Source organism: Lagenorhynchus albirostris, chromosome 17 (genome assembly GCF_949774975.1).
Source record: "Lagenorhynchus albirostris chromosome 17, mLagAlb1.1, whole genome shotgun sequence".
NCBI lineage: Eukaryota > Metazoa > Chordata > Mammalia > Artiodactyla > Delphinidae > Lagenorhynchus > Lagenorhynchus albirostris.
This window is the reverse complement of record NC_083111.1, coordinates 2,706,167-2,850,345: the sequence shown is the minus strand read 5'-3', so window position 1 is coordinate 2,850,345 and position 144,179 is coordinate 2,706,167. Positions and strand designations below refer to the sequence as shown.

The following is a 144,179-nucleotide window of genomic DNA, read 5'->3' as shown; positions in this document are numbered from 1 at the left end:
TCTCTGCAGTACTGCCCCCCTTTCTCCCCTTCCACCCCTCCGTGTCAAGCTCGGGGGTCGCCTCGGCGCCCTTGGGCCTTAGGGAGAGGGAGAGGTCTGTGCGCTCTCCGCCGCCTCGGCCGGTCCCCATGTCCTGCGCGCGTCCGCACCACCTGGAGGGCTTGGCACACTGAAAGAGCGGGCGCAGCCAAAGCGCGTCCGAGTCCGCGGGGCCTGGGCAGGGGCCCGAGAACCTGCATCTCTAGAGAGCTGGTGGGCGGGGGGCGAAGCTGCGGCTCAGGGACCACCCTGAGCGCCGGGCCGCTGGCTCCCGGCGCGCCGGCTCAGGTGGCGGCGGCGCGACACGCCAGCAGCTGGCGGAGGCTCCTTCGGAAGCTGTCGTCCAGGAAGGCGTAGAGGAAGGGGTTGAGGCAGCTGTTGGCGTAGCTCAGGCTGGTGATGAAGTAGGAGACGGCGATGACCACCGGCGTCTGCGGGAGGTCGGTGGTGAGCGCCACCACGGTGCTCAGGTGGTAGGGCGTCCAGCAGAGGAGGCACACGGCCAGGATCGCCACCACCAGCACGGTCACCCGCTTCTTGGCGCGCTCCAGGGCCCTGGCATGGTTGTCGAGGCGTATGGCGCGCAGCCGGCACAGCAGCGTGGTGTAGAGGACGCAGATGGTGGACACGGGGAGGGCGAAGCCGAGCACCAGCGTGTAGAGGCGGCTCGCGCGCCACCAGAAGGCCTCGGGCTGCGGGAAGACCAGCACGCACTGGCGCCGGCCCTGCTCGTCGTCCAGCCGGGCGAAGATGGCGAAGGGCAGCACGACCAGCGTCACGACTCCCCACACGGCCAGGCTCACGGCGCGCGCAGCGCCGTACGTGCGGCCGGCCACCCGGCGCGACTCGGCCGTGGCCAGCACCACCAGGTAGCGGTCGGCGCTCATGACCGTGAGGAAGTACAGGCTGGAGAAGGTGTTGTACTGGTCGATGGCCACGATGAGCTTGCACATGAGCTCCCCGAAGGGCCAGCGCCGAAGCAGGAAGTCGGCGATGTTGATGGGCAGCACGAGCGTGAAGAGCTCGTCGGCCACGGCCAGGTTGAGGATAAACAGGTTGGTGACGGTCTTCATGCGGGGCGCCCGCAGCAGCACGAACAGCACGGCCGAGTTGCCCGCCAGCCCCACGGCGCAGATCACCGCGTACACGACGGGCACAGCCACGGCCAGAGACGGCGGCAGCGGCGGCAGCGGGCCGGACGCGTTGGGGCAGCCGAGCGCGGGCGCGGGGCACGACGTGTTGGCGTGCTCCGGGCCCCAGGACGACGCGTTGTGCATCCTGGCCGGGGCCAGGGCCTCGGTCCCCTCGGCCGCCTCCCTGCGGGGCTCCGCGGTCCCGGGGACCCGACCCGCGCCGGGGCGCTCGCGGCCGCGCTCCGAGCCCGTCTCCGGCCTTCCCGGGGCGGCGCGCTCCCGCCGGCCTCTCAGCGCACGGGCGCCGCGGACGCCGGAGCCGCAGAGCGGAGCGGAGAACGCCGGCTAGGCTCGTCGACGACGGGCAGCACCGAAGGGCGGTTCCGAGGCGAGGGGGCGGCTCGCCGCCCAACCTGCCCCACGTGATCGCTCTCTGCCACCTGTTTTTTGTTTTGTTTTGTCTTTTCCCGAGGTGGTAGATTCTTTTATTAATCTTCCATGGGAATCAACCTCCATCACCTCTCCTTCTTGGGCTTTAGATTCCCCATGTCTGAAATGAAGAGATTAGACCAAGTCAATTCTCAGTCTCTTGCAACTTGAACAACATCTAATCCTGTAACTATCTCGGTATCTCAGTTCCTGGTCAACACCTTTCTAGTTGAGGGCGGGGATTTAGGGTCCAGAGCTTGGAGGAGGCAGGGTTTTGTTCAAACAACCACTTTCTGCCACCTGTTGAACTCTTATTCTGACCCGCAGGCTCCAGCAAACGTTACCCTCAAGGGAAAAATACAAACCCACTGGCCCAGCTCTGGCCCCCGCCCGGCCCCCGGGGGCCCCGGTCACCCCAGCGAGCCCGGCAGCGGCCAGCTTCGGGGACCCGCGGTTCCGTGCGCCCCGGGTAAGAGCGGGCCCAACAGCAACCGTTGCCTCCCCCGGCCGGTCCCGGGACGGTCGGTCCTGCGGCTCCCGGAGCGCTCCGGGGGCGGGGGGAGGGGCGGGGGAGGCAGCGGCGCCCGCGGGCCGCGCGACCCCGCCCCTTGCGCGCGCCGGGAGCCGGCCTCCCGCGCCTCGGCTCGTCCCGCCCCAAGCAGAGCAGCCGGGAACCGAGAACAGCCTCACCCGGAAATTAAGGACTAACTTTCTTCGTTCCGCCAGTGTGACCTCACTCCGTCTGAATTCATGAAAAGCGCTCCTGTTAAGAATTAAATGAAAGGAAAGCAAAGGTAAGGTGTTGCCGGGTCTATTTGAAAAGGAGCGCAAGGCAGTTAAGGCTCCCGTTCCAGTTTTTTTTAACACCGTACCGCCAGTGGGCTTATGTAATTTAAAATGTTAAGTTACATTCATATTGCAAGGCTATACAGAGGGAACGTGCACGCAGTCTTCAAATGCAACCCGTTTTCTATGACTCTGGCCTCCACAAGTTTATAAGGTTGTTAGGAACACGTCATGGTCGACAATCTGAGATACTTAAGGCTTGCCTTCTGGAAAAAAAAATATATTTATTTATAAATATATACATAAAGATAAAGTGTTTCCGATTCTGCCCTGAAGAGAACTACCCCGCGGTCGCAGCAGTGTTGCCAAGGCCCCGCTCCGGGAGCCTCCAAGTCTTCCTCATTTAAGAGGACCTCACCTTGGGCACCTCATCTCTGAGGACCGAGTGAAATCAGCTCAGTATTATTTCCCTCGAATTCCTGTTTGCGTCCTCCACTTTCCTTTGGGAGAGCCAGCAAATTAAAGCACGGGGTTCTATCCTGCTTCCCTCCAAGAAATTTCCCTTTCACGAGAGCAGGCAAAAGCCCAGATAAAGTGCATGTTTGATCCTTTATGAAGCCTTGGAAAGGGAGAGGGCTTGAGACACCGAGAAAGAGACCCAAAGGAGCCAGTGGAAGAAGCCTGGAAGGGGCAGCCGTACAAATGCTTTCCTTTACCCACTCAATCCTCCTTTTACTAGAATCTGTATAATTTTGGCTTCCCTGCAGTTTCATGCGTCGTGTGAATAACATGTCAAGAGAGTCAATGTCCATGAGCAAAAATATGTGAGAAAACACCGTACGATGTTAAGTGAAACCAAAAGGAAAGATATATATACACATATAATATATATAATGTATATATAATACACACATGTATATACATATGCATATATCTGTGTGTATGTATGTGTATATACGTATATATGTATATATATACATATGTATGTAGTTGCTTAATTGGCAAACATTTGGAGACTTTCTAGGTTTTTAATTATTGATTTCTAGCTTAATTGCACGTGGACACAATACAAATAGTATGATTTCAGTTCATTGGTGTTTGTTGAAACATTGCCCAATAAATAGTTCTCTAATTATTTTATGTTTACTTGAAAATAATGTGTGTTCTGCATTTGTTGGTTGCAGTTGTTGGGTGTAGACTATTGCACCCTACAAACGTCAGCTAGTCAAATTTATTATTGTGTTGTTTACATCTTCTCTCTGTCAGTATTTTTTATCTGATTGTTTTATCAATTTTTGAGACAGATGTGTTAAAAAATATCCGTCAATGATTGTGGATTTCTCTATGCTTCTAATTTTGTCAATTTTTACTACATAAGTTGATGCTGTTTTATTCGATGCACACAGATTTAAGATTGTCATATTTTTCCACGAAGTGGACTCTTTCACCATTGTAAAATATTCTTCTTTAACTGGGCTACAAATACTTCTTGTACGTAGCCTCCTTTGTTTGATATTATTACAGCTACACCAGTTGTGTCTCTCTTAGTATTATCATGGAATACGTTTGGGATCTGAACTACTGTCCATCCATCAGTGAGTTGATTGCGACAGTTTATAATACAGATTTTGCAGTTGGAATTATTTGTATGTGCTTTATGGATTACCCTTTCATTAATGGTCTTGATTTTTTCTAAAGTCAGTTTTATATAGCTGTCATATACTGGGCATCATCTATCTATGTGTCATAAATTATACTAGATGCAAGTAAAAGATGTAGAAAGAGGAACTTGCAGGCTAAAAGATACTTAAAGGATATATAAGGTTATCGTAATGTGTAAAACGTAAGTACTCTCTAAATACTTGAAAAGATTAAGAATTGTTTGTTGTTGGGACTTTTTAGAGCTAATGGTACTTTTAGTTTAGTTTGTTCTCCCCTTCAACAACAAAAATGTGGCATCCATCCGTAAGCAGAAGTGCCTCTGTGGAATTTGTGGAACCAAGCACCATACACCAAGGGACCCAGAAGGAATCTCACCCACCGGTGCATCAGGTGATAGGCAGACAGACTGTGGCACCAGCCGTGGAACCTACAGGACACTGAGCTGGTTCCAGCCCCTCTTGGCCGCTGCCTGGGAGCTTCTGCAGAACACTGACGTGGGTGGTCTCCTTCAGGCAAGAGAGCTTTTGCGGAAGTCAAGGTTTCCAGAGAAGCTCCAGCACTGCATTGGAGGGAAAAAAACCCACAAGCTTGGACACATTAGAGGGTAAGAGGAACAGCTTATCTTTGCTGGCATCACCCCACACCCAAGGCCGCACAGCTTAGGGCTAAACTAGATGGCCTGTGATTTCTTCCATGAGGGAAAGGGCGAGCCAGTGAGTGAACTCCTGGCTCCCTGAGCTGTGCAGGATGCTGCCAGAGAGACTCATTTCTCTCTTGCAGCATTCAGAACACTAAAGAGGGAGAGCCATGATGGAGGAAGGAGCAGATAGAGTGGGGTACGAGATTCCCTGCTGACTGCATTCTGGACTCAGGAAGCCTGCCCACGAGATGCAGGGGAAATACCACCCACAGATCCCCACTCCCCAAGTGGCCCTCAGGCAGCCCCACGGCTCCTAGCACTCTGCAGTGGGCTCCCTGTGCATACAGTGGGCTGAGCAAGCTCTGGTAGGTGGGGAGCACAGGCAGAAGGCAGGCCAGGGTCTGCAGGCAAAGGAGAAATCACAGACGTGGTCTGTGTGCCACCTTCAGGGAAACAGCAGAGGCTACCAGCAGCCTGTCTGGTGCTTAGTGGGATTGAGAGAAGACACAGAAGCTTAAGACTTCTGCCATAAGAGGGGAGGGATCAAGAACTGAGAAGCAGGGGTATCCATCCAAGGTCAGAGAAAGCCTCAGAATCTAAAGCAGGACTGATGAAAGGAATTGCTGCCCTGAAGGCCATTTAGTAAAAGCTGGAGGAGGTGACTGCTACTTCAAATTTGAATCCAACAACGCAGAACTCCAAAGAACATGAAAAATCAAAGAAACATGAAGTCACAAAAGATCATGATAATCTTCTAATAACTGATCCCAAAGACGTGGAGATCTGTGATTTACTTGATAAAGAACTCAGAATAGCTGTTTTAAGTAAACTCAGTGCCCTACAACAGAGAAAGACGAATGAAATCAAGTAAACAATATGCAATCAAAAGTGAACAAAAAGGGCTTCCCTGGTGACGCAGTGGTTGAGAGTCCGCCTGCCGATGCAGGGGACACGGGTTCGTGCCCCGGTCCGGGAGGATCCCGCATGCTGCGGAGCGGCTGGGCCCGTGAGCCATGGCCACTGGGCCTGCGCGTCCGGAGCCTGGGCTCCACAACGGGAGAGGCCACAACAGTGAGAGGCCCGCGTACCGCAAAAAAAAAAAAAGTGAACAAAAAGATTGAAATTTAACAAAGAGATAAAAACCATAAAAAGCAATCAACAGAAATTCTGGAGCTGAAAAATTCATGAGTGGAATGAAAAATGGAATAGAGGACACTAAATAGAAGAATCAGTGAGATAGAGGATAGGAACTTTGAAATAACCCAGTCTGAGGAGAAAACTAAGAATGAAAGAGAGTAAAGAAAGCCAACATGATCTGTGGGACACCATCAGAAAAACTAGTATCTGAATTATTGAAGTTCCAGAAGAAAAGAGAATGAAGGGAGCAGAAAGGTTATTTACAGAAAGAATGGCAGAGAACTTCCCAAACCTGGGGAGAGATTTGGACATTGCAGTCCACGAAGCTAATAGACCACCCCATTATTTTAATCCAAACAGACTTTCCTCAAGACACATTACAATAAAACTGCTGAAATTCAAAGACAAAGACCTTAACCAAGGAGGTGGAAGATCTTGAAAACTACAAGACATTGATGAACGAATTTGAAGAAGACACAAATAAATGAATGTCTCGTGTTCATATTCTAGAAGAATTAATTTTATTAAAATGTCCATACTACCCAAAGCCATCAGTAGATTCAATGCAGCCTCTATCAAGATTCCAGTGGCACTTTTTACACAAGTGGAAACAGCAATCCTAACGTTCATATGGAATCACAAAGACCTCAAATAGCCAAAGCAATCCTGGGAAAGAAGAGCAAAGCAGGAGGTACTATACTTCTGGATTTCAAGCTATGTTACAAAACTGTATAATCAAAACAGTATGGTACTGGCATAAAAACAGACACATAGGCCAATAGAATAGAATTGAGAGCTTGGGCTCTCATACATATATGGTCAACTAATAATGGACAAGGGAACATAGACAGTCAGTGGAAAAAAGATAGTTTCTTCAATAAATGGTGCTGAGAAAATTGAATAGTCACATGTAAAAGAATAAAACTGGGTCCCTATTTTACACCACAAACAAAAATTAACTCAAAATGGATTAAACACTTAAATGTAAGATGTGAAGCTGTAAAAATCCTAGAAGAAAACATAAGAAGAGGCTCCTTGACATGGGTCTTAGCAATGATTTTTTTGGATATGATACCTAAAGCACAAACACATTATATATATATAATGAAGTATTATTCAGCATGAGGAAGACAAAAATCCCATGATTTGCGAACACATGATGGACCTTGAGTGTACTGGGCTAAGTGAAATTAGATGGAGAAAATTAAACACTGTGTGTTCTCACTTATAAGGAGAATCTAAAAAAGCTGAAGTCATAGAAGCAGAGAGTAGAATGGTGGTTACCAGGAGCTGTGCAAAGGGGGAAATGGGGAGATGTTGGTCAAAAAGTACAAACTTCCAGTTAGAAGATAATAAGTTCTGGGGATAGATAGTATTGTTATCAACTGATCATAGATTCTGCACTATATACTTAAAAGTTGCTAAGAGAATAAATGTTAGTGCTCTCAACACAAAAGATACAGTAATTGTATGACATAATGGAGGTGTTAGCTAACATTATGCCGGTAATCATATTGCCATATATGTGTAACGAATCAACATGTTGTATACCTTTAAGTTACAGAATGTGATATGTCAATTATACCTCAATAACACTGGAAAAAATTTAAAACCGTGGCTACAAAAAAAAAAAGGTTTTGAAATAGATAATGATGATGGTTGCACTATGCTGTGAATATAATTAATGTCTCTGAATTGGTTACTTGAAATGGTTAAAATGTCATATTTAGGGAATTCCTTGGTGGTCCAGGGGTTAGGGCTCTGTGTTTCCACTGCCGAGGGTGTGGCTTCGATCCCTAGTGGGGGAACTAAGATCCCACAAGCCGCACAGCACAGCCGAAAAAGAAAGAAAGAAAGAAAATGTCATGTTTATATAATACATATTTTACCGCAATAAAAAAAAATTTAAGTAAAGGGATGGGGAAAGATATACCAAAAGAAATCTGGAATAGCAGTGGTAATTTCAGGCGTGGCAGATTTCAGACCCAGCTAGATTGTCAGAATAAGAAACGGCATTACATAAAGATAGAGGAGGGCTTCCCTGGTGGCGCAGTGGTTGAGAGTCCACCTGCCGATGCAGGGGACACGGGTTCATGCCCCGGTCCAGGAAGATCCCACATGCCGCAGAGCTGCTGGGCCCGTGAGCCATGGCCGCTGAGCCTGCGCGTCCGGAGCCTGTGCTCTGCAACGCGAGAGGCCACAACAGTGAGAGGCCCGCGTACCACAAAACAAACAAACAAACAAAACAAAACAAACAAACAAAAAAACCATAAAGATAGAGGAGACAGTGCTCCAAGGAGACAGACCCATCCTGGATGTGTAGCATTTAACAATAGTCAAAATACATGAAGCAAAGACTAATAGAACCACAATGAGAAATAGGCTAACCCACTATTGTACTTGGAGACTTCAACACCCCTGTGTCAGTAATTGACAGAAGAACCAACAAGCAGAAAATCAGTAAAGACATAGTTGAACTGAACAGCACCATTCATCACCTAGATCTAATCAGCACTTACAGAGTACTTACTCCAATAACAGGAGAATACATATTCTTCTCAAGCTCATGGTACATTCCCCCAAACAGAAAACATTTGGGGCCATAAGACATACCTTAACTAATTTAAAAGAACAGAAGCAATATAAAGTTTTCTGTTGGACCAAAATGGAATTATACTAGAAACCAATAACAGATTGCTGGAAAATCCCAAAATATTTGGAGATTAAACAACACACTTTTAAGTAACACATGGGGCAAAGAAGAAGTCTCAAGAGAAATTTAAAAATATTTCAAGCTAAATGAAAATACAGCTTATCAAAATTTGTAGTATGCAGCAAAAGCAGTGCTGAGAGGGAAATTGCATGGAATGCGTATATTCGAAAGAAAAGAAAAAAGATCTAAAATCAATAATCTAAACTTCTACTGTAGGAAAGTAGAAAAAAAAATAAAAAGGAATATATTAAATCCAAAGTAAGCAGAACAAAAGAAACAATAAAAGTCAGAGTCAAAATCAATGAAACTGAAAACACAAAAACAATAGAAAGAAGTGATACCAATTCTCTACCACCTCTTTCAGAAAATAGAAACAAAGAAAACGCTTCAGAACTCATCCTGTGAGAATAGCATCACCCTAATACCAAAACCAGGAAAAGACATTATAAGGAAGGAAAACAACAGATCAATGTGTCTCACAAACATAGATGAAAATTCTCAACAAAATATTAGCAAATTGAATCCAACAATGTATAAGGAGTATTGTACAACATGACCATGTCAGATTTATCCCAGGTATACAAGCTTGGTTCAACATTTGAAAATCAGTTAATGTACTCTATCACATCAACAGACTAATGAGGAAAAATCAAATATCTTATCGATAGAAACATCAAAAATATTTGACCAAATCCAACACCCATTCATGCTGATAAAACTCTCAGCAGGAATAGTGGAGAACGTCAACTTGATAAGGAACATTTATCCAAAAAACCCCCCTCCAGGTAACTTTATATTTAATGATGAGAAGCTACATGCTTTCCCCCTAAGATTGGGAACAAAGCAAGGATGTCCCCTCTCACCACTCTTTTTCAATATTGTACTGGAAATCCTAGGTAATACAATAGGAAGTCTGTCTTCTTACCTGCCCCTTAACTGCCTAAAGAACTCAGACAAAGGCCCTGGTCCAGGAAGGGCACTGTCACCGGAGATCTACAAAGAACACGGGTCGGCGCTGGGAGGAGCTGCACAGGGCCGGGAGACCAGAGTCCTCTGTGTGTCCCACTGTCCCGGGGGGCCCAGCAAGCATCTGTCACCAAACATCTGCTTTCCCACCTCCGTGTGAACTGCCTTCTCCCCGCTGAAGTCCCCCCCCCCCGCACCCCCTTCTCCTCTCTCAGATGCCACATCTGTGGCCTTACATTACGGGGCCCCTGTATATACGTAATTACATCTGGTTTTCTCCTGTTAATCTGTCTCACGTCAATTTAATTCTTAGACCAGCCAGAACAACCTAGAAAGGGTAGAGGGAAATGCTTTTCTTCTCAAATACCGCTCTTGGTATCAGTTTGCTTTTATAGCTTAGGAAGAGAAGATAATAAACACAAATTGGTCAAAATGTGTCTTCCTGTTGGAGCCCTGTGTGCCAAGAGCATCATTGAGACTGAGCGATGGGTGATGAAGATCTGACACCTCAAGTCTGAGGGCATAAGTGTATGCACAATGCTGTTTTGTTTACACAGATGTTCTTTGGAAGATATTTCCCATCATAAAATAAGTTGCAACATTTTACTGTGTTCATTTTTTGGGGATAAATCTTCTTAGAGCTGCTTGGTTTTTACTGTTTTAAAATGAAATGCTGTTGATTATACTAAACATATGACTAAACATATGACATCTGATTTCTGTGCGTCACGCTGCTGAGAGATTCACGAAAGGAAACAGTCATCAGGGCGAAGTGGTCACCGAGTTTATTAATCAAATCTTGGGGGGAAAAGCAGACGAAGAGTGAAGGCTAATGTAAATTATGGACTTTAATAATGATTTATCGATACTGGTTCATCAGTTGTAACAAATGTACTACGCTAATTCAATATGTCAGTAACAGGATGATTCCTCATAATCATATTGGAAGGCAGGTCAGTAGCACACAGACTCACATGACAATAGAATTAAAGTCCTGGAATATGGTACCTACATGGACAAGGCACTTACCCGCCAACTCATGGCCAATTAGGCATTATCCCAGGCTGGCATGTGACTCCACCAGCCACAGGAGGCTGGGTGCTTCTGTGACCTGGCTGACTCATCGGCACTTTATCCAGTAGAACGAATGCTCTAATGCTTAGTTCGAATAGTGAATCTTAAAGTTTTTATGTCTTCTTTCATCCAAGGTTTATAATTGTTCCATTTAAAATCCTGTGGTGTTATTTATTCATCTTCCTCTCTTCTCTCACTAATAGTGGCCCCAAGGAGTCCTAATTTCTCAGTCAGCTCCCTCTGGTTGTAGCTGAATAATTTATTTCCTTTACTTCCTGATGGCCTGGTTCCAGTTCTAGCAGAGTTTGCTGGAAGAAAATACCACCAAAATGTTGTCTGAGATTTGTCTGCCTCAGAGTGTGGAGGAATGCACAGCATATACAACAATCACTGAGGAACCGTAATGCATGAGACGATGTATAGGATACTGGGAAATAGGACAGCGAGAAAGCAGCTATTGTACAAGGCAAAAGAGTTCTGCAAGTTTGTCATAGATCATAAGTGAAAAACGGTAGAACAAGGAAGTGAAGGCCGAATAAGTTTCTTATTGCAGGTCCTCTCGGAATCCTTAGTATGCTAACGTAAATCAGGAACTCCAATTGAAACAGCAGTAGGCAGAATTCTATAGACTTTCATTACCTGAAAACACTTTTTTATGTGGATGCTTCCAAGAGACAAGCATTCTACAGAACACACCTAAGAAAACGCAGCAAAGAATAAAGTACCAAAATGAAGACGAAGTAGTGCTGAGGCAAAGTCTGGTGGAAGTCCATGAGAAGAATTGTTCTTGCCGACCAGGGGAAATCAGGGGAGGCGTCACTGAGGAGGTGGCATTGTAGCTGGTTTCCGAAGGATATAATGAGGATAAGATGTGGATATGGACAGTCCTGGTCAAAGAGCACAAACAAACAAAAGAATGAGGCGTGAACGTGTGTGGTGTTCCTTGAGGAGAGAGAATTTTGACATTCCTAGTCCAGAAGACCAGGAGGTTGGTGCAGTATTTACTGATGATAGGGAAAAAGAAAAATAAAACTTTTGACCAGAAAGAACTAGAAGATGAAGGAAGTGGCATGTGAGAGAGGAAGGTAAGGGATTATTTTGAACTTGTTAAATTTGTGAAGAAGAGGTTCTTGGTGAAGTTTTCACGAGACAATTCCTGGAGATTAGGACAGAGCCCTAAGGAGACAATAAGGTTTTGAGGGATCTTCTCCTATCCAACATCCAGAAATATGCGACTAGCTACAGTAGCCTCTTAGGGAGTAACCCTTGTGACATTAATCCGTGTATCTGAGAAAACAAATGACTTGATGCAGATATCAAAATCACGTCCATCTTTACAGTGGCAGAGAATGAGTTCTGATCAGCCTCTTACAGATGAAATGAACTTTCATCTTTAAGGTCGTTATACGTCAGCCTCTTAAGGATGAAATGACCTTGTTTGTATCTCACAATTTGCAGCACAGTCAGTCAGTAGGGTTTCAGCAAAATTATAGCAAAATTTAATCCTAACTCTGACATCTCTGTCACCTTTCATGTAATTTGAAAGAAAATTGGTGTGCCTTCTCTGGCCTGACAGATGATGGGAAATATTCATCTACATCAGTTCATGAGCAGTAGCTAATGGATTGGCTGAATGCATGGTAAGGGATACAGAAAGGACAGGATTGGAGGACTAGTGACGGGGAAGTTTGGGTATCCACATAGCTCTGTAGATAGATCTCTCAAATGGGGTTTGTGTCTGTATTAGTTATGTGTTGCTATCTAACAAATTACCCTCCAAAACTTAGAGGCTCAGAACAACAATCCAGTAATGGCTTAGCCGGTCCCCTGCTTCACAGGCTGGCAAGGTTGCATTCAGGGGACAGAGCTGCTGGCTCAAGTGACGGCTCTTCTGGGACAGGATCCGCCTCCAGGGAACATGGTTGTGGGCAAGACTCAGCCTCTGAATCTGGAAGCCTGAGTCCCTCACGGGCTGCTGGCCGTGGCCCACGCTTCACCACGTGACAGGTCGTCCTCTCCGTCGGGGCACGTGTGCAGGCGGAGTTCCTCGTCGTGTCGGTGGCATGTCACCGGTTTCCCACATTTCGTTTCCTCGAAGCACGTCACTGGGTCCAGTCCCCACTCAAGGGGAGGGCGTCACACAAGGACGTACACACCCAGAGGCAGGACCCCCGGGAACCATCCTAGGAGGCTGCCCACCACACTCTCGTGTGAAGACTCGTCCAAGGGTATCCACTGCTGAGGAGGCGCTCTGTGGCTTCAGTCAGCATCCTTCCACAGCCCCGCAGGACCTTTCCATGGACGAGAGAAGAGTATCCGTGGTGATAAGGGTGCCATTCATGGGCTCAGCAACACACACTCCTCCTCGCCAAGGCTGACCCCTCTCTCTGCAGCCTTGTCTGCCAACAGCAGAGAGAAATAGTTTAGCCCAAAACAGGGAACAATTCTCCAGGAGGGACAACCAGCTACCTGGTTGCAGGTTGGTCGCTGGTTCTGTTCCATCATGGAGGAGGATTCATCCTCACTGGGTGTTGACTTTACAGTCAGTCTTTAGGGAGCAGAAGTTTCGGCGGCAGCCGACTGAATGTAAGGAATTGTTCATATGGTCTGTGACAGGTACAGTTACCTTTGGGACTGTTTGGGGCCGATTCAGAGAGGTGAACGTAGACTTCTTCTCTGGACTTTGACTGTCAAGCACCCAGGAGGTGCTCAATAAATGTTTAATGGAAGAATCAATAAACTCAAATTACTGTCTCAAAGGATGCTACTGAGTGAATCACGAACCTTCTCAGGTGATGCTTGTCATTTCAGACATTTCAAAGAAGATGTTTCAACACGAGGGAAGTCTTCAGATTTTCGGTTACTGAGCTGGGTAGTGGAGAAAACTCTGAAGCAAGGATGCCCTCAGATCAAACCATTTAGGTGCTGCCTGTACGGCACGCACTCAGAGGTGGTCCTGGCTGTTCATCGTTATCTATGTTTCTCCATGGTTACCCTCGGCCGGCCTAGTAACACGCAAGGCTGCCTGTAGGATTGGCCATTTTTACGGCTTCGCTGTCAGCTCGGCTTGCAGGCAATGTAGGCGTGGCTGGAGTTTCTATAACTTAAAGGTCACGGAACGTTAATAAAAGACCGAAGGCTGTTCTCATTCATCTGCTTTCTTCTATGGCCCTGTGTGAGAAACACAGAGGTGATATTGATAATTCATGGAGGTTCTTATTTAGCTGCTTAGAATATAATGCTGAGAACTGGAAAAGGTGTACGATGGCATGATAACCCTTGTATATGGATGGTAACCTACTACTCAGAACTTACCATCTCTAAGCAACGTGAGTGTTTTTTCCCTCTTTGCTGTGATTTGAAAGAGTTCTGCTGCCGTGCTCTCTAGGTAGGCTCTCCTCAGATGACCTGCCCCTTCCCAGCATTGCACAGGTCTGAAGAATCAGAGACGGTGCCAGGCACACGCCTCAGCTGCCCCCGGAAGAGCTCTGGGCACCGCGGCATGATGCCCTGAGACCACACTGCGCGAGAAGTTCTGAGAAGCCAGCGCTCTTGGCAACGGCTTCATTGGGAAAGCATCGTGTGTGGGGGGGATCTCCCCCACCCCCATTTCCCGCCTGCGTTGTAGGTGCCCGAGGGAAACAATCAAGAAATCCTGTAAAATGTTTTTTCTAAAGTTCGACTTGTTTCAAGACTAGCTCGTGTTAAAAAATGATCGAGAAGTCTTACATTTTTTTAACTTTTTATTTTATATTGGAGTCTAGTTGATTAACAATGTTGTGTTAGTTTCAGGTGTGCAGCAAAGTGACTCAGTTATACATATACACGTATCTATTCATTTCCCATTTGGGTTGTTACATAATACTGAGCAGAGTTCCCTGTGCTCTACAGTAGGTCCTTGTTGGGTATCCATTTTAAATACAGCCGTGTGTACATGTCAATCCCAAACTCCCTAACTATCCCTCCCCCCGACCCTTCCCAGCTGGTAACCAGAATTTGGTTCTCGAAGTCTGTGAGTCTGTTTCTGTTTTGTAAATAAGTTCATTTGTATCATTTTTTTTTTTAGATTCGGCATATAAGCAATATCATACGATATTTGTCTTTCTCTGTCTGACAAGAAGTCTTACATTTTTGACGATTAAAACCAAGATGGATATTTTCATGTCACTGCCTGTGATAGCCGGAAGGAAAGTGGGCGTGCTTGGAGGGACGGCGGCAGAAAACTCATTCTGGTAAGACACTCAGGTTGATTGGATGTTTGTGTAGTGCCGGGTTTGCCTGTGTCAGCTCGTCTGAGTCTCAGCTTGGTGCTGTGATTACCTCCCATCCTCCCGATGAGGACACTGTGGTGTAGAGAGCATGGGCTGAAGGTCACAAAGTGGTAAGCGGATGTGGGAGAGTCCAGACCACGCCAGCCCTTGCTCCTAATTACTCCTCCAGACTGCTTTTCCCCTTCAGTTATTGCCGTAGAAGGCCAGGAAGCAAAATATGATATCCAGGGACCCTTATAAATAAGTCATATATGGGGAAATTCTCAGAACTAAAAAATTATAGATCATGCAAGAAAGCATTGAAGTTACGTTCAGTAAAGCTGTCCAACTTGCCAAATAGTTTTCCAAACTGCGGACACTTCTGTTTACCAGCTAACACTTAAAATTTCAGTTCCTTTTTCTTGCGGTACACGGGCCTCTCACTGCCGTGGCCTCTCCCGTTGCGGAGCACAGGCTCCGGACGCGCAGGCTCAGCGTCCATGGCTCACGGGCCCAGCCGCTCCGCGGCATGTGGGATCTTCCCGGACCGGGGCACGAACCCGCGTCCCCTGCATCGGCAGGCGGACTCTCAACCACTGCGCCGCCAGGGAAGCCTCTAAGATTTCACTTCTTGATAGTACTCGATAGCTCTTGATAGTATGTTAGTGACATGCTAACCGTCTTGCATCCCGATTGCTTCAAGCCAGTTTGTGATAAACCAAGGGGATGACGTCATAGAAACCCAGGGACTGCTCTGTGCCCACTTGTCTCTTCCTGCTGAGCTGTCCATTTTCTTTTCATTTACCAGGCCAGGGGCAGCTGCTGATAAGGTACAGGTATAAGGCAGCCTCTCTAAAATATCACATTTTCAATTCTCTGATGAAATTTAATTTTCTGAAGAGTTTTTTCTTTTGTAGACACGTTCACTTAATTTAAGTTAGAATTTGTACTTCTGTATCACAGATGAATCCTTCACGTGATAAGCGTTTATTGCATGCCAGACATTCTCATATGGGTCAGTTATAGTCACCACGGCTAGATAGTGTGAAATAACTTTTTACGTTCATATTTTATGATCTTCCTAGCAAAGCTTTTAAATAATTAAAGTTTATTTCAAATTAAAATGAAGTTGAAACATAAACTCCAGTACATGAATTTGTAATGAGTCCGTAATTCTTAGGAAATAGAATGTCTCCATTGTAATTAGTCTATTCTTTTGACTTGAAACCCTTTAAAACTAAGAAGTGGAGCTGTCTACACTTCAAGTTTGCTCAAGGCACACTCCAGACAGCCACTCGGGGATTTTTGTTGAGATACACTTCAGAGTATGTTCCAGGCCCAGCCGTAATCAAACGGCACACTCCGTTTGAGAAGTCCTTTGAGGAGTCTTAACGAGAGGACCATGAAAGGTGTAGGTAATGTTTAGGAAAACTGGTAAGAAGTAAGAAAAAATGTATCCTACGGCTAGCCTCAGTGGAGGAAAAGAAGGAGGCGTCACCTCCTGCGGACCTGAAAGGGTGAACAAGGGCCGGGTTCCCTGGACACGGAGAGAGCAGTCTCAGGGTCAGGGCCATGCAGCTGGACCTCCTGGCTCCACAGGGAGGAGACCCCAGAAAACACCCCTCAGTCCCTTCCTGTCCTCTGCCCTCTGCACAGCATCCCACTGGCCAAACTCAGTGGGAAGCCACGGATGCAGCCCACAGAGGCCAGTGTCCCTGGACCCACACACTCTAGAGCATGGGGAGAAGGTGGGAGGGGGGTCAGAGAGGGCTGAGCAGAAAACACTACACGGTACTTCTCTGTCACTGTGTGCTGCAGGAATTGTAAGAGCCTCATGAAATGGGGCCACTCAAAATGTGGTTGAGAAAATTAGTATAATACTAACCTCTTGGGTTTTCTTTTTCTTTTCTTTTCTTTCTTTCTTTTCCTTTTTTTTTTTTTTTTTTAGTGAAACAAGTAAAGTGTTTATTTGGAGGAAAAGTAGTACGGGTGAATAGACACACACAGATGGACTCGAGAGAGAGTCACGCCTTTGTGGTAGTTTGAATCACTTACGTGGGGCATTTCTTCTGGGTTTCCTCTGGCCAATCATTTGGGTTTTCTTTTCCTCTTCTTACTTCCTTTGCTCTCAAATTAAGATAATTCTCCTATACATTCTATGCTGAAATATTTGGGAAACAGATATGAAAATAGTTCTTTGATCTACCTAAATAATTACTCTAATTCTCTCCTCTTCACAAATTATGAGTGAAAAATACCAGAATAGTTTAAAGTAGCACAGGCCACATTGGAAATACAATTTTGAAGAAGATAAGGGGTATGTGTGAGACGAGAAAAATGCCTCTTGTTTCTGTGATGTAAGTGTCCCATGGCATTTCCTGAAAACCGTGTGCCGAATAAGTGAATATGAATGAATGAAGGCATTGGGTAGGAAACACGACACATAAACGTGTGAGGCCAGGATGTCACTGCTCTGCCAGGAGCAGGTCGTGCCCGTCTCCTGTCATGTTTCTTCTCTGACTGCCCCCATCCTCTCGTCACCCTACTTAACTTGTTTACGCGTCTGGCTTTCTGACCAAACTGTAAATTCCGTCCAAGCAGGCGCCGTATCCTCTCAGGAGGTAGTAACTCAATTCATGTTGTTTAAATAGTCAACAAAGCAGGAATTACAGCAATAGTTTAATAGTAAATCTTAAAAATAGGTGAAATCAACTAAATTTAAGAGGCCCAAAACTCATAGAATTTTTGCATGTTCCAAATGCCAAAAAGAATTGAGGGAGGGGAAAAAAGCCTTCATTCCCCACCTTCTTTATTCTCTCATTAAATTATTTTTATCTTACTAGGAGCAAATAGTGTTTCTTTCTTTCTTTTTTTTAACTGGTGTTTTCTTCCATTTCCAAGTTGTACAGATGCTTGCATTACAATACAGGGCACCTATAACAATATTAAATGTATTTACATTATATATCTATAAATATTAGAATTCCCATAATGCTCTTTATGGAAATCTTAGTGAAGTTCTAGAAATGGGAGCTACTTAGCACAGGTAGATTGCTCTCTGAGGACACAGTCCCAATTCCGTGATCCTTTAAGCCTGATCAGGCAAGGGCAAAGGTTTTCCAAGCAAGGCGTCTTCATTTCTTCTGCTTAATTATGCATCTGTGTAGCGGCTGCAGAAGCCTAGAAACAATTTTACGTTCATAGTTCAAAAGGAAAATGCTTTCTTAATACTCACATTTTTCATGGCAAATATGACTTTTTAAGGCTTTTGATATCGAACATATTTATTAACTTTTGACAAGTATGTTGAAGATGAAAGTATCTAAAGTGATGGGAGAAATTTTCACACATTGAGGTGTGGGGAAGTCGTTCTAGCTCGTATGTGATTTGTCTTGAAGTTTATGCTCATGGACAGCCGGTCTTCTGGCCCGTCAGACATGTACTGTACATCTGCTTTAAGCATTAAAGAAAAGAATGCATTGATAAGTCAAAATGGATGCTGTACGGCAGAAAGTAACACAACATTGTAAATCAACTTTACTCCAATAAAAATTAAAAAAAAAAAAAAGGAACTAGGCAGCTGGCTGTACCCAAACCTGGAAGAGCTGAAAATATACAAATTAAAGATGCCTCTGAAAGAGGAAAAGGCCAGAATCCTACTACAACTGATCATTTTACATATTGATCTTTTGATCTCTGTCCATGGGCATGAGAATTTTCTACGTTATTCATTAATACCTTCAACAAGCGTTTACTGAGTCTCCTACATGCTGACGTTGTCATAAACGAACCACATGCACAACTTTGTATTTACTTTTCAACTGAATATGATAACACACGTTTTTGTCAAATGAAATAAACAAACAAAAAACACAAAATGGAGTAACCGTGGTTCAGGCATTGGAAATGGAGCCCAGTTGTCGCTGTGAATATTGGTTTCAGACACATTCCTGCATCACTGAGAACTTGAATTTTGAACTGTGTCAAAGTCGGGACACCACCAGCTGCCCTCAAAGCAGGACCTGCCCGCAGCCGCCAGCTGCCACCTCAGGGTCTCCAGGTCTCCCCTTGAGTGTGCCACCACTTCAGACCCCACCCGATCCTTGCCTAACAAGCACCCTTGCTGCTTGCCAGCTCCCATCCTAATTCTTGACAAACAACTTACTTAACGTTGTGGGTTCTGCCTTTGTAAGCTCCCCCCGTTTTGTAGTCGGGAGAACACAGTTCAAGTGCTTCTTGAATCTGTGTCTGCCGGGCCTATAGTTCTCAGTGTGACTCAGGTAAAACTCATTTCTATTCTTATAATAGATTATTTATGGGTTATTGGTGTCGACAAAAGTCAGCGGGTTGTGGTTTCATTCGTTTGTTTGCTAAAATTAAAAAACACATAGAAACAAAAAGCCCTGTGGCAAATAAAACTTTTATCCTGTCTGCCATCAATTTGGAGAATGGTTTCTATAACTTCAACGTCTAAGTTTTCTCACTTTAATTTTTAGTCAGCATTATTTTTATGTTTATACAGTAGACCGTGAACCAAAAATTAGAGCAGAAGTAGGTTGGTACTTTTGAATAGAGCTACTAATTTAAAGGTAAAATGAGATTTGCCTTAATAAAATTTTGATGAAAATATTTGATTTCATGTACTCTGTTATAGAAGGAAAAATTTCAGGCTTTTGCCTGAAATATCTTATCGAAATTTCTGAATGCATTTGTAAGTGGAGGTTTTACCTTATTTTTTTTTTAACATCTTTATTGGGGTATAATTGCTTTACAGTGGTGTGTTAGTTTCTGCTTTATAGCAAAGTGAATCAGTTATACATATACGTATGTTCCCATATCTCTTCCCTCTTGCGTCTCCCTCCCTCCCACCCTCCTTTACCTTATTTTTTAATTACCCCTTTGGTGTTTAACAGCCCTCACTCTCAGGAAAATAATTTAAATCTGCTTAACTTCTTTCATGAAAGGTAAGCTGAGTTTCTCCTGGTTTATCTTCACTAAAATTATTTATTAGATCATACTTATTCTTGTCACCTAAGAAAATATGAAATTATTCCAAGGCAAACTGACCGAATGCACTTCCGATTCAAAATGCACTCATTCTTCCCTTATCTCTGAGTGACTCGGGTTAGTAGATAAGAAATGCAATGGCTGATGGTAGGCTGTCTGAAAGCAGGGCTTTCTCTCTCTCATCTACTGGTGTAACCAACCATAGGGTTTAGAACAGCCCTAGTAATTGTCCAATTATACTTTTTGAACGAATGGATCAATCAAAGCAGGTTGTCTTTGTCTGTTTTGGCTGCTTAAATTAGAACACCACATACCAGGTGGCTTACAAACAACAGAAATGTAGTTTTCACTTGGTGGCTGGGAAGCCCAGGATCGAAGTACCAGCAGCCTCGGTGTCCGGTGAGAGTCCAGTTCCTGGTTTATACAGTTCAAAGCCGAGTGTCCGCTACAGCCTCACATGGCAGAAGGGTGAGGGATCTCTCAAGAGCTTCCTTTGTAAGGGCACTAATCCCAGCACCTCCCGAAGGTCCCACCTCCACACACCATCACATTAGGGGCTAGGTTTCAACATACAAATGTTCAAGGGGCACAAACATTCAATCTATAGCACAGATCTTTCATAAAAGCCCGTTTCGTCGTAATTCTCTAGAAAGCAAACATTCAAGTAATAAAGCAAATAAGGGTAAATGTGGATGTTTATAGAGTGTTTCCAACTCAAATGAATCTCAGATAAGTAGATGATAGATAGGTCAATTGATAAATATTATGTTATAATAAAGTCATACCACGGTTCACACACCAAGTCTGATCAGGGTTGGGGAAAGAGAGGAACCTTTGGGGATGTTTAACCGATTAGTACATAAAACTAACTTTGACTTAGATCAGTTTTCCACGCTTTGGTGATACGATTCACCTATAGGCTTATTTAAAATATCTTCCCAGGCTCCTCCGTAAAAAGTCTGTTTCATTGTACCTGCAGGGATCCCAGGAGTCTGCATTTTTATAAGCTCAGCAAGTGATTTTTATAATCGGCTAAGAGAGCAAAGTGGCTCTGTTTTCATAGTTGCTGGGAAATAGTTAATACAAAAGCAAGAGAAAATATAAATAAGTATGAAATAACAGAGCTGCAACTGTAAAAATAAGAGCTGTAAAAAAATGTGCAGTAGCTGCCCCTTATCTGCATGGGATCTGTTCCAAGACACAGTGGATGGTACCGACCTCTATATATTGATACTGTATCTTTTCCTATACATACGTACCTGTGATAAAGTTTAATTTATAATTTAGAAACAGATTAAGACCTCACAGATTTGAACTCCAATAAGAAAGACTCAAATCAAAGTTTGGAGGGGATTTTGGGGCAAGTCCTGTTGGACACACACAGGCTGGAGCTCCCTGGGCTGTGCCCATGCAGCCTGTCCCCTGGGCACTGCGGGCCGTGGCTTGCTGGTGCAGGACCCGCTGAGTTCTCTAAATTGTAAGGAATAACTCAGAGTGCAGGTCCCCCTTGAAGTTGGGCATGAGAGGCATGGGGGTGAAGAGAAGGAAAGCAATGGGTTACGACCAGTCTGGCTACAACTCTGCAAGAACCGTGGGTGTGGTCACCAGCAAACAGAAGTCACTGGAATCAAATAGATACAAAGTCTCTGAGGTTTCAAAGATGGCCGTACAGCTCCCAGCCACAGGTGGGGCTCGTTGAGAGGCCCACTCTGAGTTTACAGGGAGCCCCTGCCTTCCCCCACCCCAGGGGAAGGGAAGGGAGGAAACAGGACTCACAGAGGACAAGCCCGGCTCTGACATAGCCTCAGTGGTGGCTTCGGCCAGCCCATGGGGGCTCTGAAGCTGGCGTGATGGTGGAGGACTTGGTACCCTTGCACTGGCCGTAGGGACGTGGCTGCACCAGGAAGGGCAGCTCAGGGCTAACTGATGCTGAGGGCTAACTGCTGCATCATTCCCGGTTACCAGGAAAATCAGTCCTTCAGTTCTAGATGGAGGTCCGGGCAGTGCCTGCCGGGGTCTACTTTACCAGGAAGCCACAGTCTAGACTAAAAGAACCTGTGACTGGTTGAGCCATAAAATGACCCTTGAATCCCAGCCTACATGGGCAGGAAATGAGCTCAAGTCCATAGGGAGGGGAAATTCCAGTTCCGAGATTGAGTAGATGTACGTTTCCCTACTGTTCCCACTGAGTATAACTAAAAACCTTGGACGTTACATAAAGCATACATAAGAAAACTCAAAAATGTAGAGAGCAAGCAGACCAGCTAGGGACCTGGTGACCTGAGGAGCACAGGGCAGTTCCCTGGCTTTTCTTCTTGCCTCACCTGTGGAGCCAAAGAAACAGGCAACCTGGAAACACCAAGAGGTGCAGATCCAAAAAGTCCCCCCACCCCACCAAGTAAAAGATCTGCTCTCTCTAGTCAAAGGACAAGGAAAACTGTAATCTCTGAGGACAGAAACTTTTAGACAATAATCATTCTACTCTAGCCAAACACTGCAGGAAAAGGAAAGCGAGGAACCCAGCTTCCTGGTCCCCACCAGCCTGTGACCGGGCACCCCTCATCCCCACAGAACCAGGGACTTTCATGACTGCGTGCAGGTCATGAGACCCCAACACAGTGTCCCTGGACCCCACGAGGGGAGACTCGGTGTTCAGCCCGACCCAGCAGTAACCAGGAGACCCAAACCCTTTGGGAGACCAAATGGGGAGTTTGGACTTCTTCCTCTGCTGGCAGTGTCAAGGAGATGCACCCCCCCCTTTTTCTTGCCAGAGAAGTGTCAGAAAAAAAACAGCTAAAACCCAAAGCTTAAATAAGATCCAGAGTTTCATAATATAATACAAAAATGTCCAGCTTTCAATAGAAACTTACTCATCACACCAAGAACAAGGTCTCAAGCTGAAAGAACAAAAGACAGTAAGTGGAAGTCAGCACCACAGTGACAGAGATATTAGAATCAGCCTACAAAGAACAGGCAGCCGCGATAAAGATAATTCCAGGAGCAATCACAAGACACTTGAAATAAGTGAAAAACAGAAAGCCTCGGCAGAGAAAAGCAGCCCAGTGGGAATTTTAAAACCGAAATAAATACAATAATGGAAATAAAAAGCGCTGTTGATGGGCTCAACAACAGAGGAGGGGACAAAGGAAAGAACCGGTACATGGTACAATGGAAAATTAGAAAATTTCTAATCTGAACAAAAGAGAGAAAATAGGTTGAAAGATAAACAAACAGGGGAGTGGTAAATCAGAAACTTGGGATGAACACACACACACACACACACACACACACACATACATACACTACTATATATAGGACAGATAAACAACAAGGACCTACTGTATAGCACAGGGAACTCTACTCAATATTCTATGATAACGTATATCTAAAAAAAAGAATCTAAAAAAGAATGAATATATGTATATGTATAACTGAATCACTTTGCAGTACACCTGAAACCAACACAACATTGTAAATCAACTATACTCCAATAAACTTTAAAAAATTAACATTAAAAAATTGTTTTAAGTAATAATAAATAAATAAATGAACAGAGCCTCAGGGCCCTTCTCCCTGTGGGATAAGAACTACAGCTCCGCACAGCACAGGGAGGTCAGCTCGGTGCTTTGTGACCACCTACAGGGGTGGGATAGGGAGGGTGGGAGGGAGACGCAAGAGGGAGGGGATATGGGGATATACGTATGCATACAGCTGATTCACTTTGTTATACAGCAGAAACTAACACTCGATTGTAAAGCAATTATCCTCCAATAAAGATGTTAAAAAAAAAGTTAAAAATAAAAAATCACTACAGCCCTTACATTCCCATCACCTAGTCTCAGAAAGGAGAGAAGAGGTGGGGCCGGAAAAGTACTCAGATAAGTAACGGCTGAAGCCAAGCGAGCAGATCATTGGACCCTCGGAATATTTCGTCGCTCTCTGGTACAGGTCCGCAGTGCAGCACGTACTGACTCACAAATCACGACAGACGATGAGTGATGCTTGGCTCTGCCTCAGGTGGCGCTGGTGGGAATGCCTGGTGGTGATCGGCACGCACACTCTGTGTACAAGAAGGACGTAATGAGTCAATGCCTCTCTCCTACAATTTGACTTTTATGATCTGTAATCTACTTGTTGGCCTTGAAAACAGCTGCTTCCCCCTCGCCGTCTGTCACTGTTTCATACATTCCAGTCAAGGTAGAAAGAAGACAGCAACCCGGTGGTCAGAGTGAGCCAGGAGCAGCAGTACCGTGACGCGGCTTCCGGCTCAGGAGCCGTCCCAGCGCTGACCTCACGGGCCGTGACCCTGGGCAAATCGCTCAACGTTTCTGAGCCTCCGTTCCCTCATCCTTAACATGGGCACCGTCAGAATGCCAACCTCGCTGCACAGCTGGGCAGGTTAGATGAGACAGTGAAAATTCTCACTGTGATCAGCTCCAGCAGTCAGGTCTATGAGAGGAAGGGACAGTGTTGGAGCTCGTTTATTCATTCATTCATTCATTCATACTCCCCTGCTGCCTCCTGGAGGAGCTGACAGTCTCGTCAGGGACCCGGACAAATAGACAGGCACGGCGATGAGCGCTGGAATAAGACATGGGCGTGGTTAGAGCCCCAGGCAGGGACCCACCGGAAGGGCTAGAAATTCTACGTGGAGCCGCTCGTTGAACTGGCAAAGCGAGATGGGGGCCGGCACTCTCAACGTCGGGAGCAGAATGGGTCAGAGCAAGAGAGAGCGTGGACGCACAGCGAAGTGCAGGGATTTGGCTTGGCCAGAGGGTGGGACTACCAGTGGGAGAGAGGCCAGAGGCGAAGGGCTTTCATGCAGTGACGAGGGACGGTGTTCCTTAGGCAAAAGCAAGGAGCTTTTGTATTGTGAATATTGTGAATCAACTATACTTCAATTTAAAAAGGAAATATATTTAAATTCTTATATTAAATGTCAGTAAATTATATGCTTCCAAAAGCTCTTGGTGTTGCATTTGTCTTCAGATCGCTTGGTCTGTGGGTCCACCTTTTTGATAATTGCTGGCATTTCTCTGAAGGTTACAAAGGAAAAAAGTTCTTAAAAAGTTAATGAGTCTGTCTTCTGGGGCTCCAAAAGGAAATTGAGACTGTCTGTAGGTTAATGACAGTCTAGCTGCCCTGTACAAGGACAATAAAAATCATGTGCTTCCCTCATCAGACAGGTTTTGACTGGTTACCTGCTGCCCTTCCAAGGAGCTCTGAAGCAATCAGGGAGCCTGTATCAAGCAGAACGTTCATCTCTGATCCGTTAATTGGCTACCATTAGCACATATCTTGACATTTACTTTAAAGGTGGTACCCACAGCATCCTATCACTCATTTGATCAAAACCTGCTCTAAAGGGTTTATTTTAACGGCACACATTGGCCTTAGCATCCAGCACTCCCTGTTTCAGACTCACAGATGGGGAGAAGGTAAAGGACATCTGGCTTCTTTATAATTTAATTCGAGTCAGCAATCATTTATTCAGCGCTCACTGTTGCAGCCTCCAGCCCACGTAGGTCTCTTTCCCCAGCTCCTTCTTACCTCTCACCAGACTCCCCCATCAAAGTGCTGCTTTTTCTATCCTCTTAACTTAATGGAACCACCATTTAAAGGATCATCATTTTAGACCCACAGGCGTGGAAAACAGACTTGTGGTTGCCAAGGGGGATGGAGTGGAGGAGAAATGGATTGGGAGTTTGGGATTAGCAGATGCAAATTATTATATGTAGGATGGATAAACAACAAGGTCCTTACTGTATAGCGCAGGGAGCTATATTCAATATCCTGTCATAAACCATTATGAAAAAGAATATATATATATGTATAACTGAATCACGTTGCTGTACAGCAGAAATTAACACAACATTGTCAATCAAAGTATACGTCCATAAAATAAATTTTTAAAAAATGATCCTTGTTTACTTCACTCCCCCCTCTCTGTCTATATCTAATCAATTATCAAAATGTGCTGATTTTCTCAAATGTCTTGGCTTCTCTCCAACCAACTACCCACTCTCAGGCTGGGTCTGTTGCAAAAGCTTTATGATCCTTCTTGGTACTGTCAGACTAGACCTGTTGGATTCTGGCCTTAGCACTAGTCTCAGGTCATCAGTACAACCCCACCTCTGCCCCTGCCACTGTCCTCGGCACCCTTTCTCGGTGCAGGGCAGTTTCCCGGCAGGTAACACCTCCTTGACGGGAACCCGCCCCGTAAGTCACATCATTTTACTGCTTCCAGCCTGCACCACAGAAAGGCTTGTCATTTTCTGTACAAATCATGCTGCTTTTTGTCTCATTTATTGGTTCATAAAAGAAATATTTATTAAGGTACCTGCTCTCTGCAAGTCTGGAAATGTAATGGCGAACTGAATGTCTACACAAGGTTACAGTCTATTGGGTGCCTCTGGAAATCCCAACTCCTCACCACAAATCATGGGTCTTACTCGTTGCTGGGCATCACCTTCTAGAAGAGACTTCTGACCAACCAGGCTCCCTGCCCCCACCTGCTTCACACCTGTCTCTTCCCCCGACCGCTTCTTTCTGCACATGTGAATACAAGAACAAATAGAGCTGCTCTGCAAGACCTTATAATCCGTGAGAGAAGGTGAGAAATATGTGCATGTCCCCATAAAAATGCAGAGAACAGTCAGAGAAACACAGCCTCCCTGTACTAGATAACAGAGAGAGTCCCTCAAGAAACATGCCCTGGGCACCTGGTGTGAAGCATCTCCTGGTGCTTGGTGACAAGAAGAGTAGGCAGCAGCCCATACATCCGAGGAAATCACAGACTGACGTGGGGTTCAGAAGTTTTCATAGGGAGGAAGCATTTGAGATGGACAGAATTTCCAGAAAGGAGAGTGAGGAAAGGGTGAGCAGTGTGGGCGTCAACAACTGGTGAGTGGTCCGTGGCAGGGGCAGACCAGGCTGGGGTTGCTGCAGGGATTAATTTCCCTGGAAGGGGAAAGGATAGCCAGAGAATTGATGTCTTAAACAAGTAACCAATCTTTTAGGAGAAAGTGTAACCTCAAATTGACTATATTTGTTTGATTCTGTTTGCATTTAAGTGTTCTGAGTCACGAGGGGATAGTCACTATTAAGAGTGTGTGTCCAGGCAACAGCTAGGGATGTCAACTTACCGTGAATCATTCAATAATTTACTAGTTCAATCTGAGTTTCAAAACATTCTTTTTTTCTTCTCTCTGTGTGCCAAGCATGGATTTAATACACAATTACTGATGGATTTATTTTAGTTCTAGTATATAGATCATATGCTTTCTGAGTCATGTAGTTTCATCCTTTTATTTATTTTTATTTTTTGCGGTACACGGGCCTGTCACTGCTGTGGCCTCTCCCGTTGCGGAGCACAGGCTCCGGACGTGCAGGCTCAGCAGCCATGGCTCACGGGCCCAGCCACTCCGTGGCATGTGGGATCTTCCCGGACCAGGGCACGAACCCGTGTCCCCTGCATCGGCAGGCGGACTCTCAACCACTGCGCCACCAGGGAAGCCCTTCCTTTTTTTTTTTAATTTTTTAAATTTGATTTGTTTAAAAGTTAAAGAGGGGTGGAGTCAACATGGCGGTGTGGGAAGATGCGGAGTTAGCTTCTCCCCACAATTAGGGTGCCCGCCGGCCGCTGGGGAGACTCTGACCCCCAAGGAGTCAGGAGGAACCCCAAAGTGAACCAGTAGGATAGAGGGGGACTGAGCCAGGAGGAGGAGTGGAGACCAGGCAAGATCCGCGTCCCTGAGGTGGGGGAGGTCAGGAGAGGCAGGCGGGAGGGGCCACCCAAGAGGAGCAGGAGAGGGGCATAGCCCCGCCCACTCAGGCCAGGGGGCCTGCTGAGCTCGCAGGCGGGTCCCCTGCCCTCCAAGCCCCGCCCCCCACCGCATTGGTCCTGGGGACATAAGAGGGAAGCCAGGGAGATCAGGAGAGGCAGGTTGGAGGGGCCCTCCCAGACCGGAGGAGCAGAAGCAGAGAGGAGGGTATCTGCCCCGAGCACTCGAGCCCAGGAAGCCTGCTGGGCTCGCAGGTGAGTCCCCCACCCTCTGAGACCAGGGTGGGGGGCACCTGAGCCCCTTCTGCTCCTTGGGCCTAAGCCCCACTGCCCGCAGCCCCCAGGGCCTTTTCCAGCTCTGTGGGTCCTGAGCATTGGCCCCACCCACCCCCCAAACCTCGCCATTGCTTAGGCCCCACCCTCCACAGCCAAGACCTTCCCCCCCCCTTTTTTTTTCTTTTCCCTCCTCCTCTTTTTTTTACTATTGTGGTACTGATGTACCTTTTGGTTGTTGATTGATTGGTTGGTTGATTCATCTATATTTTTATTTTCACATTATTACTAACATATCTGTTAGTTTCCTAGTCTAATTTTATTTTTTACTTTGTTATTGTTCTTTTTTTTTTTTTTTGTGCCACCCCACGCAGCTTGTGGGATCTTGGTTCACGACCCAGGTGTCTGGCTGAAGCTCCTGCGGTGGGAGCTCCCAAGTCCAAACCACTGGACTAACAGAGAACCTTAGACCCCAGAGAATATTCATCAGAGTGAGGTCTCACAGAGGTCCTCATCTCAGCACCAAGACCCAGCTCCACCCAACAGCCTACAAACTCCAGTGTTGGAAGCCTCAGGCCAAACAACCAGTAAGACAGGAACACAATCCCACACATTAAAAAAAAAAAAAAAGAAAAATGAGACGGCAAAAAAATGTCACAGATGAAGGAGCACAGTAAAAATCTACAAGACCAAATAAATGCAGAGGAAATAGGCAATCTACCTGAAAAATAATTCAGAGGAATGATAGTAAAGATGATCCAGAATCTGGAAATAGAATGGAGGCACAGATTGAGAAAATACAAGAGATGTTTAACAAAGACCTAGAAGAACTAACAAACAAACAGAGATGAACAACACAATAAATGAAAAATGCACTACACGGAATCAATAACAGAATAACTGAGGCAGAGGAACGAATAAGTGAGCTGGAAGACAAAATGGTGGAAATAACTGCCAAGGAGCAGAATAAAGAAAAAAGAATGAAAAGAACTGAAGACGATCTCAGAGACCTCTGGGACAACACTAAATGCACCAACATTTGAATTACAGGGGTCTCAGAAGAAGAAGAGTAAAAGAAAGGGTCTGAGAAAAAGTTTGAAGAGATTATAGTTGAAAACTTCCCTAACATCAGAAAGGAAATAGTCACCCAAGTTCAGGAAGCACAGAGAGTCCCATACAGGATAAACCCTAGGAAAAACACACTAAGACACATATTAATCAAACTAACAAAAATTAAATACAAAGAAAAAATATTAAAAGCAGCAAGGGAAAAGTAAAAAATAACATACAAAGGAATGCCTATAAGGTTATCAGCTGATTTTTCAGCAGAAACTCTGCAGGCCAGAAGGGAGTGACAGGACATATCAAAAGTGATGAAAGGGGAAACCCTACAACCAAGATTACTCTATCCAGCAAGGATCTCATTCACATTCAACGGAGAAATTAAAACCTTTATAGAAAAGCAAAAGTTAAGAGAACTCAGCACCACTAAACCAGCTTTACAACAAATGCTAAAGGAACTTCTCTGGCAGGAAATACAAAAGAAGGAAAAGACCTACAAAAACAACCCAAAACAATTAAGAAAATGGTAATAGGAACATACATATCAATAATTATCTTAAATGTAAATGTATTAAATGCTACAACCAAAAAACATAGACTGGCTGAATGGATACAAAAACAAGACCCATATACTTGCTGTCTACAAGAGACACACTTCAGACCTAGGGACACATACAGACTGAAAGTGAGAGGATGGAAAAAGATATTCCATGCAAGTGGAAATCGAAAGAAAGCTGGAGTAGCAATTCTCATTTCAGAAAAAATAGACTAAAATAAAGACTATTAGAAGAGACAAAGAATGACACTACATAACAATCAAGGGATCAATCCAAGAAGAAGATATAACAATTGTAAATATTTATGCACCCAACATAGAAGCACCTCAATAAAAGTGGCAAATGCTAACAGCCATAAAAGGGGAAATCGACAGTAACACAATAATAGTAGGGGTCTTTAACACCCCACTTTCACCAATGGACAGATCATCCAAAACGAAAATAAATAAGGAAACACAAGCTTTAAATGACACATTAAACAAAATGGACTTAATTGATATTTATAGGACATTCCATCCAAAATCAACAGAATACACATTTTTTTACTTTTATGGTAAATTTATTTATTTCTTATTTTTGAATTTTATTTTATTTTTTTATACTGCAGGTCCTTATTAGTGATCAATTTTATACACATCAGTGTATACATATCAATCCCAATCGCCCAATTCATCCCACCACCACCAGCACCCCGCCACCGCTTTCCCCCCTTGGTGTCCATACGTTTATTCTGTACATCTGTGTCTCAATTTCTGCCCTCCAAACCGGTTCATCTGTACCATTTTTCTAGGTTCCATATATATGTGCTAACATGTGATATTTGCTTTTCTCTTTCTGACTTACTTCACTCTGTATGACAGTCTCTATTTCCATCCACGTCTCTACAAATGACCCAATTTTGTTCCGTTTTATGGCTGAGTAATATTCCATTGTATATATGTACCACATCTTCTTTATCTATTCGTCTGTCAATGGGCATGTAGGTTGCTTCCATGACCTGGCTATTGTAAATAGTGCTGCAATGCACATTGGGGTGCATGTGACTTTTTGAATTATGGTTTTCTCTGGGTATATACCCAGTAGTGGGATTGCTGGATCATATGGTAATTCAATTTTTAGTTTTTTATGGAACCTCCATAGTGGCTGTGTCAATCGACATTCCCACCAACAGTGCAAGAGGGTTCCCTTTACTCCACACCACCTCCAGCATTTGTTGTTTGTAGATTTTCTGATGATGCCCATTCTAACTGGTGTGAGGTGATACCTCATTGTAGTTTTGATTTGCATTTCTCTAATAATTAGTGATGTTGAGCAGCTTTTCATGTGCTTCTTGGCCATCTGTATGTCTTCTTTGGAGAAACGTCTATTTAGGTCTTCTGCCCATTTTTGGATTGGGTTGTTTGTTTCTTTAATATTGAGCTGCATGGGCTGTTTATATATTTTGGAGATTAATCCTTTGTCCATTGATTCATTTGCAAATATTTTCTCCCATTCTGAGGGTTGTCTTTTCGTCTTGTTTTGCTGTGCAAAAGCTGTTAAGTTTCATTAGGTCCCATTTGTTTATTTTTTATTTTATTTCCATTTCCCTAGGAGGTGGGTCAAAAAGGATCTTGCTGTGATTTATGTCAGAGTGTTCTTCCTATGTTTTCCTCTAAGAGTTTTGTAGTGTCTGGTCTTACATTTAGGTCTCTAATCCATTTTGAGTTTATTTTTGTGTATGGTGTTAGGGAGTGTTCTAATTTCATTCTTTTACATGTAGCTGTCCAGTTTTCCCAGCACCACTTATTGAAGAGGCTGTCTTTTCTCCATTGCATATCCTTCCCTCCTTTGTCATAGGTTAGTTGACCATAGGTGCGTGGGTTTACCTCTGGGCTTTCTATCCTGTTCCATTGATCTATGTTTCTGTTTTTGTGCCACTACAATATTGTCTTGATTACTGTAGCTTTGTAATATAGTCTGAGGTAGGGGAACCTGATTCCTCCAGCTCCGTTTTTTTCCCTCAAGACTGCTTTGGTTATTCAGGGTCTTTTGTGTCTCCAAACAAATTTTAAGATTTTTTTGTTCTAGTTCCATAAAAAATGCCACTGGTAATTTGATAGGGATTGCATTGAATCTGTAGATTGCTTTGGGTAGTATAGTCATTTTCACAATATTGATTCTTCCAATCCAAAAACATGGTATATCTCTCCATCTGTTGGTATCATTTTTAATTATTTCATCAGTGTCTTATAGTTTTCTGCATACAGGTCTTTTGTCTCCTTAGGTAGGTTTATTCCTAGGTATTGTATCCTTTTTGTTGCAATGGTAAATGGGAGCATTTCCTCAATTTCTCTTTCAGATTTTTCATCAGTAGTGTATAGAAATGCAAGAGATTTCTGTGCATTAATTTTGTATCCTGCAACTTTACCGCATTCATTGATTAGCTGTAGTAGTTTTCTGGTGGCATCTTTAGGATTCTCTATGTATAGTATCATGTCATCTGCAAACAGTGACAGTTTTACTTCTTCTTTCCAATTTGTACAGAATACACTTTCTTCTCAAGTGTTCAAGGAACATTATCCAGGATAGATTATATCTTTGGTCACAAATCAAGCCTTGGTAAATGTAAGAAAATTGACATCATACCAAGTATCTTTTCCGACCACAATGCTATGAGACTAGATATCAATTACAGGAAAAAAACTGTAAAAAATACAAATACATGGCGGCTAAACAATACGCTACTAAATAACCAAGAGATCACTGAAGAAATCAAAGAGGAAATAAAAAAATACCTAGAAACAAATGACATAGAAAATACACTGACCCAAAAACTATGGGATGCAGCAAAAGCAGTTCTAAGAGGGAAGTTAATAGCAATACAATCCTACCTCAAGAAACAAGAAAAATCTCAAATAAACAACCTAAACTTACACCTAAAGCAATTAGAGGAAGAAAAACAAAAGGAACCCCAATGTTACCAGAAGCAAAGAAATCATAAAGATCAGATCAGAAATAAATGAGAAAGAAATGAAGGAAATGATAGTAAAGATCAATAAAGCTAAAAGCTGGTTCTTTGAGAAGATAAACAAAATAGATAAACCATTAGCCAGACTCATCAGGAAAAAAAGGGGGAAGACTCAAATCAACAGAATTAGAAATGAAAACGGAGAAGTAAGAACTGACACTGCAGAAATACAAAAGATCATAAGAGACTACTACAAGCAACTATATGCCAATAAAATGGACAACCTGGAAGAAATGGACAAATTCTTAGAAAAGCACAATGTTCCGAGACTGAACCAGGAAGAAATAGAAAATATAAAGAGAAAAATCACAAGCACTGAAATTGAAACTGTGATCAAAAATCTTCCAACAAAAAAAAGCCCAGGACCAGATGGCTTCACAGGCGAATTCTATTCAAACATTTAGAGAAGAGCTAACACCTATCCTTCTCAAACTCTTCCAAAATATAGCAGAGGGAGGAACACTCCCAAACTCATTCTACGAGGCCACCATCACCCTGATACCAAAACAGGACAAGGATGTCACAAAAAAAGAAAACTACAGGCTAATATCACTGATGAACATAGATGCAAAAATCCTCAACAAATTACTAGCAAACAGAATCCAAGAGCACATTAAAAGGATCATACACTATGATCAAGTAGGGTTTATCCCAGGAATGCAAGGATTCTTCAATATATGCAAATCGATCAGTGATACACTATATTAACAAACTGAAGGAGAAAATCACAGCAAGATCCTTTTTGACCCACCTCCTAGAGAAATGGAAATAAAAACAAAAAGAAACAAATGGGACCTAATGAAACTTCAAAGCTTTTACACAAGAAAGGAAACCATAAACAAGATGAAAAGACAACCCTTAAGGATTTCCCTGGTGGTGCAGTGGTTAAGAATCCGCCAGTGGATGCAGGTGACACGGGTTCGAGACCTGGCCTGGGAAGATCCCACATGCTGTGCAGCAACTAAGCCCACGTGCCACAACTACTGAAGCCCAAGAGCCTAGAGCCCGTGCTCCGCAACAAGAGTAGCCACCACAATGAGAAGCCCACACACCACAACGAAGAATAGACCCCGCTCGCCAGAACTAGAGAAAGCCCACGTGTAGCAATGAAGACGCAATGCCACCAAAATAAATAGAATGAATAAATTTATAATAATAAATAAAATAAAGAGACGTAAATCTAAAAAAAAGAAAAGGAAAGACAGTCCTTAGAATGGGAGAAAATATTTGTAAATGAAGCAACTGACAAAGGATTAATCTCCAAAATTTACAAGCAGCTCATGCAGCTCAATATCAAAAAAACAAACAACCCAATCCAAAAATGGGCAGAAGACCTAAATAGACATTTCTCCGAAGAAGATATACAGATTACCAACAAACACATGAAAGGATACTCAATATCACTAATCATTAGAGAAATGCAAATCAAAACTGCAATGAGGTATCACTTCACACCAGTTAGAATGGGTATCATCAGAAAATCTACAAACAACAAATGCTGGAGAGGGTGTGGAGAAAAGGGAACCCTCTTGCACTGCTGGTGGGAATGTAAATTGATACAGCCACTGTGGAGAACAGTATGGAGGTTCCTTAAAACACTAAATATAGAACTACCATATGACCCAGCAATCCCACTACTGGGCATATACCCTGAGAAAACCATAATTCAAAAAGAGTCATGTACCAAAATGTTCATTGCAGCTCTATTTACAATAGCCAGGACATGGAAGCAACCTAAGTGTCCATCAACAGATGAATGGATAAAGAAGATGTGGCACATATATACAATGGAATATTACTCAGCCATAAAAAGAAACGAAATTGAGTTATTTGTAGTGAGGTGGATGGACCTAGAGTCTGTCGTACAGAGCAAAGTAAGTCAGAAAGAGAGAAACAAATACTGTATGCTAACACACACATATGGAATTTTAAAAGAAAATGGTTCTGACGAACCTATGGGCAGGACAGGAATAAAGACGCAGATGTAGAGAATGGACTTGAGGACACGGGGAGGGGAATGGGTAAGCTGGGACGAAGTGAGGGAGTGGCATGGACATATATACACTTCCAAATGTAAGATAGATAGCTAGTGGGAAGCAGCTGCATAGCACAGGGAGATCAGCTCGGTGCTTTGTGACCACCTAGAGGGGTGGGATAGGGAGGGTGGGAGGGAGATGCAAGGGAGAGGAGATGTGGGGATATATGCATATATAGCTGATTCACTTTGTTATAAAGCAGAAACTAACACAACATTGTAAAGCAATTATACTCCAATAAAGATGTTAAAAAAATAATATGTGGCCTTGATGGACAATAAAGAAAAAATATATGAACAAAAAGGCAAATATAAAAAGCACCCCTAATACTATTCATCAGAACAAACTGCTCCTAACTTTTTGGTGTATATTATTTCAATCTTCCTGAACTTCTAATGACTAAAAAGTCAACATTAGTTCCTGGTAAGAACACTATTCACTCCATTAACAGGGCAAAGAAAATAGTCAAATAACCAGAACTCCAATTTTGCACCTTCAGAAGGTATTGGTGGCCGTGTTTCCCCAATTCTCATGAGGAGCAGGTACCCCTGCTGGTGCTGACAATAACCCAGAGAAGAAGGAAGGCTGCAGGCCACTCCTGCACGTCTGCCTGGACACACGTGGGTACCCAGCTCAGGAGGAGACATGGATGAAGAGAAGGGAGAATCCTTTCTCAAGGCAGTCAGGAAACACGTGTTCCAGGTCACAGGGGAGCAGACAAAAGTATGACTCTATTAATGAATCCTTCCCACTGAATCCCGCTGAGCTCCTGGCTGCACAAGTGTCTTAACTATGAACTTTAGGAACCTGAGAATTAAATTCACTGGAAATTCCAGTGTGCAGAGAACTAAGAAACAGGAACAGGGACTTCCCTGGTGGCGCAGTGGATAGGACTCAGCGCTCCCAATGCAGGAGGCCTGGGTTCGATCCCTGGTCGGGGAACTAGATCGCACATGCATTCCTCAACTAAGAGTTCACATGCCACAACTAAGGAGCAAGCCTGCTGCAACTAAGACCTGGTGCAACCAAATAAATAAATTAATTTTAAGAATAAATAAAAGGCTCCTATACCTTTAAAAAAAGAAAAGAAACAGGAACTGAAAAGTCTAAGCCCAATTACTTTGCATTTCCTCTTTGTGGACTGACTTCTACAAATATGGAGAATGGTGTGGTGAGAGGTGATGACAGTATAAGCAAGAGGGGCTGAGCACAAAGGTGGAAGGACAAACCGATGTGAGAGGCATCAGGAGGGAGAGCTGACGAGAGGGAGGAGATGAAGAGGCAGACTGAAGACCAAGAGAAGGATAAACACAATCGACCACACAGTTTCAGATGCAGTAAAGGCTCAGACGTCAACGTTATGTATCTTCTTTGAAGCATTATATTTATTTCTACCTAAGAAGGCAACCTTGACTTATGGGACTTTTCAAGTTAATAGATTTTGGTTAATCCTGGCCAGGTGTCTGTTCCTGATACCATTTGGATTCTGGGCAAACTGACTTAATCTCATTATAATTTAAAGCTTGTTGCTAGGTAACTACGTCCAAGGTTCTTTCTGATCCCTAGATCAAGATATCCTTGCCCAAAAGTCAGTAAGCTAATCTGTTTAGATATATGCACATGTCATTTATGAAACTATCTCTGCATGAACAGAGTCAGATATTCTCCCACAGAAGCTGAGTGTTCACCTGCTGGTAACCTTAGTCATCTTTTTAAAAACACGAGGATGCCAAAAAAAAAAAAAAAAGATTCCAAATGTAGAAGAAAACATAGCACAAGGAACAGAAAGAAATTCCTCACAGTATGGCATTAGATGGTTTTTGAAGTTATTGTAAATTGTGTATTTTTTATATATTTCACTTTATAATTGCTTGTTGCTACTATGTAACAGTACAGGGTTAAGCATTAAAAAACTGTTTCTTGGCCTTAAAAACCAAACAAAAAACCTGAGGAAATAGAATAGGCCCCTCCCACTGAATGACCAACAACCCTCTGTCCTTGGCTTCAGAGTTACAAAAGTGTGAAGCAGCGTCCTGTGAGCTGAAAATACAAACTCCTCGCCTGCACCTCCTCGTGGAGGACATAGGAGGTCAGAGAGAGAGGGTACATTGGAGCAATCTGGCTCCCAGGGGGTGAGCAGCCCAGGAAGGTGAACGTGGAGATGGGCTCTGGACGATGGAGTTGAGCACAGGGACTCTGGTCTATAGGACACAGGAAGGGATGGGGTAACTGAGGGAGAAACACAGCACCTAAAGGACACTTGAAAGACAGCCTATTCATACCATTAGTTGTCAGCCTCGTTCTAGGTCTTGTGTGGGTGATTACTGTTCAGCATCATGAGTGAACTCACGTACGGTGCACGTATTGCTCCAAAGATATCACACAGTGACCACATATGATGCTAAACACTTCCTGTGAACTTATTTGACCAATAAATAAATAAATGTCACAAAACTGTGGTGTGTCTATAAAGACGATAGAGAAAGGTGTTCAGTGCCAGTGATTCTACTGAACCCATCAAACAGGAACGCTTTGGGGACTTCCCTGGTGGTCCAGTGGTTAAGACTCCGCACTCCCAAAGCAGGTGACCTGGGTTCAATCCCTGGTCAGGGAACTAGATCCCACTTGCTGCAACTAAATAGCCCACATGCAGCAACGAAGATCCCGCGTGCTGCAACTAAGACCCAGAGCAGCCAAATGAATAAATAAATATTAAAAAAAAAAAAAGGAACGCTTTGGAAGAAGTCACCAAGATGGGACCCTGCATTGAAACAGACTTCAGTGACTTCCCTGGTGGTGCAGTGGTTAAGAATCCGCCTGCCAATGTAGGGGACACGGGGTTCTATCGCTGGTCCGGGAAGATCCCACATGCTGCAGAGCAACTAAGCCCGTGCACCACAACTACTGAGCCTGCGCTCTAGAGCCCACGTGCCACAATTACTGAAGCCCGCGCACCTAGAGCCTGTGCTCCGCAACAAGAGAAGCCACGGCAGTGAGAAGCCCGCGCACCGCAAGGAAGAGCAGCCCCCGCTCACCGCAGCTAGAGAAAGCCCGCGCGCAGCAACAAAGACCCAATGCAGCCAAAAATTTTTTAATTAAAAAAAAAACAGGCTTCATAAACCATATCTGAACAAAATGTACTTGAGATGTGGCACATTTGGGGCAATAAACAAAATGAAATGAGAACAGGGAAATGTTTCCCGTACAATTCTGGTGGTGCATTCAGTCACTCCCTTTCTTCCAATGTTATTTTTCTCGTTAAAATCCGATCTATGGCACAGTTCAAGTTCTCTCCCATCCAACAGTCACACACGGGAAGCAATAAGCCGCAGGTACCCTGGGGGACACCAAGTGAAGACTCTCAGCGTTCCAAGCTCCATGTGACACTGCAGTCAACAAGACTTGTCAGCCGCTGATGGCACAAATCGGACACGCTGCCCGGTGGGGCTGGGTGAAATATGTGGACAATACCTATAAGAGTGTTGGAACTGAGTCATACCATTTTTGCCTGTTTTATGGGGAAAAAATAAAAACAATTCAAAAATTGGGCTTGAGGGGAAATCACTTCTTCCCTGGACATCTGCAAGCCTGGGTGGCAGCTCAAACTATTCTAATTGTTCAGCTAAATCTGGTTTGCTCCCAGTGAGACAAAGCCTTTTAAATTCAACAATGTTCTTGCCTGAAAGCTCAAAAACTAATCATCTTTTTCATGCTGTTGCCAATAGCTTTAGTGTTTTGTCAGAAGTGCATCCTTCTTCCAACAGAAATCTGCCAACAAACACACAAACAACCCTAAATGATTGAAGAGCTTCATTTCATCCTTATTTAAGTACCACAGGAAAAAAGTCTTCAATTTTTAAAATATACTTATGAGAAACTCATCTATCTGATGAGTGAAATTAACTTTCTTCCCCTGAAAATTCTTGTTGAAAGTTAGTTAATTCTGGGCTCAGTACTGAACTTTTGGGCGGAATTTCCCACGCTTCTCCCTGGCTGTGTTGTCCTTGTGCAGCACTTGCTCGCCTGGGGCAGGAATGGAGAAAGAAGACAGCTGGGGCGCTGGGGCCTCGGCCTTTAGAGGAGCAGAGGGGACTAAAGGGCCCCTCTTGTCTGGAGGGCTCCCTCCCCCATGCTGTGCTCCCAAAACTCAGATCCCGAAACCAGAACCTGCCATGCCGTTCTTCAGTTTGACTGCACACGCACACGCGCACACAAACACATGCACACTTTGGCAAATACAAGCACATCCCTTGACTACTCACTAGGTCTACTTAGGTAGCAATGAATGTTGACGTTTCTTCCTGTTTCGCAGTTACATGTGCCTATAGCCAAAAAGCCAGTGTGACAATGAAGTAGAGCAGTCATTCTAAGGTGTATTCTGAGTTCATAATTAATCATTATTTCTATCCCTGGCGTTTCCCAGCATCTCTCCCTCTGTTCACTCCCTTCTCAGATACCTTCACCAAAATACCCCTTATAAAGGGCTTAACTTGAACACGATTGTAGTTTTTAGAAAATCATCTCTGTAAACTCATCCCAGTTCATAGTTTTTCACCAGTTGAATGATTTTTGACTATTAACAAAACAAAAACAAAGCACAAACAAAACAAAACAAAGCACCTTTAACCACATCAGTAGAAACCCACAGGAATTAAGTCTTACTACACCATGAATCAGAAGCAGACTGGGGGCTTCCCTGGTGGCGCAGTGGTTGAGAGTCCGCCTGCCGATGCAGGGGACACGGGTTTGTGCCCCGGTCTGGGAAGATCCCATGTGCCGCGGAGCGGCTGGGCCTGTGAGCCATGGCCGCTGAGACTGCGCGTCCGGAGCCTGTGCTCCGCAACGGGAGAGGCTGCAACAGTGAGAGGCCCCCATACCGCAAAAAAAAAAAAAAAAAAAAAAAGCAGATTGGGACAAGCTGAGTTCCTCCAAAAACAAGAGCGTGTGATGCTGTTGAATTATTTCAGTGCACCAATCACCCAGATTCAGTTTCATACCAAATAAATTTTTCTACTACCTCAATATTTATCTAAACATGTTCTAATCCAAACTCTTTTTGTGTTAACAAAAATTCAGCTGAGTAAATTGAAGATTCTAATGGGCTTTATTAAACAATTCATGAATCAGGCAGCATTCCATCCAGCAAGTAGAGAGGAGCTCCAAGGAGCTGCACAAAATGAAAGTCTTTTATAGGCAGAAGGCGGCAAAGAGCGCACTGTTTCAGGCTTAGGGAACCTACCTACAGGGGATAAAAGGGGACTATGTGGCAGATACCTCATTGGTGCTGACCTGAAAATTCAAGACTGACCAGTTGAGACTACAGTCCTGGGGGAGGTTGTAACTGCAGTTAGGTTAGGTGTTAAGTCTTGGTTTGCTGATGTGACGCTGAGCACAGGTGACTCTGCTTAGGGCCTGTCATGTCTTTTTTAACAATTATCTTTCATTAAAACAGCTTCCCACCCACTTCTGGTAACCATATTGCTGTTATTCTGTTCAACTAAGATAAAAATGTTGTAAATATCTTACTTTTCCTTCATATTCAATTTTTTGTCCTAATTTTTTTCTTTTTTGAAAATGCCTTATTTACCTCTATCTTTGTTTCAGTCCCTTTTCTCTGTAAGATTATATTACTGGAATAGTTTTCCAGTGGGCTACCCTGATCCCAGATTGCATCCAGTGTGCCCCCAAAAAAACCCCAAAACTACAACTCTGTGTTCTTTTTTTAATACATTTATTTTTATTTATTTATTTTTGGCTGGGTTGAGTCTTTGTTACTGCACATGGGGTTTCTCTAGTTGCGGTGAGCAGGGGCTAATCTTCGTTGTGATGTGTGGGCTTCTCATTGCAGTGGCTTCTCTTGTTGTGGAGCGCAGGCTCTAGGCACAAGGGCTTCAGTAGTTGCAGTACACGGGCTCAGTAGTTGCAGTACACGGGCTCAGTAGTTGCAGCACACGGGCTTAGTTTCTCCACGGCATGTGGGATCTTCCTGGACCAGGGATCGAACCCGTGTCCCCTGCATTGGCAGGCGGATTCTTAACCACTGTGCCACCAGGGAAGTCCCAACTCTATGTTCTGAATGTCACATCTCTAACCCCAAAATGAGTCCCATTATTTATTGGATTAAATCCAAAATACTCAGCTTGACCTTTGGGGAGCTTTCATAATACCCTCCCCCTTCCTTTCTGTCCATTGTTCACACTGGTCTTTAGATTTCATCTGACCTGACAAGAAATGCCAATCAGGGAATTCCCTGACAATCCAGTGGTTAGGACTCTGTGCTTTCACTGCTGAGGGTGTGGGTTCAATCCCTAGTCAGGGAACTAAGAACCCACAAGCCACGCAATGTGGCCAAAAAAAAAAAAAAAAAAGAGATGCCAGTCATCCTTTTAAGCATATGTCATACTCAATGTCATCTCTGTGCCAACATTCACTATAACCTATTGTTTAGAGAGCTGCCTCTCCTTAAAGGGCCACGTAACTCCACCAGTAACTGTGATAAGCTTTCTTGAACCTTTTAGAGCTCTGAAAGTAATTTGTGGAGCAGATCACACAACTGTGCCTCTAATTATTCTTACATTCTAACTTAAATATTGACTTCTCTTTGCATTAAATTTGTAAGTTCTTTGGGACAGGTCTGTTTCTTAATGAGAAGTAAGATAAACATGCAAAGAAAACAATAACTTTCCTATATAACAGCCATAACCTACTATAAAATGTAATAGGAAAAGAATCCCATTTATTTAGCAAAACAGGAGTATACCTAGGAATGTAACTAAAAGTAAGCATGCAGGCCATTATAAAGAAAGCTTTATTGAAGTACAGCAAAGAAAACCAGGAAAAATAGCGAGAGACAGGCCGTTATTATTGCAAGAGGCGCAATACTCTAAAAAGTCAATGCTTTTTTTTTTTTTTTTTTTAGTTGCGCAGCTTGTGAGATTTTAGTTCCCCGACCAGGGATCAAACCTGGGCCCATCAGCAATGAGAGTGTGGAGTCCTAACCACTGGACCGCCAGGGAATTCCCCAAAAGTCAATGCTGCCAACAAATTAATCTCTCAGCCTAAAGACTCCCAAAAGTCTCCATATTTTGACGTGCTGTTTCTAGCTCATTAAGAAAATAAAGCAAATGGCAAGAACAGCCTGAATACTTTTCTGGGAAGAAAATCATAATATAAATGAACTTGCTATAGCAGATAAATATTTAATAATTATTCAATAATTAAAACAGCCTTGTCTTGGAATAGCAATAGGAAAACAAGAAAAATGAGTCAAGAAGCAGAATTGGGCATAATATTATAAAATATAATAAAGTAGCATTTCAAATTGATAAAGAAAAGATGGGCTGTTTAATGTACGGCTGAGTAAACAACTTATACTAAATATAAAAATTAATATCAGATAGATTAAAATCTAAACATTAAAAAACAAAACTAACACTTCAACCTTTTGAAATTATGGTAGTGGCAAAAACAAATTTGAAAAGGACTGCACGTTCGTCATGAAAGAAACAGTTTATAAAGTATAGTGTAACAGTATGCCACAGCCTTCACCACCAGAAGGAGTAAGGTACGTTTATTTGTATTGACATTTAAAGTTTCCAAGAAACTAAAAAGAATAAGGTAGACTTATTTGTACTGACATTTAAAGTTTCTAAGACATACTGCTGTATGGAAAAAGCCAATGAAATGAATGGACATGAACCTCAATCTCATTTATGATTCTATAATGAAACCCAGGGATTGTTTAAATGCACAGTGAATGAGCGAGGATGTTAGGATGCTAGGCAATAATAGTGAACACTGGTTGCCCAGGGAGGGGAGGAGGGGTGGGTGTGTAGCCAGGAGATGGAAAAGTAGAGAAGACCTTCATGTTTCACTGCAAGTTCCTCTGCAGAGTTTAAAACTATGACATGATAAAAAGGAGAAATATGTGTAATTAATTCATACCAAAGGAATACAGGAAAAGCGCCATTGTCTTTTAGTAGAGATGGCATTCCTAAAAACATGCAAACCTTTAAGAGGAAAACACGTTGGATAACCAACAAGGTCCTACTGTATAGCACAGGGAATTATAATTAATATCCTGGGGTAAACCATAATGGAAAAGCATACAAAAATGAATGTATATATACGTATAACTGAATCACTTTGCTGTACAGCAGAAATTAACACAACATTGGGAATCAACTATACTTCAATTAAAAAAAAACAAACGAGGGACTTCCCTGGTGGTCCACTGTTAAAGGCTCCACACTTCCACTGCAGGGGGTACAGGTTCAATCCCTGGTTGGGGAACTATTATCCTACATGCCTCATGGTGCGGCCAAAAACTGTAAATAAATAAAAATAAAGGAAAATGCTGTCAGATTTGATCACATAGGAATGTAAAGTCTTTCTAGGTCAAAAAAAAGAAAACGCACACAAACAAAGTTAAAACACAAGTTGTACCTGCCTGACAGAAGTATTTTAAAATGTATAACAGATGAAGGATAAATAGTCATAATATATGAAGAATTATTATGAACAAGAAAAAGACAAACTATCCCATAGAGAAATGGGCATCTGATAGAAAAGACAATTAACAAGACACAATCACAAAATTACAGGTGGAACATACAAAAAGATGTTCAACCTGTCTAGTTATAAGAGAAATGCATGTTTTTTTTGTTGGTTTGTTTGGTTTTTTTTGCAGTACGCGGGCCTCTCACTGTTGTGGCCTCTCCCGTTGCGTAGCACAGGCTCCGGACGCGCAGACTCAGCGGCCAGGGCTCACGGGCCCAGCGGCTCCGCGGCATGTGGGATCTTCCCGGACCGGGACACGAACCCCTGTCCCCTGCATCGGCAGACGGGCTCTCAACCACTGCGCCATCAGGGAAGCCCAAGAAATGCATATTAAAATGGTAAGTTTGCCCATCAAATATATAAGAATTTTAAAAAATATTGATAATATTCAAACTCAGTGAGAGCTGAGGTTAGCAGTCACTCTCAAAAGTGCTTCTTGTGAGTATAAATTAATATTATCGTGCATATGCTGGCAAGTAATTGGAGGCAACCTAAATGTTCACTGACAATGTGATGGTTAAACAAGTAACTAGGGGATGGTGCAGTCAGTGAAAAGGACAGCTATAGGCATTGAAAGATCTTCATGTTACATTGCTAAGTGAAAAACAAATCACAGGAAAATGTGTGTATAGATTGAGTGTCAATCTATACTCAATCTATACATAGTGTTATGGGCTGAATTGTGTCCCCCAGACTCATATGTTGAAGCCCTACCCCAAAAACATCAGAATGAGACTGTATTTGGAGACAGGGCCTTTAAAGAGGTGATTAAGTTAAAACAAGGCTGCTAGTGTGGGCCCCAATCCAATCTGACCAGTGTCCTTATAAGAACAGGTAATTTGGACACACAAAGAGATACAGGGGAGAAAAGACCATATGAGGACATGGCAAGAAGATGGCCGTCTGCAGGCCAAGGAGAGAGACCTCAAGAGAAACCAAACTTGCTGACACCTTGATTTTGGACGTCCAGCCTCCAGAACTGTGAGAAAATACAGTTCTGTTGTTTAAGCCCCCCAGTCTGTGGTGCTGTGTTATGGAGCTGCTGCAGAGTAATACTAATAGTAAAGATTTTAGGAAGGTACATACCCAGTGGAAAATAGAGGTTGCTTCTGAAGCTCTGGAATAAGAAGGGGGAAAGGAAAGAGATTGAAAAGTATATATGTATATATAGTTTACATATGCTTTCATGTTGCTAGAAATGTTTAGAGCAGTTATTTCTTTTGTAGTCTTTTTTAAATTGAAGTATAGTTGATTTACAATGTTGTGTTAATTTCTGCTGTACAGCAAAGAGACTCAGTTATACACATGCAGACATTCCTTTTCATATTCCTTTCCCTTATGGTGTATCACAGGATACTGAACATAGTTCCCTGTGCTCTACAGTAGGACCTTGTTGTTTATCCATTCTATATATAAAAGCTTACATCTACTAACCCCAAACTCCCACTCTATCCCTCCCATCTTTCATAATTAAAAAAGAAAAAAAAAAAAAAAGGATCACTCTGGCGAGTTGGGGAACACTTGTTGATGACACACAAAGCAATACTTTAACCCATTACACAATGTTCTAAACAGAATAGATGCAGACAGTATGTTTTGAGTTTAGTTATACAGGAATGTCATAAAGTTTATATATGGAGTATGTATTTTTGAAAAGACTTAAAATATCAGGTCTATTTTCAGAAGGTACATTTTCAGAAAAAGAAACCTCACAGCCAGTGTAATTTTAAGTCCAAAGATTGTTCATTTTCCTTGCGGCATCTCCGTTACTGCACCAAGCCACCACCACATTTTGCTAAATCTAAGTTATTCCAAATTAAATAAACAACACAGAGACAAAGTCAGAAACATTTCCACCCCAGAGAGGGCAGCAGAGTCCACAGCAAAGCTCTCTGGCTCGACCCTCCACGGCCACGGATACTACCTGCCGGACGCAGATTCTGACAGGTTGTCTAACCCAACAACTGGCTTCGAGAACTTGCTTTACACTCAGGTCACTGAAGGACAAATTCAAGAAAAAGAAGCAAAGGGATGAGGAAGTCGCCCTGTCTCCCAATTCTGAAACTTAAAATTGTCGGCTAGAAGCGTAAAAACTCTACCATCAAAGTGTTCACTAGCTGGACCGTGTTTTAACCCGGCTCCACCGTCCACGCTCTGCCATCCGCATCCCGCCCATCCCTGGGATTAGGGTTCAGATCCATACTGTGACATATTTGTTAACCTGAATCTTATTATGTGATTTTTGCCAGAGAAGAGTCTGCCCTGAGAGGGATGATGTTGGAGGCTCCAAGCAGAGGAACTACGTACCTAGAATTGAGCTGTAAAAGGACGCTCTGGTTGCTGTGTGGATGACAGACAAAGGAGGTGGGGGGCAAGCAGGCAGAAGAGTTAAGCATCTATTAGAATAGTCTAATGAAGAAGACGGTGGTGACTTAGACCAGAGCATAGGAGGGGAGAGGTGAGAAGCAGTCAGATTCTGGATCTTTTGAAGGTGGAGCCAAGAGAATTTCCTGATGATTGGATTTGAGGGGTGAGAGTAAAAGAAAAGAATCAAGGGTAAGTTGGAGTTTGGTCAAAGACAAATGGAAGATTAAGTTGTTGGATGCAGGGGTCTTGGAGAATCAAGAGTATGTTTGGGGGCCTTCCCTGGAGGTCCAGTGGTTAAGACTCTGCTCTTACACTGCAGGGGGCACAGGTTTGATCCCCGGTCTGGGAACTAAGATCCTGCAAGCCACACAGTGTGGCCAAAAAAAAAAAAAAAAAAAAAAGCGTGTGTTTGGGCATATTTTGGAGATTTCACATAGAATGCTGGATATGATTAGAGTTTAGAACCAAGGTCTGAGCTGGACACACAGATTTGGGAGTGGAGGCTGTAGAGTCGGTGTCTGATGCCAATGAGTCGGGTGTGACAGAGGTGAGGTCCAAGGTCAGAGAGACGAGGAGGGACAGCAGGAGAGGTGAGAGGAGGGAGAGCGTGACACCCTAGAAACCCAGATGAGGAAGAGGCTTTGAAGAAGGGAGGTGACCAAGCAGCCTTGTCCACTGTTAGAGCAGGACGGGACAGGGAAGGGCCATTGGTTTCCCGCACTGTAGTCACTGGGCACCGTGATAAATGCAGTCTCCAGGCCGTGGTGGTGCAAAGCACTATTGTAGGATGACGAAGCACATTGCAAAGCGCTATCTGCTATGTTTTTTGTTTACATCACAGGATGAAGCACATTCATTGATAATACTATCTGGAGTCAGATTACTACCAGATTTCTGGTAATACATTGATACGCATCTATGTCGGTGTGATAAAGAAGCGATACATATACATTGAAATATTTTTAATTAACTTGAGAGAAAACCATGGAGCCATCGATAAAAATCACAGAATCTTGCCAAAAGTTTATTTTTATCTTAGGAAAAAACCTCCTTCCTATTAAACCTTTACCAAATCCACGAAAGAGCGCAAAATTGGCTGGCTGATACCTCACCTCTCAGCGATATTAGGTACAATTAGCAAATGCTCTGAAATAGATGCAGGACCTAGGAGGAGAAGCAATAGCCCTGAATAATCTCCAAACTGAATAATCAGCAAGCATTACAAAGCGCCTGTAGTCCAGAGAAAGGTGGCCTGCAGATCCCAAGGCCTGTATTTCTGCATCACCTTTGCCAGGAGCAAGCTGCCTGAACTCTGACAGGCTACTGGCCCTTCTGGGCCTCCAATTCTTCACGTATAAAATGAGTGGGTCCGAACAGAACCTCCAATTCTAAAATGCCATAAGCCTGTACCAGCATAAAAACATTGGTGTCATTCAGAGCAATCTTTGAGGGTATATAGGAGTGAACTCCATTCTTCTATATGTATTTTTAAACTCAGAAGATCATTCTCAGATTCAAACTTGACACTATTGATAGCTTTCTTTTCCAGTACCCTATTCTCTATGCAAATGGACTGACTCAGGGACGCATTGAACTGCGATGATGATGACGCAGTTGAGTTGCAACATGCAGGGAAGACTCAAATATTTACACCTTTCTCTTCCTCCCCAGAACCAGTAAATTCAGAAGGTTTAGTAATGATGAAGGATTATTGCACCCAACAGTCGTGAGCATGGAAATGGTGACGCTGTCCCCACGGGGTCTTCAGGGGCTATAACACCAAATGAAATGTTTAGTTTGCTTTTCCAGCAAAGAGATCCTGAACGTACTATTTCAAGCTTTGCCTATTGATGTAGCAGAACTGAAAGAAAAATCCAATCAAAATGAAAGAAAAAACTCATTATAGATGAAAGGCAAGGGTTAGATGAAGGTATCTTTGCCTTCCAGAAGTAAGTTACAAAATGCAGATGCATGGTTTATAAACATTTACTTTTCTCATGAAATAGAATCAAGAAAATCATACATAACAAAAATGCAGATCAGCACTCTAGGACAATAAAAATCTGAAGAAAGAACACTGTTGGCTTTCAAGTCTCATTGGATGTCAGAAGATATTTATTAGCAAAAATAACAAACCAGGGCTTCCCTGGTGGCACAGTGGTTGAGAGTTCGCCTGCCGATGCAGGGGACGTGGGTTCGTGCCCCGGTCCGGGAAGATCCCACATGCCACGGAGCGGCTGGGCCCGTGAGCCATGGCCGCTGAGCCTGCGCGTCCGGAGCCTGTGCTCCACAGCGGGAGAGGCCACAGCAGTGAGAGGCCCGCATACCGCAAAAAAAAAAAAAGGAAAGAAAACCACTACTTTGCCTAGCATTTTAAAAATATAGCTTAACGAGACTGAAAGGCAGGTCACCTTGCCCACTCCCTGCCGGGCACCCATAAAGTGTTCAGATTCCATCGTGAACAAAATAGGAAGTGGTGGGTGTGCTTCAGTCGGGGTAGGACATGACTCTCATCAACAACACGTGTATCCTCTGGTTATAGATGACTAGTTACAACTCCTAACATTTCTATGCCCTTTTTAAAAAAAATTTATTTTTGGCTGCATTGGGCGTTCTTTGCTGCATGCGGACTTTCTCTAGTTGCAGCGAGCGAGGTCTACACTTGGTTGCAGTGCACGGGCTTCTCATTGCAGTGGCTTCTCTTGTTGCAGAGCACAGGCTCTAGGCACGCGGGCTTCAGTAGTTGTGGTGCACGGGCTTAGTTGCTCTGCCGCATGTGGGATCTTCCCAGACCAGGGCTCGAACCTGTGTCCCCTGCATTGGCAGGCGGATTTTTAACCCCTGGGCCCCCAAGGAAGCCCTGAGCCCCCAGGGAAGCCCTCTGTGCCATTTTTAATTAGAGTAAACTTCATAGACATTGCCTTGCTTAAACATTCATTCAGAACAACCACGTGTGTTGAGAGTTTGCTATGTTCTAGCCCCTCATAAGGCACTGGTATGTATATATACAATGGAATCTTACTCAGCCATAAAAAAGAAATTCTGCCGTTTGTGACAACATGGATGGACCCAGAGAGCATCATGCTAAATGAAATAAGTCAGACAGAGAAGACAAACACCGTATGATCTTACTTAATGTGGAATGTAAGACAACGACAGCAATAAAATGAACTCAGAAACAGAAAACAGATTGCTGGTTGCCAGAGGTGGGGGTGGGGAGCTGAAATGGGCGAGGGTGGTCAAGAGGTACAACGTTTCAGTTATAAAATAGATAAGGCCTGGGAATGTAATGTACAGCTTGTCGACGATAGTTAGCAATACTGTGTTGTATATTTGAAAGTTGCTAAGGGAATAGACCTTAAAAGTCCTCATCACAAGAAAAAACAATTGTACGTGTGTAGTGTTGGATGTTAACTAGAAATACTGTGGTGATGATTCATAATATATACAAATATTTTATCACTACGTCATTCACCTGAAATTAATATGTTATATATCAACTGGATATCAATTTAAAAATTAAAAAGACAGTTTAAAAGAAAATAAAAAGATTGGAAGGAAAATCAGAGAAGGGGATGAGAGCTGGCTGTCTCAGGGGAAGGAATGAACTCCCACCTGTACTGATTCCTAGACTAGTGGGATGGTCCAGAGGGAGTTTGCAAGGTAAATTATAAACGATACAGCAAGTGTGGGAGAGTGTAAATATTTTATTCTCTATTAGCACAACCCTGAAAAACAAATTTTCTCTACATTTGATTACAGAAACTTCTCCTCTCAAAAATCGCTATATACAAATAACCAGAGGGAATGGAAAGAAACTAATTTTTTAAGAGCAATCAATCACTCGTTGTATTACTTCTTTCATTCATAACCACAGTGAGCACTGAGCACAGCTCTGTTCTCTGTGCTCGGATGCTAAAGTGGATAAACACGAATTCTAGAATGCAGTGGGGCCGAGGGGCGTGAATCACTCAGAGCAGGAGGGCAGGGGCCTGAGACAGGCACGCACCTTCCTGGGGTGCAGGTCACCTGGAGGACTAGAAGAGGGCCCAGGGGGTCGAGCCCAGGACCTCAGGGCAGAGACTGCGGCTGGAGAGCCCCCTGCACTTAGGGCGGGGTGCCGCCCAGCAGAAGGCACAGCGTCCACCCGGGCTGGACTTTGGGAAATCAAGCTGACACAAGCGTCAGGAGGACAGAGGAAGACCGGCACAAATACACTGTGGTGGTTCAAGCTGCAAACCTCGGGAAGATAGAGCCCCTGCCCACCTCCAGAGGGGTCTGAGCTGACACAGAGGAAGCTCCGAGCTGGATCTCACTGTGCCCAGCGGAGAAGCACCTGCTGTCCAGACACAGCGGCGAAGGCTTATAGCTCTTATATTTGGTGTTCTCCAGACACTAGTAAATTTATATATTTGTGTATAAAGAAATACATATATCTTTCTATCCTTTTTTTCCTACAAAACTTGAACCATTCTCTGCATACTGTATTTTTAAAAATTAATTAATTAATTTACTTTTGGCTGTGTTGGGTATTCGCTGCTGTGCACGGGCTTTTCTCTAGTTGCGGCGAGTGGGGGCTAGTCTTCATTGCAGTGTGCAGGTTTCTCACTGCAGTGGCTTCTCTTGTTGCTGAACATGGACTCTAGGCGCGTGAGGTTCAGTAGTTGTGGCATGTGGGCTCAGTAGTTGTGGCTCATGGGTTCTAGAGTGCAGGCTCAGTAGTTGTGGCACACAGGCTTAGTTGCTCCACGGCATGTGGGATCTTCCTGGACCAGGGCTCTAACCTGTGTCCCCTGCATTGGCAGACAGATTCTTAACCACTGCACCACCACGGAAGTCCCTGCATACCATCCTATAATTTTGGGGTTTTTTTTAACTTAACGTGTCTTAAAATTTTTTCCATCTCAAAAATATAAATTTATGCCATAATATAACAGCTGTATTATATTACATGATATACCTGGATCAAAATTTTCCTGATTATTCATCTATTGTGAGGAATACAAGTTGTTGTTTTCTATTTTCACTCTCATAAACAAAGACATGATGAAAAACCTTGCAGGTTTCCCATTATTTCCTAAGATTAAATTCCTAGGATTGAATTTACCCTGGATCAAAGGATGTTTACTTTTGAAATTTTGATACATGTTCATATTGCTCCCTGGAAAGGTCGATCCAATCTTCACTCTCACCAATAGCATGAGATTTCCCATAAAACCATCTTGGATGCTTAATGAAACACTCCCACCTTGAGATACTAACACCTGCTATGTCACACATACACAAGTGTATCAGTTTTCTTCTCAGATCATTCATTTATCATTTTTTTGATATGGTCTAAACATATACATAACGTTTTGATTAAAAGCAATTTTCCAGTGTAAAAATCTATACACAGACCAGAGGGCAGACAGCAGAAGCAAGAAATACAATTCTGCAGCCTGTGGAAGGAAAACCACATTCACAGAAAGATAGACAAAATGAAAAGGCAGAGGACTTTGTACCAGATGAAGGAACAAGATAAAACCCCAGAAGAACAACTAAATGAAGTGGAGATAGGCAACCTTCCAGAAAAAGAATTCAGAATAATGATAGTGAAGATGATCCAGGACCTCGGAAAAAGAATGGAGGCAAAGATCGAGCAGATGCAAGAAATGTTTAACAAAGACCTAGAAGAATTAAAGCACAAACAAACAGAGATGAACAATACAATAACTGAAATGAAAACTACACTAGAAGGAATCAATAGCAGAATAACAAGGCAGAATAATGGATAAGTGACCTGGAAGACAGAATGGTGGAATTCACTGCCACAGAACAGAATAAAGAAAAAAGAATGAGAAGAAATGAAGACAGCCTAAGAGACCTCTGGGACAATATTAAATGCAAAAACATTCACATTATAGGGGTCCCAGAAGGAGAAGAGAGAGAGGAAGGACCTGAGAAAATATTTGAAGAGATTATAGTTGAAAACTTCCCTAACATGGGAAAGGAAATAGCCACCCAAGTCCAGGAAATGCAGAGAGTCCCAGGCAGGATAAACCCAAGGAGAAACATGCCGAGACACATAGTAATCAAATTGACAAAAAACTAAAGACAAAGAGAAATTATTGAAAGCAACAAGGGAAAACTGACAAATAACATACGAGGGAACTCCCATAAGGTTAACAGCTGATTCCTCAGCAGAAACTGTACAAGCCAGAAGGGAGTAGCATGATATATCTACAGTGATGAAAGGGAAGAACCTACAACCAAGATTACTCTACCTGGCAAGGATCCCATTCAGATTTGACAGAGAAATCCAAAGCTTTATAGACAAGCAAAAGCTAAGAGAATTCAGCACTAGCAAACCAGCTCTACAATAAATGTTAAAAAACTTCTAAGTGGGAAACACAAGAGAAGAAAAGGACCTACAAAAACAAACCCATAACAATTCAGAAAGTGGTCATAGGAACATACATATCAATAATTACCTTAAACATGAATGGACTAAATGCTCCAACTAAAAGACACAGGCTCACTGAATGGATACAAAAACAAGACCCATATATATGCTGTTTACAAGAGACCCACTTCAGACCTAGGGACACATACACACTGAAAGTGAGGGGATGGAAAGAGATATTCCATGCAAATAGAAATCAAAAGAAAGCTGGAGTAGCAATACTCATATCAGATAAAATAGACTTTAAAATAAAGATTTTACAAGAGACAAGGAAGAACCCTACATAATGATCAAGGGATCAATCCAAGAAGAAGACATAACAATTATAAATATATATGCACCCAACATAGGAACACCTCAATACATAAGGCAACTGCTAACAGCTGTAAAAGAGGTAATCAATAGTAACATAATAATAGTGGGGGACATTAACACCTCACTTACACCAATGGACAGATCATCCAGACAGAAAATTAATAAGGAAACACAAGCTTTGAATGACATAATAGAGCAAATAGATTTAACTGATATTTACAGGACATTCCATCCAGAAACAGCAGATTGCACTTTCTTCTCAAGTACACACAGAACGTTTCCAAATTTTTAAGAATTCCTCTTTAGGAAAGCTTATTATATCAAAGCAGTGCACAGTATTAAGCAAATTACTACAGTGATAAATTCTTCCGTTGCAAAAATTCTATTCTTTAAACCCTCTGTGTTAGTTAAATCTGGGGAATCATATCCGGATGCATGAAGGTGCTGGTGGGCCTGTGAGGCTGTAGGCAGGCCTCCCTTCACATGGTTGGGCTGTAAAAATGACCATGCACACTGAAACCATGCTCAGTCCCATAACATCAAAGGGGGAAGTATGATTGTTCTGTGACTTTTTAAAGTTTTTGTCAAAATATTTAAAACTCTTGGACTTCCCTGGTGGTGCAGTGGTTAAGAATCCGCCTGCCAATGCAGGGGACACGGGTTCGAGCCTGGGTCTGGGAGGATCCCACATGCCGCGGAGCAACTAAGCCTGTGCATCACAACTACTGAGCCTGCGTGCCACAACTACTGAGCCCGTGAGCCACAACTACTGAGCCCGTGAGCCACAACTACTGAAGCCCATGCGCCTAGAGCCCATGTTCTGCAACCAGAGAAGCCACCGCAGTGAGAAGCCCGTGCACTGCATCGAAGAGTAGCCCCTGCTCGCCACAACTAGAGAAAGCCAGGGTGCAGCAACAAAGACCCAACACAGCCAAAAATAAATAATAAAAATAAATAAATAAATTTATTTTTTAAAATAAATAAATAAAGCTCTTACTGTTATAAAGGAAAATGAAAAAAATTTAAACATTGTTAATGCTAATATTCAAATATGAATTTATATTAATTATACTAATATTCATTTAAATCCTAATGAATCCTAATTTTAAATATTAGGAATATTGAGAATAGAAATATTTTATTTCTTGAAAAACTTAAGAGCAGCTTGAACACTGTATAACTTACAGAACAAAGGGAGCATATTTTCCTTGCTTTGGTCAATTATACTCCTTTCTAAATGGATCAGCTTCCAATATTTTATAGTTTGTGCCTTTGATGTCATGAAATAGCGTCAAGAATTCCCTTAACGTGAAGCTTTCTGCCAGCGTCACGGTCTCTGAGACATTGTCGTCCTTTTCTCACAACCATGGTCCTTGTTTACGTTGATAAGTTCCTCTAGGCTGCACGACTAGAAGCTCTTGGGGCAGCAGGGTCAACATTGCTATGGTCCGGTTTCACTTCTGTAATTCCATTGATGTTTCATTCAGATTTCACTTCCAGCATGGTCAGTTTTTGCTTCTTTGCTGCACTTTTGTCGTCGTTGGCCAGTTTCCTTTTCTGTGTCTATTTTCAGGAAATGTCACAGGGGTTTACAAGTGGGAGACAAGGAGGCAACAGAGCTACATGCTTTGCTGCCTGTGTGTGACCTGAGTAACCGCTCAGGGACTCATCACCAAAGGACTTTGAAAGATGTGATGACACACACCTGCTATTTATGTAATGACATACACGCTGAAGACCTAGCAGTTAAATTTGTACTTTATCCACTTACAGTTCATGTATGGTGGACACTGACATTTCAACTGAGTTGTTGGGGGACTGCTTTATTGAGCTGAACGGGGGGTAAATGAAAATTCATGCATATCGGGACCAACCAAGACAGAGGCTGCCTGTATTGTTTTGACTTGCACATGCCAATAACTTGGAGGAAACTTAGGGAGAGAATAGGACCTAAGACCCACCTCCTATTCCCTACATTATTTCTATGCAAGATCTTTCCTTTACCTATTTGCTACAGTAGCTAAAATCCCACTGATGGGATCAGCCACCCTTTGGTGTTAATACCCTGCCCTCCTTTGATAAATATTTACTGAGTACGTCCTGTTCCGCACACAAGGAACGTAGTGGGAGACGAGCAGAGAGGGATCTAAACGGAGCTTCCATTCCAAAGGAGAGAGTCAGAAAACAAAATGAGCAAATAAACCTGAAGCATGACTTCTGCCTGTGAAACTTGCTTTGGAGAAAGTAGAGAGGGCGACGTGATAGAGCTGAAGCCAGAGTGTGTGGGAGGAGGCTGTGTACGCGAGAAGGGGAGCAAAGGCCCGCTGAGATTTCAGATGAGCTGCGCCCTGCTGATGGGAAGAAGCCAGGTTTCAGAAAATGAAAATGCATTTGGAGTGTTTGAAAGAAAAGCGAGGAGTGCGGCTGGGGCCCCCGAGTGAAGGGGGGGGAGGAAGGGGACGTGGGATGTCAGAGCTGGGCCAGATCTCGGAAGGCCTGCAGGGCTCCAGAACGGAATGGGGTTTTATTCCACTTACAATGGGAAAAGGTTGGAAAGTGTTAGGCAAAGGACTGGCGTGATAAGAGCTTTGTTAAGATGGAAATATGTCTGGGAAGGGTGACAAGCTGCTGCCAGTTGGAAATAGAAATGGTAATTCTGTAGCTGAGCCGAGCGGAATAATTTGGGACGAGGGCTGCCAGCCGCACCGAGGAGGATGAATTGGAACTCCTCCGTGCAGGGATGCGGTGCTCCGGGGCACCCAGGACCATCAGGAGGACAATGGGCACCCCTGGGCAGGAGGCCAACCCACGCTGCCAGGTGCTCTCCGGGCCCGGTGATCCGGCCTACAGCAGCCAGTGTGCTAGCGGTATAGACACTGCCTGCTAACAACGGCAGTTTTCTACCCTGAAGGTTGTCATTGCCCGGCGTCCTTTTTCATTTCTTATCTATTGTCGCTAACCCAGATCCCCTAAACCCAGCAGAGAGAAGTAGCTGAGAAAGAAAGAAGATGCATCGTGAGAGGCAGGAGGAATTGTTACTTCGCTGTGTTTCCAAGATCTCGGAAGGCAGTTGAATCTTTCCTCAACGCCTGGGGTCCTGGAAGTAAACCTGGAGTTCTGAAAACTGAAAGAAATCAGATAAAGAGCCCTTCCTATGGTATTGTGAAATAAGGATCTTTTGTTAACAGAGCCTCTTTGGGTTGGGGGATGGAATAGACAGGCTTTAAAGTCAAACGGGCTTAGATTGAAATTCCAGGGGTAAATCATTTTATGTCTGAACCTCAGCTTCCTATTTGTACGGAAAACGGGTTTTATAATCATACTGACCCCCCATGCTCCTCGGCAGGTGAGATGAGGCAAATATATAATATGTCAAAATCCCTGGCCCATAATGAGTGTGAAATAAATGTCTGGTATGTGAAATACGGAATCCATGGAAGTTTCCGGCTCCGATACGAGCTCAGATAGATTAGTCATCTTCCTCCCCCTCCGGCCGTTCCCCGCCCCGCCTCCCTCCCTTGAATGGGATGCATGGCAGGCCCAGACCATCTGAATTTTCTTCAGTATTAAAATATTATTATAAGGTGCCAGGATAGGAAAAAGAGGAAAAGGAAAAAAGTCAACAGGAACATGCAGCGCGGAGCGGTTCTGGGGGAGCTGGAGGGCAGATCCAGGCGGCGCCGTCTTCCAGCGCTGGTTGGTGCCGCTGAGCCGGAGCCGTTTGCTAAAATGATGGGATCGCACCCCACCCCGACCCTGAAGCATCAGCCATCAGTTCCCTGTGCACAGCACACTCTGGCGCAGCTGTTCCATGAACGGGGAAGAGGGCCCTCCAGGCAGGCTCGCAAACACATTCTTAACTTTTTAAAACATCAAGTGACTGTGAAATGGTATTGAATGCTAAACAGAACATATATCTGTATTATATATATATAATATATATTATATATATATTATATATATTATATGTCCTTAATATAATATTTTTATATTATATTATTATATTATATATAATATATGTCCTTAATACCAGAACATATATCTGGTATTAAGGATAAGCAAAGACTCCTTACAACTTAGTAATAAAAACAAATAACCCAATGAAAAAATGGACACAAGATTTGAACAGGTACTTCACAAAGAAGATATACAATTGGTCAGTAATCTCATTAAAAGCTACCCAGTGTCATTATTCATTAACGCTATGCAAATTTAAATTGCGTAAGATGTCACTGTACACCCGCAGTAGCAAGTGCTAGCAAGCATATGAGGAGTAACTGAAGCCTCAGACTGTACTGGTGGGAATGTGAAAATGGAACAACTACTTTGTAAAATGACCCCACGCTTCCTTCAAAAGGGAACCATACACCTACCCTAGCAATTCTCCTGCATATACGCCAAGTATCCATCAATAGGAGACTGGAAAAACATACTGCGGTGTATACATAAAATGGACACTAATTAACAATAAAAAAAAGGAACAAGCTCTGAATACACACAACTACTGGAGGGGAACCTCAAAAGCATTATGCTGAATGAAAGCCTAACAGAAAAGAGTACAAAGCGTATGATTCCATTTACATGAAGCTCTGGAACAGGAAGAACTAACCTGGAATGTAGGAATGAACATAGTGACTGCCTCTGGGTGGGCAGGGACAAAGATTGGCTGGAGATGAGAAGGGGGGGCGAGTGTCTCAGGTGAAGAAGCTCTAAATCTTGATAGAGATTTGGAATGCATAGATGTATGCATTCATCAAAACTCACAGAATAGTAGACAAGATTTGTCTATTTCATTGTGTGTAAATTTTACCTTAAAAAATGTAAACAATATAGAGTTTAGGGGAATTCCCTGGTGGTCCAGTGGTTAGGACTCTGCACTTCCATTGCCGAGGGCATGGGTTCAGTCCCTGGTCAGGGAACTAAGATCCCACAAGCCATGCGGTGTGGCCAAAAAATATTTAAATATATATATATATATATATGTATATATATATATATCTTAGGGAAAGTGTACTGATTTCTGCAACTTACTTTGAAATGCATCAGAAAATAAGATGGGTTGATGGATAACAGAGGGATGGACAGATTGATAATAGGCAATAAAGCAAATAAAATAAATGTTAATGGTAAAATCTAGGTTGTGGGTAAACAGGTTTATAGTGTAAAATTCTTTCAACTTTTATGTGTATTTAAAACTTTTCATAATTAAATGATGAAAGAAATGAACTTGAAAGCTTTTCTTATACTTCTTGTAAGTTTAGAATTAATGCAGCACTATATTATTAACATCCATCTGGAACTGTCTACGTCTTCCAGATCTGGGCCATATTTGGCATTGCCGATCATGTTCTCACCCAGGCACCCCTCTTTATATTTGCACAGTTCATTGTCCCCCCCCCCGCACGCCCCCGTGCTCTACACTCTATTCAAATCTGTCAAGAGGCATCATGGTGATTATTGATCATGCCTCCATCTTTGTGGTCATTTTGAAACCATATACCTGTCAATCCTCTACCCCCAAACCAGGGCTGTGGTTTTCCAGGGCTTTTTACTCCACCTGATCTCTGTGCAGAGGGTGGGAGAATAGCAGTCTCCTGGGCTGGTCACTAGGCAGCATGTTTGCCCAGGTGCCTAATTTCAAGAGTCGTCACATTGAGATTATTTTTAGCCACATAAATTTTTCAGCCACAGCCACCTTACACACCAGATGGCTCCCTGCTCCTGCTTTTCTCAGTAGGACCTTCTAATGAGACTATGCTATGGTGTGCTTAGGGTACCACAATTAGAGGTAAAATGAAGAGAGAAATCCAGGCTTTCTGATTTCACAAAGGTCCTTCCAGTGAATCCCCACCGATCTCAGTTCTGTTAATCTCATTTTAAAAAGAGACAGAGTAGAGATAAGGGAAAAGTTCTCCTTATTTGTGGAAATGTTTTATAGGAATACATTTACTCTTCTGAAGCACAGTAGGATGTCTGTGTGCTTAGAAGGCTGGGTGTCTGCTGGCCCACGAAAGCTATCACTAGAAGGAATTAAATGGTCTGAATGCCAACAGCCAGGTGCCGTCAGGATTCTCAGATAAATAGATGTGGATGAGGGAGAAGGTCAGATAGGAGAGGAGGAGGGAGCAGGATAATGAAAATGAAGGTTAAATCTTGATTGTAAACTTTTCAATTCTGTAAGGCCATTTTCTAAAATTCTGTCATGTTGAAATGTTACCTTATTAATGACCATGAGCACGTCTCAAAAGATTCCAAACTTCTCCGTACTCTGGTCTTTCAAAGATATTTTTTAATGCAGGTTCAGACATTCTCTGTGATACTGGAGAGAGCCCTCTTGGGCAGCAGGGCCCACGACCATTACCAATGCCCCAGGGAACCTCCAGTTGGGCTGCAGCAACTGGAATAATAACACCGAGCATTCTGATCTAGCCTGCATCCTCCCTTTGGAGCCCATGGACCACCTGCCCACCTGTTCCCGTGCTTTCTATCAAGGCTACTTTCTACAGTAAGTGCACTTACCTCCACCTTTGGTCTCTTTCCTCTTGACTCATCACCTTAGTGTAAACATGATTTTCAACAACTGGTTAATTCTTTGCATTATACCTTACTTGTCCATTTTTGACCTTAGACCATTGTTTCCCTGGGATATTCCCATGACTTTACCTATTCGTATTCACACATCTACCAATGTAGGTGTTCTTGTCTACGAGATTGGATCTCATAGACAAGAACACACCTTGATAGAGGGATTCAATATAGGGATTCAAGGTATAAGGGAAATAACAGAAGACTAGTTCATCTCTCAACTCAGAATCTTACTAGATGGGTGGCTTTGAAAAGTGCACAACCTCTGTTTCCTTTTTAAAAGTGAAATAATATTATTCTGCCGTCCTCTAAAGGTTAAGCTGATGGCCAAATGACAAAATGTTTGTAAATTAGTTTGGGTCCCCCTCCCCCGTCCCGTGCAGATGAGACAAGGATTTAAATGCAAAGAGTGTATTTGGAAGGTTCTGGAAACACTGGTAGAGAAGGGAAGAAGTGACACCGGGAGGAGAGAAGTGACACAGGAGAAAAGTGACACCAGGAGGAGAAGAAGTGACACCAGGCAAGAAAATTCTGGGGAAAAGTACAAAACGCAAGTCTCAGAGTCATCCAACCCAAGATGCAAGGAAGCTGAATTGTTGGGTATGGAATGTTTCCGAGGGACTTATCCCCCAGCAATATAAAAACAATTGTTTCTATCCCACCTGAGAGTTCCTTTGTAGATGACCAATAAATGGAAATCAAAGCCACACTGAGCAGCAGTGATTTTTAATCAACTGTAAGAACTGTTTACATTAAGCACTGGTTTAGAGGATTTACTCTGGGTCTTTCAGGGTAAACACTTTACAACATTCTTTCAGTACATGTGCCACTAACCACGTACTAAAAAAGTTCTGCCCTGGGATAAGTGAGGGTTAGACAGGTAGATGTGTAATTTATTGTAATTTTCTGTCTGAACTGGTACACTTTTGAGAGTGAGAGGGGGTGATATTAATGGGTTATTTGTTTTATTAAGTCCATCTGTTGATGGACACTGGGTTGTTTCTAGTTTGGGGTTGTGAGTAAATCTTCTTTAAAGATCTGCTATACTAGTATTTGTGTGGACATAGGGATTTATTTCTCTTGGCTAAATACGAGAGTGGGACTACTGAATTGTATGGTAAGCATTTAATATTAAAAAATTTTTTTTAATGTATTTATGGTTGTGTTGGGTCTTCACTTTTGAGCACGGGCTTTGTCTAGTTGTAGCGCGCAGGGGTTACTCCTCGTTGCAGTGCGTGGGCTTCTCATTGCGGTGGCTTCTCTTGTTGCAGAGCATGGGCTCTAGGCACACGGGCTTCAGTAGTTGTGGCGCACGGGCTTAGTTGCTCCGCGGCATGTGGGATCTTCCCGGAACAGGGCTGGAACCCGTGTCCCCTGCATTGGCAGTCGGATTCTTAACCACCGCACCACCAGGGAAGTCCTAAGCATTTAATTTTTAAAGACTTAAACTTTTCCCAGAGTTGCTCTACCAATTTACATTCCCACCAGAAATGTATGAGAGTTACAGTTGCTTTGTGTCCTTGCCAGCATTTGGTATTGGAAGCCTTTTTAAATTTTGCGTTTAGTAGGTATGGAGTGGCTTCTCATTTTGATTTTCTTTTCCTAATGACGAATAATCATGAGCAGATTTTCATGCACTAATTTGCCATTTACTTCTCAGTGAGATGTACTTTGTTATGTTTAATCTTTCTGTTTCTTTTACTTGGGCTTTGACCTGTTCGTTTTATGGTTTTCATCATATGACAAATATTCAGGCGTTATCTCTTCAAACATTTTTTGTCTGAACCCCTTCTCCCTCCTTTCTAAGACTGATTATATGTATGATGTATATTAAGCTGTATTATGTTGCTCTATTCATTTTTGTAAACTCTTTTCCCTCTGAGTTTCATTTCGGTTATTTTCAATTGCTTTGTCTTCAATTTCACAAGCCTTCTTTTCAGCGTCTGATGGTGTCTTACATGCTGTTAATCTCATCCATTGTTTTCTTTTTATCTCAGATGTGATATTTTTCACATCTGGAAATTTAACTTGGATCTTTTTACAATGTGCATTTCGTTTCTCTAATCCCCTTGAGCATAAGAAGTATATTTTTAATAGCTGTTTTAATATCTTGTCTGCTGACTATATTAGTTACGTCATTTCTGTATCTGCATCCTGGTTTTTTCCTCTTGGTGTTGGGACATGTTTTACTGCTTAATTTTATGTCTGGCAATATATGATTAGATGCCAATGCTGTCAATTATATGCTATTGGATGTTGGGTTTTTTAAAAAATTCCTTTAAATATGTTAGGGTTTCAGTTCTAAAATGCAGTTAAATTACTTGAAATCCATGTGATCCTTTTGGGGCTTATTTGTCTAGCTCTATTAATGCAAACTATGAATGTATGATACCTAGCTAAATAGTCTGTTTAATCTGATTTCAATTATAACCAAAGAGCTGGGGGGGCGGGGAAAGGTGGTCCTGAGAGCTAATCCAATTCCCTTTATTCCATCATGGCCAGAAGTAGAAATCTATCCAGAATCTTTTTTGATAGCAGTTCCATGAGAATATTTAAGTTCTCTTATCAACCTTCAAGTACATAATACAGTACTGTTAACTGTAGTCACCATGCTATGTACTAGGTTTCCAGAAATTATTCATCTTATAACTAGGAGTTTGTACCCTCTGAACAACCTCTCCCCATTGCCCCCACCTACTGCTACCACCACTGTTTCTATGAGTTCAGCTTTTTTAGATCCCACATATAGGTGAGATCATCCAGTATTTGTCTTTCTCTGATTTACTTTGCTTAGCATAATGTCTTCAGGGTTCATCCACGTGACCATAAGTGTCAGGATTTCCTTTCTTATGGCTGGGCTATATTTCACTGTGTATTATTACCACATCATCTTTATCCGTTCCTCCATCAGCGGACACGAAGGTTGTTTGCATATATTGCCTATTATGAATAATGCTGCTATGAACATGGGAGTGCTGATATCTCTCAGAGATTCCGTCTTCATTTCCTTCGGATATATAGCCAGAGGTTGAATTGATGAATTAGGTGAAGGGGTTTAGTCACTTGTATTTCTTTAGTTACCTGTTAGTGTCATTTTGTCTCATTTCCTCCTTTTGAGTTCTTCATGCTTTTCTTAGAGATTTGTATGAGCTGTTTAGCTAATAAGCATCCAATCATTTTTTCTAAATATTATTTCCTACTTTATTCTCTCATTTTATTCACAATCAATTCAGAACCATTGTGATGTATAGACATTTAGATCTTTTATAGTCAGATCTCCCTACCCTTTCCTTTCAGAGGCCTGCCATCCCTTTGATGCTTAGAAAGACTTATCTACCTACCTCAGTGAATGGCTCAACAGCCAAACCAGAAACCTGAAACACACGTTATTATGTAAAGGCCCCTCGTTTGTTAAAAACTATTATAAATATAAGTTTATTGTTAATGCCTAAACTAGTAGTAGGCGCGGTTGGCTCCAGGACACCACAGAGACGAAAGTAAACAACATCCAGCCAGTCCCCCTGCCTCTCCCAGTGTTTCCCTCTTCACTCCCACGTCCACCGTCCTAGTTCCCATCTGCACCTCCTGCCTCTATTCATCTATGCATTGCTCCCTGATTGCCAGAGTGATTTTCCAAAAAGCCAAAACCGTTTCTGCCACTCCTGTGTTTAAACACCTTCAATCCCTCCTTGAAGATGAAGTCTCAGCAGTGTAGCTTGACTTTATTCATAGCTCATCTCTCCCCTTTGATTTAGTCACGCCCTAAATCCCACCGATTTTGCACACAAATTATTCCCTGTGGTGTTGGGAAAGTTTTAAATATCTTTTCTATTTAAACCATTTTTCTTCATTTAATACTACTGTCCTCTCTAATACACTCTACCCTTTGTCATAGCTGCAAACCGCCTTGGTTCCCCAAACAAGTGGAAATCTAACAAGTCCTTTCCACATTCTGATTTGCTTTCCCTTGAAGGAAGGATGGACGTGCAAAGGCAGTAATAAATGTATTCCCTGTCTACATTATAATGAAATACACAAGAGTCTACAGTGCCTTTTTTTTTTTTTGCCGCATGACTTGAGGGATCTTAGTTCCCCCACCAGGGGTCGAACCCACGCCCCCTGCCGTGGAAGCGCGGAGTCCTAACCCCTGGACTGCCAGGGAAGTCCCCACAGTGTCTTTTTAAATTTGCCTTCTCAGGGGTGAGGAAATATGCATGATGGCAACCACATATCAAGTCAAACGAAGTAGTCACTTTCTTAAGATGAACTTCACGGTAATGATTATTTGTGACTGAAAATTGCACGCATTTCCATTCATAATTTTGTTGCGCCCTAACTTATAGCCTCTGGAGGGGCAATTCATAAATAATCCAAAGGATGAGGGCAAGCATTCAGCCTCAGTGTCACTGGCTCTTCTGGGTGAAGGTACTGATTCACGTATAGGTTAGGCTGCTAAGAAGCAGAATTGCACTTATCATGCCTGGCCAGTGGCTTCTGTGGGGCAAGTTTGCTGGGTGCTGAATTACCCCAGCACAGATCTAACTGTAGCTAAAAGCAAACCTACAACACAACCCATCCTTGCTTATCCTTTACAAATAAGAGAAATCAGACTGAAATTCCTATGGTAGAGTTTCTCAACCCAAGAGCCTTGGTTCTTTATTGGTAAACACTGAATTTTGTGCGTCTTTCTGGGTCAGAGTGTCTGTAGCTATAAGCAAATTCCAGAAGGGGTTAATGATCCCCTAAAATGCTAAAATCTATGGTTTGGTGACCGGAACTCTATTTCCTGTATAAACCCTATCCCACCTGACCCCCAAATTGAAAAGTATTCTATCTAATCTTCAACCTGAATTTACTCTTCCTGTTGTCCTTATTCTTCATTTGCCTGTTTATTTTGAATAATAAATACTGAATTTATTTTGTTGTGGCTTAATATTCAAATAAAAATCATGTGATTGACTTGAACTCAACATTTTAAAACATTTGAAGGTTTCTAGCTAATAGTGACCCCTGGTGTTACTTTGAAAAATATGCAGTATGCTATTCATATCTTTAAGATCATCCTTAAGATCTTTAAGATCATCTACTGATGGTCTACTGGCCGGAGTGGGCAAACTGTATAGAAAGCTCCTCCCTCCTGGTGACCCATGGGGTAAATAGCAAATTTATCCGCGTGAAATTAGATTCTGTGCACTAAACATACAAAAGAGCAACATTGTATTAGGTAATACCTGCACATGCTATTTTAAAATTTTACAATAAATCCATTTGGGAAATAAATTCATTTTATCAACTCAAAACTATTAAAGCAATAGGAAAAATAAAAAGTGATTATAGGAATTCAGACTTATCTAATCTAGTGGAAGGCAATATCTAAAAGGAGAAACATAGATATTTTTCAAGTGCCTTAAAATCCACAATTATGCAGAATTAGGTGTTGCCCCAAGAAGAGCAAATTTAAGAAATCAGTTGTCTATGTAATAATATGAGATAAATCTAAGTAACTCATACTGAACACTAGAACATTTATCTCTGGATATGCTATTGTAATGAAAACAAAATGTTCACCTCAAATCCTTCATGGATATATAAACATAATTTGTTTAACTTGTCTTCTATTAATGAACAATCCATATTTTACTACTACAAACAATATTTAAATAATTATTCTTGTTCATGTTCAGTTCCCATACGTGCAGTTATGTCTATAGAATAAATTAGAATTGACACTTTTATGGTAACATTAATCACAATTGATTGTCAAATTGCCCTCCTTTGAGGTTATAATACACTTACACTCCCAGAAATAAATATGTGTCCACTTTCTCACCTCCTTTCCAACACTATTTTTTACTTAAATACTACATTTTGGAGATATATATAGCTCTAGTTCATGCATTGAATAGTATTCAATCGTATAACTTAAATATACTGCTATTTATTTATCCACATCTCCACTAGTGGACAATTATGTTTTTCCCATGTCACTTTATCCTTGTCACAGTGCCTCGTCCATGATAAATGTTTGTTGAGTGAATGAATAAACTAATGAATCAATGAGTAACAAAGAAACTGATTGCAAAGTATGCTAGACATCTGGTATGGATTGTAGTTGAGAATCCCTACTACAAATTGCAGTGTCAAAGGGATGCCCAAGAAACTCCAAGCCCAGCTACCTGCTGTCTTTTCAAGACCTTAGAGGTGGATGGGAAGGGTTGGGGAAGAATAGCCTTTCACTGCTTTTAAGCTCTGTGTAATTTTTCAGTTTTCATAATTGGCATTAATATCCTCAATTATCACTTAATCGAAGTGTATATTAAGGATAATTTTTCTACTCTTAAATGTAAACAGTACCTTATTAGTGATCTTTTGAATTGTAGGGACACACCCAGCTAGCTACGGGCCACCACAACCTGAGTGTGGCTTGTATTTACTGAATCAAGAATAAATCCGGCTAGGTTGCTTTGTTGTTAAAACGAGACCAGTTATTTGAAGCTCAAGTTCGAGTTCATATATTCTGATTCACCAGCTGGTTTTTATATCATGACAAAGGGACAGCTTCCACATAAGAACTTTACAACACTGACCATCCAGTGATGGCAAGTTTTGGCATAGGACATTATTTAATATGTGGGAACGATGCATTTTGTGCTGGGGCAAAGGGACACTGAAATGTGGTCGACTGAGGCCAAGCTTAGAAATTTCTGATTCCATGGCAAAATGCCACACATCCTTCTTGCTGGTATCTAGCTTCCTACTATGGGAATAGAATTCACTCCAAAAGTTTTACAATTGTAGGTAGGAGAGAACATTTTAGGAGTATGTTAAAAGACACTAGTTTTGTTTCTCTCCTGTCCTATATTTTAGAATTGTACTTTATCTTAATGATTCTACATCCTCTTATTATTTACCTGTCTTTCAAAATAAAATTGTGCACCAAGACTTTCCTGAAAGAGCCATTTCCGGACAATTTTTCTTTGAGCTGAGTTCATGTTGACTAGGCAAGCTACAAACTTAATACATTATTCATTTGGCAAGGGTTAATTAAATGCAAGACTAAGCATCTAGGACTTCCCTTGTGGCGCAGTGGTTAAGAATCCGCTTGCCAGTGCAAGGAACACGGGTTCGAGCCCTGGTCCGGGAAGATCCCACGTGCCAAGGAGCAACTAAGCCCGTGCGCCACAATTACTGAGCCTGCACTCTAGAGCCTGCGAGCCACAACTACTGAGCCCACGTGCCACAACTACTGAAGCCCACGCACCTAGAGCCCGTGCTCCACAACAAGAGAAGCCACTGCAATGAGAAGCCCGCGCACCACAACAGAGTAGCCCCCACTTGCCGCAACTAGAGAAAGCCCGCGTGCAGCAACGAAGACCCAACGTAACCAAAAATAAATAAATAAATAAATTTAAAAATAAAGTATGTTATATTATTAAAAATAAATAAATAAAATACATGTATGTACTAATATTTCCATAATCTTGAGACAATTGTCTTGCCATGAAGTATACTAATGTCCTGGAAAGGTATTCTTATTAAGAACTAAGAAAGTGCAGAAGTTTAAAAGTTACTAATTATATAAATAGTGTGCTACTGTATTGTTTGGTTTTGAGAGAGCAATAATCAGCCCAAGACTGAGATAGCAACAAATCTGCTAATACAAATTATTCATGCTATTTAGAATTTTAAATAGAATTTGAGGAAAAATGGCCACTTAAGTAAGCCTGAGCTTGTATATAAAGCACCTACCATGATACCTCACACACGCTCATTCCATTTTCTTAGTTCCCTCTCCTTCTCTGAAATCAGTGGTGTACCCATTTAAAAATTTTTTTTTATTGAAGTATAATGGATGTACAGTATTATATAAGTTACAGGTGTACAGTATTGTAATTCACAATATACTTCATTCATAGTTATTATAAAATATATGCTATATTCCTTGTGTTGTACAGTATACCCTTGTAGCTTTTTTTTTTTTTTTTTTGAGTTACGCTGGCCTCTCACTGTTGTGGCCTCTCCCGTTGCGGAGCACAGGCTCCGGATGCGCAGGCTCAGTGGCCATGGCTCAGGGGCCCAGCCGCTCTGTGGCATGTGGGATCTTCCCAGACCAGGGCACGAACCCGTGTCCCCTGCATCGGCAGGCGGACTCTCAACCACTGCGCCACCAGGGAAGCCCCTTGTAGCTTATTTTATACATAATAGTTTGTACATCTTAATCCCCTACCCCTGTATGACCCCTCCCCCTTCTGTCTCCCCAGTGGTGACCACTAGTTTGTTCTCTATATCTGTGAGTCTGCTTCTGTTTTGTTATATTCACTAGTTTGTTGTGTTTTAGATTCCACATGTAAGTGAGATCATACAGTGTTTGTCTTTCTTTGACTTATTTCACTTAGCATAATACCCTCCAAGTCCATCCATGTCACTGCAAATGGCAGAATTTCATTCTTCTTAATGGCTCGGTAGTGTTCCACTGTACATATACCACATCTTCTTTATCCGTTCATCTGTTGATGGACATTTAGATTGTTTCCATAACTTGACAGTTGTAAATAATGGTGCTATGAATATGGCGGTGCATGTATCTTTTCAAATTAGTGTTTTGTTTTTTGGGAATATATACTCAGGAGTGGAATTGCTGGGTCATATAATGATTCTATTTTTAGCTCCTCCATACTGTTTTCCATAGCGGCTGCACCAATTTACATTCCTACCAACAGTGTACAAGTGTTCTCTTTTCTCTACATCCTCACAAGCATTTGTTATTTGTAGACTTTTTGATGGTAGCCATTCTGACAGGTGTGAAGTGATATCTCATTGTGGTTTTGATTTGCATTTCCTTGATGATGAACAATGTTGAGCATCTTTTCATGTGCCTGTTGGCCATCTGCATTTCCTCTTTGGAAAAATGTTTATTCAGGTCTTCTGCCCATTTTTTAAAAGTGGGTTTTTTTTTTGATGTTGAGTTGTATGAGCTGTTTATATATTTTGTATATTAACCCCTTATTGGTCATATCATTTGCAAGTAATTCCCTTATTCAGTAGGTTGTCTTTTTATTTTATGGTTTCCTTCGCAGTGCAAAAGCTTTTATGTCTAATTAGGTCCCATTTATTTATTTTTGCTTTTATTTCCTTTGCTTTAGGAGACAGGTTAAAAAAATATTGCTATGATTTATGTCCAAGAGTATTCTGCCTATATTTTCCTCTAGTAGTTTTATGGTTTCCACTCTTACGTTTAGGTTTTTTAGCCTCCTACAGTAAAGAATTATCTGGCCAAAAATAACAACAGATTGAGGAAACCTGGCTTGGATTAACAAAAGATTTTTTGGGGAGAAGTATTTTTTTGGAGCATTGTTTAGGATTGCTGACACATAGTGATAATAAAAGCAGACTGATTAAAGTTATATTTATTATTGTTAAATAATTAACATCGACAGTGCTCTACCTTATTGCCTGCACCCAGGGCCAGTCATTAGATTTCCATTAGATTTCTCCTTCTAAAGGACTGCCACTTCAAGTGAGGGCTAAATCAGATTTCTGCTTTCAAAGTACTTTTAAAGCACTTCAGTGATAGTTAATGTGAACTAGAGCTTAGCAACAGGTGATTCACGTGGCTATGTTTTTCTGTTTACTACTTATCTCATTTGACTTTTTTTTTTTATAAATTTATTTATTTATTTATGGCTGCGTTGGGTCTTCGTTGCTGCACGGGCTTTCTCTAGTTGCGGTGAGCAGGGGCTGCTCTTCGCTGTGGTGCGCGGACTTCTCATTGCGGTGGCTTCCCTTGTTGCGGAGCACCGGCTCTAGGCGCGCACACAGGCTCAGTAGTTGTGGCGCATGGGCTTAGTTGCTCCGCGGCATGTGGGACCTTCCCGGACCAGGGCTCGAACCCGTGTCCCCTGCATTCACAGGCGGACTCTCAACCACTGCGCCACCGGGGAAGCTGCCCTCATTTGACTTTTAAAAATATAATTTTAAAATGTTGTGAACTTTTTATTGAAATATAATTCACATACCAAAAATTCACCATTTTGGAACTTCCCTGGTGGCCCAGTGAGTAAGATTCCACACTCCCAATGCAGGGGGCCCGGGTTCGATCCCTGGTCAGGGAACTAGATCCCGCATGCCAAAACTAAGGCCTGGTGCAGCCAAAGTAAATAAATAAGTATTTTAAAAAAACAAAGCAAAATTTCACCATTTTGAAGTGTGATTCAGTGGTTTTTAGTATAGTAATAAAGTTTTGTAACAATCACCACTATTTATTTTCAGAATATTTTCATCATTCCCCAAAGAAACATGCACATAATCTTTTTAAAAAAATATTTATTTATTTATTTGGCTGTGCCGGGTCTTAGTTGTGGCACACGGGATCTTTTTTAGTTGTGGCATGCAGGATCTTTAGTTGTGCCACGTGGGATCTAGGGATCGAACCCAGGCCCCCTGCATCTGGAGCGTGGAGCCTTAGCCACTGGACCACCAGGGAAGTCCCAGAACATGCACATAAGTATTCATCTCATTCTTCCCTTTCCCTAGCCCCTAGCAACCACTCATCTACTCTATGTCTAGGAACGTGCCTATTCGGCACATTTTATATAAGTGGAATTACAGAGTATGTGACTTTTTCTGAGTAGCTTCTTTCACTTAGTATGTTTCCATGGTTCACCCATGTTGTAGCAAGTATCAGTACATTCCTCTTTATTGCCAGAGAATATTCCATTGTATGAATAAGCCACATTTGGTATATCCATTCATCAGTTGCTATTTGGGTTGCTTTCACTTTTTGGCTACTAAGGATCCTATGAACATTTGTGTCCACATCTTTGTGTGGACATAGGTTTTTAATTACCTTGGGTATATACCTAGGAGTGGAATCTCTGGGTCATGTGGTAATTGTCACGTGAGGAACTGAAATTCTTGCATCACATGTGTTCTACTGTGTGGATGTGCCACATCTCGTTTATCCATTGGTCAGCTGGTGGATGTTAGGACTGTGTCCACTTTTTAACTGTTACGAATAATGTAGTACGAACATTTGTGTACAAGTTTTTGGTGGAGACGTGCTTTTGTTTCTCTAAGAATGGAATTGTGCGGCTCTATGATAACTCTATGCTTAACCTTTTGGGGAACTGCCGATCTGTTTTCCAAAGTGGCTGCACCACTTTACAATCCCACCAGCAACATGTAGAGTTCCAATTTCTCCACAGCCTTGCTATCGCCTGTCTTTGATTTTAGGCACCCTAGCTGATATGAAGTGGTATCTTCTTGTAATTTTGATTTGCATTTCCCTAATAACTAACAAAACTGAGGATGTCTTCATGTGCTTATTGGCTATCTGTATATCTTTGTTGAAATGTACATTCAAATCTTCAGCCCATTTGAAAAACTGGGTTGTCTTTTTATTATTGAGTTGTAAGAGTTCATTAGAGAGTCTGGGTACTTGTTCTTTATATGATATGTAATTTGAAAATATGTTCTCACCTTCTGTGTAGTCTTTTCACTTTTTTTTTTTTTTTTTGGCCGTACGTGGGCCTCTCACTGCCGTGGCCTCTCCCGTTGCGGAGCACAGGCTCCAGACGTGCAGGCTCAGCGGCCATGGCTCACGGGCCCAGCCGCTCCGTGGCATGCGGGATCTTCCCGGACCAGGGCACGAACACATGTCCCCTGCATCGGCAGGCAGACTCTCAACTACTGCGCCACCAGGGAAGCCCTCTTTTCACTTTTTGATGGTATCCTCTGAAGTATAAGTTTTTAATTTTGATGAGGTCCAATTTATCTAATTTGTGTGTGTATTTGTATTGCCTGCATTTTTGGTGTTATATCTAAGAAACCATTGCCTAATGCAAGGTCATAAAGATTTACTCCTATGCTTTCTTGTAAGAGTTTTATAATTCTCGCTATTACGTTTAAGTCTTTGATCCAGTTTGAGTTAATTTTTGTCAGTGGTATGAGGTAGGAGCCCCACTTCATCTTTTGCATGTAGATATCCCGTTGTCCCAACACCGTTTGTTAAGAAGGCTGTTCTTCCTCCATTGAAATGTCCTGGTACTCTTTCTGAAAATCAATTAACTTTAACAGTTCATTTCTGGACTCTCAATTCTTTTCCTTTAATCTGTCTAACCTTATGGCAGTACCACACTGTCTTGATTATCATAGCCTTGTCGTAAGTTTTCAAACTGGGAAGTATGAAGCTTCCACATTTGTTCTTTTTCAAGATTCTTTTGGCTGTTCTGGTCCCTTGCACTTCCATCTGAATTTTATGGTGAGCTTTTGCCAGTTTCTGCAAAAAAAACCTACGTGGGATCTTGGTAGGGCCTATGTTGAGTCTCTAGATCACTGTGGAAAGCACTGCCATCTTAGTAAGTCTTCTAATTCATGCACAGGGGATGTCTTTAATTTCTTTCAACGTTTTGTAATTTTCACTGTACAAGTCCTACATTTCTTTGGTTAAACTTATTCCTATTATATGCTTTTAAAATGGATGCTATTAAAATGGAATTGATTTCTCTATTTCCTTTTTTAAATTTATTGCTACATTACAGAAATCTAATAAAAATGTTTTTAAGTAAACAGTACCACTGAGGCAGACACGTGAAATAGGAAAAGGATGTTTCTTAATCACTTAGTGTGGACTGTTGCTTTTTTTGAATGTGTACTGTCTGCTCTGTTGAAGACATCCATTCCATAACTTCTTTAAAAAGGCTGGATGAACTTTCAGGAAACCTGTGATTCTCAGCTTATTTCTTGGTGTTGTTGGACATTTTTCAAAATGATCATCTTTTTTTGTTTTGACAGGTAAGAAGTGATTTAGAGAGAAACACACTCCACAGACAGAGTGTGGGTCACCTGAGAAGGTGACAGCGGCAACAAAACAATAATCTTCTTGAAACAGGAGTAAAAAGTATTCTCGGGAGCCTTGTACAGAAAGGCAAAGACAAGCATTTCACACAAAGATCTCTCTTGGGTCAGCTTCTGGGAATTTAGAGATATAAAGGAAGGAAGGGAAAAAGGGGAAGAGGTAAAAAGCCTATAATATGAATGTGACAAGATGTAAAATAAAGAAATTTGGGAAATTCTTTTATGTTTTAAATGTACCTAGATGTGTGTACTGACAAACACTTTATTAATTTCAAGAACTGATGGAGTTGCACTTTTCAAAATGTATCGAGTGGCCATTATATAATTATTGTTCTGGGCCAACACAACATGTCTTGAGTTGCCGTATATCTTACATGCCCTTTTTTTTTTTTTGGCTCGCTGCATGGCTTGCGGGACCTTAATTGCTCTGACCAGGGATTGAACTGGGGCTCTCAGCAGTGAAAATGCGGATTCCTAGCCACTGGACTGCTAGGGAATTCCCTACGTAATATTTTTAAAATTTTAACCTAGAGAGTTAATGTGGAGTAGCTACAATAGGTATTGCCAACACCATTTTAACAGGAGGAACTTCAGATCATAGATTTTCCAAATCCAAATGAGATCTCAGGTTTTCCACCTCCTAAATGCCAACAACCTTATGAACTAGTTATGTAGAAATATACACATATTTAAAAAAATTAGGGCAGGGACACATAGTTTTAGAGGGCAGGAGCTCTCTGTGCTCCCCTTTGCCTGGCAAAACAATAAAGCTATTCTTGACCAGAGGGCAGACAGAAGAAGCTAGAAGAACTACAATTCTGTAGCCTGTGGAAGGAAAACCACATTCACAGAAAGACAGACAAAATGAAAAGGCAGAGGACTTTGTACTAGATGAAGGAACAAGACAAAACCTCATAAAAACAACTAAATGAAGTGGAGATAGGCAACCTTCCAGAAAAAGAATTCAGAATAATGACAGTGAAGATGATCCAGGACCTCGGAAAAAGAATGGAGGCAAAGATCGAGAAGATGCAAGACATGTTTAACAAAGACCTAGAACAATTAAAGAACAAACAAACAGAGATGAAGAATACAATAAGTGAAATGAAAAATACACTAGAAGGAACCAATAGCAGAATAACAAGGCAGAAGAACTGATAAGTGACCTGGAAGACAGAATGGTGGAATTCACTGCCACAGAACAGAATAAAGAAAAAAGAATGAAAAGAAATGAAGACAGCCTAAGAGACCTCTGGGACAACATTAAACGCAACAACATTCGCATTATAGGGGTCCCAGAAGGAGAAGAGAGAGAGAAAGGACTTGAGAAAATATTTGAAGAGATTATAGTCGAGAACTTCCCTAACATGGGAAAGGAAATAGCCACCCAACTCCAGGAAGCGCAGAGAGTCTCATATAGGAAAAACCCAAGGAGAAACACACCCAGACACATAGTAATCAAATTGGCAAAAATTAAAGACAAAGACAAATTATTGAAAGCAACAAGGAAAAAATGACAAATAACATACGAGGGAACTCCCATAAGGTTAACAGCTGATTTTTCAGCAGAAACTCTACAAGCCAGAAGGGAGTGGCACGAGATATTTAAAGTGATGAAAGGGAAAAACCTACAACCAAGATTACTCTACCCAGCAAGGATCTCATTCAGATTCGACGGAGAAATCCAAAGCTTTACAGACAAGCAAAAGCTAAGAGAATTCAGCACCACCAAAACAGCTCTACAACAAATGCTAAAAAACTTCTTTAAGTGGGAAACACAAGAGAAGAAAAGGACCTACAAAAACAAACCCATAACAATTCAGAAAATGGTCATAGGAACATACATATCTGTAATTACCTTAAACATGAATGGACTAATGCTCCAACCAAAAGACACAGGCTCGCTGAATAGATACAAAAACAAGACCCATATATATGCTGTCTACAGGAGACCCACTTCAGAACTAGAGATACATACAGACTGAAAGTGAGGGGATGGAAAAGGACATTCCATGCAAATGGAAATCAAGACAGCTGGAGTAACAATACTCATATCAGATAAAATAGACATTAAAATAAAGAATCTTACAAGAGACAAGGAAGGACACTACGTAATGATCAAGGGATCAATCCAAGAAGAAGATATAACAATTATAAACCTATATACACCCAACATAGGAGCACCTCAATACACAAGGCAACTGCTAATAGCTATAAAAGAGAAAATCAACAGTAACACAATAATAGTGGGGGACTTTAACACCTCACTTACACCAATGGACATATCATCCAGACAGATAATTAATAAGGAAACACAAACTTTAAATGACACAAGAGACCAGATAGATTTAATTGATATTTATAGGACATTCCACCCAAAAACAGCAGATTACACTTTCTTTTCAAGTGCACATGGAACGTTCTCCAGGATACATCACATCTTCGGTCACAAATCAAGCCTTGGTAAATTTAAGAAACTTGAAATCATATCAAGCATCTTTTCTTACCACAACGCTATGAGATTAGAAATCAATCACAGGGAGGAAAAACATAAAAAACACAAACACTTGGAGGCTAAACAATACATTACTAAATAACCTAGAGATCACTGAAGAAATCAAAGAGGAAATCAAAAAATACCTAGAGACAAATGACAACGAAAACATGATGATCCAAAACCTATGGGATGCAGCAAAAGCAGTTCTAAGAGGGAAAGTTTATAGCACTACAAGCCTACCTCAAGAAACAAGAAACATCTCAAATAAACAATCTAACCTTACACCTAAAGGAACAAGAGAAAGAAGAACAAACAAAACCCAAAGTTAGTAGAAGGAAAGAAATCATAAAGATCAGAGCAGAAATATATGAAATAGAAACAAAGAAAACAATAGCAAAGATCAATAAAACTAAAAGCTGGTTCTTTGAGAAGATAAACAAAATGGATAAACCTTTAGGTAGACTCATCAAGAAAAAGAGGGAGAGAACTCAAATCAATGAAATTAGAAATGAAAAAGGAGAAGTTAAAATGGACACTGCAGAAATACAAGGCATCATAAGAGACTATTACAAGCAACTCTATGCCAATAAAATAGACAACCTGGAAGGAATGGACAAATTCTTAGAAAGGTATAAACTTCCAAGACTGAACCAGGAAGAAATAGAAAATATGAACAGATCAATCACAAGTAATGAAATTGAAACTGTGATTAAAAATCTTTCAACAAACAAAAGTCCAGGACCAGATGGCTTCACAGGCGAATTCTATCAAACATTTAGAGAAGAGCTAACACCAATCCTTCTCAAACTCTTCCAATAAATTGCAGAGGAAGGAACACTCCCAAACTCATTCTATGAGACCACCATCACCCTGAAACCAAAACCAGACAAAGATACTACAAAAAAAGAAAATTAAAGACCAATGTCACTGATGAATATAGATGCAAAAATCCTCAACAAAATCCTAGCAAACAGAATCCAACAACACATTAAAAGGATCATACACCATGATCAAGTGGGATTTATCTCAGGGATGCAAGGATTCTTCAATATACGCAAATCAATGTGATACATCATATCAACAAATTGAAGAATAAAAACCATATGATCATCTCAGTAGATGCAGAAAAAGCTTTTGACAAAATGCAACACCGATTTATGATAAAAAATATCTCCAGGCATAGTGGGAACCTACCTCAACATAATAAAGGCTTAGATGAAAAACCCACAGTAAATATCATTCTCAATGGTGAAAAACTGAAAGCATTTCCTCTAAGATCAGGAACAAGACAAGGTTGTCCACTCTTGCCACTATTATTCAACATAGTTTTGGAAGTCCTAGCCACGGCAATCAGAGAAGAAAAAGAAATAAAAGGAATACAAATCGGAAAAGAAGTAAAACTGTCACTGTTTGCAGATGACATGATACTATACATAGAGAATCCTCAAGGTGCCACCAGAAGACTACCAGAGCTAATCAATGAATTTGGTAAAGTTGCAGGATACAGAACTAATGCACAGAAATCTCCTGCATTCCTATACACTAACAACGAAAGATCAGAAAGAGAAATTAAGGCAATAATCCCATTCACCATTGCAACAAAAAGAATAAAATACTTAGGAATAATCCTACCTAAGGAGACAAAAGACCTGTATGCAGAAAACTATGACACTGATGAATGAAATCAAAGATGACACAAACAGATGGAGAGATATACCATGTTGTTGGATTGGAAGAATCAATATTGTGAAAATGACTATACTACCCAAAGCAATCTACAGATTCAATGCAATCCCTATCAAATTACCAGTGGCATTTTTTACGGAACTAGAACAAAAAAATCGTAAAATCTGTATGGAGACACAAAAGACCGCGAATAGCCACAGGAGTCTTGAGGGAAAGACACGGAGCTGGAGGAATCAGACTCCCTGACTTCAGGCTATACTACAAAGCTACAGTAATCAAGACAGTATGGTACTGGCACAAAAACAGAAATATAGATCAATGGAACAGGACAGAAAGCCCAGAGATAAACCCACGCACCTATGGCCAACTAATCTATGACAAAGGAGGCAAGGATATACAATGGAGAAAAGAAAGTCTCTTCAATAGTGGTGCTGGGAAAACTGGACAGCTACATGTAGAAGAATGAAATTAGAACACTCCCTAACACCATGCACAAAAATAAACTCAAAATGGATTAAAGACCTAAATGTAATACCAGACAATGGGCATCATCAGAAAATCTACAAATGACAAATACTGCAGAGGGTGTGGAGAAAAGGGAACCCTCTTGCATTGTTGGTGGGAATGTAAATTGATACGGCCACTATGGAGAACAGTATGGAGGTTCCTTAAAAAACTAAAAGTAGAATTACCATATGAGCCAGCAATCCCAGTACTGGGCATATACCCAGAGAAAACCATAATTCAAAAAGACACATGCACCCTAATGTTCATTGCAGCACTATTTACAATAGCCAGGACATGGAATCCACCTAAATGCCCACTGACAGAGAAATGGATAAAGAGATGTGGTACATATATACAATGGATTACTCAGCCATAAAAAGGAACGAAATTGGGTCATTTGTAGAGACGTGGATGGATCTAGAGACTGTCATACAGAGTAAAGTAAGGAGCAAAACAAATACCGTATATTAATGCATATATGTGGAACCTAGAAAAATGGTACAGATGAACCGGTTTGCAGGGTAGAAATAGAGACACAGATGTAGAGAACAAACGTATGGACACCAAGGGGGGAAAGCGGCAGGTGGGTGGGTGTTGGGATGAATTGGGGGATTGGGATTGACATGTATACACCAATATGTATAAAATGGATAACTAATAAGAACCTACTGTATAAAAAATAAATAAAGTAAAATTCAAAAAACAATTAGGGCACATTTGAAAATGACAAGTGATTTCAAATGAATCCCTTCAACAGTACAAAGATATAGAAAGTTGTGAATGAATTAGTATTTATCTGATGAATTCATTTTGAGAGAAAGGGTAGCACTATGGATTAAAAGGAGGAGTATTTTGTAGGACTGCAAGGGGCTGTAGAGATTTAGTCCTTTGTTTCTCAAGGCCATCATCTGCATTAGAATTCCCTTTAGACCATGTTAAAAAAGTCTTGGACCCTGTCACTGGTATATATCTAGTGTATTAAAGAGTGGATAAATTTCTAATACTCCATTTTTCCATATAACGAAATTAATTTAAGTAACAATCATGAAATAATAATAATGGCCAAAAAAGAAAGAAACACTGAAAAATTTTTTTAAAGACTAAAAGTTTTTATTGAAAATTCATATAATCAAAGCAGTCAAAACTAAAGTTAAAAAATAAATATTACAGAAACAAAAAGGAAAACAATTTTTCTATAGTTTTTATATCTGCCTAAGAGTTTGTTTTTTTTTTTTTTTTTTTTTTTTGGCAGTATGCGGGCCTGTCACTGTTGTGGCCTCTCCCGTTGCGTAGCACAGGCTCCGGACGCGCAGGCTCAGCGGCCATGACTCACGGGCCCAGCCGCTCCGCGGCATGTGGGATCTTCCCCGACCAGGGCACGAACCCATGTCCCCTACATCGGCAGGCGGACTCTCAACCACTGCGCCACCAGGGAAGCCCAGCCTAAGAGTTTTAACCTTAACCTTTTGTTAAGAGATCAACATGACATTTCGTGTAAATAACTGTCTAAGCAAGTACTAAGTGAATTTTAATAAAACTGAGAGATCAAAAGATATCTTACGTAACTACTAAATCATACTGCTGATGTAATGCTTTATTTCTTACTTGATTTTCGTTTTAAGTGGAAAAACAGGCAATTAAGGATGAATTCCAATTTCAAAAGATGTTACTTAAATTCTGTAAAACATTTGCCATGTACACTAAATTTGGCACTTACCAAGGGGCCCCACGGAATGACTGAATGAGATGGTGGGATGGAGTCCAGAGCCCACCACTCCCTTCAGTAGAAGGGACAGAAGAGTGACTGGAGTGGGTACCAACAGTAGGCATGGATAGGTTTGCAGATTACGTGGCAGGAGAGCGGAGTTCTTTCTCACAGCTTCCACTTCTTCGTGATGTCGGAGGTGAGATTACTGACCAAGAGAGAGAAATTGCAAAGGAGTGGGGATTAGGGCTTTAAGAGCAGTGCAGTTTGATGGCGAGCAGAGTTCACTACTAGGGAAACAAACAGAGCACAGATGGCTGAGGCAGGAATGGACACCAGGTTTCCAGACACCCAGTTTAGTGCTCTCTTTAATAAACCATATTAAAAAGGATGCCTACTGGGAAGAGTTTTACATGTATGGGCAGCAGGTAGGGTTCACTAAAACAAATGGATGATTTGAGGAAGCAGTAGTTTCTGCTTTTTTTTTTTAATAGATCTAAGACAACCCAGTTCTACTTTTTGACATTTTAAGTTCTTTGTCAAAATAATGAAAGACAGGAACTCGATGTGAAAAAAATGACTGTTTTGTCTCAATCTATTGGTTTAAATCTGTCGGAAAATGAAGGATGCTGTATTTTCTTGTGGGTGTCGCATTAGAAACAGCCACAAAGCTCCTCGCTAGCTCTGAAGATCCTCACTTGTAAATTAACTGTCATCATCATTAATAACATGTGAGTACCAGCAGAGCAGCTGACCGGGGCAGCTTTAAGGTCTGTAAATAGCACTGGACAGATTAACTGAATAATGCCAGAAGCCTCCAAGTATCGTACGTGACCATATCTTACACACCAAATAGCTATGGTCTTCAAAACAAAGTCCGAGACTTTTTAAAGGGGCTAACTTTTGAAAATGGAAAATTATGATTCATACTTTAAGTCATGTCCGTCGTGGTTACTGCTGTTTGAACATAATCTAAAAAATCAGGCTAATGACACGAAATTGTCTGAGAAAAATCTGACACAAATGGAGAATGAAATCCCCGATCAGGCAGAGTGAACAAAATTAAGTTGTGTACCGTGATCTTCCCAGTATCCTGATGTATTTTTGGTTAAAAGATTAATGTCATAAACTTGCCACTACAATGATTTTTGAATGATGCCCTGTCCGAGTTTTTGAGATACTTGAGGGCAGAAATTTTCCACAGTACCTTACCTACTCAACCTTCAACTTGAATATCTGCATAATTTATTACATTCAACATTTTATTAATTGCTAAGTGCCCAGCTCTCTATACAGTTCTAGGAACTTAAAAATGAGTAATTCATAGTTCCTTGTCTTAAAGGTTTCAGATTTAGATGGGGAGCCAACAATTTACGGTTGTGTGATACGAAGCAGAGGTGGTGGAAGGGGGAGTGATCGCTATGTTGTCTAGAAGCTGGCAGCTGGCTGAGGTCCCAGCTCTGTTTTAAAGGATGGCTTTGAAAGATGAACAAGAGTGGAAGAACATCCCTGGATGATGAAACTCAAACCAGGCGTGTGTAAATGTGACAAGTGCCAGGAGATACCCTAGAGGTGGGTTGGGACCTAAGAGATTCTTATGCTAAGAAGCTTAAATTGTATGTAAAACACCAAACAAAATCAGTGAAGGTTGTAGGTGGTTAGAGACAGGATGAGGTTGGTCTTATATTGAGTAAATAACGAAAGATGAGTTGGGTGGTGAGCTGAGGTATCAACTAAAAAAAACTGTAGGGCACTGTCAACAAATGTGAGCGCTCAGCACTGTACAGCATGCATTTGGGGAAACAGCTCCATTAAAGGACTAACATTTCAGCAGGTCAGATAGATGCTGAAAGGTACAAGGATCTAGGGGAACTACGGGCATGTCAGGGAAGACTCCCTGAGAAAGTGACAGTGAAGCTGAGACTTAGAGGAAAAAGAGGTGTTAAAGGCTGGATCTGATCTGAAGTATTTAGGGTGTTTAATAGACTTTTCCTACTCCTCTTACAGACTCAGAAAGAGAACCACTGTCTTTTGCAATCATGGGAAATCTCTCAGAGGACCTAAAATGTTTATCAAATTAACGAAGTAGTGTGATGAGAACAAGATCAAGTCTCTTATCTCCGCGCCCACAGCACCTTATATTTTCATCATTTGCATCCGTATTATAATTACTTGAGAATTTGGAAGAGGTCCAAGTAAAAGAACAGATTTAAGAGCCAAGAGGGAGACACTACAAAGGGAAGGGGGAGAAAAAAAGATTTAAAAATGTAACAGGGCAAATGGTTTAGAAGGTTCAAATTAAGTCTCAGCGTCGCCCATTTAATACAATAATTTGGGGGTCCTTATTAATTCTGCAATTTCAGCAAGAAAAGTACAGTTGGCAAAAATGAGACTGTGGATCGAGGACTTCCTATCAAGAAGCTTGGGTGAGAAGGAACGCTGCATGAGGATTGTTTGTTCTTGTTTTCATTTATTAAGGGAGAGTGCAGAGGGTTTTCAATATCCTTGGTTTGAAGGAAAATGGGACTTACTGAGAACTATTATAGACACACGCAGCATCAGGAAACTGTAACAGTGTTTTCTCTAGATAGCTAGATATATGTCAAAAAACGAACGTTGATACATTTTCACTTATCGCTAGGAAAGGACATGAGGCATATCAACTCTTACTATTTACACTCTGGAGAAGAGGAAGATGAGGATTGAATTAGGTTTTGTTTTGTTTTTTCTCCCAAATAAAGAAGTCGGGCAAGTAACATTTAAAACATTTTATTTAATAGATTATCATTGGCATATTCCAGTCCTGATTTTACACTCTACGGTGTATTTAAGTTGTACTGCCGAACGTCACTGATAACTAAGAGGAAAGTCAAGCACCAATATCTTCTCTAGAGGCCTAATCCTGTGCTCCGCTTGCCAATTTTCTGGCTGAATCCCTTCCGACCACTTACTTTCTTTATGCTGGTTACCACGCTGTGCCTGATAAAATCAGCTCCTTTCTTCATCTTGCCAGTTCACACCTTCCCCCAAGGCATAACAACGGTTTAGCCTCTTAATTTTCAGTTCCCTGCAGTAGTAGCTTGTTGGGGTGGTGTAATAAAACTCCACCCTTAAAAAAAAAAAAAAGTAAAAATCACTCGCCAAAAACAGGACCTCTCCAGGATCGACAGGAGTGTAAACTTAAGAATCAAGTGGTAACACGTCTTAGCCCGTCTCAGCCATAACTTTCAGATACCGGGTCAGCGCGATGGAAACTGAAAATCCGTAATGCTTACCAGCTGTTCGACGTTTTCTTTCAGGTCCTACCATTACAAACGACGGAGCGCAGATTTCACTTGCCCGGAGCGTGTGTTCTGCTTGGGCGCCCTCGAAAAGGGTGCTGACACGCCTCTTTACGCAATCGCAACTCAAAAGCCCTCTAGTGACTCAGCGGTAGCACCTCCAAGCTGTTACTCATACCAGAGATTCCTGGACCCAACAGGAAGCCCAGAAGTCTTACGTATTTACTCTACCTGCAACTCCCGCTCCTCAGACTTGAATACTTGCGCGGTGCGGCTCCATTGCCCGTGACTCACCGTCTTCACAGCATCAGGACCCCCGACACTGCTTTCCTTAGGGGGCTCGTGCTAACCCACTAGAGAGCTCAGGCTCGAGCTGAAAAATGCGGTGGTCGCGGCGCTTTCGACCTCCTCCCCACCGACCCAGCCTTAACTGCCTTCTTTCCCTTCCCTGATCTGAGCCTGTGCCGCCAGCGCCTTCAGGCTTGCCAGGCCCCTGGCCGGCGGCCTGCAGGCCCGGCGGGGAGACACGCAGCCCCCCCTCCCCGGCGCCCCGTCCCCTCACGGCCCCTGGGCCGGTGGCGGGAGCCCAGGGGCCGCGACAGGCCGAGGGGGCCGAGCTCTTCCGCCCGGGTAACCCAGGATTCGGTGGGTCGGAGAGCGCAGGCCCACTCGCTGGAGCGAGAAGGTCAGGCTCACCTTGGGGCAGTCGCGCCCGGACAGCGGCCAGCACCGCCCCGAGCCGCCCAGCGGAGTCTCCCGGGTCACGCGAGGACACCAGGGCCCCGAGCCGGGAAGCACCAACACCAGCACCGGCACCAGGCGGAGCCGGGTCCAACCCTTCCCGGCGGCCCGCCGACTTCCGGACCTGCGCAGAGCTGCCCTGCGCCCGCCGCGCCGCCCCTCCCCCGCCCGCTTCCCGGCGTGCCCTGCGCAGGAAGGGCCGGAGTCGACAATAACAAACCCGCGGCGGCCGTGTCCGCGGCCCTGCTGAGCCCGGCGCTGCCTCGGCTCCCCGTCGCCCGGCCCCTCGGCTCTGACCGGCCGCGGCCCGCCCTCCCCCGGCCCCCGACCCAGAGCCGAGGGGCCTGCCCGTCCCCGCCGCCCAGAGGCGGCGGCCCCGGCCGCGGCGGTTGTGTCGGTTGGCGGCGCCGATGGACGGTTGGTAGCAGCCGCCGAAGACAAGGCGGCGGCGGAAGATGGTGCCGGGAGCCGCGGGCCCTGCTGCTGCCGCCGCCGGCGGAGGAGGAGGCGCTTCCCGGTGAGTGCGGCGTCCTGCCCCTCGGGCGCGGCCCAGGGAGCGGGTCCCCGGGCGGGGGAGGCGGGGGCGGGCGGCTCCGCGGGGGCCTGTGCAGCCCCGGCCTCCCGGTGCCTCCCGCCGGCGTCGGGAGCGCCGGGGCCCAGGGACGCGCCGCCGCCGCCGCCGGGCTGGGCCCCGAGGTGTCAGGCTCGGAGGCCGGACGGGGCGAGGGTCCCAGACGCGGCTCCGTCCCGCCGCGGAGCGCGAGGCTTCCCCGAGGGCACGATGCGGATAAAGTTACTCCCGGGAATGACTCAGCCTCCGCCGCCCCGCGGGCGGGCGCGGGACGAGGCGCGGGTGCGGGTTTCACAGCTTCCGCGGCCGGAGCCGGACGGCCCTCGTGGGGGGTCATCGCCGCCGTGCCTCCCACCGCCTGCCGCGTGCGCTGCGTTTGTTGTAGATGGTTTCGTGCCCGCGTTCCCTCCGTCTGAAGTGTAGTCGCCCCGCGGGGCCCTGGGCAGGCGCAGGTGCCCGCTGTTGATAAAGAGGCGCGTTGCTGCGAGACCCGAAGCCGGGGAAGAGCGTCCGCCAGGCAGGGAGCAATGATTTGGGCCGCAGGAGCAGGGCCTAACCGCCGTTTTGTATAGTTTCTAGGTTTTCGTGTGTGGGTGGTGCTTGTGTGGTTTCTCCCGAGGGTGGGAAGGTGAGCCGCTTAGGAGCAGGGTACTCAGCTTAAGCAGACAGACAGCCTGTTTGATGAAGAATCTCGCCGTTGTATGTCCGTATTTGATATAAGCAGCGCGCTTCCGATCCTGACATTACTATGAGGGGCAGCCAGGGACCACTGAGGAAGGTGGCTGACTCGATCCGTAAGGAGACCCTTGATGGCGAGGTGAAGATCTATTTTTCCTTTCTGTTTTTAATGTTGCAACAATAGAATATGGTCTGGGTGAACACATTTTCTCAGCAACATTTTCGTGTTTAATATTGTGTTTAAAACCTAGAGTTTTAGAAAAGAGATGCTTCCTGTTGATAAACGTTTGTGTTGGTAAATGCCTGTTGATGGACCTCGGACATGGACTCAGACCACGGTTTTAAAAAGTAATTTTATTTCGTCTGTTTGGAACCTTTTATGTTAGTCACAGGATTAGTTTGGGGCCTGATTCTTATATGGTGATGTTGGATGACAGGGAAGGCGAGGAGGCGAAACTCGTCTCTGAGGACAGTGTTTTTCTGGCCCTTGCCAACAAGCACAAGGTCAGAACACATGGCAGATTTGACTCCTAGCAGATGAAATTCATTAAGTCAGAAGGGGCAGAGGGCCCAAGACCTTTGTTTTTGAAAAGCCACACTTTTGAACTTAAAATTTTTATTATGTAAGCTTGAGGAGCTTTTATTTAGCCTCTGATTTTGAGACTGTCTTTAATTGTCATGCATTCAAGCAAATGTTTGAACACCTGCCCTATGCTTTACTTTTCAGCTGTATATAACTCTTCAAAAAAAGTAGTGGGTAGTGAAATTTTCTCATTCAGGTAATGCTGTTCTGTAACCCCAGTTAAGCTTTCTGTGTTCAGAAAATACTGGTTCAGGCAACTCAGGTAAAAATCTAGCAGTCCCTTTCCACGCACACTCATTTAGATGGTTAGTATTTCCTTACCAAGGCAGACCGTTGAACCAGTTACTGCAAGGAATACAGGAATGTGTTCGATATTGTTTTTGCCTTTTATAACGAAAGAAAATTGAAGTCCTGTATACACTTAATTACTATTTAAGCATTAATTGGAAATCTGAAGGAAAGACCCAAGAGAAGTGAGGAAGCTGACTGTGTGACTGTCTGGGGAAAGAAGGAATTGTAAATGCAAAGGCTCTGAGGACCTTGGCATATACGAGGGAAGGGGAGAAGGTTGCTGAGGTGGGCGGGGCGAGCGAGGGGAGCCCAGTAGGAGCGTGTGGTGGTAGCAGAGGCTCCACAGATACTCAGGTTTCGGGGCTCTGAGTAAGGAAGGTAGCGTACTCTAAGCCCCACGTGCAAAGGCACAGAGGTTTGTTCAGTAAACCTGGCAGAGCTGGGAAGCAGCTTGGGCTGAGAGTCATTCCTTTGCTCGTGAAATGTTAAACCCCAACAGGACCCAGTTTTAGCTCCAGCAGCACAAGCAGTGAACAAAAGGAACTTTATATGTAAGCTTTGTATACAAGGTTGTAGGAAATGGTGAAACACCGGAAGTTTTCAGGAAGATAAATTGCAAACGCAGACTGCTCCGAGATGCTGAAGCAGACACTGTGCTGGGGGAGCAGACTGTGGAGTACTTGCCGTCTCTATGTAGTGATGAAAAGGATGCATATTCTCATTATTACATGACTCTGATTCTTCCATATTGGGGACCTAGTAAAGCTAATTTGTCTGTAACCTGGACCCCTTGTGCAGGGCCCTGGGAGGGGGGGCCTTTCTTCCATGGCTCGGTGAAGTTGCTGTTCGGTTAAATCTCTCTGCAGGTATGGGGCTGGAGCGCTGCAAGGGTCCCTTACTCCGTCGGTTAGCGTCTGCTTTCACAGCCGTCCAGTGGGGACCCAGAGGGTTACGCAGTGTCTCCCCGCAACCGCCCCCCTCCCCCAATTTTGCTCTCTGTCGAAATCTCATATTTTATTGGCTTGTAATTACGCTGAGACAAAATAATGGTGACTCCCCCTCCTTTGGTTGCTGGTTCAGGACTATTTATTTGCATCATGTTTTCCTTCATGTGCCTCACATAACTGGTTAGTAACCAGCAGAATATCGAAATGTTAGTCGCATCAGTACAGTACCTGTTCATATTTCCATGGCTGTTTTAGCCATTATACTGCAAATTCCAGATGTGCACATCCTTTTTTGATATTGCTGTATATTTACATATAGTCCTGGTTTAATAGAATGAAACTAATTCAACATTTGCTGTAAAAGATAGTTTTGGTTCCATTTCTTTACTCTTAGGATCTATTATAAATTGAAGCATAGAACTAGAAAATTTTGCTGTAGATACTATTGTGTGAGACTTTAGAGTTAAAAAAAACAATTCATATTTAAAGAAGGTGTCATAAGTCGATATTGGTATTTCAAAATTGTACCACGCACAGCCCTGGATTTAGCATCATCACGATGACACTAATACTGAAAAAACGGTTGTGGCTTCCATGGTTGATATTTGGAGGCCGGAGAGCTATTTTGTAGCAGACTGACTTAAATTCATTTTAATGGTTATTCTGAGAATCTATCAAATGACACATGAAAAATTTTTAAATGTATTAAGGATGAAATCGAATGATACTCTCTATTGGGACTAATTTTTTAGACTGTGTATTTAGTAATATTTCCAATTCCAAATTATCTTTAAGTCATGTGTTTTATGCAGTTTTTATGAGTGTCAGGACATCACGGTGTGTAATACATTTATATGTACTGATATGGAAAGATTCCCGTGATATTATATTATTCAACTCAAACAAATTGCACGTATGCACGATGTTATCTCATTTTTGAGAAACCAAACTGTCCACACATAGACATGTACTTCCTGCACACGTAGGAAAAACCCGAAGCACCTACTCCACACTGCTGAGAGTATTCCTCTTGCCTCCGTTCTTGTCTGTCGTGCTGCCCTTCAGTCAGGTGGCCCGTCTAGTTGCAGGCAAGGCATTCATTTAGGACGCCCTGGGCCTTTATGGAAAGGTTCTCTTTCGGGGAGTGTAAGGAAGATGGCTGACCTACTCTTCTTTCCTTCTTTTTCTCCTTTTCTTTTCTTCTTGGCAGAGAAAGAGGAGGATCAGATGGGAATAAATCTGATCTGGAGAGGTTGAAGCCCAGTTTGCAGTCCCTGGGTAACCCGGACAACTCCATTTGTTGTGAACATAACTAGTTTCATTGGTGTAGCACCCATGGCCCTCACTGAGGTCCACCTGCTGAATTACAGTTTGCAGAATTGCAAATCAGTTTTCCTAATCCTTGTTCTTTATGAAGCTTTTGGTCCACCTTGTCCAGCGTCATCCACATTTCCTGTGTTCTGCTAGACTTGAAAGCAACTTGAGGGTCTTTGTACTCCCAGCACCTGGCATAGTGTCTGGCTTATGTCGGGTGTTCGATAAAAGTAGGGTGAATAATGACTGGCTTTGTTCAGTTTTGGGGGGCAGAGTTGTTGTCTGGGGCTTTCCCCTTGGTCTCCCCAAGTAGGGAAGCTGATTCTGAGTTTTGAATGGATTAGACCGGTTGACAGTAAGCTGGAGTGACTGACCTGATCATGGTGGTGGTACTCTCTCAAAGAGGAAATTACAAATTAATCTCCAATGATAAATGATAGACACTGTCTTTTGTGAGTATGAGAGATGCTTTCTTGTTTTTATGGGCATGAAAGTACAATTGTAAGACCTGTATGTCTGGGAATAAATGCAGCGGAATCAGTATTTTTAAAAATATGTCTCTCCTTTCCCCCTCATTTATAGCTGACTTTATCCCAGGAGGATCCAGAAGAAACAGATGTCCTTTCATGATGTGAGATTATCCCCCCCACCAATAAGATAATTCACACCACTTGACAGTTAGTGAAGAGCTCTGTTAGTTCAAGGCAGGGAAGGGAAGACTGTGGGCCACCTGTGACTAGGGAAGACTTCCCAGAAGGGCTTTTTTAAAAAAATTATTTATTTTATTTATTTTTGGCTGCCTCAGGTCTTAGTTGCAGTGCACGGGCTTCTCTCTAGTTGAGGCCTGCAGATTTTCTCTCGCTGGTTGTGGCACGTGGGCTCTGTAGTTTGCGGCACGCGGGCTCAGTGGTTGTGACACAGTGGGCTTAGTTGCCCCGCGGCATGTGGGATCTTTGTTACCAGGGATCGAACCCGCGTCCTCTGCATTGCAAGGTGGATTTTTTTTTTACCACGGGACCACCAGGGAAGTACCCAGAAGGGCTTTTGATCACAGTTGGATGAATAAAGTTCAGATGAGACGAAATGGGGGCGAGTTATTTTATCTGGTGAGACTATGTATAGATAAAGTGAGAGTGTGGGTTTCGTGTAGGAGAGTAGCTGGAGAGACTTTTAAGAAAGACAAACTGGGGTTGATTATGAAGTCCTAGAATGTTGAAGATTACTTAAAATTACAATTGGCACCATTTTAGGAGCTTTTATTATATTCCTTACACCATAATCTGAAATGCATTATTGCTGTCCCTCTCATACACTCTGCAGAAGGTATGATTTCAGTTCATAAACTGGTGTGAAGAGGCGCACTGAGCGTGGGAGAGCTGCTACTCAGGTGGCTCTTGCCGTTTTCCTGCGAATCTAGCTTTAGGCCAGAGCTGTGGCTTCACACGTTTGACGGGGCAGGCAGAAGATGAAGTTCAGGGAGACGGTCTGTGTACACAACCGGGTCCTGCACCCAGGTCACAGACGGCGGGGCACGGTGGGCCGCTGGCATGCCAGCTGCCTTGGCAACAGTGAGGCTCCGGGGCGGAGGGGCGAGGCGGCGTTGCCCGCCCGCAGTGTTGTAAGTGGAGGGCGTGTTCAGGAAGGGCTGGAGCCGGATGAGGAGAGCTTCCAGGCACTGAAAGAAGGGTTATGTCGTTGGAGAATGAGGGGTTCGATTATAAAGGGGAAGAGGGATAGGATTTAGACAGAAATAACTGAAGTCTTGGGTAGCAGGAGAACCATCGTTTTGTTCGCAAAAGAACTTAGGGAATAGCTTTAAAGGAAAAGCCCTGAGTTGAAATGTAGACGTGTTGAGTTTGAGGAACAGTGTGGTTTCTGACTGGAGACAGCAGCGGCCAGGCGCTGGTCCTGAGCTGAGGACAGAGGTCTGGGAGAGTTAACTGTCTTGCACTCGGTTTGCATAACCCTCCTGTGTATGTGTAGATTCTTCTCTGCATTCTCACAACCTGTGAGTTGGGGAGTCTCCTTCCTTTTTGTATCAGAACAATTCAGGTTAGTTGAGGTCCATCGGCATCACACACTCGATAGTGGGGGCGGGACTTGCATGTAGGTCTTCTGACTCGTGATCTCACGTTCTTTTCACAGTTCTCTTCTCCCTCTTATGTGCACATCAAGACAGTGAATGAAACTTGAATGGCCATCTAGGGAAGTGTGCAAAGTAAGCGGGGTGAGTCCCCCTGGGGCCCCGATTGGGGGCCAGCCTGGGACCAGCAGGTGGGGAGGGTTGTCTTGTCTCTTAGCTGGACCAGCTCTTATAGGGCAGTATCTTCAGGTCCTTTATTTCTTTGGAACGTGTAGAGTGTTGTCTTTTTTTCTTTTTCGAAATGGAAGCAAGTATTTTTAACCTCAGATTATAAATGTGATTTTAAAGACACCAGAGAGCGTGAAAGTCCTGCATCCAGAGATAGCCTTTGTTAAAAACATTGATGTTAAGTTGTTCCAAACTTTTTTTTTTTTTTTGGTGGTACGCAGGCCTCTCACTGTTGTGGCCTCTCCCATTGCGGAGCACAGGCTCCGGATGAACAGGCTCAGCGGCCATGGCTCACGGGCCCAGCCGCTCCGCGGCATGTGGGATCCTCCCGGACTGGGGCACGAACCCGTGTCCCCTGCATCAGCAGGCGGACTCTCAACCACTGCGCCACCAGGGAAGCCCATGTTCCAAACTTTTTTAATGCTTGTGTCTGCGTATATACCCCTCAGTATTAGTTAATAAAATAAAAATAAAATCCACAAACAGAATCACATGATATGTTCTGTAACTTGCCTTCTGTAACTAAATGATAAATATATCATTAATCGATGGGTCTAGATCTAATGAACATTTTAAAATGTCTGAGTAATGTCACATTACATAGTTGAACTGTAGTTTATTTGACCGGCACCTATGGCAGTCATTGTTGTGATGTTTCATTGTTAATAACGCTGTAATGGAAATCATTGAATATATACCTTTGTACACTTGCCTGGTTATCTGCTTCCGATACCTTTCAAGAAGTGGAATTTCTGGTTCGCACATTTTAAATTTTGGTGCATATTGCCCGATGAAATCTCCCTAAAAGGTATACCAGTTTATATTGTCAGAACCATGCCAGTGTGCTCGCTGTTACCTGTCAGCAGTTTTATGCATTAATCATTAATAGGAATCGGAAGTGTAAAAATGGTATTTAAATAGACTTTGTTTTTCTGCATGCTGTGGATAGCCATTTAGTATAATACTTTGTTTGAACAGTTTTTACTTTCTCTCAATTTGGATTTCTCCTATTGTGTATGTGTGTGTATGTGTTTAAAGATACGTTTGAATCTCTTCTGTTCCATGTGTTATCTATTAATGGACCAGAATCCTAGTTTTAATTGCTGTTATAGTATGTCTGATGTGTTTTGATCAATGTTCTTTCCTACAGTGTCTCAATATATGTACAGCAGGCTGGTAAGTTGTATTCTCAACCGACAAACTAAAGACAGTGTTTATGCAAAGGGCCACATAATGTCAAGAAAATTTTGTGTCAGTGGTTGAGTTACTAATCATTTGATTTTTTTTAAATCTAATATTGGCTTATTTTCTTTCTTTTTTAAAAAAATTTATTTTTATTTTTGGCTGCATTGGGTCTTTGTTGCTGCGTGTGGACTTTCTCTAGTTGCGGCGAGCGAGGGCTACTTTTCGTTGCGGTGTGCGGGCTTCTACTGCGGTGGCTTCTCGTTGTGGAGCACGGGCTGTAGGTGCGTGGGCTTCAGTAGTTGTGGCACATGGGCTCAGTAGTTGTGGCACGTGGGTTCAGTAGTTGTGGCTCGCGGGCTATAGCCCGCAGGCTCAGTAGTTGTGGCGCACGGGCTTAGTTGCTCCGCGGCATGTGGGATCTTCCCGGACCAGGGATTGAACCCGTGTCCCCTGCATTGGCAGGCAGATTCTTAGCCACTGTGCCACCAGGGAAGCCCCTGACCCTTTGGTTTTAATTTAGAATTGCGTTGTGTTAACTTGTGTAATACTGAGTATGATTTCATCTTGTAGAAATTAAGAAAAAGCTTATATAAAAAGACATGGCAAATTTTAGAAAATCTTGACGGGTGGAAAGTAATGTTACATTAGGAACTAAGCTTATATTTTATATGAGGCACGTAAAGTTAGTTTGTAATTCCTTCAGCAGCAGTTGGCTTCTGTGCTGGTACTTTATAATTAATTGCATGTAAGGAAGGATGTCTTTGACCTTTTTGCTTAAAAATGGAGGCAATGAAATGATAGGAGCCAGGGCACAAAAGGTGAAGCTTATTCCTCCCTGTTCAGGAGGTCAGCGGAAACGGTGTGCAGCTTCATGTAGCGAGCTGTAGAAAGGCGATGCTGGAATGTTAGTCCGAGGAACTTAGATGATTGCGTAGATGTTATCAGGCGTTTTTAGTTTGGGGAGAAGTACAGTGACATTAAAGTGAGACTAAGATTGCGTAGTTGGTGATGTCCTCCAGGATGGCTTTGACATGACTGCTGCAGGTAGAAGGAGCTGAGCTAGGCTGTTGGCCCAGGTGTGCAGTAGCAGTGCTGAGTTAGATCGCTTCCTGGGAGTAAAATGGACAGAGGGGCGCACAGACTTGGGGCTGATAGGTCTGTGCCAGGGAGTACTTCTTCGCATAAGACATGTTAAACCAAACTGATCACCACTGGTAAAAACAAAGAGGTGGGTAGGAGGGGTAGTTAATAAAGAGAAGGATATGTTTAAGGTAGAGGTGATTATTACTGTTTTGTGTTTTTATTAAGGAACCTTGGAATATGTTGGCTGCTAAAGAAACTACCAAAAATTAGCTACTTGGATGTGATCTCTCTCAGTTACTATTTGAACTCTGCTTTGCTAGTAGTGGAATTTTTGTTCGTGAGGACCTATTCATTCAAAAGATAATCTTGAGTACTTTGTGTTATGTCACAAGATATTTCCTGTCCCTAGGCAGCATTTTGGAGTATTTACTGTGGAGTTGGCAGTGTGCTGAATATGCTCTTTTGTGGGCATTATTTTATTTGTTTTCTACAAAAGCAGTATGAGGCAGGTATTGCTAATATCCCTACTTTACAGGTTAGGAAATAGAAATTCAGATGGATGTGTACTGATGAGGACATTGGGTTTTTTTTTGTTTTTAACTCTGTTTACTTGACAGTGAAGCCATGTGGCTCATGGATTGGCTGGAGAAGATGTAACTCAGTAAAATTTTATAACTTTGATTTAGATTAAACAAAATTGGTCTTTATATAGGTCTTATGACATTTCTTTTAAAATAATTTGAAATATTAGCATGAGTAAATATATTTTGTTCATTCTGTTACCCTTTTAGAACATTTAATTTTATAACCCATACTTTGCAGTTAGAATCTGACCAGAGCTTTTATTTTGCTCACATACAGATTCCTATTTCCATTCCCTTATTATTGTGTCCAGTCTGCAGATTATGAAAAAAATAAAATTAAATGTAGAAATAAAATCTTTCCTCTACCAAACAAACTTAGCTTGCTGTGAAGCCGTGACATGACCACCTAAAAATTAGTCATACAAGGTTGAAGTTACAGCTCAAGATAGAAATAGATTGTTTTAAAGGACTTTAGTCTTAGAGGAGCTAAGGTAAAGGAGAGAGAACTTGAGATCAGGCAACTTTATGAGGAAATGCAAGTGGTGGAAAAGCAGGGGTCTCTGTGATATGCCTTGGCTTGGACTGGGACAGCGTGCTTGTGTGAGTCAGGGGACATCTTTCTCGTTTACTGTTTATTTCACATCTGGCTCTTTGAATTGTTAGTTACATCTTGCTTGTTACCCCTGCAAGATGGTATACCCTTCAGGACAGAGACTCAATTTTGTCTGTTTCCATGTAAGCAAAATTTACCTTATAGAACCTCCCTGGAGTAGGTCGGTACTGTGGGTGTCGTCCAGGGCGTCTTTCCTCTCAGGGCAGTGACAGGTTTGGGGAACTCTTAGCTCAGCAGTAATTTCATTTTTCCTGTCTGCAGTTTGAGAATAAGAAAGCCTGGACTGGCCTTTATGCTGTATATGGGTCAGGTGTTGGTGCACAATGCAGGTTTGGTCTGTGTGTTTCTGTATATTTATGCTCACTTGTAGGAAGTTAGGATTTTCATTTCACTGGCAGTTGTTACTGTTCCTTTTAGGTAGTGAAGCATAATATTTATGCCTTTCCGTGGACACAGTGGCCAAAGAGTCCCTCTGTACAGGCATTATTTGTATATTTTGCTCATTTTCATGGATTGGCTGCGAATATGATATGCTGAGAGCTGATAGGAGATGCTGGGTCCAGACTTACTTGAAAGTGGGATGAAGACTGCCTTGGAGAAATTATGGAAAAGAAAATTTCTTAGCTCTGTCTTACCACAGTGAAAGGCTGCTCCAAAAGTGTTTCAGTGACTTGTATCCATCAACATGAGAAAGGATGACCAAAAGGTGTGGGAGGAATTAAGTTTTTGTCCAGCATGAACGGTGGGAGATCAGGTTCATAATTTCTGGTGTGCGTGTAACCCTTGCACAGGCATATGTAAGTGTCATTTTGTTCAGTAGTTATCTCATGGCCAATCTTGCTTCACCCCTTGCTTCACCCCTTCACCCCTCACTTCCCCTTGTCTCACTACTTTGATCTTGTAAATTTTGAAGAACAGATATGCCCCCGATAGCTCTGCAAGGAAGATATTATCTCTGCTTTTGAGATGAGAGAGGTGTGTGTTTATTAAAGTTTTACTTACCTATCCCAGGAACACCGGTTGCTTTTCAGGAAGGTCATAATTATTTATAGTAGATTCCCACCTATAATATATGAATGCTGAATGTCTTTAATGATTACCAGTATTTTGCCAATCTTATCTATCCCCCTGTCTAGCTAAACTCTCCCCTCCCTCCCTCTCTTCCTTCTTAAATTTGCTTTTGCTAGACTATTTTAGAACATTTCAAATATCATTTTACACATGAATTTTTTTAGAACTAATTATTTTTTACAACTATTATTTTATAACCAAAATGCTGTTATCATCCAAAAAGAGGAATCGTATTATATAGATTTTTTTTTTTAGTTAATTAATTAATGTATTTATTTTTTGTCTTCGCTGGGTCTTCGTTGCTGCCCACCGGCTTTCTCTAGTTGCGGCGAGCGGGGGCTGCTCTTCCTTGGCGGTGCGCGGGCTTCTCACTGCGGTGGCTTCTCTTGTTGCGGAGCACGGGCTCTAGGCGCATTGGCTTCAGTAGCTGTGGCGCACGTGTTTAGCTGCTCCGCGGCATATGGGATCTTCCCAGACCAGGGCTGGAACCCGTGTCCCCTGCATTGGCAGGCGGATTCTTAACCACTGCACCACCAGGGAAGCCCTGTGCGGTGGTTTAGTCGAATCTGGACTTAGATGGAGTGGTCCTCACAAGACCGTTCTCACTTGGGATACCAGCCACAGGTTTGGTGGTGCCCAGGACCACCCTCACTTCGGACCAGCTGACTGCAAAGTTTGGCGTTCCCCAGGCTCACAGAATTCAGGAAAGTGCTGTGCTTATGATTACAGTTCTATTATAGTGAAAGGATACACATTAAGATGAAAAGCAGACAGAGGCAGATCCGCACGGAGGGGAGTCTGGAAGGGTTCCAGGCGCTGAGCTCTGGTGGTGCCCACCACGGGGTCGAGGGAGGCTCCGTGCTGCCCTCTCTGCCGCAGCACAGAGTATGGCGCCCTGGGGCTTACCCGAGTTGTTGGGCAGAGTTGTAACTGAGGCTTCATCACCTAGCGTCCCGTGGCTGGCCTGTAGTCTCTGGCTGCTCCTGGAGGCCAGACACACATCTTCATTCCCCATTTCCTCTGGGGATTGGGACTGATGCCGTGTTTCCCAGCTGTACGCACAGTTGAAGGAATAAAACAGAAAAGAGCTAGCGTAGATGTTGGAATTGCTTTTACTTAAAAATAATGTGCTTTTTTTTCTTCTTCTTACGCTGTTCTTTCTGAAAGTAGATATCATGGAGTTTGTGTTTAGATATAAAATTTTCATGTTGCCCACTAAGATGTAAGCTTTATGAGAGAAGGCAATTTTATTATATTGTTTTCTCTTTATTCCCAAAGCCAAGAAAATGCCTAGGATGTACTAGAGTCTCAGGTGAATTTTTATTGAATGAATGTTATTCATTGACCTGGGTTCAAGGCCCTGGAACGTGTATTTACTAAGTTTCTGCCTTCGGCAAGTTGAGGAAACTCTGAGTCTTTTTGTTCATCTGCAGAGGGGGACGGTAATACTATAGGTATCTTACGTGTTGTGAAAAGTGAGTGAAGTGATGCTGAGCATGATGACCGCATATGGTGCACCCCCCGTAAGCACCAGCAATGATGATTTCAGGTGCCGCAGACCCTCAGTGCCGTGGACCCCGGGAATGATGACTGACCTCGCCAGCTGGGTTTTCCGCACATGTTCAGGGGAGGCCCTTGGTGCGGGCTGACGGTGAGAGTGCGGAGTGAAGATTCGGAAGGGGGCTCTGGTTCACGCTGCCGGTTTGATGGCTGTAAACCATAGTCAGGGGATGAAAACATGGGACATCCTATCGGGGTGGGTGGGCTTCGGAGCTGTTGAAATGAGCTGAATGCGCAGTGATGGGGTCAAGTGTGCCGATACAGTGGAGTGGAGTTCTGCTGAGTTCTAGAGCCACTGACATCAGCACTGTCCTTGAAATTGGTACCTTGTTCATCAGGTGTGCAGACAGACTCAGCCTCAGATAAGTTTTGTTCAGGTTTTTGTCGGTGTTGTGAATGACTGCGGGTCACAGGTTGAGCTGCGGCTTTGGGCAGGCGCCCAAAGAAGACTGGTGTTTGTTTGAAGGACACAGGAGCTGCTGCAGCTTGTCAGTTTCTCTCATTTGCTGCAGGTGTTGTGGAGGAGGGCGGCGACACTGAGGTCGGTCGCTAATCTCTGATGCTCCTGATTGACTGAGAGTGAGGTCGTGAAAAGGAAAAGGAAAGATGGAGTGTTCCAGATTGAAGGAGATTAAATAGATTTTACAGCTAAATGCCGCACATGGTCCTGAGTTGGATCCTGTATTGGGAGAAAAAACTTTAAAGAATATTATTGGGGCAGTAGTTTGAATATTGTCTGTGGATTAGATAAACAGTAGTGATCAGTGATTTGATAAATGTACTTTGATTATGTACAAGAAAATCCTTGCTGTTAGGAAATACACATTCTGAAATATTTATGGATAAAGAGACATTCTATTCTGTCTTCAGATTACTCTCATAGTTCAGAAAAAATATATCTAATATTTATATGTATCTAAAGAGAGAGAGGAAGAAAGAAAGAAAAAAAAATATATCTAATATTTATAAAAAAATATATCTAAAAAATATATCTAATATTTATATGTATCTAAAGAGAGAGAGGAAGAAAGAAAGAAAACCATGCACGTAGCGTGAACTGGTCCAAATGGTAAAGCAGTGGAGCACAGTGGGTGAATCTGGGCAAAGGGCAGAAGGGAGTTTTTTGTACTATTTTTGTTACCTTTTTTCTTATGTGTGAAACTATATCAAAACAAAAAAGGTAAATAATATTGAAAAGGAAACAAAGAAAGAAAACTTAGAATAATATAGTGATTATTATAAAGACTTTGTGTTTAGTCTCAGAGAAATGCTGTGTCTTCCTGTAGTGCTTTCCCCACCTTCCCAGGACGGGCTTCCTCTTACCCCCTGCAACCCTGTCTAAATGGACCCACCCAGAGGCCTGCTGCCGTCACCCCAACCTAAAGTAGGTCCTCCTTCCTGCCCACTCTTCGTTCATTGTAATCATCACAACTTACATCATGTTTGCTTTCTTCTTGTTTGATGCCTTCTTCTCCCTCAAGATGGTGGACTCCATCAGGGCAAAGACCATATCTGTTCTGTTCACAGAATTCCCAGTCCTGGCGCCTAAGTTCATAGGCATTGGGTGGATTTGGATGAATGAATGAGTGAATGAGTGAGTGAATGAATGAATCATCTGCGCCACCAGTGTTGTTATACTTCTGTTTTAGTCACATACTTCAGCTGTATAATCTGTCGTGAAACAAGATGGCTCCTCTTCACCTGTAAGATAAAGTTTGTGCATTCGCTGACATTTTTTAACTAATTCGCCCTTTTATCCATGAAATCTTCATTGACTGCAGTCATGTGATGCCCTGCTTATCTCTAGTTTCCTCTCTTGATAACAGCTCAGGTCTGCATCCTTTCCCTAGGGATGCACCCTCTCGCTACTCTTTTCTTGTCAATCTGAGTGCCTTTCCTGTTTCCCTATCACTCTACATACTTCTTAGACAGTATTGCGATTATGGTCGTTCTGCTTACTTTTCCTGGCGGCAGATGTTACATTTTTTTTCATTGTTTCTGTATCTTCAATGCTCAGCCCTTGAATGTACAGAATCTACAGAATCTAATGTTGGGTACGTTTCTCGAGTGCTTGTCTTAGGCATTGCGTTGGATGTTTATATATATATCGTGTTGCTTAATTTTTAAGCTCACTGGATAAGATGAGTTTCCATTTTTTCTGGTAATTGAGGTTCACAGAAGTTCTGGGACTGTGCTGGTCTTATTTACTGTTACATCCCACGTCTAACATAGTGCATGGTACGTAGTAGGCAACCTATGCATGAATAAAGTCAAACTCACAAATAATCAGAGACAGGGTTTACATGTAAAATAATGAAATACTATTAGCAAGCATTTGAAAATAGTGTGATGGCAAGGGTACAGCGACCTTGCTGACTGGGTGCATTGCCTGAGGAGTATAAATTGGTAAGAGAAGCAAGCCTAACAGCCTTGAAATTTTGGATGCTTTGACCCAGCAGTTCTACTTCTAGGATTGACTTCATGGGAATGATCCTAAGCATAAGAACAAATGTGTACCTGTGAGATTAAAAAGCAAACACCTGGAGATAGATAGTAAATAGACTGTGGTGAATTCACAGGTTGGAATGCTTTTTGGCCATCAATATTGATGTTTATGAAGTATTTGTAATGGTGTGGAAGGATGATTATTAAGTGATGGACAAGTAATTTAGAGAAGTCAAGATAGTCTGGATAATGTTCTGGTATGAAATTCTCATTTAAACTTTCAGTGATTTTTCACATGTTTTTCTCTCACACTACAAGCCCCACAGGGGTGGGCAGGGGACCGTGCTTATTACTACCCAGAGACCCAGCTCTGCTGCTTGGGATGCCCTGATAATCAGCTCTTTAATTATCACTTCAGTCTGTTGGCTTCCTAGTCACTTTCCTTTATTCATTAAAAGATTTGGTTCTACTGTAGTGTAACAGGAGCATATCTCTTCGTGTAAATTAGGTATCTGTTTAGTTGGGCTGAGCCGCTGGGGTTGCATTTGTAGAGTAGTTGCATCACCCATAATCGGTAGTGGAGCGAGTGTGTTGGTGGTGGGTGAAGTGCAGCCTTACTTATCCTTGGTGGAGATAAAGAACCTGTGGTCAGTGCCACGCATGTGACTTCTTGGCAGTCTTCATAATGAAATCCTTTACTGGTGTAAGATTAATCATTCATTTTATTGAGAAAGTATTTTAGAGCTAGTTCCCAGGAATACAGGGTCCTTGCTTTAAAGAAGCTTGCCGTTCAGTAGAGGAGAGAACTCTGTAAAGAAACATCACAATATACGCAGCGTAGAAGCGCACGTGGAGTACATAGTCAGCACAGCTAATGGCAGCATTGTGTGATTGACTCGGTGAAAGACTGTGTGTGCAGGGCCGGAGGAGCAGGGGGAGGGTGATCACAGCAGACCAAGGAAGGAGGCTCTAGGCTGGGGAACAGCCCTCACGAAGGCTCAGAGACTTGAAAGGGCTAGTTTTGTTCAGGAAGGTAGGCAGGGTGGTATCTGGGAGTGACAAGCTGGGGAGGGGTGGGAAGCGGTGGGGAGGCTGCGGGTGGAGAGGAAGAAGCCACGCAGCGTCTGCTGTTTTCCTGGGTGTTATCATTATGGTTAGAGACCCGAGAAGACGGAATTGGACTGTCTGGGTTTGAGTCCTCACTCATTACCCTGTGACATTACTGAAGCCCGTAATTCTTAGTTTCCTTGTCTATAAAGTGAAGATGATGATAGTATCTACTGTAAAGGATTCTTGTGAGGATCCAATGAAAACGTTTCATTTAGTAAAGCGTTTAGAGCAGTCGCCGGGGACATAGTAAATACTGGTAAACGGTGCCGCTGCTGTTAAGGTCATCCTGACCCTGGTTGGTGTCCCGGAGCAGAAGCACCTGACCACCCGGGTTGAGAATGGCCTCCCTGAGGGCGGTGGGAGGGTATATGCGGGGGTGGGGTCAAGGAGGTGGGGAGCCAGTTGAGAAAGTCCAGAGTCAGCGAGGGCTTGGGTAGCCACAGGAACAGGGGTAGGTAGCGTAGATGTTGCGTCAGAACCAAGCAGATGTGGATCGTTACCGACGTTTATGGATCTGTGAGGAGGACGGAAGATCTAGGGCAGCACGTGAGAGTGGGTGAATGTCGGTTCCATCAACAAAGAGAAGCGAAAAATGAACAGAGTTTCAGGTGGCAGAGCGGATTCGAGAGGGGTTGTGTAGAGAACTTGGGGCCAGGGAGTGGTTCAGGCTGGGTTCGGTGGTCGGCAGTGGTGCCTCTGCAGCCCCGGGGGGGCGGTGAGGTCCCAGCCGAGCGCTAGGGAGGTGGCCTAGGAGGACGAGGGGCCCGGGCAGGCTGGCGGCGGCCCTGCCCAGCGCTGTCCTGTGGGCCTATGGTGGGCTGCCGCGCTACCTGTCGCTGAGGAACAACTACCACGATCTTCGCTGTTTAAAACAGCACAGACGTATTATTCCACGTTTGTGGGCACGGCTCGGCGGGGTCCTCTGCTTCACCGTCTCTCACAAGACTCCAGTGAAGGTTTCAGCCCGGGCGGGGTCTTGTCTGAGGCTCAGCAGGAATGATCCGCTTCCGAGAGCTCGCTGTGGTTGTCAAGAACCGGTGGTTCCTCGCAGGCTGTCGGACTGATGCCCTCGGCTTCTTTCTGGCTGTTGACTTCGGTTTCTTGCCACGTGGGCCTCTCCCTATGACAGTGCATTCCATGGAAGCTGGCAGGAGGGAGGTCATGGTCCTGAGTAGCCATCATGTAAGTGGCACCCCATCACCTTGGCCGAATCTCAGTGGTTAAAGCAGATCACAGGCTCCGCCCACGTGCAAGGGGACTTGGGGAAGCCGAGGGGCTGCCTCAGAGGCCCAGTGCTACGGGCACCATTTTATTCCTGTCTTACAAAAGAAGAAACTGAAACAGTTAAGCATGCAAGTAGTGGGGCCGTTATATTTTAAGGACTGAAAAATGGCTGTACGCCTTGACAGTGTCGGGGAGTTCTTTGGGGACTTTTGTTTGGTGTCTTTTTAATGCAGTGGTGTAGGTCAAGGTCATATGCTTGTGGTTCAGTGAATGTGCAGGTAGGAAGAGAAGCAGAGTAGAGATTACTCTTTCAGAAGGTAATGTTAAAAGGAAGAGCACTTAACCGTTTTTTGTAGTCACATTGAATTATTTCTCTCTATAATCAGAAATTTTTCTTTTCCAGTTCACTGAGTTTAACCAGTAATGCCATTCAGTTGCCAATATCAAGCAAAGCAAACATAAGCCACTTTTAATCTGCTTTTTAAGAAAGTGGTAATCCTTTTCACAGTGCCTGACGGTAAGTCACAGTTCCTGCCTTTATAACGGAGTTTTGATCTAATGCATTTAAAATAGCGATTTTGGAAACATTAATTTTAAAGCCTTATTTGCTTTTTTCTTCCCTCATCTGCTCTAAGTTCATGTGCAGAGAGCATAAAGATAACTACTAGTTTCTGGAAATGTATTTGTCATCTTTCATCACTTACATTGATATTGGGGATTTTTACCTCCAGTTGTTAAAAATAAAACGCTAGCTCTTGACATCTGTCCCTTTTATTTATAGATGAGGAAGCTTTATTTTATATATGGGGTTTTGACTTGGACAACTAGGTGATGGCAGGGTTGTTTTAAATATTCTGATTCCCAGACCTGTGCACTTTCTGCTGTTCCACAAAGTGATGAACTGTAAGGGCCAGAGTTTCTTACGTGAAGTGTTTCTAACTCAGCGTGGAGGTGGAACTCAGAGTAAGAGGCACCTGGTGGAAGGAATAGGGACTGACTCTTTCCCTCCTATTGCAAGTGGTGGCTCTTCTTGTTTGCTGTTAGTAAGTTTAACCTTAAGACTTTTTCATTGTTACAAGGTAGAAGCAGGGGAAGAACTTTTGGAGTTAGGATGATGTTGGACCAAATTTTTAATTTTTGTTTTTCTTCTTAATGTAGGGTGGTCCATGAGAGCAGTGTGAAATATACACCAAACTGTTCTAACTACTATCTTCTTTCTTCCTCAGAACAAATTATTTTTCTTTATGATAGAAGTTACACTTCTCATTAGCCTCATTACTGTTCATTTTTGTTTTTTAAGCAACAAGTTTACTGAATTGTCCAGTTAGCCGTTCTAGACATCAAAACCTATTCCGTGTTTTTGTTGCTTATGTAGTATAACTGTGCTCTGTCTTATGTGAGCATAATTGTCTTTGTACTTGCGTTTGTAAATTGACCACTTTCCTTGTCTGTTTCTTTCAGTAATCGTATCAGAGTGAGGTATAAGCTCACAGAATCCAGAGAAATCATCATGAAGTTGTATGTGTTTCTGGTGAACACTGGAACCACCCTGACATTTGACACTGAACTTACAGTGCAAACGTGAGCTGGGTTTCATTGATTCTCATCAGTTTTGCATTTTGTACATTTAAAAAGTTAAAGAAAGATTTGATTTTGAGAATACTATTCCTTTATTAAATAAGAGTAGCAGTATGGCAAGTCTTCACTTTTTTATCCTCAGCATATTACGTATACAGTTGTCATCTTCCTCTAAAGCGCTAATGATAAATGTGTTAAGTTGTGCTTTGTTCTGTTTGCGTGACTGTGTTTTTCAGAGTAAACATACTGATTTCAAACCAAAGCAGTCGAATAGAAGTAAGTTTTCATAGCTAGTTGCTCTTCTGAGTTGCCCAGGGCGCTGCTGAGGGGGTTATTGCTATAGCTACATAAACCAGCATGTACCAGCCCTGTGGTTTTTCGTCACTGTTTTTATTATTTTATGTGAATAAAGTCAATAGTGTTTGTTTTGTTTGTTAATGATAGAATAAAATTTCGAATTAATCTTATTTTTTAATGGAATTATGAAATTATTTTTTTGAAAGTTCTAGTTTTTATAAAATCTGATTTGACCTGTAAAGGAATGGTTTTTTGAAAGATTAGGAAAAGAAAGCGATTTCCATATGGTGTAGACTTCATGTGTTTTGTGTAATGTGATGTGGAGATTTTAACACACATTCTTTGTTCTGAGGATTTTAACAGACCTGATGCTAATTTGAGCATGTTCCTTTGCTACGTTATATAAAGATCACAAAAATAAATGTTTCTACTGCCTGCATTTCATAAGCTCACTTTTAGGTGTGGGACACGGGTGATCGTTGACCTTCTAGTTATTTATGATTGGCTGGTTGATTATGGAATCCAGCTGCAGAAACAAGAAGCTTGTAGTGTTTACTACTGATTTTGGGGAAATTTTGAGAGTGAAATTCATTTATCTGTCAGGTATTTTTACACAGTGCCACTTGGATAATGAAAAAAGTTGTCATTGGGCAAATGTAAATAGCTGATGTTTTGGCCCCCTGCCCCCCCTCTTTTAAAGTGTGGCTGACCTGAAACATGCCATCCACAGCAAGTACAAGATCGCTATTCAGCACCAGGTGTTGGTGGTCAACGGGGGAGAGTGCATGGCTGCAGACCGGAGAGTGTGCACCTACAGTGCCGGGACGGTAGGTGTCCAGGGCCTTTCCTTCCATGCAGACGCACTCCAGCTTCACGGAGGGGCTCAGGGCTCGTGGTCGCAAGGAATGTGTATCTGATTGGTGTATGGAGGGCAGTGTGCACGTTCGGTATTTGTAACATTTTACTTCTTTTTTTTTTTGAATTTTTACTTCTATAGGACACAAATCCAATTTTTCTTTTTAACAAGGAAATGATCTTATCGGAACGTCTACCTGCTATTCCTAAAACTACCTTTTCAACAGAAAATGACATGGAGATAAAAGTTGAAGAGTCCCTTATGATGCCTGCAGTTTTTCACACTGTTGCTTCAAGGACACAACTTGCAGTGGTAATTGTGATATTTATTTATACCTAGTACAGTTTAAAATTAAAAATTGGCATTATTTAACAGAATAATGTCTTATTCACATGCTTGGTAATGTTTTTGTGGACTATTAGCTAACTAGGCATTGGCAAATGATCTAAAAAATTGATTGCTTCTAAAAGCATTCAAATCTTGGGCTTCCCTGGTGGTGCAATGGTTAAGAATCCGCCTGCCAACGCCAGGGACACAGGTTCGAGCCTTGGTCCAGGAAGATCCCACATGCCACGGAGCAACTAAGCCCATGCGCCACAACTACTGAGCCTGAGCTCTAGAGCCCACGAGCCACAACTACTGAAGCCCACGTGCCTAGAGCCCGTGCTCCGCAACAAGAGAAGCCACCGCAGTGAGAAGCCCGTGCACGCAACGAAGAGTAGCCCCTGCTCGCTGCAACTAGAGAAAGCCCATGCACAGCAACAAAGACGCAATGCAGCCAAAAATTAATAAATACAAAATAAATAAATTTATTAAAAAATAAAAGCATTCAAATCTAAATAGCAGAGTAGTCTAAATTATAGAGGAAACATGCCAAAAGCATGAAAAATAACAAACTTTGAAAAAATATTTTGTGATTACTTTGTCTGGATTTTAAATTTCAGGCCTGTGCTTTGTTCGTCATCCTACGTTTGCAAACAGTTACAAAATCTTAGGGTGGAACAACTGTCTTAAACATGGTTTGTTTACTCTTTCCTAGATGATGGTGTGCGGTTAATGACTTCAGGACATTGCTTTGATCGGTGCAGTACCTATGTTTGAGTAGACAGACATAGGCACAGAGAGCTTAAAGAACTCTTAAGATTGTGACTTTTCTCTCACATCCATATTTAGGTCCTGGAGGAGCGCCCAGTCTCTTCCTAATACATACACCTCTGTTGCTGCTTGCAGCCCCCGTGCATTGTTTCCCAGCCATTTGGTTTATTTTTTGTTTTTTTGTGTTTGTTTTTGACTTGCTGGTACTTAACTGTAATACTGGCTGTAAGCTATCAGTCGTGGGACACATTTTGCTTTCAGACATAAAAAAAAAATGTTATCTTTTAGAATCAACTGAAAAAGAGTATTTACCTTTTATAAAAATAAATTAATGAAATAAACTATTAAGTAGTAATATTTGCGTTCTTAAAAGAAATTTCAGAGCAGGTTGTTTTAATGTAGTTACATACATTTGTGAAACTATACCATTTTTCACACAGGATACAACATAAAAAGAGAATAACCTCATCTTTCTGGAATATGCTTAATAAACATTAAAGAGTCAGGAGATGATTTTTAGAAAGCAAAATTATTTTTAAAAAGACAAACTCTGTAAACTGAATTTATGTAATAGAGTCCTTGAGATTTGTTTTCTGATTATTGGTCTATAAATAAATTAATAAAACTAATAAAGATAGGTTACACAGTTGCATGCCACTTAAAAAGCAATGGTTTTGATTTAATTGAAAAATATAGATACTACATGCTAATAGAAAAATGTAATATTAGATATAAAAATTATAGGCTAACCAAATAGGACGTATAATTGTTAAGTGATTAGAGTAAAAAATCAAAAGAACAAATAAAACTTGATAAAAAGATTTAAAAATCAAACAGATGAAATGAGAGAGAGGATTAGTGTAGCAGTAAACAATCTTTGCAGTATCTAGTGATGCCAGGTGACAAGTTAAAGAATTGTAAAGGTTTAACCCAGGCATGGATTAAGTCAAGTAGGAAAGAGGAGGGCGTATAATGAGTAGCAGAGAAGAGCTAGGAATGGATACTATCTTCATTAAACTAGCAAAAATCTAGATAGGATATAATAGAAATAATAAAGTGAATACTAAACATAAAATAGTGAGATTAATACAGTCCTCCAGTATTTGGTTATTAATTAGCCAACTTTTCTCTTATTAAAAGAAATTTTATGGTATGATCAAAACAGAAAACAACTATGCCATCACAAGAAATACTGCTAAAACAGGTTGCTAAAGTATAAGAAGAAAGATATGCATGGAGCTAGTAGATAGTGGTTGTTAAAAGCATTAAACAGAAAAAAGTGAAATTAATAATAAAAGATTTAATTTGTGAAAAAGCCAAGCCACATCTGTGTTTGCCTATCAACACAGGCTAAAGATAACAATATTAATCCCAGGAGAACTTTTAATATAATGACGTACGTCAGTGTTCATAGCAGATGGTGGAAACAGCTCAAATGTCCAGTGGATGTATACACAAAATGCGGTATATTCATACAGTGGGATATCATTCAGCCTTCAACAGGAAGGAAATTTGTGATATAAGCTACAACATGGAGAAACCTTGAAGACAGTATACTAAGTGAAATAAGCCAGACACGAAAGGACAAGTAGCGTATCATTCCAATTATATGAGGTCCCTAAAATAGTCAAATTCATAGAGACGGACAGTAGAATAGATGTTACCAGGGACCGAGGAGTGAGGGGAATGTTGAGTTAATTGTTTAATGGATGCCGAGTTCCAGTTTGGGATGATGAGAGAATCCTGGAGGTGGGTGGTGGTGATGGTTGCCCAGCAATGTGAACGAGTTCATGGTACTGAGCCATACACTTAAAGATGTGTTAAAACGGTAAAATTTATGTGTGTTTCACCACAAAAAAATTTTTAAGGGAGATTTTAATACATTTCTCTCATAATCAAAAGGATCTTGTGGACTAGATTGAATTCTCTGAATCCTAAAAATATAGAATATACTTTTTTCCTTATAGATAATAACCCAGAAGAGTATCAAAAGACTAATATATTAATAGCAAAAAGCAGATGTTATAGGGATACAAGGATGGTTCAATATTTGGATATGTATTAATATAATTAATTACCTCAATCACTAATACTTTACAGGAGAAGACATAGAGCATCATATTAATGTTGTCTGGAAGAGGCATGTGTTAAAAGTCAGCAGCTGTTCCTAATTAATTAAATAGCCCTAGAAGGGAGCAAAATAAATGTAACACAGACTCGACCAAATATAAAAAGATAATCAGCTTTCAAGTAAGTGAAAAGCTAGAGTCACTTGCATAAATCAGAATAAACCTGTTCAGTATTCTTTTGGAACTTCTGGGAAATATACTGAAGTAAAAAAAATCAAGTAAGTGGTGAAGTTAATGGAAAAGAAGTGAAAAACATCCATTTTAGATGATATGATTGCATATTCGGGAAATTTGAGAGAATTTAATAAAAGCCCACTGGAAGGAATTGTAAGGTTGATTGGGTGTTTGATAAATAGATAAACATCATTCCTATTTCTCTGTATTGGCACTGCTTTAGAATAGAAATGGGAAATAAATTGCATTCTCAATAGCAACAACAACAAAAGTCTATAAAGTTCCAGAACATTAAAACTTATTATTTTTTTAATCTTTAAAAAAAATTTTATTTTATAATGGAACATAGTTTATTAACAATAAAACATAATCAAATGAAAAGATATATTCTTAATGTTCATGATCATATTCTAATTACTGTCTGTTCACTAGCTTAATTAGTTACAGTTAATTGCTATGATGAAGCATTTTTGCTTTGGGGGGGTGAGGGGAATTTGGTTGTTTTGTTTGTTTTGTTTTACATAAAATGGATATTAAGTTTGCTTGGAAGGATCACTGTCCAGGAATAGCTAAGAAAGTGATGAGAAAGAAGAATGGGAAGTGGAGGGAAGAATGTACCTCTCAGTTTGTAACATTCACCCAGAGCTACTCTAACCAAGACAGAGACCCACAGTCAAACTGTCCATCACGTCAGCAATTAGAGGCTCGGTCTTTTTTTTGTTTGTTTTTTTGCTGCACCACTGGGTTTGTGGGATCTTAGTTCCCCCACCAGGGATCAAACCTGGGCCCCCAGCAGTGGGAGTGCAGAGTCCTAACCACTGGACGCCAGGGAAGTCCCCAGCCCTCTTGTCTTTTAACCATCCAGAGCGTGGTCTCCAGAGTCAAGTTTCCCAGTTACTTGCGTGACCTTGGACTGTTGTCTTTACTGCTAGTGAAATTAATAATAGAGTGTTGTTTATTGATAAACATATTTGAAAATGGACATATCACAATTACACATTCATAATTTTTAGTGCACTTTCACAAAGTGAACGCAAATTTTAAAATACGGTGTCACCCCAAAAGCCCCACTTCATGCTTTCTCCCTTTCAGGACCCATTATTTCTTTCATGAAGTTAACCAATATCCTGACTCCTAAAACGGTTTGTTTTCTTTTGTGTCTGGCCTCTTGGACTCAGCATTACGTTCCTGAGACTCGTTCATGTAATCACGTGTATTAGTGGTTTGTATTCACTGCTGTGTAGTATTCCACCATAGCAAGTTCACAGTTTTACTTTTGATGGTTGTTGCGTTGCCCTGTGTGGACCTCTAGCTGCATTTACTCCCAGGAGCAATGAGTTCCTCCTCATTATCACGGCAACAAGCAGGAACCAGAAACGGAAACTTTCCTGTAGCAGTGCTTCCTTTGAAATGAGTTCAGAGCACATTCATGCATGTATGTAAGTACACATATGCAGACGTGCACACAAACATTACCTTCTTTTACCGATTATTTCTTCTTTTCCAATATAGGAGATGTATGAAGTTGCCAAGAAACTTTGCTCTTTCTGTGAAGGTCTGGTCCATGATGAACATCTTCAGCACCAAGGCTGGGCGGCAATCATGGCCAATCTGGAGGATTGTTCAAATTCCTACCAAAAGCTACTTTTCAAATTTGAAAGTATTTATTCGAATTACCTGCAATCTGTAGAGGACATCAAGTTAAAACTTACTCAGTATGTATGCCATTAAAATGGATAATAAGATGTTTGTTTAAAATACCTTTGCAATTTATCAGTAGTTTTAGTAACAGTAATTGCGTTCTTAGTAGGCCATATATTTATTATAATTGAGGTTCATGTTTTTGAGACTTTTATGATGACTTTTATGGACTGTAAGATTTTTAAAATTATGGACAGTTTTATCCTCCATATATTTTATGAATCTGCCATGTTTCTTTTTCTTGTATTTTCTTTATGTAAAAGACTCAAAATACTTTTGAAATCATTTAGAAACCAGGAACCTTTGTCTCTTGCCTTGCTACCAGTTTTACAATAAAGTAAAGCAAAATGCAGAAGTAACAATCTAATGGGAGTGGAAAAGTTTTCAAACATTAGGCAGTCAAGGAAAATTCTATTTTTCTTTTTAAATATTGCCATATGATGAAGACTTGCTGAGATGGAAAAAAACCTTTGTGTTCCAGTTCTCATTTAGATGTTTTTCTGGTTCTTTGCATATAAGCCCATCTGATACCCATTGGTTCTTTTTTAAAAGGGCTATAATGAATGTAAAACAATACGGCAATAATTCCACACAAATGTAGCCCTTTGTTGTGTGTGTGTTTGTGCTTTCAGTGTTTTGTATTCATTTTTTTTGGTTCTTAAACTTTTTATTTAACTAGAGTTGGAGGGAAGTATTTTCTTTTTCTTCTTTCAAGTGAACTTTATTAATTGAAGTTTCTCTATTTTGTGGCATGAATGTTTAGAACGTTTTGGCCTTAAGTGGACAATGGGGTGCATCTTGGGAAGGAAGGAATGATTAATGAAGACTGGAAGGAGCATTTACAATTTTTATAACCTGAGATTTCAAGTAACTGTTTTGGGGGGTGGGTAGTTCTCTCAGATGTTAATTTAATGTAGGATCCTGAATTATTTTACATAGTTTTTACAGAAGTCAAATCATCAAGATTTCATCTTTTCCCCATGTTTTTTTTTGTTTGTTTTTGGTTTTGTTTTGTTTTTGCGGTATGCGGGCCTCTCACTGTCGTGGCCTCTCCCGTTGCGGAGCACAGGCTCCGGACGCGCAGGCTCAGCGGCCACGGCTCATGGGCCCAGCCGCTCTGCGGCATGTGGGATCTTCCCGAACCGGGGCACGAACCCGTGTCCCCTGCATCGGCAGGCGGACTCTCAACCACTGCACCACCAGGGAAGCCCTCCCATGTTCTTTTGACAGCATACATCTATCTACCTGTTTATTTTCAGGGAGTGATGAATGCAAGAGTTAACCTTAATCTCTAATAAGAGTGTTAATTTTATGCTTTGCTTTCAATATATCAAAAATGTTTTATCTTTAAGCTAATCAAACATTAAACTTTCTATGGTAAATCTTTTTTATAAGTTCCAATTTTTTATACCTTAAGGTTTGTTAAAAACCAAGTGTCCACGTGTCTAGTGTAAACTTGCTATCTTTAGAGGGTGTTTCAGCATGTGAACGACATCCTCCTTCTCTCTGTCTTCTTTTAAAGAACACCTCATGGACTACTTAGATGCATGTAGTGTTAACAGAGAGGTGGTGAGATTTCTGTGTGTGATAATAACATATTATTTCTTTCAAAATGCTAACCTCTGACTAGAGCAGTCCCATTATTTTACTGACAGGTCTTTTGTACTTTAAGTTTAGGAACTGCGGTTTCAGTCATGGCCAAGATTCCACTGTTGGAGTGCCTAACCAGACATAGTTACAGGGAATGTTTGGGAAGACTGGATTCCTTGCCTGAATGTGAAGGCTCAGAAAAGGCCGATATGAAAACCTCCACTGAACTGGTGCTCTCTCCCGATATGCCTGCAACAATGAACAAACCCTCCTTAACCTCATTTCACAAGTCCGTGCAACATGTAGCCCCAGACACCACAGATGCTGAAAGTGGAAAAGAAATGAGGGAACCTTGTCCAAGTCCTGTCCAGCAGGACGAAGCTGCAGTAGATGCTAAAGACGGTGACCTGCCTTTTTTTAATGTTTCTTTGTTAGACTGGATCAATGTGCAGGATAGGCCTAATGACGTGGAATCGCTGGTCAGGAAGTGCTTTGATTCCATGAGCAGGGTAAGAGTCATCTGATTTTTCTTGTCATTTAACCACTTGAAATTATGTTACCTGTACTAAATATTTTCTGTACAGTAATGGGAGAAGGGGTGGGGGTAGTACCATGTTATAGCGGAAATAATGAGCCTTGGAATAAAACTTTATAACCATATCTAAGACTTTGGACAAATCAAATCATTTAATGCATAACCTTATTTATGAACTGATAGTAAATTTGGGAAGATTATTAGAAGTAATATAGGTAAAATCTCTATGCAGTGCCGAGCCTTGAGGTGTCCACTCCAATGGGGATGGTCTTGGTGGTGGTGGTACTTTGAATTTTTTTTCTCCTGATCCTGTAATATTGCTTGGACTTTTAAATATCTTCTATCCTCTAATTTGTCCCTACAGTTAGGCTCTTTGATCTGCTAGGTAAAACTTGAACAGTCTTGCTGGTTTTCATTATTGCGCCTTGAGTACTGAGCATTCTCTACAAGTAAATCGATAAAATGATAACATTTGGCCATCGCTGTTTCTTACATTAACTTAATAATGATTCATACGTTCACATTTACTGATGCTGTAGAACTTTCAAGCTTTTGGGGGGAAAATATTAATGATATAATTTTGTTTTTATTTATAACAGTTTTTTACACTGAGAATGATTGACGTTCGATGAAATACACAAGTCTCGAGTGGTTAGTTCACTGGAGTAACCAACATCCAAAGGCAGATACATTGAACCTTTCCACCTCCCGGAAAACCCCCATGGGCCTCTTTTGCATCACTCCCCCCGCCACCCCCCCCCGCGCCCCACCCCCTCCCAGGGAACTCATCTCTGAGGTTTAAAAGAAGTAATTTTAGATACAGTATCTGCCTGAGATATTTTAAAATTCAAAACCTAGACATTGTGTTTTTAGTTTGTAACCATAGTGACTTGTGTTTTGGATTAAGTTCTCCCCCAAGTACACTTATAAAAACTTTTAAACCTGGGGAATAAATCTGGAATAAACCTCTTCAGATCTGATCAGTAAGTGGATAGAAAATCTTTGAGGCCTGAGAGGAGGTTGTTGAGGCACATGCGTCAGTGATGCAGACCATATGAAACAGTATTTTGAAGGCTGCTGTTGTCTAAAGATGATGGGCAGAATACTTAAACTTTTCTCAAAGGTAAACTTTTGACTTGGAAAAGAGACTTATTAATCTTTGGTTGGTTATTGGGGGAAAGGCAGCACACTGTCTGGGATGCCTGGAAAATAGCAGCATGTTTTCTCGTTTAAGTTGTTGGACAGTAGAAATGGAATGCATTCCAAAGTTTATTCTTAGTTCTCTCAGTACACCCATTTCCTTGATGACATCCTTTAGGCATTTCTTTCATTTTGACCATTTATTATTTGTTGTCAAAGAACGCTTCAATTAAGACATTTGCCAGGGTGGGGAAGCATGGAATATATTGTGCAAAGATTACTGCCAAAAATGAATGAAAACTAGTGTTCCTATTCAAACTGTTGACATTTTAGTAGCCTAAAAATTCCATCTGTGATTGTGGAAAATCAACCACATGATTGTGATAGGGTGATTGAAGCGTCATCTTTTATAATTCCATGTGAATCAGAGAACAGGGCTCTAGGCCACGAGAACCACTTTTTTAAAGGGCTTGCATTTGGCTTTGTGTTTGCATGTTTAAATGAAATCTAGCAAAGCCATAAGTTTTATTCACTTTATATGACAAGAGAGAAGAAACAGTGGTCCTTTTCTGGCTTAATAACGAAAATTCACAATAATCCATACCTACAGAATTCAGTGAATCTTAAAATATTCTTCCATGCTTGTCTGTGTAGTTGTGTTGTACTCTGCGTGAATTATGAGATACAGAAGCATTAGAACCAGGAGCCATGGTTTGGAGTTTGTTTTTTCTTCCTTAAATCACTGCTGTGTTTTACGTATAGCTGTAACTTGGCCCAGGTTGAAATTTTGAATTATTTTAGTCATCTTTTTTAGCCTTTTATCACCCTCATAATTTATAACTAGTCAATACTTTGGATTGGAAATGTGTGCACATTGGACTCACCATGGAAATGAGGAAATGTTCACATATGCACAAGTTTTAGTTAATATTGCGTGAAGCAGGTGCTGCCCGTGTTAAATAATGGCTGTGTTAACTTTTTTGTGATGTTAGAAATGCAGCTTCTTATTGACTACACTGAATTCTTGATAACAGTTCATTTTTAACTGCTTTCGTATGTTGTCTGTGAACCTAACACTGTACCTAAACTGAGTAATTTACAGTCCCTTTGTGGCGATCAGGGAAGACACGAAGGAGGTGGTATTGACTAGGCCCCTCACAGGGGGGCTGAGGTGGGCTTCAGCAGCTGGCAGGACAATCCGTGTGAACAAAGATGAAGCTAGAGAAACAGCATTTGTCTGCAGTTCAGTGTTCTGTGCTTTGGGGACGCGTCTGGGTGCCGAGGGAGCCGTTTCGGGATTCCAGCAGAGGACAGCTTAGTAATCACGGCCGATGTCCCCGTGGAGGTGTGAGCGGGCAGGCAGAAACCCGCTGAACATTTGTGAGAAGGATGAAGGGTTGGACAGACGCGGGGAGTTCACCTCCTTCGAAATCCTGTAAGAAACAGTAAGGATGGGCCATAGCACAGAGTCCTGCGGGATCTCGCCTGTTTATGGAGGAGACAGAAGAGGAGCCAGACCCAGCGGAGGGGACGCCCGAAGCTGCGAGGGGTGGTCTCCCTCCCACGGGTAGGTGGGCTACACTGTGAGCCCCGCCGGAAGCCAGTGCACGGAAGACGCCAGTGTGCAGTGTTCTTCCAGGGGAAAGTGGAGCAGGGTGGAGAGAATTTTGGGGGTTCCTTGAATTACCTAAATCCCAGAAATCTTGGAGAATTAAAGCCCGGGAACAGGAGAGATTGCAGAGTAAGAGAGTGTAGTTGATCAAGCAGCTTCCTTGAGGAGCTGCAGACTGAGAATAAAGGTCTCTCCAGGAGGGAGGGAGGTTTGAAGGTGTTGCTTTGTTTTAGGGGGAAGTTGATAGATCAGACAGGTAATGACCGAAGAATGTGTTTTCGTTATTAGTTCTGCTCTACTTCATAAGACCTTGAAAATAACATTTTCGGTGGGATATTGAGAATTGAATGAATTGTGGCTTGAATTGAAAGGTGTAATGCGGCTTCCCTGGTGGCGCAGTGGTTAAGAATCCGCCTGCCAGTGCAGGGGACACGGTTTGAGCCCTGGTCCAGGAAGATCCCACGTGCCGCGGAGCAACTCAACCTGTGCGCCACAACTACTGAGCCTGCGCTCTAGAGCCCACGAGCCACAACTGCCGAGCCCGCGTGCCACAACTACTGAAGCCCGCGCGCCTAAAGCCCGTGCTCCACAACAAGAGAAGCCACCGCAATGAGAAGCCCGCGCACCGCAGCAAAGAGTAGCGCCCGTGCGCAGCAGTGAAGACCCAACACAGCCAAAAATAAATTAATTTTAAAAAAAAGTTTAAAAAAAAGTGTAATGTCTAGAACTAGATTCCTACTTATGTATCCCAATATAATCAGTAATAATTGTGTTTTATTAACACCATAACTACCCTGTTCTTAACCTTCTTGTGGAAATATAACCTTGATTTCTCATGCTTTTGCTTTTCTGTATTTTTCACTATTACTGTTTTTCATTAAAGATGTGTATCAAAATAGTGTGAAATACATTTTAAGCTATTTGCAGAAAATTTCATTCGCACATGTTTCCTTGTCATTCAGCTTGATCCACGGATCATTCGGCCCTTTATAGCAGAATGCCGTCAGACTATTGCCAATCTGGATAATCAGAACATGAAGGCCATCAAGGGGCTGGAGGACCGGCTGTACGCCCTGGACCAGATGATCGCCAGCTGCGGCCGACTCGTCAACGAGCAGAAAGAACTCGCTCAGGTGCTTGTCGCAGACTTCTCTCAGGAAAAGGAATTCGCGGTTTTCTAGACCCGTCTTTTATGTCAGTTGCTGTGCACCGTGTTTTCACTTCACCCATGAATGCTGTTCACACGGTATTACTGGTTCCACGTAGTAAAGGTGGAGGCCAATTCTTCGCGTTCGGGTTTGAGAGCACCACGTGAGCTGAGGCTGCGGAGGGTGACGGGGAGGCGGCCCGGAGACGCTGTGAGCGGCAGGGGAGACCTGCGCACGCGACAGCCCCATGCTCGCCACCCGAGCAGCCCCCTGCTCCCTCCTGAGGAAGCCGGGAACCTCAGAAAATTTAGGTCTCGTTTAATGCAGTGTTCTAGGAGCCCCGTTGCCAGGTTAGGTTGATGACCAGCAGAAGGTGGTGGAATCGAGGGGAGTTTTCCACGTGGTGACTGGCTGTGACTCTCGACTGCTTTGTGTGCCCCTCCCCTGGCGAGAGCACTCTGTGAGAACAGCCTGGAGCCGAAAGAGGCCACTTTTCTAACCTTGACGCTCACACATGCTTTGCTGGTTCAACTTGCCCTGCCACCATTTTTCCTCTAAATGTCTTCTTTCATTAGAACGTCAGAGTGGTCACTTTAATGGGTACAAATGTTGTATTTCACGTGCGTGGCTGAGGACGTGTAGTATCGGGGAGGTAGTTAAAGCGTGTAGATAGAGCCTTGCTGTGTTCTTTTTAAACATGTTTAAAATATTTATAGCATTTTTATAGTTTACTAACTGAATTCATCTTGTAATTACCAGATTCTCTTTTTCTGTCTCTTGATTTTGGATCCGGCCCCCTTACTGTGAACTGAATTTCTTTATCTTGTGTTTGCACCGAATGGAGCCCTCCCAGTGTAATGCTAAGATAGATGTGATACTGGGTGTCCTTGGTTAATTCCTGATCTGTAAAAATGATCGACATTTCACCATTACAGTGTTCGTAGTGGGTTGTTTTTCCTCCTTGTTTTAATAGAAACCCTTTATCAGATTAAGAAAGGTACATTCTGCTTCGAATCTTGGACCATCCTTGGATTCTTGGAATAAGCTCAATGTGGTCATAGTATACTGTCTTTTTAACGTATTAGCTGTATTCCTTTTAAGGAATACATACATCCTTGATGTATTAAAGTCTATCATACGTTAAAATATCCTTTAGTATTTCCTTCCAGGGGCAAATGCAGGTTTTGTCATTTGAAAATCCTTTGTTTCTGAAGGATATTTTCTCTTAATAGAGAATTCTAGGCTGTTACTGATTTACTTGTAGCACTTTGCCTTTGGTTTGGGTTTTAACAGTTTGACTGTGACATGGTGAGGTGTGGCTTTCTTTGTATTTCTCCTGCATTGGGCTTGTACTTCATGAATTGTGGATTGATGCCATATTTTTCTTGGATTCAGTAAAAAGCAATTGAAAACCTATTAAGATTTTATCAAAAGAGAATAAAGCAGTAAGTTACTTTTTAAAAATAGATTAAGTTACAGAAAAAGCACAGCCACGGTTAAGCACGCAGGATATTGAAAGAAAAATAAGATGTAAAATAATTACTAAAATTATCTTACTTTCATATATTGAATCATCTCGACTTTTTTTTAACACACATCATTTAAACTTAAATATTTTCATGATATTTAGAAAAAACATGAAACAGCAAAGAGAGAGAGAACTACCAGAAAGTAAGAAGGCACACTTGCTGTCCTTTGTTGGTTGTGTGGTTGAGCCCTACCAGGATAATTACCTATAGTAGCAAGTGTGACAGCGAGATGGGTGTGCAGATCCTAAAACTTCTATAACATGGTAACTAGTGAGTAGAGTAGGGAAAAAACCTGTGAATACAGTGATCAGCAAGATGTCTCATCAAGATGTCTTTGGACTTTTTTTTTTTAAGTGTTTGCTCTTGGCTTTGGCACATCTGTCTGAATTAATCTATAGTCTAAAAACCATCCCTGCCTAACAGAAAGATGCAAGGTTCACCTGTGAAAATAAATAAGGATAGCTAATAAAAAAGTGTGATAATTACTTTTCCTATGAAACAATAAAATACACTGTAGAAGTCATTGTTCTAAAGATAATGAGCACAGATCAGTGGAACAAAGTGTATAATAGCCCAGAAATACCAGAGGAGGGAATGACTTTTCAGGGAGTAGTGCAAAGTCGATTGATTTTTATTGGGGGAAGTGTATAATATGCTATTGAATATCATTGATTAGATTAAATCTGTTGTTAGTTTTCACAGGGCTTCAAGTCAGTGCCCCTGTTTTTATTTACCTGTGCTCTGACTGAACTGTGGTGTAACAGGAGTTTACAGTCATAGGTTCTAGTTCTGATTTGCCTGCTGTGTCCTTGGATATGTTGCTTTAGCTTCCTGGGTCTCATTTTTTTTTTTTCTAGCACGAAAATGGAACAGAATTAGATGAGCATACATTTCTTAAGAACTCTGAATCTTTGCTATGGACACACCTACTACACTCAGAAAAGTAGGAGATTTTAAAATCTTATTTGAAAGTAGAACAGTTCATGTCTAACGTAAAGCTTTTCCTCTTAAATGAATGCTCATGGTTTTCATGAAAGTTAATATCCTTTAAAATATTTTCTCCCAAAGGGATTTTTAGCTAATCAGATGAGAGCTGAAAACTTGAAAGATGCGTCTGTGTTACCTGATTTGTGCCTGAGTCATGCAAATCAGTTGATGATTATGTTGCAAAATCATAGAAAACTGTTGGATATTAAACAGAAGTGCACCACTGCCAAACAAGAACTAGCAAATAACCTTCATGTCAGACTGAAGTAAGTGATTCTAGGGTATCTAATTTGGGATGTTGAGAGTTGATTTTTTTTTATTTCTCCCAAGTGATGGCGTAATCTTATCCCCATGTTGACATACTTCACTGGTTGATTGACATGGGCTTGGATGATGTTTACAGAGTTTGTGTGTCTTGATTTCATTCTGTAGGTGGTGTTGCTTTGTGATGCTTCATGCTGATCAGGATGGAGAGAAGTTGCAGGCTTTGCTCCGCCTCGTTATAGAGCTCTTAGAGAGAGTCAAGATCGTTGAAGCTCTGAGTACAGTTCCTCAGATGTACTGCTTAGCTGCTGTTGAGGTTGTCAGGAGAAAAATGTTCATAAAACACTACAGGGAGGTATGCAGGTTGGATTGTACTTTGATTGTGCCTGAGCCTCAGTGACTTGGCGTGTGACACTAACAGAGGCTTTCCTTTTCTTAGTGGGCTGGTGCTTTAGTCAAAGATGGAAAGCGATTATATGAGGCTGAAAAGTCAAAAAGGGAATCCTTTGGGAAGTTATTTAGTAAGTGTTCTTTATTAATAACTTATACTTTTTAAGAAAAATGCTGTTTTTATTTCATAGATATGAATAGCATTATATAGGATGAGTTGTAAAATAACCATATTGTTAATTTCTTTACACAGGGAAGTCCTTTTTAAGAAATCGTCTGTTTAGGGGATTGGACTCCTGGCCCCCATCCTTTTGTGTACGTAATTTATTTTCTAATATGACTAAATCCTGTGTGTGTTCAGATCTTTATTTCAGAAGCAGAGATATTTATCAGAAACAGAATTTTTTTATCAAAATGTTTTTGGCTTTAAGATGGATTCATAGTTTTTGGTCAGGAGTTTTCACTGCATGGGACGATGAAGTCCTACTGCACTGTCCAGATGGGTGGGAACAGATTCTCCCCCTCACCTTATCTGTCTCCACCCCTCCTGTCCCTGCCGCCCTTTCCCTCCCCTCCCCTCCCCTCTCATTCATGTTGCACAAATCCGAATAGGGTGACCCATCAGGTCATCTTCATTGAAACCATGAAAAATAAGGTTGCTGTATTTTCTAAACCAGAGTGGTCTGGGGACCACTAATTTTATTACCTGAAACATATGATTCCGTGATCAAAGAAGTTTTGGAAATGCTGTAGGTTTGTTGTTTTCTCCTCAGACACACTGCTTAACTGTTAAACATGTGTTTGTACTGCAGGATTCCTTAGGACTTTAAATGTATGTGCTTTTGTGTATCTATGAATGAGTGTTGTAATAGGCAGGATTTCCCACACTCCTTTATCTAGGAACCCTGCTTAATGAAGGGTGTCTTGACGTCTCTAAATCTGCATAAGAGTTATCCTAAAAGGTGCATTTCTTGGCAGTATTTATAAAGAAATGGTAGATAATTTTTTTATGAATCTGAAATTGGCTAAGACTTTGTATTTTGGAAAATGTAATGAAAAGGTGAAGAAAAGGGCAAGGAGGAAGTTTTGCGTAAGAAAAAACGATCTTTACTGCATTAAAACAACACAGCACGCTAGTAGGTGACAGGAATAGATACAGAGGGCTGGGGCTGTCCTCACGACTGTGCTGTTGGTCAGGTAGAAACTTGGGAATAGCCTATGTAATAGCGAGACAAATGGGTTCCTTTAATGCTGGCGAGAATACCAGAATTCCCATGAAAAGACGCTGAGAACAGAGAAGTGGGGAGTGAGCACGGCAGTTGATCACCAACAGCTTGCACGTCCCTGTTATTTCAGACTCAGAAAAGTGGTCTCCCCATCCTCACTGAATAGTCCTTCATTTGCATTTTATTATTTTATTCAGTTTCTTAGGTGTGAGGAGATCATTTGAAGCATTTTTGTTGGTTATTGAATTTGATTATACTAAGAAATCAGTTACAAAATTATACTGTATATTTTTTTGTAAATTACTATTTTTTTAATATAGACACAGAAGCCTCGAAAGTTTGACTGTGAACTTCCAGATATTTCATTAAAAGATTTACAGTTTCTGCAATCATTTTGTCCTTCCGAAGTTCAGCCGTTCCTCAGGTAAATACAGTTCATATTTTTAGCTTTAGTTACTGCCTTGTGATGATTTCGTTACTCTGGAGCTGTGGGAAGGGCAGCAGCACCGCGAGGGGTGCCGGAGCAGAGGAGCACATCGTGAGAGCTGCCTGCTCGTGGCTGCTGGGAAGTTTCTGGGGAGTATGAAGGTGATCAGAAAAAAATGAAGAAGATAAACTAGGAGGGAATTAATGCCTTACATGAAGTTAATTCTTTTCTGGTAGTGATCTGACATTGTTGCATACTGTGAGAGATTTCTGATTTATCACTTTTATTTACTATATATTTATTTATTTATTTATTTATTTAATTGGAGTATAATTGCTTTACAGTGGTGTGTTAGTTTCTGTTGTACAGTGAAGTGAATCAGCCACATGTATACCTATATCCCCTCCCTCTTGGACCTCCCACCCATCTAGGTCGTCACAGAGCACTGAGCTGAGCTCCCTGTGCTATACAGCAGGTTCCCACTAGCTATTTATTTTACACACGGTAGTGTATTTATGTCAATCCTGATCTCCCAATTCGTCCCACCCTCTCCTCCCCCCCCCCCTTTAATGATATGTCTTAGTCTGCTTAAACTATTCCTGGTATTGACTGAAAGACGATGGTGAGTTGCTTTTGACATAGTTTATAGTATTTGGTTGCAGTTATCCATTTTTCATTGAGAAATTAGAAATCTAATTCGATTGTGCTCTGTTTCAGGGTGCCCCTACTTTGTGACTTTGACCCTCTGCACCAGCATGTACTTGCGCTACATAATTTGGTAAAAGCAGCACAAAGTTTGGATGAAATGTCACAGACCATTACAGACCTACTGAGCGAACAAAAGGCAAATCCCGTTCTTTCCAGTGGTTCGCCCGTTAGCGTAAATGCCTGTGTTGCTGCAGCTCTGTAAGCCTGTCCCTCTCTTTTCCAGGCATCCGCGAGTCAGACGTCCCCACAGGCGGCTTCCTCACCCCGGATAGAAAGCACGACAGGAATCACAACTACTACCTCACCCAGAACACCCCCTCCACTCACTGTGCAGGGCACCTTGTGTCCTGCAGTCTGTCCCTTAGAAGAATTGTCTCCGGATAGCATTGATGCACATACATTTGATTTTGAAACTATCCCCCATCCAAACATAGAACAGACTCTTCACCAGGCTTCGTTAGACTTGGATTCATTAGCAGAAAGTCCTGAATCAGATTTCATGTCTGCAGTGAATGAGTTTGTAATAGAGGAAAACTTGTCATCTCCCAATCCTATCAGTGATCCACAGAGTCCAGAGATGATGGTGGAATCCCTTTACTCCTCAGTCATCAATGCCATCGACAGCAGGCGAATGCAGGACACGAGTGCCCGAGGTCAGGAGCAATCAGGCCACCACGCGTCTCTCGGCGTCCAGCTGGAGAAGTGCCGTGTCACTGCCCACGACTCACACCTCAGTGTACAAACCATAAAGGAGGACCTTTGCCACTTCCGAACGTTTGTGCAGAAGGAACAGTGTGACTTCTCAAATTCTTTAAAGTGTACAGCAGTAGAAATAAGAAACATTATTGAAAAAGTAAAATGCTCTTTGGAAATAACACTAAATGAAAGACACCAAAAAGAACTACAGTCTTTAAAAAGTGAATATGAGGGCAAACTTGCTGCACTAGTAAAGGAGAGTGAAGAAAATGAAAACAAAATCACAAAGCTGAAAGGAGACTTGGTGTGCCTTGAGGAGGTTTTACAAAATAAAGATAACGAATTTGCTTTGGTTAAACATGAGAAGGAAGCTGTCATCTGCCTGCAGAAGGAAAAGGATCAGAAGTTGTTAGAGATGGAAAGTATAATGCATACGCAACACTGCGAGATGGAAGAACTGAAGCAGTCACGGGAGACCGTGCTAGCAGACTTAAAGAGGCTCCGCGTGGAGAACGATGAGAAGCTCCAGCTGTTGAGGGCAGAGCTTCAGTGCCTGGAGCAGAGCCACCTGAAGGACTTGGAGGACACTCTGCAAGTCAGGCACACTCAGGAGCTCAAGAAGGTCATGACCGGCCACGAGGTCTGTTTGGAGAAATTAGAAAAGGAAAGTCAACAGAGAATCGAGCAGATGCAAGATTCTCATGCCACAGCCATCCAGGAAAAAGAACAGCAGCTCCAGGAATTAAAACTCAAGGTTTCTGATTTGTCGGACATGAGGTGTAAGTTAGAGGTTGAACTTGCCCTGAAGGAAGCAGAAACGGATGAAATAAAAATTTTGCTGGAAGAAAGCAGAGCCCAGCAGAAGGAGACCTTAAAATCTCTCGTCGAACAAGAGACAGAACATTTGAGAACAGAGATAGGTAAACTAAAGCAGAAGATTCAAGATGATAATGAAAATTACCAGGTGGGCTTGGCCGAACTACGAACTTTAATGACAATTGAAAAAGATCAGTGCATTTCAGAGTTAATTAGTAGACATGAAGAAGAATCTGATATGCTTAGGGCCGAGGTGAACAAAGTGACGACATTGCATCACCAAGCATCTGAAGTAGAAAAAGGCCTGAAAGAAGGATTGGCTGAACTGCAGAGTAAACTGGACTCAGAACTGAGTGCTCTTGAGAAAGAAAAAGATGAGAAGATCACCCGGCAAGAAGAGAAGTACAGAGCTATTATCCAGAACCTTGAAAAAGACAAAGAGGAATGTGTCATGTGGCACGAACAGGACCGAGAACAGCTGATTCAGAGGCTTAATTGTGAAAAAGAGGCAGCTGTTGAGACTGCCCGTAAAGAAATGAGCTTGGAAAGGGAAGCTGTTGAGAAGGAGTTGTTAGAAAAAATTAAACATCTTGAGAGTCAAATAGCAAAAAGGTAAGAATGAACTTCAGTCTATAATCATAAAATTAAAGTCTCAGTGATGGAGATTTCAATTGTGAGCGTAATCACAGTGCCTTGATTTACTCATTTACCTTAGGTAACACCTTAGGTAACGGTAACAGTGGAGATACTTTATGAAGTAAAAACGTACTTTTGAAAGTAGTGTTTCTCACAGACATCTAAAAAAATTAACAGGCTACGTGAATCCATTAGGATGGCTTTTAAAAATGGATTCGTCTTTTGGATTTTGAGAGGAATAATTTTTGAAAATTTCCTATGTTTTCGGGATCTTCTTATTCCTTTTTTAAGTTATAAATTTCCTTTTGGTTTGTTTGTAGTTCTTTCCCTAAATTCTTCATTTGAAAGTTACTTATTTTCATTCTTTTAAAATACTGTATGTATGTATGTATAAAGAGCAGCAGTTCGTAACTTCCGGGTTGGTGCTGTGTAGCTTTCTGGTGGTTATTTTCTTGATATTACGATTTCAGTTATTTCCTCTGTGATTCAAAAGATAAGGTTAAATGCTGGGTTTATACAGTGGTGAGGGTTTTTGCGTTGTTACTGTTGCTGCCGGATGTTACTGCCTTGGCTGAGAGAAATTGGGCTTCCGCATTTCCACTCGTTAAAATTATCTGAAGGGGTTTGTGGCCTAATAAACAATTTCTAGAACGTTATCGGTTGGTTCTATCATTAATTTTTCCAAGGGAACACATGTATAGGTATATTTGCATTGGCTGTTTTAACCTCTGGCCGGAGGTTAAAGGGACTTTTACACCGCCTCCTGTGATCGACTGTCCGCTGTGTGGTGTTCATACCCTGGTGCGCAGTTCACCCTCCGCGTCTGTTTTGAAGACAGAAACCCTTATGTGTTCTGGAAGGATGGCGGGCTCTTAGAGGAACTAGGCCATACTCGAACCTTCTCAGAGCTTGGGGGACGCCGAGGTACCGGCAGTCACCGCAGAAGGCCGGGAGGGCACCGGTGACACAGCAGGAGGACAGACGCGGGCGCGCCCACCGCGGCTGGCGGCCGGCGGGGCCCCTGCGACGGCGCGGCGGCTCCGGGCGTCCCCGCGGGGCCCAGCGATGGGCTCGGGGTGCGGCTCGGCCCGGGACTGTGTTCCTGGACGACGGGAGCGGCCCCGGGGAGCAGGCCCAGCCGCCCTTCTCCTTCCGGACTCCACGCTCGTCCTCCTCGTTGGCGGATTTCCGGTTGCAGACGGGGTTCCGGGAATAATCCGGTGCAGGAGAGGCTCTGGCACTGGGGTGGGCGCAGCACGGCTGGCCGCCCGGCACCGAGCACCCTGGCCTCCCGCGGCTCCCGCGTCTCTCTCACCCGCACTGACCTGCCGGAGCCAGGCTCCTCCGACGCGGCCTCTGTCCCCCGTCTCCCCTCCCTGGAGCGTTCCCGCCACCACGGAGTGGATGCGCGGCTCTTCGTTCACCTTTCCACACGGACGGCCTCTCTCCCATACTCTGTTGGCCGGTGCTCCCCCGGGGCGGGCGTCCTCGAGTTCACTGCTGATCATGGGCGCCCCTGCGCGCCGGGCTCTCGTCCTGCCCTTGGGCTCTGGAGCCAGGCCCGCGTGTTGTGCAGCGTCCTCTGGAAACCGGGCCCGCCAGTCTGCTTCCCTGCCGGGCTCGCCGTGGCTGTGATGGAGGGAAGGGAAGCACCTCCTGTGCCCGCCTGGCGCTGCTGGGGCTCGTGTGGGCCCGCCTCGCGTCCACCACGTCGTCACCAGGGTGTCCCCCCCCGGCGTCCTGGCTCCGTGGACGAGACAGTGTCCTCTTCCTGACAGGCGGCTCGGGTCACGCGGTAACTGGGGAGAGCACGGTCAGGCTCTCGGCCTCTACAGACCCAGGAGCGAGCCCTGAGCCATCTTACGGAAGGGAAACGCTCACCTGCTTCAGAATCCTGAGGGCCTCAGCCGCGATTCTCCTGTAGGACTTGCCGAGGCCCCGTACACTGCCCGTTTCTGCCGCACACGCGTCTGGCAGCCGCTGGGAGACGGGCCCCGCCGCAGGGCAGCTGGCATGGGTTGCGGGGCTCCCACACAGCAGGAGGCTGGGCAGGTGTCCAGGAGGAGCTGAGCGTACTGGGTGCTGCCCACAGCCCTCGGGGTCCTCACCCGCACCCTGGACGGGCGTCTCGCAGGCCTGGACTGCTGGGCACTCAGAAATCTCGCTGTGCTGACAGGCTTGTGGGCTCCCGCGGCCCTCATTGCTCACCCCGCCGGCACTCGTGTCTTGCCCTGGTAGCTCAGGTAGTGGCTAATTCCTGTTTACCAGGCCTGAGGAGCATGTTGCCATAAGTGGGTTGCATTAGTGTGATTTCTTGAGGGATAGCAGGAAGATCGATAATGCCTGCCAGCGAGACTTCAACAGAGGCCCGGAGAGTTGATCTAATCCTGGATAAGACAGAGTCGATTGCGGTCCCTGTTGGTGAAATCACACTGCTTCCTGTGGTCTCTACCCGGGATTGATAGTCTGTGGCCTGTGGGAATCCAGCCCACAGCCTGGTTTTGTAAACACAGCTGTATTGGCTCACGGAGAGGCCATTTCTGCTCTGTGGCTGCTTTCAGCAGAGTTGAGTAGCTGTGACGGAGATTGTCTGAGTAACATTTATACTATTCAGTATTTGTCTTTACAGAGAAAAGTTTGTTTATCCCTGGTCTGTACTAATAAGAATAAAGGGGGAAGAAATCACCGAATCAGTAGCTACATGTCAGGTAGTAGTGGTCTTGTTAATTTGCTCCAGTGAAGAGGTTATGTATGAAATAGCAGTTTTATTGGAGTCACTACCTGATTAAATCATGATAACCCGTTGCTTGTTTTTATGTGTCCGACAGGACGCATACTTAAGTTGAGCGAGATTGTGGTAGAAATCTCCTCTGTGTTTCAGGGATTTTATGGCTCTTCCTGCCGTAATGGTCCTCGTTCCATCAGTAGGGGGACCAGCAGTGATTCGCCAACAGTTGCTTTTACATCTGTTCCATTTCAGATCCTGGATGGAAGGACGCGACTCTTGTGTATGGTTGTCAGTGGTGTCCTGGTGGACCACAGCGGCATTAGAGTCACGTGAGAGCCGGTGCTCAGGATTCCCTCAAAAGTTGATTAATTACCTTCCTTGAATACACACTCAGCCTGGAAAATGGCCGTGGGTCTCTTTGAAGGTTGGAAAGAAAACTCTGTATAAAATTTTGGCATTGTAGTTGGTGACTGACTCAGGTCTTGGAATTGGGTGAAAGATGGCGATTCTCTGGAAGTTAGATCTCTGAACGCCAGCTACTGGGTTTTTTAAAAGTCAGTTGAAAAGCCTTTATCGGCCCATTCTGTTAGAGCCCTAGTGACAGCCACTGCCAGAGGTTTTTCTGGGTCAGACTTTCGGTTGCTCAGGCTCTGCTGCCTGTGAGGGTGCCACGTCCTGCGTCTGGTTAAGTGGTGCTGGTCGGCCCCTCCCCTCCAGAGCCTGTCCTGCCCGTGAAGCTCGCTGAATTTTACTGGCTTGTCCCGCCACTCTCCCTGTCCTGCAGGCGCCCTGCAGAGCCTTCGGGGTGGTGTTTCTGAAAGCCTTGGTGAAGGAGCATTCTCTGGGCCCTACCAGGGGTATATGATAAAGCCCGAGATTTTAGTTTCTTTTTAAAGTGTCACATTTTGTCAGTGGTAACGAATTATGTCATTTATTCATTGAAGTAATGTTGATCATTTTTGAGAAAACATCTATCAAAGACGCAAGTCTAAGTAACCAAAGCTTGTCATTTTTCAAATAGAAGTAGCACACCATGAAAGAAGGTGCTCCTTCGGCGCACACAGAACAGCTGTGCAGGTGCTTTGCCATGAGACAGACGTACCTCGTGATGCAGAAGGGCTTCGTAGGTACTTCTCGTTTTGTCACACAGAGGATTAAAAGGTCAGGATCCAGTAATATTAATAATTTTACTGCATCAAGGATATTCCAAAGTAAACCTGCCTTCACTTGGAGCGCCTTGAAGTGCAGGATACAGTGATTGAGAGTATAGTTGGTGCTGCTGTCTCTCCATTAAGGTGTCAACAGTTTTATCATCTGTGCGATGCCAGCAGGGAGTAAAAGACAGCATCTTGGCGTCATCGTGTGAGTAGTTCTGACCTTAGTGATCCCTGGACAGTGTCTTAGTTACCTCTGGGGTTCTGTGGATCACCCTTTGAGAGTCACTGGTATAGAGAACCAGTTGGCACTTTCTGTGAAGGCTTCCTTTTCAGTATTCTAGGCTTTGTGGCCTAAGTGGTCTCTGAGCTATTTAGCTTCGCTGTTGTATCAAGAGGAGTGAGAGAGATGAACGAACAGGCGCGGCTGTGCTCCGGTGAAACTCAACAGGTCACAGGCCGGATCTGGCCCGCAGGCCGTGGTTTACCCGTTAGGTCCACGTTTCAGGCAATCACCACAGCAAACTGATAATAGCTAATATTGAATCTAGAATCTCTGGTCTTTACATCCACGCAAATTTTGGCCTGATTCTTCCTGTTCTAACTCTCATTGGATCCATCCGTGTACATACTCCTATGATTCTGCCAAAATAAATGAAGAAAATCTTGCAATTGTATTTTCTCCTTGGTTAGATTTTTAGCTCCTCTGGGATCTGGGGATTTGAAAGCCGCTCTGGGTCTGGTAGTAGTGAAATGGTGGGAGAGGTTGTCGAGAAGGAAGATCAGCTTAACTGAGAAGGGACCTCAGGAAGGTGATCCTGATCTCTCCAGGGAAGGGGGTAGGGGAGCTTGGTGGGCACTGGGGGCTCCGCCGGATGTCTCCAGACTCTCGCTCCCGGAAGACACAGCTGTCCGGTCTGCAGTGGGGGCCTGGCTCCACTGGAGCGCCCATTGCCCTGGCGCCAAGGTGGTTGCTGCCTTCCGGTTGGAGCCGGCCAGAGAATCAGTTCCAGGTCCCTGTCTTGATGGTTTTCTCCCCTAGGGTCGTATTTGTATCTGTCTGGTATGAGCTTAGAAAAATAGAACCTCTTTTAAGTATTCCAAGAATAAAGGGTGTAATACTAGGTTTAGAACTTGTGTGAATTTGGGGAGGGCTGGCGGAGCGAAGGGTAAGCGTTGCTGCTGAAGGGCTGGGAATCGGTAGGTTCACAGTCACCTTAAGTACAAAGCTGGTGGCTCGTCAGGAAACCGTTACAGATTCTCTGGAGATTGCTGCCAGGTGTCTACTGAGACGTTGACCCAGGAAACCCCTTGTGACCCTCACTGCCCTCCTGTCTGGTCACAGCGCCCTCTGGAGTGATAGACTCTTTAGCACTCCTTCATGCAGGTAACTTTTTGTTGCCAAACTTGAAACCAGAGCTTCCTGGGAAGGGGATTCTGGATAGTGTCGTTCTCGGCTGCCGTCGCACAGAGGAAACCCTTGAAAGGAGTGAGGAGACTTGAAGGGAGTGGTGCTGATGTGACGACATGAAGGGAGTGGTGCTGTTGTGACGGCACCCGGGCCAGCTCCTCTCCCAGCCGTCCCCACTCGGCCGGTTGTCCATCTGCCAGCAGCAGCGTTGAGAGGCCACCTGCCTGGGAGAAACGTTGGCGAGATATAAATGGGAGTATTAATTATGTCTGTAATGTCAGAGAGGTCCCGCAGATCAGAGAGAAAAGGGCAAACAATCCATGAGAAAAATGGGCAGAGGATGTGAATCGACAGGTCAGAGAAGACAGGAGACAGACAGCCAGGGTGCGAATAGCTGCTCTGTCTACCTGGGATTAAGCAAATGCAGAATTAAAAGTGGGTGCCTTTTCTCCATATAACTGGGAAAAATGAAGTCAGTAGTATGTATTATTTTGAGAGTTGAGGGCAAGGGCTTTCTCACACCCCGTGTACACGGAACACGCATGCAGGACACGTGTGTGTGGTTTGTATGTGTCGGGAAGCCTGCCTCCCGTGCCGCTCATAGGCGTGTGTCCAGGAGCAGTTGCTGTGGGTCTGCCTGGGGACGGGAACACTGGAATAGGGTGTCGTTTCGAACCTCTTATTCTGTGATCTCAGAAGAGTTTTTGAAAACCCACGATCAACTACTCGGTTACTAGGCCCAAATCTAATACAGTCACTGATGGGGGAGAGGCCACTCTGGTGTGTGTTCAGTGCGGGTTTCCTAGTTACTAGGAGCACTGGGTGTAATAGCTTTGCTCGCACACACTGGTTCATGGACGTGGGGGAACCAGAGTTGCTCTGTTTCAAGTTCTGTGTGATGGGATGATGTTCCCAGCTGGTAACAGATATACCTTGCTTCCTTCAGTTTTAAGTCCAGGGCCTTTTTAAGGTTTTAAATTAATATATGGAAAGATAGGGTTGTGTAAGTTTCTCTTTTGGGGGAGGGCAACCTTTATTGATAAATTTCTTAGATTTCCATGGTAGTACCGCTGGATCAGAAACAGCTTTAGCTAAATTGTGAGATACTGGAACCCTTTTTTATGTCTTCTCCCCACACAACACAAACATGGCTCCTAATTCCCCAGAGGAAGCCCGCCAGTGATGCTGTTAAAAAAACTACTTAAAATATTCAGCTCTTCCTTACTGCTCAGTTTGCTAGGGTTAATGCCCCCTGAGGTCAGAGCCGTCTGGGGCCTTGGAGTCCTGCAAACTGCATCTGAATGATGGGGCTGGTGGTAATCTGGAGCGTTTTCTATGGGAGCCTCCAGCAGTGTGACACAGTGTGTACTTTGGGTCAGACTAATAATAACAGTCCCTCGATGTCATGGGATTGGTTCCAGGACGTCCCCCAATACCAGAACCCGCCGAAGCCCAAGTCAGCTTGTATAGAGTGGTGCGGTGTTTGCATATAACCTCCTGTGCACGTCAGAGCATCTCTGGATTACCTGTAATACCTAACAATGCAGGTGCTGTGTAAATAGTTGCCAGCCCTCAGGCAAATTCCAGGTTTGCTTTCTGGGACTTTCTGGGATATTTTCAACTCATGGTTGGTTGAATCCGTGGTTGCGGAACCCAAGGATAAGGAGGGCCGCCCATAAAGCCACGAGAAGCCCTGCCCCAGCACAGCATGGTTCTTGATCATTCTTTGTGTTAAAAGCTCTTTTTTTGTTGTTGTTTTTTTTGGCTGCGTGTGGACTTTCTCTATTTGCGGCGAGCGGGGGCTGCTCTTCCTGGTGGTGCGCGGGCTTCTCATTGCGGTGGCTTCTCTTGTTGCGGAGCAGAGGTTCTAGGCGCACGGGCTTCAGTAGTTGTGGCACTCAGGCTCAGTAGTTGTGGCGCGCAGGCTCAGTAGTTGTGGTGCACAGGCTTAGTTGCGCCGCGGCAGGTGGGATCTTCCTGGACCAGGGATCGACCCCGTGTCCCCTGCACTGGCAGGCGGATTCTTAGCCACTGCGCCACCAGGGAAGCCCCGTAAGTTCTCCTTTCTTTGTTTTTACTGCCAAAGTGTTCACCTTGCGGGTCAGTATATACCCTGTGCTGATGTCACGGGTGCTCATCCTGGGTGTTGGGGATGACCGTGTGTTTACAGAGTCAGTAGTGTCTGAACGTCCTTGTGCCTGAACTGTCCTTCCTGCCTCATCCTCGCACAGCACTGACCCTGAAATAGAAACAGCACTCCCCTCGGTGCACTGGGCAGCGTACAGGTGCAGGGCACCTAGGAAGGAAGGTCCTTCCCGCCTGTGCATGCACACGCGATGTGAGCACACAATTGCACTCCTACAGGATTCTTATTACTTAGCGTCCTGTGTCAGCTGAAACCTCTCATGCAGACATGCCCTGGTGTTCTGACCAGGATCCTTAACAACAGTCTTTTAAAAATCTAAATTCACTATATGTCATTCTTTCTAGACAAAATTCTTCAGTGACTTTACATTGTACTTAAAATACATTTGGTTACTTTTTAAAAAAAATTTTATGGTTGAGAGTCTGCCTGCCGATGCAGGGGACACGGGTTCGTGTCCCAGTCCGGGAAGATCCCACATGCCGAGGAGCGGCTGGGCCCGTGAGCCATGGCTGCTGAGCCTGCGCATCTGGAGCCTGTGCTCCGCAACGGGAGAGGCCACAGCAGTGAGAGGCCTGTGTACCGCAAAAAAAAAAAAAAAATGTTATTGAAGTATAGTTGATTTATAATGTTGTGTTAGTTCTGTGTAATTTTGAAAAAATTAATGCTGTATTTAATTTTTAAAGTCATACCATTGAATCTACCAAAGAAGATTCTTCAAGCCTAGTCGCTGAACTTCAAGAAAAGCTCCAGGAAGAAAAAGCTAAGTTTCTAGAACAACTTGAAGAGCAGGAGAAAAGAAAAAACGAAGAAATGCAGAATGTGCGAACGTCTTTGATTGCTGAACAACAGGTTTGTAGGTCTCCCACCTTACTGCATTCATTTGAGGTCTAGAGGAGATGAACATACATTCACAAGTAAATTTTCTTTGTGTAGCTGAGGTTTCTTATATCTTAAATGTGATTTTCCCACATTGATCCTGATGGCATTTATTATTAAATATCTTCTTCGTGATAGAAGCATTTTCTTTTTAACCGTCGTTATGTCACATAGTAGGTGCTTCAGAATGAAGCAGTGCTAGGTTAGAAAGAGGCAATGTAAATTCTGTTCCTGGTTGCCTAGCTACCTGTGTGACCTCGTAAACAGCATTTAACCTCTTCACATCAGTTTGGTGTTTTTGCAAATGAAAGTGTTTGTACTGCTGCATAGATGATATTTGAATTTTTTTTTCTAAACTCTAAAGTTTTATTCTAAATTACATGCTGATAATTCTTATCCATGTGATAGGCTGGCGGTAGGTTATGGTGGAATACTGTTGAACTTTGGTGATTCCCTTATTAATATGGATCAGTGGTGAGAGCTGACGCTTGTGAGGTCAGCAGCGGCCAGTCCACTGAGGGTCAAGATGCCCTGTGAGGGAGCATTACATCAGCTAAGGTGCTGGGCGGCAGTGGGAGAGGAAATGAAGGAGCGACGCGGTTGGATTTCTCCGTAATCAGGATCTCTGGCTGGGGCGCAGGGCAGAGTGAGGGCTGCCAGAGCAGACCGGTGTGAGAGCAGGTGTAAGTCAGGCCAGGGGTAGCACGACATCCTTTTTTATCCCGAGGAATACGTTTCTGAGACTGGTAGGCATGTTACAGTTAATGTGCACATTTAATGTGGTGTGGTGTAGTTTTCCTTTTCTTATTGTCTTTTTAGAGTTAAAAAAAAATGTCAACCAGAGAACAGAAAGAAAATGTAGAAGTAAAGCTCCAAACACTTAGGAACTTTAAATGTTAAGGCCTGGGGAAGGACAGAGGAGCCTGGAAAAGGGGGAATGAGAAAGAGTAACCGGAAAGAGTGTGCTTCACGGAAACCAGGGAAATGCACTGCCCAGGGCTGGGAGGAGCCACCAGGTTTAAAGTGAAGAGGCCATTCAGGTCTGTTTTTAGAAGTCTGAAGTTGTGCATTCTTTCATGTCTCCTCCTCCTCCGTGAGCTAGGTCTTTCTCTCCCGCTTTCTTGCTGCCTGTCTCTGTGCTCCTGTGAGCCTGTGCAACTGCAGACTTCCAGCATTAAGGGGGGATGAAATAAGATGGAGACCAGCGTGGAAAGCTGCCAGCCATCTGATCCAAATGTAGTTCTTCTTTTAATAGCTGTCAGACGAGAGGGGAGGTGACTCCTAAGGTACCTGCCAATTTTAAGTGGTGCTTGGATGTTAAGTGGTAGTTACTTGAGTTGATTTGTAACTAGCTTTATAAGGGCTCCTTGGCCCTAGTTGGCTCTTACATTAACTAGTCTTGTTTCTAATATGTGTATTATAAATTGTGTTAACTTTTCTGAAAATCCATTTGATATTGCAGAAACAGCCAGAGGTTATGAAAACAAAGTAACTAATGTACTATTATAAATATTTGTTAATTTTCTACCATAAATGATACAGAGCAATGGTTTAATACAAAGGCATATCATAAATATTCTTTTTGAGGGGATCTTCCTGTCTGCTTTCTGGCTAGAAATGAGTTTAACTCAGTGTTTAACAAATTCACTAATTTTGGCCCAAGAATGCCACGTTCTTGTTAAACGTCTCTGTTTCTAGCATCATTGGCATTAATGATTGACTGGAGGATCTTGACTCTTAACTGTGGAAATTGGCTCACGGGATCTCTGCAGGCAGCTGGCATGTATGAGATCCGCAGTGAGCAGGCTTTCCTAGAAGTCGAGGAGTGGCAGGTCCAGCCATTATAAACCAGCAGATATCCAGATGAGAGGAGGAGATGGGATACAGTCATGTCCAAAATGTGACTGTGGAATCGAGATTTAGCTAAGGACAGAAGGAAGATTCCAGAGGCAGGGAGATCACTAAAAGGAACAGTTAAGTATATAACAGCACTGGTTAAAGTGTTGGCTATTTTATTTCTTTCCCCCACATTTAAGACATATTTACTGATGCTTTTCCTCTGACAATAAATATGTGGACAATAATGTGAAAATAGCATTCATTTTCAAGATATTAAATTGGAGCATATCTTAGTACAGAACTAGGAAAATGCAATCAAATGTGTTTACCACAGCGTGGCATTTTTATTTCAAAATAAACATCACTTGTGAATTATGCTTTTTCTTCTCCCCATAGAGATGCACCGTGCAAAAATAGACGTATTTTCTTTAGCTCTGGCTGCCCTGTGCATGCAGATAATTTAAGTAGTTATCGTTCTGTTGTTGCAGACCAATTTTAATACTGTTTTAACAAGAGAGAAAATGAGAAAAGAGAACATAATCAGTGACCTCAGTGACAAGCTGAAAAGCACGATGCAGCAGCAGGAGCGGGACAAAGGTCAGTGGCGCTTCCTCACGCAGCGTTGTTAGTTCCGTGTCACACGCAATGATTGTAACGCTCACGTCCGCCCGGGGCTGCAGATTTGATCGAGTCCCTGTCCGAGGACCGCGCACGCTTGCTGGAGGAGAAGAAAAGGCTGGAGGAGGAGGTCAGCCGGCTGCGGGGCGGCGGCCCTGTCCCCTTCCCGGGGGTGGCCGCCGCCCCCGAGCTGTATGGGGCCTGTGCGCCCGAGCCCCCGGCGGAGGCCCCGGATGCCCTCGGCGAAGGCAGGCCGGACTCAGCGCTGGAGACCAGCACGATGTCTGTCCGGTGAGTGCCCGTCCTACTCGCCGGGGGCCGCGGCCCGTGGACCTGAGAGCTGCGCGTGTGAATTCTCTGTGCCGCGGCCTGTGATAGCGCCACTGATGGTGTGCGGGAATCCACTTCGGCACGTTTTCATACCGTGCCCAGGTGCCACCGCAGCGTGCAGGCGGCCGGGCGGGGACCCTGCAGTGGGGTCCAGGCCTCGAGGCCATGGCGTCAGGGGCGCAGGACTTCTTTAGGGTGCGTCCAGCGTGCTGAGGCCGTGCTATGGGGAGGGAGTTGTCACTTCTGTGTGGAAACTGAAGTAAAATCAGATAAAATTCAAACTCACGGAAGCAGAGAGCAGGAAAGTGGCTGCCAGGGGCTGGGGTGGAGCATGGGCGGTGTTCTCACCGAAGAGGTGGGTAAATGACGTGAGGTGATGGGTGTGTTAGTTAACTTGATGGAGGGACTCCTCCCACAGCGCACATGTGTATCAGGCCATCGTGCTGCGCACTTTAGATGTATTACGTATTACGGTTTTACTTGTCAGTTATGGCTCAGCTTAAAAGAATGAAATAAAAGCCTGCATGCTCGCTCTTGTTTTCTTTTCTGATTAGTTTCTGACTACCTCAGTGTGATGGGCAGATTCACACATGACAGTGACTAGGGCTTTGTAGACATGTAGGAATACTTTTGTAGTCTTTATATAGATTTGGTTTGTTCTTTATGAACTGAAGCTTTGAGTTTTATAGCTCACTCAAGGACTTGTGGCATTTTGTTTGTTTCTAGTTTTAATGGTGAAGCCGCCCAAGAATGACCGTTTTATCTGTAACATGGATAAGAAGAATGGTCCCTGGGAGAAAGCTTGAAATTTCAGACATTATCCCTAGAAAAATGCATGCACAAAGTTTTGCTCATAATTTCAAAAGGTTTATCAATCTAGATTCAGGATCTGTGGTATAAATTTCATACCATCCTACACCATCAAAATGGGTCCTCATTTAAACAGGCTGCTTCTGAAAATTTAGTACAAACCCTTAAATCTGTAAAGTGCTCTGTATTAACAGTTACATTTCTAAAACCTTATTGGAGACTGTGAAGTCCAGAATTTTAAGACTTAAACTAAAATAAGCCATTCTCTCTTAGAGAAAACGTCCACATGCTCTCTGAAGAAAGGCAGAGGATAATGCTGTTGGAACGAGTAAGTGCATCGTTTTCTTGAAACACAGGGTTTAATGAATATGTTCACTCCGGGATGCAGTGAAGTAAACCTTATGCTGAAAGCAGACTTGTGTTTTTAGATTAGGTTTTTTTTTTTTTTTTTTTAATTAATTTTTTTGTCTGCACCGTGTGGCTTGTAGGATCTTAGTTCCCCAACCAGGGCTCAAACCGGGCCCTGGCAGTGAAAGTGCTGAGCCCTAACCACTGGACCGCCAGGGACTTCCCCAAATTAGATCTTTTTTAACAGTTATTTTTGTGGTTACTTTCGAGAAGTCCTGTCATCTCTGATCCAAGTGGCCAGGAACAGTTCAGGATTCAGCAATGCAATAGAAGTGTGAATTTCACTTACTAATTTCAAAAAACAAAATATTAACTATTTTCCAAAGTAGGGCACAAGTAGAATATGGGAATAATGAAGAAAAGTTCGGGTTTTTATAGTGATTAATTGAAGTGAAGAGAAAAAATGGTAATAAGGGGTTTCTTCTCAGCTGCAGACGTTACACATCTTTGTTCAGAGACCACTTTTCATTGCTGAGGCTTTGAAGATTTTTAACACTTTAGCTCCCTACAAGGTAACCGTCTGATAAGGACTCAGAGGCAGAATTGTACAGACCCGTGCTCTTGCACGTGCGCTCCCGTTAGTGAGGGTTCGTCAGCATCTGTTGGCACGAGTAGTATAATTGCAGACCCTCCTCCTGGGCCCGACCTCCTAACAGAGCCTCTGGGGATGGATCTCAGATAGTCACTGCGTATTTACAAGGTCACACGTGGTTCTAATGCATATTAAACTTTGAGAATCCTTGGCTTAAGGAAATAAACCTAAAATTGTTCTTATTCTCTTTTAAGCCAGTAAATAAGACAGTTGGAAAGGATTCCTAGAAAAGAATGTCCCCACAAACCTTTTATGGTAGAACCAGACTTGAGCACGCAGACTATATTTTCGAGCATAAACCAGGGGTCTCTCTTTCCCACCCCTGCAGACACTACAGTTGAAAGAAGAAGAAAACAAGCGGTTGAATCAGAGACTGGTAAGGTCTTCTCGCCCAGTTGATCTTGACATTTAAACTGTTTGCATTGCATTTCATTATAAAGATCAGAAGGCTGTGTGGCGTGATTAGTTCTTTCCTGGTAGTTTTCGTTGAGCTGCGCTGGTCACTGATGACAGTTGACCCTTAAGCCTGACCACATGCACTGTCTCAGTCTTACGATGTTAAAAGCAGCTGGCAAAATCCAGATTGTCTTTTCTGATTATTAATAAGCTATAATCTCTTCGGATTGCATAATTACACGTGTTTATAATGTCAGGTTGGGGCTCTTGGTTAAGTGCGCAGGTAGTCAGAACTGCTCCTCACGAGGCTCTTGGCGCGTCCGCCCGGAGGTGTGTGGAATCAGCACATTCTGTCCGTCACGGATTTTCTTTCTTTCTTTTTTTAACTCAAGGTGTTTGAACCTGACACCTTGCCTGAGACCCTGCGTGGCCCTCTGAATTGCCGTGGCTTTCCTCTAGCCTGTGAATCTAGCCAAGTGCTTGATGAGTCAGTTTTACAGTCAATCTTACCTGCTTTAATAAAGCAGTTGCTTCATTTTTCAAATTCTGGTGATGACAGTTCATGAGGAAATAGGAACAGTTTAAGGCCTGTGTTCAGGACTTCTGAAAAATTTTAAGGTACAGATTAGAATTGAGTTTTTTTTTTAAATAAAGTGTCTTGTAGGGAGACATCTGTGCTTTCTTTCGTTTGCCTGCCTTAACTTGAACAGCAAAAATTACGTATTAATTCCATGGCTCTGTCAGACTGTCAGTCATGAATTTATCACCAAAACAATTCTTTGAAGGCTATTTGCTGTTTCCGTGAGTGAAGCAAACCCTTTTCAAGGAGCCTTGGAGGAGTTTCCTGTGGCCACTGGGGACGCTGCACAGGACAGACATGCTCCACGTGTGCTCCGTGCAGCGAGCGTCCCCAGTGGGATGGACACTGTGCTGGGCGAGGGTTTAGGCACTTTGTTCACGGGTGTGCTCCTGGCACCCGGAACAGTAGGTGGTGCACAGCACACAGTAGATGCTGGGGAAAGGCTTACGAGGGAAAGGGTCTGGTCCTTCAGGTCCAGAGCGCACCCGCTCCCCTGCGAGCGGCGCCTCCGGGTCACTCGCACTTTCCTGTCAATTGCCAGCTGTGTTCTGCCAGGGCTCCCTCACGTCTAAGCCCTCGTTTGTAACAAATACGTGGAGAGCTCAAGCTTTTTTAAGAAAATCTAAACAGAGTTGAATACAGTCTGAAAAATGGATCATTAAACTTGTTCTCACTGGCAGCATGTAGACTATTTGGATGATTTTGAAGACAGGTTGGAATACACTTTTAGGTCTTTCTAGTCAGTATTTGTTGTTTTCTTTCTCTTTTGTTTTTAAACATTAATTGAGACCCTTCGTAGTGTTCAAAGGGAAATGGAAGAAATTCTGAGCGTCAGAATTAAACTTATGAACAAAGAGAAATCCATTTTTTCTGTCCTTGATTTGTGTGGTTATAACTGGGCCCACACTGCTTGGGAGGGATACCGTGAGACCCATGTCCCATGTATCATGTGACAGTGTGAGAAATGTGCGGAAGCCTGACTGAGGAGCGGAGAGTCCCGGCCGAGCTGAGGCAGCCACAGACCAGTTAGCCTGTCCCGTCGTGTCCCCTGCGATGCTCACTGGGGGGGGGGGGGGGGGGGCAGGGGGGCAGCCCCTTCCTTGTGTCATGCTTGCTCAGAAGAGTGGGTTTTAAACTCTTCTCGAAAAACATGTCTCCTTCCTAGTGATATTTTTTAGGATTAAATATGTATTTATAAATAAAATTCTATATTCAGTCTTTAATCCAGCCAAACCTGATTAAGAAATAACATAAGTAAAAGTGTAGGTAAATTTGTCCACTGAAAGTAATTGTTGAAGGAAAGGAATTACATTAATGGAGCAGAGAAGTTTGGACCCTGAAGGCTGGGACACAGACGTGAATGTGTGTCACGTTGGAAGAAGCGTTTGCAGTGTGGACCTAGTAAGTGCATCGAGAGAACATGTTACTTGTGTAAGCTTTGTGAACTGTTCTCTCTCTAGATGTCTCAGAGCATGTCGTCCGTGTCCCCAAGGCATTCGGAAAAGATAGCTATTAGAGAGTAAGTATTTGATTTGTATTTTGTGCTTTTTTCTGTGAAAATGATATACCGAACTGAGTAGTATTGAATTGTCAATGAAAATGTATTTCAATGGCTATAATCTTTCAACTTCAGGTTCAGTCAGCTGAGTGTTTTGTACTCATTTGTAGTTAACTTTTTTTTTATTGAAAAGCAAGGTTTTTCTAAATTGTTCTGGGAACATCAGGATTGTATTCGAAGGCCTTCCTGTCATAGCTCTAACCATCACTTACACATACATTCCTGAAGCCTTTGGATTCTACTTCCTTTTCAGCCGGTGCCACCTCTCTTAAATCCCGTTTGTCACCTTAGTCTTTTTCATTTTAGATTGGAGAATCTTGGTATTTGAAGTTGGAGTGTTTCTTCATTTTTATTTCTCAGACTTCATTTTATTGATATGCTACAAATCCATAATACACTTAAAATTATCACTTGAATAACTTAATAGACAATATTCCAGGACCAAATTACCCCATAGTAATGTATTGATTTTTGGCATGGGCTACTGGAAAGGAGGGTGTCTGATAAAGCATTGTTAGCAGCTCGTGAATACTGGTCATTTCTTCTCTACTTGTCAGGACTGACTTAAAAATAAATAAGACCCTCTGTTTTGTCCGTAATAGATCCATTGACCATATGTCCGGTTATCAGGCACTCCCGGTTACTGATCTTTAACTTCTCATTAGACTTTTATCTTTTCTCAGTGATTTGGAAGGGCTGGGTGTATCAGTCTTTATCTACCAGCTGTATGTCAAGTCAAATCAATATAAGGTTTTCAAAGATTAGAGAGAGATGAGCTTAAAAAAAAAAAAAAAAACTGCCTCAGAGAGGCCCTATCTTCCTTTTTTAAGGTATTATCCTCCAAAACAGTGCCTGTCACATCTTTTTAGGCAGGCAGTTAAGTGTAGAATAAATAATTAGTGGATGATAGACTGTTAACTTTTTAAAGTTTCCCCAGTGATGTTAATGATTTATTAGGTGTAGGACCCACTAAGTTATCTTAGATCTAGGTTAACTTTGAACTGATATTCCAAACGACACTTCCGAAGGACCCTGGAGAGACAGACACCAGCTGAGACACCCTAGGCGGTCACACCTACTCTCTCCTTCTGCGCCCTCCTTGCTGGCTTCACCCCGAGTCGGGCTGTTGACTTGTTTGAGCCTAACTAAGTACATGCAGCTGGTTCAGTTGGGTTTTCTTTCAAATTGAGGAGACTACTTGGAGACCGGAGAAGTAGTATAAGGTAGTTCTTTCTCTCCCACTGTGACTAAGTTTGCTCCCCCAATTTATGTTTTTTATTGTAAAATGAAAGATGAGGATGAATGCCTTCTTTCTATACTAGATGCACTATAATGGGTATTCTTTGTCTCCCCCTCACCCAAGCCTGTTTTGGGTTGTGCTCTTTTAAACAGTAGATTTATTGGAAATTTTATGTTTAAAAATTTTGGGTCTTTGGCGGTTGCTCGCGTTAGCCTTTGAGCGTCTGTGTGTGTCCAGCATTCCCGTGAGGGCCTGGGTAGAGTAAAAAACAAATCATGTAAGTATGAAATTTCCTATTGCATTGTTAATTGAATGTTTCGTTGAACGTTGCAGAATCAAGGTGACTCCTCAGATCAATGAAATCATTCCTTTGTTCAGTTTTCAGGTGGGAGATCTGGTCCTCATCATCCTGGACGAGCGCCATGACAATTACGTGCTCTTCACCGTGAGTCCCACCTTGTACTTCCTGCACTCAGAGTCGCTGCCTGCCCTGGACCTCAAACCAGGTGAGGGGGGTAAGTGTCACATCTGTAACCAAAACAATAAACCTAGAGTGGAGAGAATATATGAAAGGTTTTTCTCCCACGTTGTCTAATGATGTCAGAATTAAGTAGGTGAGCAGGAACTCTGCCTTATCAGGTTTTTGTTTGTTTGTTTTTCTAAAATCTTCATTATCCAGATTATTGTTTCTGGATTCTGCTGATGCAGTTGGGTCAAGTATCTCATACTCTAGCAATAGCAGAATTACACTGTCAAAATTCTCATACCTATTTAAGCTTCAGTATAACATGCTTATTTGTTTATAAGGGCATTACTTGTTTTGGCAAAAATAAATTCTTTTAAATTATAAGATGTCTTTTCTCTCCTATTTATCATCCTGTTTCTACCTTTTTCTTTCATTGAACTTGTCAGTAATTTTTTTTAAAAAGGCAATAAGCTTTGTTAAAGTATACTAAATTACAGTTAGTATATTACTATCATCGATTACATTAATCTTTAAAGAACTCAAAGAGAACAGAATAGGTACCCTGGGATACTTAGGCTAAATGGAATTATTCAAACACAAGACTGTGTGTCCGTTGGGCTTGATGCTCCTATTTGAAATGACTTGTGAACATGGTCATATGCCCGTTCTCTGAAGTAGGCCACACACGATCACACCACCATGGCTGTTGGTGGTGGGTTGTGTAGAATGTGACCATGAAAAATGAGAAAAGAAGCTTGCAATTTAATTTACTGGTTTTGTACCTTGAAAACAATGAACTTGATTTTTTTTCTTTAATTTTTTTGGTAGGTTTTTTGTTTTTCATTTATTTAGACTAATTTGAAAATGGTTTTTAAATTTACCAAAAAAGTTGCATAAATAAGGACAGTATAAAAAAGCCCGATATCCCTTTGCCCAGAGTCACCTGCTGTTAACGTTCTGCCCCATTTGCATTACCTCTGCCTGTGCACGTCTGAATGTACTGATCCACAGCTGTACGCAAGCAGGCGCACGTTTGTTTCCAGGCAAAGTGACATCCTGCCCCTTGAACTACTTCACTCTGCATTTCCTAAGAACAGAAAGGGTTCAGTGTTTACATCTAGTAACCGCTCACTGTCTACCGCGCGCATTTGCATTGTGAAGACTCTCACAAGTCCCACAGAAAAGAATTTATTTAATAGTCTTACTTTGCCACAGAACTCAGGCCCCCTATTTTCCTCTTCCTCCATCCCTCCCTCCATCCCTCCCTCCCTCCTTCCCTGCATACATACATGCATACATACGTACATGCATACATACAGAACAGGATGCCAGTTGGGGTAATGCTGCCTACTGACTCCTTGCCCAGGGGGTGTGTGGGTGACCAGGGCGTTGTTATGCCCATGACGGGGACTCATCACTCCTTGGACATGAGTGTTAGATGATTCTTTTCAGAAATTGTGAATTATCCTTGAAGGGCTCTATTAGTCCTTAGACTAATATCCTGTGGTCCAGGAGCTTTTTTATCTTTGTATCACATGGTAGTGTCTGTATGTTCATTTCAGATGGTTTATTCAGGATATCTTTTTTATATATCATGCCAAGTAAGGTTTATGGAATAAAAAATCAGTTTTAGCTTCTCAGAGGCTTTACCCTTAACAGATAATTTATTGGTCGAATACTTTTGGAATCAGCTCTTTTATGACAACTTCTCTTCCGATGAATTTTAAAAGAGAATGAGTATTTATCTCTTACATACTTTGCCGTGTGAGAACTAGCTTTTTCATCATGTCTCCTTCCACATTTTTTTTATCTCCCCTCCACACAAGTACTGCCCTTTAGACTTTCTTTCATCCTTATTAGTTATTTATTGTGCACTGACTGGGTTTGCATTGCGGTGCCAAAAAGAAAAGAGCAGACAATGCTTTGCTTTGAACCTAGAATATAAATTTTGTCTGTGTAACTGTCTGCTTTCAGTAGCAGAAAAGGTCATGTGTTAGCACTTTCAGTAGGTGGCACTGCTGAGCTAATTTAGAATTCCTAGGTCTATTTGTTCATGATTTGTACTCAGATTGTGTTTTTGTTTCTTGAACTTTGTCAGTTCTGTGATTTGACTTACCATCTGCACTTAATGAGTAAGTGAAGCCAAAATTAGTGGTTGAAAAGTAAAGCGAATTCCGTTTTGTTTCATAAATCGCTATGCATTTCTGTGATTTCACTCTAAGAATGTCATTAAACTGTTGTGACTCGGGCAGTTACGTTTTCATGAATAATTATAGTTGTACTTTCAAAAAGAATTTAATGGTTTGATTCCATAGCTTCAGGTGCATCTCGAAGACCATGGGTCCTTGGAAAAGTGATGGAGAAGGAGTACTGTCAGGCCAAAAAGGTAAGCCCATCGTGGGACGTGGACCTAGGAGTTTAAGAAGATTCTCAGGATGCTTTATGCAGAACAGTGCTCTTCTTGGCCTTCTAATTCACTTGAACTAGGCCTGAATTTAATGAGTGTGAGTTTGCACCAGCAATTTTATGAATATTTATGTGATTTACCTTACAGTAGTAGAGGTAGATGGCCAGCAAGCTATCAACATATCCAGGAAAACTACAACAAGTTTCTGTTCTGAGTATTAAATTACTAGTGTTTTCATGTGCTAAAAAAGGAACACAACATAACTGGTGATTGATCTGTTTGTAGGTAGAGCTGATGTTTCCTTACTTTTATAATGCTACCCCCAGTGAAGAAAGGTAATGTGAGATATTGATGGCTCAGAATGCACCTGACTGATGTCGGCAGTGTCCGTGCTGTAGAGTCAGAGCAGTGAGCAGTCTTCCTAGCTCGTTTGTGGACCCTGTGCGCCAAAACAGCAATAGAACTTGATCTGTGTGTTGTTGAGGTTTCTTTGATGTTTAAAATAATAACATATGGCTCACTTTGTACTGTATTATTTAGCAGTGATTACCGACCCTTCCGTCAGTATTAGTGGCTCGTCTGTTATATGCTCATCTGGTGAGGGACGGATCTGTGTCCTTTGAAAAAGACACCCCTCTTCCCACAATGATCGAGCATGGCATAGTGTGGTAGGATGGTACCTCTGTAGTTTGGTTTAATCACCCTTTTCTTTCTGTCTTAGGCACAAAACAGATTTAAAGTTCCTTTGGGGACAAAGTTTTACAGAGTGAAAGCTGTGTCATGGAATAAGAAAGTATAATTTTGGAAGAAATTGAGACATTCTGTGACGTTTTTCTGATTTGTCCCAACAGTGCTCATTCATCACTCCAAAAACAGCAGGCCATCTTTTTATATACAAGTCAACACGACAGCATACTTCTTTCGTGTATATCATTTACTTTCTACCTGGCTACATTTTAGGAACAATAAATTCATCAAAACCCTTGGCTGAGTTAAAATGGTTTTGTTTTTGTTTTTCTACCCAAGTAACTCTAGAAATGCGGACCAAACTAGTTCACCTTCTCAAAGGGCACACCCGTGCACTGTGGTTTATGATCAGCCATATTCTTTGCCTGTTACATATACCTTAGCTTGAACTTAGATATTCAGTGTTAGTTGTTATTACCAGCATTTGTCCTTTTGTGAAATCAATATCAGAAGACTTGCACTCTTTAACACATTCTTTATAAAATGTATAAATTCTTCAAAACTATTTAAGGAGGAGTGTCACTGCATGCAGATAATCATAATTTTGAGTTTGCCTCTGTAGATTACTAAAACAAATCGTTTCATTTATTTTTTTAATGCCCTTTGATGTTTCCAAACAAGAAGGAACTCTAATTTGATTGACTGACTTTCCGATCGGCCATAATCATCAAAAGCACTTTGAACAGATTGGTCGCCTGGGTTCTACAGGGAGGAGTGTGCTAGTGGTGGTTTCTCAAGCAGCACACAGACCTTCCCAACACTTTATTTTTCTGTTTAGAATAATCATATTGATGAGGTCGTAATTCATGGTTCAGTTTCAGAAAAAACATATTCATTGTACATTAACCATTTAGAGGTCATTTAAATATAACAAAATGTTGTATTGTAAAAGACATGTAGAATTTTAAAACAATAAAGATTTGAACCTGTAAGTGTGTTTGCCTTTTAAAGAGGGATACATGTTTAATATATGTGAGTGATTGCTGGGAAGCGTGAAAAACTTGTTCTGTATCATATCAAAAGAGAAACATGTTTATTACAAAAATGTTCTTTAACTATATGCTATGTAACAGGGTAAAACAGTGTTACGTAGAGTAGAGTTGTGTGAAGCCGATCTTTAGCTAAGTGGCCACGGAGCAGGGGTATTTAAATGAGTAGTTGAGTTGGTTGAGACTTGTTTCAGGTTTGTTGCTAGAGAACAATAATAAAGTGATTCTTTTTTTCAGAAAATATTTAATTTCTTCGTAAAAATAAGTTAAATATTTTTTTAAATATGTATGTCTAATAGTACAGAAAATGGAATAAACACCATAGTGTATAGAAAACTGAATTTGACAACATATTAATGAATAAATGAACAAATGATTTCACATGTTTCTATTCAGTCCTTCCATTACATCTTCACGCAGAGAATGTCAAAGCACTGAAGAACTTTATATGCAGAGTGGTCCTGCTGAGCAGATGTGGTTGGTCTGAATGAATCTGCCGGGGGCCTGTTTGACTTGAGATTTCACGTGGTCATTGTGCCGTGGGGCTGTGGGCTGACGTGTGACATCTCAGGAGTGTCGCTCTTTAACATTGGCTTCTGTTGCTTAGAGTTTTTCTTATATCCCATTTCATATCCATGCTATCAGTGGTCACATAAACCTTCACAAAGCGAACAGAAAGAAAATGCAGTTTTCATAGTTAAAAGGAAGAAAAATGAAGCCTGGTTGAGTCCTTACCATTGGGTCGTTGAGGTGAGCCTTGGCGTCAGAATGTCCACGCTTCAGCCCCAGATCTAACTTTAATTTTGGCCAAGTTGCATAAACTCTGAACCTCAGTTTTCTCGTGTATAAAATGGTGTAATAATAAGACCTACCTCGTAGGGTTATTTTGAAAATTAAGTGATGAAAATTATAAAGGGCTTTGAACCGTTTCAGATAAACAGGTTAAGTACTGAATAAACATTAGCTATTATAAAGATTTCTTTATCAGAATCTGTAAGTTCACTGTTCAAACTCGAGTAGAAATGTAGCTCTCTTTATTATGAGAATGAAAGTTTAAGTCACATTTAACTGCAAGTAAACTTTAAGCCTACGTGAATTACGTGGATAGTTTTATTTTTGCAAGAGTACCTGGATATCCTAAGAACAGAATGAGCAAAAATTATACAGACTTTCATTTTTATTTATTTAAAAAAATTATCATGGTATAAAACATGTACGTGCTTTCAAAACAATTAATATGCCCTTAAACCCCCGTCCTATTTCCCAGTTTTGCCATGTGGAAATAATTTCGCTTGTTTGGCCTTTTTGTTACGTGCCAGACGATGCGACTGTACTGGTGTCTCTCCATAAATCCATTTATATTGTCAGTTTACTTTCTCATAGGATACGAAGATTTAGTTACATCACAAGAACCTTTCCTGAACCGCATATTACTTTCTAGTTGGTTCGTTAGCATTTACATTATCATGACTTTTTTTTCAGTAGCCATCCTAAGTGGGTGTTTTATGTGCTTGTGGGGCATTTGTATATCTTTGTTGGAGAAATACCAGTTCAAGCACTTTGCCCATTTTTTTCAGTTGTCTTTTTGTTGTTGAGTCGTAAGAGTTTTTTATATATTCTGGATACTAGGCTCATATGATTTACAAATATTTTCTCCCATTCTGTACGTCATCTTGTCAGTTT

General features: G+C 42.7%; 2 protein-coding genes across 13 annotated transcripts in view; one reads left to right on the top strand and one right to left on the bottom strand.

Moving 5' to 3' along the window:
* The window catches only part of NPBWR1 (neuropeptides B and W receptor 1), a 3,683-nt gene extending 2,367 nt beyond the window's left edge, over positions 1-1,316 (bottom strand). The window contains exon 1 of the mRNA XM_060127593.1: positions 1-1,316. This exon is cut by the window's left edge and continues 483 nt beyond it. Within this exon, the coding sequence (XP_059983576.1) occupies positions 324-1,316 (993 nt within the window). The 3' untranslated portion in view covers positions 1-323.
* Positions 1,317-82,317: 81,001 nt separating this feature from the next.
* RB1CC1 (RB1 inducible coiled-coil 1) lies at positions 82,318-142,877 on the top strand. Of its 12 annotated transcripts, none has more exons than XM_060127826.1 (24): positions 82,319-82,614; positions 100,071-100,184; positions 101,129-101,248; positions 102,243-102,369; positions 102,540-102,710; positions 107,309-107,511; positions 109,170-109,596; positions 113,337-113,507; positions 116,120-116,304; positions 116,471-116,657; positions 116,742-116,823; positions 116,946-117,007; positions 118,239-118,342; positions 119,063-119,189; positions 119,277-121,177; positions 129,324-129,489; positions 131,844-131,952; positions 132,036-132,264; positions 133,387-133,441; positions 134,442-134,489; positions 136,550-136,608; positions 138,266-138,402; positions 140,669-140,739; positions 141,482-142,877. In XM_060127826.1, exons 3-24 carry the CDS (start codon positions 101,178-101,180, stop codon positions 141,557-141,559), a joined length of 4,770 nt encoding a protein of 1,589 aa, XP_059983809.1. In that variant the 5' UTR covers positions 82,319-82,614; positions 100,071-100,184; positions 101,129-101,177; the 3' UTR covers positions 141,560-142,877. The 12 variants fall into 12 exon arrangements, with proteins under 12 accessions (XP_059983806.1, XP_059983805.1, XP_059983812.1 ...); XM_060127827.1 differs by lacking the exon at positions 82,319-82,614 and adding an exon at positions 83,395-83,485; XM_060127828.1 differs by lacking the exon at positions 82,319-82,614 and adding an exon at positions 87,096-87,112.
* Positions 142,878-144,179: the final 1,302 nt, after the last annotated feature.

Bases quoted from the DNA above. Each gene is read 5' to 3' on its own strand.
- RB1CC1 (XM_060127821.1), top strand. From the start codon at position 82,553: ATGGTGCCGGGAGCCGCGGGCCCTGCTGCTGCCGCCGCCGGCGGAGGA. The intron at 101,249-102,242 runs GTGAGCTGGGTT...CCTCTTTTAAAG, and splicing joins ACTGAACTTACAGTGCAAAC to TGTGGCTGACCTGAAACATG. The intron at 107,512-109,169 runs GTATGTATGCCA...TTGTACTTTAAG, and splicing joins ATCAAGTTAAAACTTACTCA to TTTAGGAACTGCGGTTTCAG.